The sequence below is a fragment of the Anas acuta genome, chromosome 1 (assembly GCF_963932015.1).
Source record: "Anas acuta chromosome 1, bAnaAcu1.1, whole genome shotgun sequence".
In the NCBI taxonomy this organism is placed as follows: domain Eukaryota; kingdom Metazoa; phylum Chordata; class Aves; order Anseriformes; family Anatidae; genus Anas; species Anas acuta.
Window position 1 is genome coordinate 71,277,948 of NC_088979.1, and position 130,748 is coordinate 71,408,695.

The 130,748-nt window shown below is 42.9% G+C and overlaps 3 protein-coding genes and 2 long non-coding RNA genes across 22 annotated transcripts; 3 read left to right on the forward strand and 2 right to left on the reverse strand.

Moving 5' to 3' along the window:
* Positions 1-660: 660 nt before the first annotated feature.
* LOC137856536 (uncharacterized) lies at positions 661-21,616 on the reverse strand. 4 transcript variants are annotated; one of them, XR_011096568.1, is made up of 8 exons: positions 21,480-21,616; positions 20,555-21,041; positions 18,633-20,472; positions 17,126-17,215; positions 7,268-7,366; positions 2,865-3,744; positions 1,633-1,759; positions 661-1,539 (listed from the first exon to the last, which is right to left on the reverse strand). It is a non-coding gene; the product is annotated as an uncharacterized lncRNA (long non-coding RNA). The 4 variants fall into 4 exon arrangements; XR_011096567.1 differs by having other exon boundaries at positions 20,347-21,041; XR_011096566.1 differs by having other exon boundaries at positions 3,480-3,744; positions 18,633-21,041.
* A 50-nt stretch (positions 21,617-21,666) lies between these two features.
* Positions 21,667-48,289, forward strand: LOC137856526 (CD99 antigen-like). 6 transcript variants are annotated; one of them, XM_068682005.1, is made up of 11 exons: positions 21,667-21,870; positions 37,736-37,771; positions 38,146-38,196; positions 38,688-38,720; positions 39,041-39,082; positions 40,534-40,569; positions 42,089-42,160; positions 43,092-43,133; positions 43,676-43,786; positions 44,623-44,715; positions 46,642-48,289. In XM_068682005.1, exons 1-10 carry the CDS (start codon positions 21,813-21,815, stop codon positions 44,694-44,696), a joined length of 555 nt encoding a protein of 184 aa, XP_068538106.1. In that variant the 5' UTR covers positions 21,667-21,812; the 3' UTR covers positions 44,697-44,715; positions 46,642-48,289. The 6 variants fall into 6 exon arrangements, with proteins under 6 accessions (XP_068538106.1, XP_068538080.1, XP_068538116.1 ...); XM_068681979.1 differs by having other exon boundaries at positions 44,623-44,679; XM_068682015.1 differs by having other exon boundaries at positions 44,626-44,715.
* A 3,587-nt stretch (positions 48,290-51,876) lies between these two features.
* Positions 51,877-76,024, forward strand: LOC137856535 (glycoprotein Xg-like). 2 transcript variants are annotated; one of them, XM_068682042.1, is made up of 9 exons: positions 51,877-53,459; positions 64,128-64,169; positions 64,622-64,678; positions 68,397-68,432; positions 70,858-70,923; positions 71,761-71,817; positions 72,481-72,519; positions 72,803-72,922; positions 74,202-76,024. In XM_068682042.1, the coding sequence occupies exons 1-9, from the start codon at positions 53,399-53,401 to the stop codon at positions 74,216-74,218; spliced, it is 495 nt and encodes a 164-aa protein (XP_068538143.1). In that variant the 5' UTR covers positions 51,877-53,398; the 3' UTR covers positions 74,219-76,024. The 2 variants fall into 2 exon arrangements, with proteins under 2 accessions (XP_068538143.1, XP_068538154.1); XM_068682053.1 differs by lacking the exon at positions 51,877-53,459 and adding an exon at positions 53,486-53,628.
* Positions 76,025-77,817: 1,793 nt separating this feature from the next.
* GYG2 (glycogenin 2) lies at positions 77,818-95,968 on the forward strand. Of its 7 annotated transcripts, XM_068682148.1 has the most exons (10): positions 77,964-78,183; positions 79,805-79,925; positions 83,218-83,359; positions 85,142-85,316; positions 86,562-86,724; positions 87,293-87,419; positions 88,375-88,597; positions 89,838-89,978; positions 91,694-91,804; positions 93,608-95,968. In XM_068682148.1, exons 2-10 carry the CDS (start codon positions 79,922-79,924, stop codon positions 93,767-93,769), a joined length of 1,248 nt encoding a protein of 415 aa, XP_068538249.1. In that variant the 5' UTR covers positions 77,964-78,183; positions 79,805-79,921; the 3' UTR covers positions 93,770-95,968. The 7 variants fall into 7 exon arrangements, with proteins under 7 accessions (XP_068538275.1, XP_068538249.1, XP_068538234.1 ...); XM_068682174.1 differs by lacking the exons at positions 77,964-78,183; positions 79,805-79,925 and adding an exon at positions 77,818-77,956; XM_068682133.1 differs by lacking the exon at positions 79,805-79,925.
* Positions 95,969-96,725: 757 nt separating this feature from the next.
* LOC137856615 (uncharacterized) lies at positions 96,726-115,142 on the reverse strand. Of its 3 annotated transcripts, none has more exons than XR_011096633.1 (6): positions 113,682-115,142; positions 113,241-113,347; positions 113,021-113,155; positions 108,489-108,651; positions 107,396-107,517; positions 96,726-100,984 (listed from the first exon to the last, which is right to left on the reverse strand). It is a non-coding gene; the product is annotated as an uncharacterized lncRNA (long non-coding RNA). The 3 variants fall into 3 exon arrangements; XR_011096632.1 differs by lacking the exon at positions 96,726-100,984 and adding an exon at positions 101,581-107,034; XR_011096631.1 differs by lacking the exon at positions 96,726-100,984 and adding an exon at positions 101,581-102,466 and having other exon boundaries at positions 113,682-115,139.
* Positions 115,143-130,748: the final 15,606 nt, after the last annotated feature.

Genomic DNA, 130,748 nt, shown 5'->3' on the forward strand with positions numbered 1-130,748 from the left:
CACCACGCCTGCCACATTACTCACATGAAAAGGGAAAAGTTCCATGTATGAAAGATCTTGATGGAGTCCTTAAATGAGTTAAAACAGATGTTTTCAAAAACTGCAGGGTGTGGTGCATGTAAACAAAGGGAAAAAATGACAAAGCTGACAAACAGGAGATGGCTATGAATCACTGAAAGTTACGTGCTGAAAATGCAGAGGGCATAAGCAAGAATGTGAAGATTCCGGAATAGGGAAGCAAAAAATAATTGTCAACATTTTACCATTTTGAAGTAATTTATCAACATTTCTCACCCTACACCTTGTTTTGAAGCAATCAAGTCATATGAAGGACAGATGGGTGACCCACTACCTTAAAAAAGTCATGATGGTAGCTGAGATCAGCTGCGGCCTCGTCCGAACACAGCTGCTAGCTTTCATCTCTGAGCTGAGCAAAGCCTGAAGAAATTCTTGGTTATGCAATTCATTCTGTCTGCAGCCCAAGTAGTTCATTTATAACCACTGCTTCTCTCAACGGTGGGCTGTTAATTCCAGCCCTCACAACTTTGTGTGGAGTCTGGAGTGGAAATGACACATTGTTTGCAGTAATTCAAAAATCTCTCTATATATGGTTTTGTCATAAAATTCAGCTCTTAGAATCATGTGATTAAGGGAGAATCCTTTGTTTTTTTCCCTTAATTCATCATTGTCATGGTTTTAGAGAAACAGTTGAAGACACAAACTGTGAATGGTAAGTGCAGAGTACAGTAAGACAAAACGTGCTGACTTTGATTTTATGATTCTAAGCCACTACCATAGTTTATTTTGTTGTTGTTATTTGTTTTACAATACAACATATACATGTATGTAGCGGTGAGTCTTAGGCTTGTCCTGTGCAGTCTGACCCTGCCTGAGCAGCAGGGTCAGCAGTGAAATCACTTCCAACATCAGCAGTTTCGTGCTTATCTCAGTCACTTCATTACAATTTTAAAGGGGCTCACCTCATAAACAGAAATGACAAATATTGTTTTCTGTTGCTATGTGCTGATCATTTCCCAAACACTTCCCCCTGTGAGTGTGTGCACACATGCATGCTGTTACATACAAACACAGGCACAGATGGTCTTTGCTCTTATCTAGTCTATGCAAATAACGACTTGGGTATATTAAAAAGAATAATCAGAATTATGTTTAAGTACCTGTGTCACAAAGATAACGTGAGCCAATATGAAAATGACATTTCATTAATCGTATTAAGTCAGTGACAAACATGAAAAATGTGAATGTGTCGTTCTCACAATTCTCTCCAAAGCAATTTGTTACACACATCTGGATTGTCACATATTTCCTCCAAAAAGGTTGTGAAGTCTGTGAAACAAGCCTTCACATGCAAGCCCTCCACCTCCTGTTTCTACTGCGATCATGCTTCTGTGGGTCTGAGAGGCACAGCATTTCAGAAGACTCCTAAAACATGGACGTCCAGTTTAATTCACCATTCCCCAGCAGCCTTGTGTCAACATGTCTTGAGTAGAGCACCTGTCGTGCCTGATCATTACGAATCTGAAACACAGTACGAGATCAGTTGATTGGATTGCACTATGCACTGTATGGAAATCATAAACTACAAGTTATGTTTAAAGTAAGTAAGCACACCTTGCCATTTTTCAAAATAGCTCCTTCACACTGTCTCATATGTTGCTGAAGATGCTGGCTGGTCAAGTACCCCTAGTTTTAGGGCAACTCCTCCCAGCAATTTATTTCTGCTCTGAAAGCTGTAGTACTAAAGAAAAGGAAAGAAATCATATACATTCACATACATACTGTTCATATACAATAAAAAATACAGTTTTATTTCATTTAAAGATGTTACAAGGTGTTCAGTACAGTGACTGCCCTGCATTAGAGAGAACTGTAGGTCCAATTATGAAAACAGTGGAGTTATGAATCCAACAGGAACCATACTAAATGGCAAATGTCAAGACAATCTTCTGATAGAATATAATTCATGAATTGAAGCTGTTTCCACCCTCTTTTTATAGAAATCCTAGTCTATCACAAGACTTGTCTGTTAGGTACGTGCTTTCTGTTCCTAAAACAGCTGAGTGTCAAGCCCACACTAATGAAGAATTGCTCTGCCAGAACCACAAGCCTCAGGAATGCATGGCCTGCAGGGAGTGGTAACCAGTCATTGAGAAGCTGTGAAGAAGATTTTGCACTTGCTCATCATCTTTAATGATTTTTATTTTATTTTATTTTTTTTTAACCTCTTCTCCCATTCAAAACCAAGGTCTCTATTTCCAATTTCAAGTGCCTCTACATAACACAGAAGGAAAGGTTTGCAACCTGAGACCAAATGTCAGCATCTTTCAATATTTTCACTAAGCAGCTCTCTTTATGTGAAAAGTTACTCAGTTTAATACAGCTGCTTGCAGGAGTATTATTTATTTCCTTGCTATGTAAACTTAAATGCTCATTGAAGTTGCCTGTAAAGAAAATATGTCTATGACTAGAGGAAACAGTCCTTAGTTTATGGACTAAGTATCTGCAAATGAATGCGTATCTGAGACATGAAGATTAATACTGCCCTCGTACTACTCTGCGCGTTGCAGTGCTTCAGCATTGAACATACACAGAACACACTTAGCTGGTACCTAAGCTGCAAGTCTGCGGTTCCAAACGCTGCCTGTGCTGAGCCTCCCTGTAAACTTTTTGAATTTAGCATCTGGAACCACATCAACTTCATCTGGCTTTTCCAAATATACTTAGCAATCCCTCAGTATAAATGCAGTGATCTTTTTGAAAGCCATCACCTGTCAAATGGTAGGTTGTTTTACTGGACAAGTTCAACATATATGTATCTGTATGTCTTACACCATGACATTTACCTTGCATCCACTCATCTCGTGAGAGCGTTCACTTGTTAGCATTTTACTGAGAAAAAAAAAATAATCTTCTAGCTGCAAAGACAACTTCATCGCTTTAAGCTACTTAAACTTTCTGTGTCCTTTTCCTTGGGAAAACAAAATAACTTAAATGAACAACAATCACAACATTAAACAGAAATAAAAACAACATTTGCTGTTGCCCATTCACATTAATCAAATATTAACAATGTGTTTGTAGTAAATATTTATGGAATGCTTACTCTGGTGTCCTGCGAACATACTGTAATTCTTAACGCCCAGCTGAAAACCAGATGTTTAGCTCAGATACACTACAATACCATTAAATAGTCCTTCAGTGTTTATGTATTAAGTGAAATTTGCTTTCTATTAACCAAAATTAATTCACACTCTTAATTCTTTTTACAAATATTTAATTTTCCATTAAAAAAAAAAAAGCTGTAGGATCACTGTAAGCTAGCATTTCCCTCTAGTTTTATCTATAGATGTGTTTATCTTTCTGGTCTGTTGTCCAGAATACACAGATCTCTATTGTATTGCAGGCCAGCCTCATGAAGAGGCATAAACATGATTCCCAAGAGTCATTACGTGTTTTACCCAGAGACTGCCTTGTGCAAAATTGAGAAACAGGCCAAAGAGCTGGGGCACCTCCCTTGAGCACCTCTCCAGGCTGGAAGCTCTCAGTCCACCAGGCTTATCTCGTCCTTCTGCTGCTTACATCCGTGGCTGTTTTGTGGGAAGGTTCATTACAAGGGCTCAAAACTTGCTTCTCACCCACTCCATAGCTTGGTGAGGACAGACTGTGTGAAAGCACAGACATACCATACTTGCTCGGTACTCCTGAAGGACTGTTGAAGCAGTGCTGAAGCAACACACAGGAAAAGGTACAAAAAGTAAGAAATAAAGCATACATCATTACTCTACTTTTTTCCTTACCTAGTTAGCAAGTGGCATTCACGTTATTTTCTCTAGAATGAATTTCCTGGGCAGAAACTCAAATTTAGTCTAGAACAAAGCAGCTATATTCTAATTGTAAAACCTTTGTTTTTTTTCCACACAGGAAGGAAATGAAATGATCTCCAGCTATATGTGTGAGTCATACCATGCTGACAAAAGACAAATGGGCATGCTTATTCTGCAAGACTTTTTTTTTAAAAAAAAAAAAAACTTCTCATTTGCTGTAACTGTTCTCTTAGCTCTCTCCTTCATTATACTGACATGAGGTGAAAACAGCAAGACAGCCCAGGATGTCTGACTTGTTAGATTTGCCATGAGCTGTGCAACTGTAACAGACAAATATTTCAGGATCTCAAAGGTTTGGGCCAGATAAAAGCAGAGACTTTTAGAAGTCCGTGCTCAGGGCTCCATCTCCTTAAATCACATTTTAAGTACATTGTCTTGAGCATGGGAGTAGGAAAGCTTCGAGTTGGTGTTGTTACTACAGAAACTCTGCTGCAAGCTTAAACAGATAGTCCGTGAATTCCAGTTATCTGGTCGTTGTTATCATCTAAGGATATAAATAAATCAGTAAAAAAAATGTAGCCTAGAATAAGCTTAGCAGCTATGCTCTCTACTGCTAAGTCAGAATCAAGTCAACCAGTGTAGTACTCCAGGTTTCTGCTTGTTAGAAGCCTGTAAAAGACTTAAGAATAAAGTAATATAATTGCATAGAGGAGCAAATCTCCCTTCGAGGGAATAATAACATAAACCACAGCGTTTGGCATTGTGTCATTCAGCAGACATTAGTCAGTACCAGGGAGGACTCTGGAAACACTCATATGTCACTCAGAATACTCTCTTGACTGAGGTTTTGATGTCTTGCTCCAAAGCCCTCTACCAAACCCAGAGCATGCAGGAACCCCATGAGAAGCGTGGTCCCCCACACCTTTGGGAGAGCACACGCTCCAAGGCTGCTCTATCACTCAGCTCTATCACTCTGGAGCAAGGGAAGAGAAGAAAGGTCAGCCTTCGTTCAGCCAGAAAATTCAGGCCCCTTCACACATCCAGCTGAGTGGCTGTGCCCTGTGCAGTGCCCTTCCTGCAGAGCTGCCTCTGGCATGAGCCTGGGGCCAGGTTCTGCCAGGATGTGCAGGAGGGACATGGAAAATACCAATGACAAACACTCACTATTCATGCCCTTGCACTGCTTCCAGTTTGCCTCACACGGGACTGCCCTTTTCTCATGCTTTATCTTGCCATACTCTCACTTCCAGAGGGTAATTGTTTTGATGTGCTGATTTTTCTCATGTAGTATTTGATCTTTTGACAAAAGGCTCCAGCAGGCAGTTTTAGGAGAGCTGAAGTGCTGACTTTGCAATCCAAAATGAGCCGGTTACATCAGACAAAAGCCACTTTGTGCCATGACTAATATCAGATCCTCCCTACCAAATATTTCTTATGCAGAGTCCAGCCTTGTTCTCTTATACAAAGAGAATTAAATTCTGTGCTCCTATTTCCTTCTGGCCTTTCTGCTGGGACACAAAATTATTCAAAACAAGCAGACAAGCTCTGGAGGCAACACAAGACACCACTAATAGCACTTGCTATCTAGCCTGCAAGGCCCCTTTACATTTCACTACATGACTGCCCAGACGGCAGGAGCCAATCTGCTTCCCATAACTGCACCCCCAGTTGAGGTCCCTCTTTTTTTTTCTCCCTTTACCAAGGAAAGTTTCTTACTCAGCTGTAGGACAAACTCTAGTCTGTGCCCTCCTGCCAACACTGAATTTTTAGCTTTCCAGGCTTTTCTGCTTTTTCTGGCTTTGGCAGGAGGAGAACACCTCAGTCAGGCATGAGTATCTCTACAAACCTGCTTTATGTACAGTGGTCCTGACTAACAGCTGCTGATGGATATTTCTCTTCACAAGGGCATCAGGTGGTGCTACAGACTTTAATCTGACCTTTGCACCTCTGTAAACACATAGAGGCAAATGCCTGATAATTGTAAAAACAAACCTCGGAGGAGGTAAAGCACTGCTCTGTTTATAAGCTTGTCGTTCTGTAAGTGAAACTAATGTACACACAGTTGTTCTGCTCCCAGGAAGCTCTACGCATCACAAAACACAATTAAAATATGAATAATTTACCTATTTTATTGTATACCATTTGGGACAAAACAAGGTTACAAAGAGGAAATAAAATCCAAACCAATATATAGTTCCTACTGATACAAAGACTTTAATTCTAGGTTAAATCTGACTGGATAGCTATCTGTCTTGTAACTTCTGTTACTGTAAGGAAACCTGCCTTGCATCTCCCTCGACTGGCAGAATGCTGCATTTAGAAATAAAACATGCTTTGGTTATGGCTCACCATTCACATGTTTCTATGAATATTTTATGAAAGCAACGTAAGGTGTGACAAAAGGCAGTCTTCCTGGCTGCCACTGCAGTTTCAAAACAAGTCTCCTATATGTTATTTTCTCCTTACCTGTAGAGATGGACTTCTTGTGTAATAGCCGTGCCTTCAGTTTTGGGGCATCTGTGACTATGTTTACCCAGAAAGACAGATGTACTCCACAGCAAGACCATAGCACATCTTGATTCTCAGTCACCTTGCTTATGAAATCTCCTGAAAGCATTGTGACTCCTCCATGTGTCTAGCTTTCCAGGAGAGATGTGACCTGGGTTTTCACCTGACTCAATACCAGGATGGTGCTAGGTGGTACATCTGAAACCAGGGGGTGGGAATTGCTGCCAGGCTCCCCTGCTACAAACTGCCTTGGGGACTGCCGGTGGAGACCTATTCATCTGTTTGAGAAGTAATGTGGGTATGAGGAGTTGCTGCCTTTCCTCATTAAGAGCTGCATGTTTTCACAGCAATTCGGCTGTTTCTGTTGTGCATCTCTGTCTATTTCTGCTCTCCCAAACACAGCAAAACTAGCAATACGTACTTTTCAGTGGTGACAACATAATATGAAATTTAGAAATTAATTGCACGTTTTCCAGGAGCACTAGAAGAAAAGTCCTCGCACTCCATCTATTGCATATTAAACAGTAAGGGGGAAAAGCTCTGAAGAACCCTAAGGATGGTCCTTTCTGCTGGTGCCACCTCTGGATTGGTTTCATTTTCAGTGCTGGGGCAGTTGCGCTGAGTTTCCTCGGACTGCACCTCTATAAAACTGCTCCACTGGCAGTGCAGGTTCGAGTGACTCTTTCCCCCAGTCACTGCGCTATAGCAGAGCAACTTCTGAGTCCCCACTTGTAAACAAACAAAACCTTGCTTCAACTTCGCAGGTGAGCTGGCAGCTTACCCGATCAAACAAACATGGGGGCTGGCTTCTTCCCCCCGTTCTCCATGGATCAGGTGCCATGCCCAAATTTCTCGGAGCCTTCTCCTGGCACTTGCTTTAGTTCAAATAAAAGCTGACACTGATTTTTTCTTACCGATCATCCTAGTGACAGCAGAGGCCAGCTTCAGTCAGCTGACAACAGGAACCCTCCCTCTGAAATGTCTGTAAGCAACCAGCCAGCTGCTTTGAACAACTGCACAAAGATAAAAGCAAAGCAAATACTTTAAATTCTATGCTAAGCCTACAGAAGTAATTAGAGAAGTATAATCAGCATAAAAAGCCATGCTGAAGATGACTGTTTGCATATGTACTATAGACAGCAAAATCAAAATTATAGATATTATAGCACAGAATTTATAATAGAGATACAGAAACAAATCAGCAAGGCACTGTGGGACCGGCCTTAGAGCTAAAGATCTGAACATTTTTTTTTTGTCTTTAAATGACACATTTTGTAACCAACTGTTATTTGGGACTAACTTTGTTAGCTACATTCACAATGATTTAAAAACAAAGGTACAATGACCTGAGGCTGGAATAGGTTCAGTTTTTCCACAGTTCCTTTTTCGTACTGTATTTAGTCAAAAGATTACAAGTCCAGTGCAAAAAAAAAAATAAATAAAAAATGTTCAGCTTCAATTGTTTGCAGCACAAACTATGCTGACCTTTTCCAGACAATTACATACAGCAGCAATGATAAGCAGTAGGGATCCCTATTAAAATATAACCCACGGCTTTTGTATGTGTGCATGCCTTCATTTTGGCCCACAGCTATTGGCTACACTGAAAAAAAGATTTTATGAAGAAAAACAACAGATATGATAAATTCCAACTGCAATCAGCTTCCAAGTATGAATGGCAAGCATAACCACAGTTGAATCCCACATTTGCTTAATTGACCAGGGATGGTCTGAAACATCTTTTGTCCTTTATACTCGGCTCAAGCTAGGCACACTAGTAAAAACCCCATTAATCTGTTTTATGAGTCATAGACATCTTTGTTCTTTGTGCTTTGCTGACAATTTCCTTTATTTGAGGGTGGAGAACGAAGAAAGTTTCAACTCTTATCTAAGACCTTTTTGGCACCGTGCATGTGCCCTACCCAAGTGGCAGCGTTTTCCTGTGCGACCTAATGCTGCGGATGAAATCAGCTGAAAACCTCAGTATTCGGCTGTAATGTAAATGTAAATGACAGTGCTGAGCTTTAGTCTTTATAGGCAGTCTGTGTCACAGCTTCTCAGAGATCCTGTTGCTCTAGTACCGTGCCCACTGCAGATCCTCTTCCTCTTTTCACAGACCTTACTACAAAGTGGAAGCAACTGAGAAGGCCTTTGGCTGTACCTTTTTTAGCATACAGGCTAGGCAGCTGCAGTTTTATTTTAACAATGAGTGTAGCTAAATATAGCACCTGGTGTTCGGATGCTGGAACACAAATACAGTGACTACAGTTGGGAAATATGTTATATTGGGTTTCTGTTAGCAGACAGCACCATTCTATGGAAAAGCAGTGGCAGCCTCTCCTCCATACTCTGGGGAAGATTGGACTTCAGCTCACTGCTGCTCCAGCTGACTCTTCCAGCAGTAGCAGATAAGCAGAAAATCCCCCAATTGTGTATAAGGATAACAACAAAAACAATGTTTTTTTTCTTGAAAACAGGCTTGATGACACAATCAGTAATACATACATATTCATATGCCTCTCTTTGCAAAAAAAAAAAAGTCCTACTTTGCAAGAACACACTCTGGGAGGATGTGATGATTTTCTTCCACCCCTCCACCCTGCGTAAGGCTGGTTTCCTAGCTCATAAATAGCTTTTACCCAAATTAATGCTGAGTAAATCAAGGGTCTGCAAGCCAGACACCTGAAAATTTCACCAAGCAATCAAGTGCTGATTTTTGCCTTCCCACACAATGAGATAGAATATGTGAACAAGGAGGCAAACAAACTTCTAGTTTTCCAGTTTAGGTGGTACTAGCTGGATAAACGATTTTATGTATCTCAGATTAGTTGTACATGTGTTCTACTTTTTTAAACTTGTGCAACTGTTCATATCATTACAGAAGTGTCCCACTGAAGAAAAACTGCCACCTGGGGAACAACAACATATGTTATTACCGTGAATTAATATGGTAATTAAACTTACCCAGAAACTCACAGGAATGAGGAATATGTTAAATGAAGAGAAAATAGGTTACAGGGTCATTAATTTTGTAAACAAAGAAATGCTGGAAGTGATATGGCTATCTTCAAGAGTGGTATAAAAAGTTAGAAGAAGATCTGTAACTTATTATTTGTAAATAATGATGAAGAGGCATGTGCAAGAACAGCACAAATGAGACATTCAGCTGTTGCCAAGTGAGCTGTTTCAGCCTGACAATAAACCAGTAGCACTGATGTGCTGAGCTGATGTTTTCTTTAAATCCCATTGTGCACAGTTTAAAAAGTTCACTGCAAAAGCACTGGGCCAGAACAGAACTTGTCAGTTCTGATGCATGTTTGTCTGCCACCTCAGTCTCCACATGCATCCTCTCCTGCCCAGCATTATTTCTGAAGCAGAAAATTCATTACCATAAGACAAATGGATAAGCAAAGCTCTATTTTCCTTCTCATTAGCCACCCTTAGGATGGTGAGTAGAGTTAATGCAGCAGAGAAAAATACTGTGGATCTGAAGGTGTTTCAGAGTATTTTTAGCTGCTTCTACCTGCTGCTTCTCTGAGCCATCTTCAGCAGCACTGAAGAGGAAGTGGAAGCGGGCTAAGAAGCTCTTGTTGAGAGCATCTGACAGAGGGTAATACATGATGACACTTCTGTACAAAGTTAAACCTCTGGAAGCCAATGGTTTTGTTGTTATGTTAGAGACAGAACGTGTTATAAACATCTGATTTTTCTGGTGCTGCCCACTTTGGGCTGCCAATTCCTCGGCATTGACAGGCAACAAGACACATAGGAGATTCAGCATGGTGGTGCCTACTCCTGTTAACTGCACAGCCTCTGGAGGATGTTGCGATAAAGTTTTGGTCCACTTCTCAGCTCTGGTAACTTCAGCTGAGAAGACTGACTGGTAGCCTTCCTGGTTCTGTTCTCAGGAAGACTGAAATTATTCCACTTCAGTGCAGTCTGCTCAAATCATCCACTGCATCAACAATGCTTGCATCCAAGGGTTTTATCCTGAACATTTTAGCTTGTTAAAAAAAAATAAACCTTTGTAGCAGGAAAGTCAATTTTTTATAGTCTCAAGGACATCAGTCCACTTATCAAGCTATGAAAAGAAACAAGAGGAAGAGAGTCTGATATTTTCAAAATCACAGCTCAGGAATATAAACAGGAATCTCAGCTACTAAATTCTCTGTTTTCATCACTAAACAATCACTACCTTTGCTCAAAATACAGAAAGTCCTCTTTTGTACATTTACACCAAACAAAAATCATTTTGTGTATTCTGTACTCAAACACAAAGGCAATGGCACCTTGTAGGACTTGGCTAGTTAATTCTAAAAGGACAGCTCATTCCCCACAGCTACGCTCCCAACATTCACAGAAGCTACATACAGCTTTCTTTGCTTTTCTCTGAAAGCTCATCAGAACTACAGGCCTCAGCTGTTCATAATGCCCTACTGCACAACAGTCTCCTGTAGGAACCCATGCTAGCAGGATGCATCTGGAGGAAGGCGACTGAGGTGGCAAATATGTATTTGTCACTCAAAGCCCAGATGCGTGCAAACAGTTAGTTCTTACTAATGTGCAGAGAGAAAGAAGTTGTAGCTTTTTTAGTATTTTATATTTAGTATTTGTTTTAGTATTTTGAAAACGTTTGTATCTGCTGATATTGAGATATATATACACATCAGCAAATGTCAACTAGAACTGGTAATAGCAAAATACATAGTAGTGGTAGAAGTGTCCTGGACAGTTCTATAAACTTCACCTCTACTCTGAGATTTGGTCACATCATTCCAGCATGATTTCAACCACTTTCTTAGCTGGCTTTAAAATACTTAAGTCTTTTGCTGCATTCAGCAAAGCCCAAACTGATGCATAATCATCTTAATCATTAGGGTTTGGCTAGGTTTAGCACAAGAAATGAGATACAGCATAAAAACTGGCAATGCAATACCTCATTAATTGATATATATTAATGGTTTTGATCCTTCCTCCACCTCTACCCTAGGTAGTTTTAGCTTCTTTTAAGTCTTGGCAAGCATAAAGCTGCATATATAGAAGCTTCAGCTTGATTTTAAATTGATTGGTGGTGTTGCTTTTTACCTGTTCCATGACATCTCAGCTTGGTTGCAGGTAATTCTGATATTCACTCCTTCCCACAAAAGCTTAAACAAATACATAGCCTCTTACAGCCTATACGCCCACACATAAGCACCAGCAGAATCTGGGCCTTTACCTACAGGTTCTCACTCTCTTCCCAACAGATCACACTATTTTCAGAAGTCATGATGGCTTATTAAAAAGGATTGCTTTTAGGTACTCTCAAATTATTAACTCAACTCCACTCCTTAAAATAAGTGCACAAAAGGACACATGAGCAACAACAGCAAGTTCTGCTGAGTATATGGTACCTCATACATTCAATTTAAGCAGATAGATAAACCATCTCTCCTGACATCAGGCAGAATACATCTTTAGCAGGCTGTATCTGTTCTGGAAGCCTGGCTTATCCTGCAGCATAGCTCACAGCTCTGGTCTCCCAGTTGCCCCTGTGTAATGCAGTCCTCTCTCAGCCCTGGGGCCTCAGATCCCTAATCACAAGAATCTTGTTACAGGGGTTTGGAGGTACAGTCTCTGCACAAGACTTATCTCAACATGGTCTCCTCTCTGACTCCAGAGTGCCAGACATAGCTAGGGGGGCTTGAAACTTGGGACATAGTGAATTCCTTTGCTGGGTCCTGCCTAGCACTCTTAGCAGACAGCAGGGGCAAACTTAAAAAGCTTTTCCAATTACCGAAATACATAAGAAGGACATAATACAATAAAATGGAACAGCATACAACAAAAAGAAGGCAAAGTAATGACAGGAAAAGCAAGCAGTAATAGCTCTGGGATTTTTAACCTAGTAATAACAAGCCCCGTATGAGGAAATTTGGCCCTATCAGGATTGGTGAGACCTCACTCCAATCCCCTCCCCTCAAAAAAAAAAAAAAAAAAAAAAGTAGGCGGGTTTGTTCTCATTTGTTTAAGCTCTCTGATAGCACTCTGGGCATTTAGGAAAATAACAGTGTAAAAACATATGAGTTGAAAAAATAGATGTGGGAATGACAAATGCATGAGCTATTTTGCCCAAATGGCACTTGCTTTCCACATTTCTTAAATTCTATGGAGAAGTTATTCACAGCTAGTGAGTGTTCCCAAGGCAGGTACAATTATACTAGTTTGTTTTATGAACTCAAATTTTATAGGCTCAAACGGAAAATGCTGTATTGTTTAGCTTAATGACTTTTCCTACACTAAGAAGACAGGAAAAGGGGGTGTTCCAGCTGTGGGGTTTGTATTTCACATACATACCATTTCTCCTCACATTTCTGTCTTTTTTCTTTTTTTTTTTTTTTTTTACTATCACTTAATTTTGCAAGGCAGTAAAAATTATAGTAAGTTTACTTTAGTAAGATGCAGTTAAGTTCTCTGTATTTCCTTTAGTTTGTAAGAGAAAAATACTACAAGAAAAGAATGCAATGTTGTGTATTCTCTTGTTCAGAATTACAGTGGAGATCTGCCCCCACAGATCCCAGAATTAGCGACAAATTCATATACAAACAAATACATGCTTATTCATAAGATGTCCTTTAAGGAAATAATAAAACAGATCTTGAATTCTTTAGGCTAAGTGCCTTCCTGCTTTTTCTTTCTTTTTTTTTTTTTTTCCCCTGAGGAGACAGAAAGACAGAAGCAAACAAGAAGCAAGTAATTAACAGAGAACAGGAGGAAAAACTATTTCCTTCTGTAGTAAGGGGGAAAAAAAAAAAACACACACACACACACCTGAAATGTCATTCCCTTCCTGCAACTAGCTTTAAATCACAACTTTTTTAAAAAAGGAAAGTTCAAGTGTCAATCAACCAATGAATTTGTGAAATATGTTATCAATTACTGTAAATTGAACCATGAAATAATTTAAACTTCATTTAGTTTCTTCTCATCTAGACTATGACAGCAACTCCTCAACTTTTTGCTTTTTTCCACGCAGGCAGTATCTCAGCTTCTCCAATGTTATACTTTTCTCCAGCAATGCTGTACAGACAGCTGCAAGGGAAAGACACAAACATCCATCTTTCAGGAACCAAACTCAGGAAATCAACTTGGTTCACCAAAAAAGTGCAGGAGGATAGCCAAGCATTTCTGTGTCACGATCCAAAAAAAGCTGTATGAGCTGAGGAGGGAGCCTCGTGAGCTAGCTAATAGGCATCACCATGCATAAAGACACAGACTGTCATCTGTTCCTAAACGGATGACGAGATAAACCACAGGAATGATCCAAAAGCAGGAAATCCACTCTAATGCTGGAATTTATTATTTGAAGAACTGCACAGGACTTTTAAAAGGGAAATAAGAACACGTTTCCTATGCACCTTCTTAAGCGCCGTGGCGGACACTTGACTAATTGGATTAATTTGTTCCTGAGACCACAGATGACTAGTGATTATTTTAATTGTCCCACGTGTGAAAGGGGACCTTTTGGGTATCTCTGAAGATTAACTTGAAACATAAATACCCATGCTTGAAAGACAGGCATTGAATGTCGTATGGGGGTGAGGGGATAGGGTCTTATGGGTCATATTGCGAGTCTGTGGGGAGGCAGGAGGTAACAGGCAGGCAACGTGTTCAGGTGAGTTTAAGGTAGAATAACCATTTTGTTCAAAGCAGAAACAGCTGCTAACACTAACAAGGGACGGGAAGTCTGGATTCTTGGGCTATAGGTAGCACTCACTGCTAAGATATACTTAGATTAAGTAGTACTATTATTACCCTGTGGAGGTGTAAATTAATTCTGTGTATTCCCTTATTTAAAGCACTGCATGGTTTCTGCTACCATGATTTTTTGTTTATATAGCTCTGTCTTTTTGAGACTGGGCAGTGTCTACCACAAAGCACAAAACAGTGTTTTTCCATACACACAAATGTCTTAGTGACTTGAACTTCTTTGGGTCATTGAGTCCATAGCCAGACTGCAAAGACCTCTGTGAGGCCACTGTCCATCAAGCCATGCCTGGGCCCAAAGCATTCATTTAACAGCTTTGAAGCTGAGCACAACAACAGTACACTTCACAATGTGTTCTGGAGCAACTGCTTCTTGTATTCTGCTACAAACAACTCAAATGGCACATGCCTGCCTAGACTGTAGACTGCTGAAATTGCCAGCAGCATTTTCCATAGCATCTTAATGAAGGATTTTAACATGGAGATCCAAGTGACAAATACAGAGATGTTTTTGTTATATCAATGCAGCTCAGAGGATTTTGCCCTGATGTGTTGTATCTAGCATGCATACACAAAAATCATTAGGAGTGAAATGCCTTCGCAAATGGCTGCTAAATTCTCACCACGTTTGTCAGATCTGCTAACCTCTTTCAAGAATTCAGCTACACCCTTACTGTGTTTATGAAACTGAGTGCTTACATAACCTGTGCTATATAACAGGTGGAGACTTAGAAGACCATAGAAAAAAAAGTAGCTCTTGTTAAGCCTTGGTTTTCTTCCCTGCTTTAAAGTAGTTGTTTCTAACCTGAGCCCTCAGCACAGCACATAACCCGAGGTTACCACGTTGGATAAACTCCGAAATTCCTAAATCATGTCACTTTTATACTTCATACACTTCTGTGTCAAAATTACTGCTCCTTGAGGCAATTGGTCCCATTTGTGTTTCTGGAATAGGTGGCCTTGTGGCACATGCTGGAAGAGGCTTTGGCAGAATGGTTCAAAGGGCATGAAGGAAAACATCTGCTTGTAGCAGCGATCACACAGCACGGGATTCCTGCTGCAAGGAAAGGAGGGCAAACACACACAATGACACGTATGACTGTTTAACACAATCCTTACAGGAAAGATATTTTTTGAAAGCTTGATTCCAAAACAACAAGACATGCACACTTGAACCTGAAAGGAAGATTTTTTCAAGGAAAGAGGAACTTTCCACATTTCTACTGTGTAGACAATGTCAGTACTGGAAATGTAACAAACAGCACACTGTCTGAAAATGAAGGCATTTCAAAATTGTTTTACTTCTTAAGGGTTTAATAGTTTATAGAAATTAGCTATTTTTCCTTAGAGGAGAAAATACAAACAGCAACTAAAATATTAGGTAGGATTTGTTCAGATAATATAGCAAATGGTACCAGTACCTGAACAGTTAAAACACATAATCAAATATTCCTGTTTTATAGAATAAAACACATCCAATATATGACAGGAGAGACTAAATTGCATTCATTTAAACTCAGAAGGATGCAGCTTGATCAAGTAGTATAAATTGAATGTGGCTTTTGCTTAAGAACTGGTTTAGTCAGTTTTTCTCCCTCCTTCCTTCCTCTCTCTCTAAAGAGCAGAGATGAATAGAATTTAGCATCAGGGGAAAGAACATACAAAACCAGCCCTAAATTATCATCTTAAAATTGAGCTACTTTGTCCTTATAAGTAAAAATAAAATAAATAAATAAAATAATCAGACTACAAAGGTTTTTCAAAAGGAACAAACACTTCATTACTGAAAATGTCACTTTACCAGAAACAGGAAAGGTATTCTGTGTTTTCTAAGCAGTAAGCCAAATATTTACATTAAAGTAAAAGAGACTTAAAACATTCAAAACAGTTTCATGATGAAATGCAGATATAGGAGAAACAGGTTTCAAAAAATAGGTGGTAGACAGTGAAACTTGAATCTCAGCGGTTTAACTACAAAGACAGATTTCTCAGCTGTTATCAAACATATATTTTACTATATATATTACTAGAGGAACCAAGAGCTACAGCGAAGACCTATATAACTTTCATCGGATACCTCCACTCCATAGCATACATACTGTGTAAGGTTTTATCTTTAAAAACAACAACAACAAAACCTTTTCAGTGTAACTGCAAGGTCCACATAGGGGCCTATATTGTATACTGCTACAACCAGGTTGCTTTCAGCATTTATACTAAACTAGATATTTCTAGCCCATGATGATCTGAGGATGAACTCAGAAAAATAGCTGTCTAGACAGAAAACAAAACCATAACACCCACCTTACTAGCAAGGATACTATAGTCTTCTGAAGTAGGAATTAAAGAAAATAAACCATTAATTGAAGAAGGTGAATGCAAAGATTTAATACATAATAGAAACTTTAAACCAGTGCAGTAACTTTAAAAAAATGTTCTAATGAGTGGAACCAAATAAAATACAAAATAATAATTAAAAGAAAATAATAATTAAAAGAAAAAAAAAAAACACACTACAACACTACACAATAGCCTAAATTTAGCCTAAAAATGCCACAGGTTTAATACTAACAAAGAAGACCTCTTTGTAACCTACCTACTCTGACATCACTATATCTTTCAAAGGATAAAATATCTTAAGAAAGCCACTGCTTATATACACCCTGGATGGTGGGTAGCTAGCTCTTTAACACCTGATCCTAACAGAAGGCTACAAGTTCCAATTCTACTGGTGTGAGTTACTCCAGAAGAAAAATAAATTGGTGTTAAGGCAAAATACATGAAACTGCAAGTCTTAAGGAAGAGAATCCATAAGACAAGAGAAAAATAGTAAAGAAGAGATCACTCAGAAAACTGTAGAAAACTGTAGAAAAGTTAATTCCTCAAGATTTAGTTATTAAGAAAAGATACTCAGAAGAGAATTATCAATGACTACCTATAGTTATAGGTGTTTAAATTAATGTATTTATTATATATAGGTATATATAGGTTATATTATATATAGGTATTTAAATTAATGTACTTACATATTCCTTTTATCATTACCACGAATCTGACTGACAGCCTTCTTTTATTCTGCTGATATATGCATAAAAGTAGTTGGGCTTCCACATGACCTAGGAAGAACATGTTAAAGGTTGTTGCTGTGGATTGCTTAAAAAGGGTTACCAAGAGAACAAAATATCCCTCTGTTTCTAATAAACAGAATTATGCTAAAAAACTACCGAACAAATGAACAAAACCCAAACATTTCTTATAAGATGAATAGGTTCTCTTTAATGTTTTTGTAAATGACTTAGATGCAGGACTCAAATGTATACCAAGTTTGCAGATGACGCTGAAGTGGGAGCAGCTGTTCACTCACTCCATTGAGGCCTTGCAGGGAGATGTTGGCAAATTAGAGAGCTGGGCAATCACCAACAATACGAAGATTAACAAGGCAAGTGCTAGATTCTGCACCTGGGAAGGGGCAACCCTGGCTGTACGTACAGACTGGGGGACATGAGGCTGAAGAGCAGCCCTGCAGAAATGGATCTGTGGGTTCTGTTTGACAGCAAGCTGAACATGAGCCAGCAGTGTGTCCTGGCAGCCAGGAGGGCCAACCGTGCCCAGGGGTGCATCAGGCCTGTGCATTGCTAGCTGGATCATCCTGCTCTGCTCTGCACTGGTGGGGCCTCACCTCAAGTACTGTGTGTGGTTTTGGGTGCCACAGTATAAAAAGGACATAACACTATTAGAAAGTGTACAAAGGAGGGCTACAAAGACTGTGAAGTATCTCAAAGGCAAGACATATGAAGAGCAGCTGAGGCCCCTTGGTTTGTTCATCCCAGAGCAGAGCAGGCTGATGGGAGGCCCCATGGCGGCCTGCAGCTCCCTCAGGAGGGAGCAGGCGCTGAGCTCTGCTCTCTGGGGACAACGACAGGACCCAAGGAAACGGCATGGAGCTGGGACAGGGGAGGGTCAAGCTGGGCGTGAGGGAAAGGTTCTGCATCCAGAGAGTGGTTGGGCACTGGGACAGGCTCCCCAGGGAAGTGGTTGCAGCACTGAGCCTGCTGGAGTTCAAGAACTATTTGGACAATGCTCTCAGACACAGGGTCTGATTTTTGGGTGGTCCTGTGTGGACCCAGTAGTTGGACTCAATGATCCTTGTGGGTCCCTTCTGAGTCAGGGTTCTGTGTTTCTATGATTAATCTATAAGCTGCACGTTCTCTTATGGAATTATGCTTAGAGTGGCACTCATATCACAATACACTTTTGCTATTTTAACAACTTTTCACTTAAAGCTTCTTCAAATGTACATGTAGATTAATATGAAGAAGAAAACACAATCTATAAAATCATATTTCTCTTTATTAACTGTCCTGAAAGAAAATAATAAATTTTGGACACAGAAAGATCTTTGGATGGTGTACAGCATCAGGAAGTGTAGTCAAAGTATTTACAGATGTTAGTGGAAGAGAAAAAACAACAAAACAAAGTATAAAACTCTTTGGAGGGAATGTGAAAAAGAAACTATAGCAAGTTTATACTCACAGTAAGAGAAATCTTTATAGTAGCACAAGTCAGATCTCAGCTGCCACGGTGCCTTATAACCCAAGCTAGTGCTTTAAGTCATGCAGACATATGGCAACAATCGCTGCTACTGGCAGGGAACAAGTGATACCAACATATAGAGAGCATTTACAGAGGAAAAGCTGAGTGACTGAGACCTGGTAATTGGCTTTGCAGAGGTTGTTCTGGAGCTGCACATATCCTACATAAACTTCTTTCCTAAAAGATCTTCATTATTGAACAGACTGGTTGTAAAGAGATCTAATTTGCATCCTTAAGAAGAAATCCTTAGGCTGCAGTGCTTTAATGTCTCTTCTGTCCCGCAAAGCAGAGAGCATCAGAAAATAGCACAGAACATGAGAGCCAGCAAAGGTTACGTAGTAGATTTGGACTCTAGCTCATTCTAAATATACCCTCAGAACTGGAAATAATACTGCTGCTTGATGCAGTTTGTGTCATCTTCAAACAAAGATCAAATGGGGGTTAACAGTTGTTAACAGTTTGTACTACATGCTTTATATCTCATCCTCTTTAATAAAATCATGATTCTACTGACTGACCATACCATATCAGCTTGTTTGTGAGCCTAAAACTTCAACTTACTGCAAAAATATTACATTAATTTACAGGAATCTTTGCTGGTGGAACTAGCCCCTTCCCCTTCTCACAGCACAAGTATGAAAACATTGTGAGAAAATAAGCTTTCATGTGTTCAAATATTATTTAAAATTAAAGATAAATTTGCATCTTTGTTTCCTCACATCAGGAAGAAATATAAAGATCAGATCCTGTGCCTTGGTGGATGCCATGATGGAAACCATCACCGAAACCCTGCAGTTCAGCTGGAGTTTCAACTGATTGAAAAAGTAAGAGGTACTCCTGGCAAACAAACTTCCAATGTATGTTGTTAGATGAGGTCATAACTGCAACACCTGCACAACCAAACACATTCCTTGCCTACGAGCATTCTTGGTGATAGAAACATGGTACCGGGAATAAAAAGATTAATTGCACGGTATTACCAAATTCTGGTGAATAGTGAAAGCAAAAAGGAAACAATTTCCAGGGCTACTTTTTTACTCATACCAACTTTGTCACAGTAACTAAATGTGCCTAGGGTTCAAAGCATAGCTTTTTGTCATTGATGATACTACCCACCTCCTTTCTTTTCTCCTTAGTTATATTTTTGCCCATCTGCTTCACCACATACTGGAAGTAGCTGTTGCCCCCTTCTTCCAAAAGCTGTCCTTGGTAGAATGAGCAGCAAGGTTTTAATTGCTCCTTGAAGGCTTTGCTTGTAGCAAATAAAAAACTATTTGTCTTTTCTTTGCTTATCCAAACATCCAAAGAATTATTCTGTTTCTTGGAAGTTTGAGAGCTCACAGATAAAATGGGCAAAAAGTTACATTCGGGCAGGAAATGAACTACAAGGCTTTTACTTCAGAAGAGGAATTGGAGGACACTGAGTACAGAGCATATGCCTCCATAGCTCAGACAGCTGCAAAGCCAACTCTTTTCCTCCAGCTGCTCACATCAGGATATGTTCAAGTTAGATACAGTTATCTAACCGTAGGTTTAGGTTTACAACTTCTAACCTTTATTGTTCTGCTGTATGTTATATACCTCTTCAGGCAAAACCATAGAACATGCATGTTTTTTAAAGATTGCATTCTTTAAAAGTAAGTGTTAAGATAACCTGTGACATGGTTTAGTGGGTGATACTGGTGCCAAGGGGACGCCAGATAGACCAGATGATCTCGGAGGTCTTTTCCAATCTTAATGATTTTAATCTCCTTCTGAGGTAGATGCTTCCTGGTGGAGGCTATGGGCAGAAGACAGAGTGAGAGAACTGCTAGTGCAAGCATTGCAGTATGAGCATGGTAAACGTAGGTGTCATTACTCACACAATCAGATAACCAGACCCAGTACTTTTTTTTTTTTTTTTTCCAGATGCGTTGGCTTTACACGTGAAATGATAAGGACTGTGTTCTTGTTAATCACAATTCCAGACAAAGAAGAGCCGGTAACCACAAATAATTGAACTCAGTTTCACAGGAAGTCGGTGACTTCTTCAGATCAAAAGATCAGCAAGATAGAAAAAAAATAACTTGGTGTTTCTGGAAAATTTATTAGCTTTATAATGACTAGAGGCAAAAAACTGTATCACTGCCTGAAGGGTAGAGCCAACTGAAAACCATTAGGAATTAGGAGGAGCTCCAGCGTGAAGTGCAATTATCTCACAGCTGTCCTAACAGGAGGTTGCTTCTATCTCATCTGAAGATGCTAACTGTAATGAAGTCTAATTTTGGAAACAGGAAACTACATGGGCCTGACATGATGTGTGGCAATTCCAGTGAGGTAAAGTAGGCTTTCCCTCCTAGTTCTGCATTCCTGAAAAAAAAATTAAATGCATGTCATTTGGTACAAACTGATTAAATAGAGAAGTACATAGTGCTGCTGATTAGCAACGGTTATAAACAAACACTGTTAGAGGACATCCTTTAGGCATGTGAACAACTTCCTATGTACATACACTTTGCATTAATGACTACGCCAAAAGGCACGTGCATGTATTCAGTCTTTTATCTCCAGAAAAGGGGAAGCTGCTACAAGCAACATGATGTTGGCTCCGTAAATGTTAACAGCTAGGAAAAAAAATAAAATAAAATAAAACTTGCAATTCAAGTATTTAATGGGAAAAGTTTATCCTTAACTTAAAACACGGCATAAAATTAAGATATTAAGCTTACTAGAGTTAAACTCCTTATTGCCGCGGGTTAACTCCCAAAATTATTCGAATAGGAACCTTCAAGGAGGAAAAAATATTACCATCGGTTCGCGAACCGGTGAGGGTGATTCACAAACTTGGTGTCCTTCCACTTTTCCAGCCGGCAAAGCCCTCCGAGGGCTGGGGAAGAGGCACCAGCCCCGCGAGGGGGGTTTCTGCCGGCTACGGGCGGGCACAGCCCGGGAGCTCGTCCCGGCGAGGGGACGGGGCCACTTGTGGGGCGCGGCTCCCCGAGGGCTCCGGGGGGCGGCCCCGAAAGCTGCCGGCGGGGCTCCCCGCTACGCCTCGGTCCCGCCCCGCCTGGGCGGTGGCCGGGATCGGGGCTGGGGCTGGGGCCGGGGCCGGGTCGCGGAGCCTCTCGGCGGGCGGCAGCCATGCGGGGCGGCGGGCTTCTCCTGGCGGCGCTCCTCGCCCTCCTGGCACCTGGCAGAGGTGAGGAGCGGCCGGCGGGGTCCCCCTCTCCGCCCCGCCGGCGGATCGTGGCTTCCCTTCCCTTCCCTTCCCTTCCCTTCCCTTCCCTTCCCTTCCCTTCCCTTCCCTTCCCTTCCCTTCCCTTCTCTTTTCGCCCCGCAGCACCCTTCTTTTCCCTGCCTCGCCGTCGGGGCGCGGCGCTTTCCCCGTTCCCGTAGTAGCCAGCAGCGGGGCTGTGGCTGTGGCAGCGGCTGCGGCTCGGCTTCCATTTTAGGCAAGCAGGCAGGCTGACAGTAACTTCGGGCAGCGGCTCCGTGCTGGCCAGGAAGCCTGCCAACCCGCTCTTTATTACTGCTGTGGCAGAACAGCGGTGTAAAAGCACGGCAGCGAGTTTTCTGAGAGCTGCTCGGAGTGTCCGGGAGGGTGCCTGTGCCGTAGCGCGGTTGCATTGGAGCAAAAAACACTCAGCGAGTTCCCAGTGCTTCCCCCCCCCTCCGCACAGCATTTGGGAGCTGATGGCCGGGCTCCTAAAGCTGGGAAATGCCGTGCAAGCTGTCATTTCCCACTTCTTTCTAAGAAACTTTTTCTCTCGACCCTCTTAAGTCCTCGCGCTATGCCTAGGTGCTTTCTTTCAAGTTCTCTGTAAAAGCTTAACTCTCATTATCTCTTCACCACGGAAGGGAAGGAAAAATAACCTGTTCCTCGCTTTAGCTGGAAGCTGTAGGTATGGCAGGATGCCAGCTAAGCAATTCGGCTTCAAGCCTATATGAATGGAGTTGTACTGCTGTGGTCTGAGCTGTGAGGCTAGCAAATCCGGGCTCATAGAAAAATAGTACCATTTTATAGTCACTGACTCTAAAACTTGGAGATGATTCATGCTGTTGACACTGAGATATCATCTTACCACTTATTTGGAAAATGCGCTCCTCTGCAAGCAGTCCCCACAGTCCTGGATAGCAGGGTCTTTTGTGAGGCTCTTACAGTGTGGAAGTCTTTGGAGTTGCTCAAAAACAGCACTTCTAAACTTACTGCCTAGCAGTTTGGAGGTGAATACAGGCTGTCCAGTTCCTGCTTTAGTGGAGGGCAGGTGTGCAAAACACAGCTTCAGGGGGTTTGCTTAGAATTCAGAAGAAACCGATGCTGCATTTTTTTACAGATTGCTTCCAACACTGAGGTTAATTTATCAGACCACTAGCCAATTCTGGTAATATGAACCATATAAATAGATTATAATTAGTTTGGATGCTTCTTCTTAAAGAAAACACGCAAGAATTCAAGAACTGTCGAGAATGTCAGCCTGGGGAGGGTGGAGCCGCTCAGGAATTTCAGATGTGTGGTGGTGCAATTTTGGATTAAAGTAAAGGGAAGAGAGCCTGAATTGTATCCTTTTGAAAATTTGAATTTCTCTGCTGGTAGGCTGTCTGTAGTCTGAACTGACAGAACTGCTATAGAAAGCTAAGGATCTTACGCTGTGAGTAGTTCAGCTGCCATGCAACTGTTTGGATGGGACTAGTTCCCCTGGACTGCTGGCTTTCATAATTCAAGCCTGCAAGTCTATGGCCTTGAGAGTAAGCTTGTATTGAGTCATATATTTTAGGCACATGAAAGCTGTTAAGAGTTCAAACAATATTCAGCATGGGAATATTTGAGAGCTATTAAACAGTGGTGAACTTTGAACTTGCTTAAGGGCTTGCGATTTTAACCGTGCAATTGGTATGGAAGTGTTGTTTTTTTTTTCACTTGCCAAATATGAACTCTGCAAATCAGGCAGAGCTGGAATTTAGATACCATTGGGGCTGAACCCAGAGGAAGGGTGAACGTGAGGTTTTTGTATCATCACTTTACATATCTAGTCTAATGGCTTGCTACCGCTAAGAAGCGGGATCTGTCCATTTCTCTCCCTCTGTGGTTGGTCTGGTGTCCATCAGAGTGATGATTCAGCTTGATGAGTCGGCAGATGACTAATGCTTCCTTGAGTCTGCTGCAGAGGGTTTGAGGGGTGGCAGAGCCAGCGCAAGGGAGGGGCAGGACTGAACATCAGGGTGGAAATGAAATGGGGGGGGCAGGGGAGGACGGAGACTTCCTGCTTGGGCTGCTCGTGGGGTTGGCTCAGCCATCTTAACTCCAAAACCACCAGGTTAGCCCAGCATCTAACTTCAGGCATCTGGATTTCAGAATCCAATGACAAGAAGTACTAGGTAACAGGATATCTGCACAATTTATGTGAAGAGCACGGAACCTTAGAAGGTGAATTAAAAAATAAAAATAAAAAAACCTGGCATGATGAGCAGCAGAAAACTGCTAGAGCTTGCACGCAGACAGAAGGATCAGTTTCCCTTCTGTACTGCTGAAAGATCAAGACATACTAGGGCTTGGATTTGGGAATATGTGCCTGAAGTATTTTTCATAAGAATTGAGTACAGCTTGCTGATTGAAACGCAGTAGCCACTAGAAGTAGTTGTGGTAGTGAACACGAGGAGAATAAAGAAAATACGTGCTCAGAGCTGACGTATCTGTGTTGTAAGATCAGTAGCCTAAGGAAAATTACAGATGGAGATCCCTTCTTCCTAAGACTGCGGTAACTATAGGGCTATGAGTAGAGGGAAAGAAATGGGTGTGTTCCTGATCTCTTGCTGGGGCAAGTCAGTGTTGAGAAGAATGACTGGTTTGTTGGGTGAACGGAGGCAAAACGAGTGATCTTGTGGATAGAGCACTCGTCTGGAGCAGGGACTGCTGGAGACTGATCTCTGCTTTGTGGTCTCTGCAGTTTGCCTTTTAAATATCATTAAAGGAATAAATTTTTCTTCCAATTAAACATTTTTAGTAGTAGTGCTAGTGTGCATAAATTACAGCATGAATTTGAAAAGTGCAGCATGTACTCTTCCATGTTTGTTTCCTCTAATTTGAGACGGGTACGAGCTTTTTATGTGTTGTTATTTATATAAAATGGCCTCTGCATTGCTCCATCAAAATAACATCACTGCAACAATCTTCAAGCTTTCTGTAGTTACAGTGCTGCAACTTGGCAAGAGATAAGTGTGACTCAGCCTACTGCTGTCCAGCCAAGACCAATTTCAGTATTTTCCTGATGTGACTCTGGTATGCGTGATGGGGTTGCCTGCACTTAAGAAAGGATTCAGAGTTAGCTCTTGCTATTGTGAACCTCACTCTGCACTAAACTTGTATTTCATCAAGTGACAGCTGTGTTAGTGAAATATTGTAATAATAGTAATCTTTATCAGTTAAGATCATCTTGACAGGGGCCAGCTTCCTTCAGTCAAACTGTTTTTCCCTGTTCTGGCACAGGAAACTCCTCTTCGCAGTCTAGTAAAAGTGTTTTGAGAGAGTGTCATCAGCAAAACAGTCTCAACTCAGGGAATTTTTACTTAACTTACTGTCAGTTAATGCAAACTGGATCGTGGATTCAGGTATTGACACAAAGAATGAAACACTTAGGCTGTTCTCCCTTCCTTAGGCTCAACTTGAGCCCAGAACCTCTCACCCTCCTAGTCTCAAATGCCCTGGTTTTCGCTGGTTGCACTCAGTCTGTGCCTGTTCACCAGCATCTCCTTGCATCTCCCTGCCCTAGCGGGTGCTGCTGTTTAAGTGTATTTGAGCACATGGTGCTCCACAGGCCAGGGGAAGGTGTGATGGGTTGTTTCAGTGCTGACTGGACAAGGCTGTGACCAGCATGGGGCAGGCTGTGGCCGCCTCCCACACAGGGCACCCCTCGGCCTTCTGCAGCTCACACCCTGCCCAGGCCATGCCCAGTACGTTCTTGAGAAATGTGTATCTAAGAGCTGTTTGGGCATGCACCTAACTCTAAACCTTCTTTTAACATCATTGTGACATTAATAGATGTTCATTGCTAACTTTACCCTACTTCCCTTCTGTTGTGTTAAAGGGTAAGGAAGCTTGGCAGGCCCCAGGCCCCTCTGCCTTCCTTGCAGCTTGTCCTAAGCTATCAGGTGGGCTGGGGGCAGCTGGGCCTAGGTTCTGAGTGATGACCAGCTCAGCACTAAAGCCCAGGTGCATTCAGTATATTGATTTACCACGATCATGGATGCACAAGTAGCACGATACACCTTCAGTCTAGTAGATTAATGACTGGTGTAGTTAATTGAAGCAACAGGAGTACTGGTGATAAATACCCTCTCTACAAAGCATGTGCAAATACCAGGAACATGACTAACACAACCAACTACATATAAGTTATGAAACATCTTTACAGGGAATGGTGGGTTTCCCGGGGAAGCACTCGGTATAACTGAGGGTTCAAATCTCATCCAGTAGGTGTCCCTATGGGGGGAAAGAGATTCAGCCCATGGACTGATCCCAGAAGTCAGATGTGACCTCCTTACTTGTTGTCTGTGATGTTAGCTCCCTAACACTTTTTGTTTTTTTTTCTTGAGGGATTTTTATACCGTTTTCTTACTTTTAGGTGGAGCTTGAATGACTGTAGTCATACGTACCTTCCTTACGATTGGTAGAACATTTTCTATTTTTTTTTTCTTTAAAAGTATAGGCTCAGAAATTCTGGGTGCATGCTCACAGAGGGGTGGCTCCACCTTGGAGGAGGGTAGACAGAGGTGTGTTTTGGCATTATAGTGAGCAGAGTTCACCTAGAGGACATAATTTTGCTATTAGTTTGGGTCAGGGCTGGCCATGTAATCTCTCAGTTCCATAGTAGCAGCAGGTTCCCCATCCCTGCAGTGATAGCACAGAGCCTGGCAGCAGTGTCTTTGCTCCACCCTCCATGCTATTTCTCTTAGAGTCTGCACACCAAGCACCCCTGGTGTTGCCAATACCTAAGGCTTCAGGTTATGTAGCCAAGGGGATTATCCAGGGACAGATTCCTTACATATCTGCCACATCTCACCCTGGAAGTTTCCTCAATGCTGAACCTTCTCTTGAGATGTGACCATACCTTTAATCACAATAAGTCACCTCCAGCAACTATTCCACACTTTCAGAGAAGGCAATAAGAATTAGTCCTGTAACAATGGGGACGTACACTCCCTAAAATCTTCCCCTTCCCAGCCCTTGCTCTCTGAGAACCAGATGGTAGGCCTTAACATCACAGTCTGAACATGAACTCATCACAAACTCTGAGCCTTGTCCGTACAGTCTGGGTTGGGTTAATGTCACAGACTTCAGGTCTTGCATCTGCAGAATGCACAGAATAGTTTATGAGGTAAAATAATCCTATTTATCATATGGAACAATATATTTCATTATCTCATTTTCAAAGGCCACCTAGTAGGTAAACCCAGGTCCTCAAGCAATAAGGATCCCTTCCTTCTGGATCTTATCCGCTGCAAGGGAAGAAACATGAATGTCTCTCTCAGTCCTAATGTCCCCAGGGCTGGCTGGTACTGTATCACCCAGAGGAATTTGAGGTATCTAATTTTCTGCAGGGCTGCTATGGTAGGTTCCTGCCTTTATCTGAATTAGCCCTGCAGCTTCCTAGAGATGAGGTTCCCTTTCCCTGGAGTACAGTTTTAAGCAAGCCATTGTACTGGTGTACCTTGCCAGATGCCTGGGGATTATAGGGAATACGATGCACCCGCTCTGCTCCTTGACCTTCCTCTCGTTCCTGGACTGCTGTGTTCGTGAAATGCCTGCTGATACCTGATGCTAGCCTAGGCTGCATTCTGTGATGCCAGCAAGTGTGTTTATTTCTTCTAGCGTGCTGCCTACGTTTTCTTTCCAAGTGGAAAAACCTCTAGCAACCCATCGCTAGCTTTGCCACAGTGAGAACACAGTACCAGGCGATGTTCCTGGAGGAAAGGGGCTGATCTGCTTGCCAGGCTTCTCCAGACTTTCCTTCCTCCCAGCACACATACTGGTTCGCCATTCATACTTCCCAAGCGTGTTGTGTTCCACAGATCTCACCCTGCCTGCATTACGACTTCCTGAGACAAGCCCAAGCTTTGGTCTCTGCCCCAGCAGGGTGCCCTGCCTGGTGCTCCTGGCTCCTGCACAGGCCTTGGGGCAGGCACTGGCTCATTTCTTAGCTTTCACCTTCCAGTCTGGCAGGAGTTTCACAGGTCCTGTGCTTCCCACTTGTTAACACATCATTTGCACACCCCTGCCCATATGAAGTGGGCACAGCACTTCCACCACAAACACCACCACGCATTCCCAATGCCAGAATCAAGGCTCCTTCTGGAGCCAGAGGGTGGTCACTACAGTGTGTCTCACCCTGAGCTGTGCCATGTCCTGGTGCTGCCCGTGTTCTCCGCTGGTTCCTTTGGAGGGCCAAACAGTCTCAACTCCGGAAACTTTTATTTAATTTAACTTCCTGCTAGTTACCACACACATCTTATCACAGTTTTGGGTACTGAGAAAAATTTGGCAGTGTTGTCCCTGCTCACGAACTGTGAAGCTACAGCACTGAGTCACTTTTTCTGCAGACCTGGGCCAATACTGCAAAAAGCTAGTAGTTGGAAGTTTGCTTGGCATGGTAAGAGCTAGTTCTGTTTGCTTTTCCATTTAAAAACCAACAAACAAACCCTCTTGCTTTCTCAACCTTGCACACTAGCTTCTCTGGCTCACTGACTGTAATCTGGGAAAGATTTCCCTGCTTGCTACAGGAAAGCACATTTTTCACCTGTTGAAAATAAAATTGTTGCAGGGATACTATACACAGACGTCTTTTTAGACTGATTTATCCTTTGGCATTTGATGCGACTGGGGAGCCCGGAAGAGCAGGATCTAAAAGATTTTCTTTGAAGAGTTCCAAAAAGTCATAAAAGAATTTTTTGTGATGGTGCACACTTAGTTCTTGGTGGCGTAAGGCATGCTTATAATACCTTCTCCAGATATAGAACAATTCATTTAAAATCTATAATTAACACACCAAATTCAGGAATTATGCTAAAGTATTTTGGGGAAAAGATCATTTTGTGTTTAAAATAAGAACCAATTTAAATTTAAGTCAGGTTTCAGCACAAAACATCATTGTTTCGTGTAACAAATCCTGTTTATGATGTGTTTTTTTTTCATGCAGATTTCAGTCATCTGGGAAGGGTGCTACATGCTATAAACATCTAAGAAATAGCATCTTTAACTGTACTGATAAAAGGAAAGCTATTGACTGGTGCTGCTGTTAATTAGCTGCAGATGTTAATTCAGTTCTGCTTTCCTCATGGTTTAACTCCTGTAAGACTCCTGTTAGGCCCCCTATTTCTTAGAAATTTTTCACAAGAAATAGTATTTGTATCTTAGTGTGTGTAAAGTTTCTGAGCTGAAGAGTTTTCATCCAGGTAAAATCAAACTTTTTCTGTAGGATAGCAGTTGTTCTTTCATCAGTTAATGTTATGTATTGAGGTACAAGTTAACCTTTCTGTGAAGTGACTTTTTTTAAAACATTTATAGATGTCACTGGTGAAAGTTTTAGTGGTAAAAATTTACTCAGATTTTAATTACAAGACTGTCGTTGTATTTTTTTTTTTTTTGTGTAACCACAGAAAATATTGTTTGCATCTTTTGCTTGTGAAGAATTTCAGTATTCTGAAGGAAAGAAACAAGTGAAAAATTGGTTAAATTGATATTTTCATGAGAGCAAATCCTGCAAGTCTGGTAATATGCTGGTAGTATCATTGGTTTACAGATACAAGATTTAATTTTTGTGGCATGTATCTGGAAAAAATGGTGTAAGAGTATTGAAACTTGTGGGTGTTTTTTCCACCGTTTTCTCCCTGTGATTTGGCATAAAATCTTTATCCTCTATGAAGAGGGAAGGGGCTAGTGGTGATAGTGGTAGCAGTGTGAGGTGGTGAACAGAAAATCAGTGAGGCAAGTGTGGCATGGATAAGGTAGTTTTTACTAGACCTTGTGGGCTTTCTGGACGGCTCTGCAGGCACACAAGTCCATCTTAAGCTTAGAAACAAGAAGTTTCAGGGAAGGGTTTGGGGAAGCTATGTAGGAGGATTTTGGAGAAGGTTATCCTTTTTGATATTCTTTCAGTCTTCTGTTTCGTCCCTTGCTTCCAGCTGTATATGCTGGTTTGTATTTTCCCTCTTTCGTGCCAGAAATCTCTTCCTGCCGCCGTGTTTCTCAATACATCTCAGAGGCTAAGCATCTTGGGATTGAATCCCGAACTCAGTAGCTATTTCAGCAACTATTCCCTGCCCTCTGCCTCCCCAAAACATTGCAGAGGTGCCTGTCACATAGCCATAGCTAACGTATTTCAGTCAGAGATCTCCCTACTCGTCTTACCGGATGGCTTTAACTTCTGATTTACAAGACTCCTTCCCCCTCATCTTTTCACAAACAGTTCCAGCTTTTCTTTTTCCCATTTTGGCCTTTTTCAAAGGCCAGGTCTTGACTGTGCAGATTAAGCAGAAATGTGGACCTTTTTTCCTCCAAAAAAAACTTCAGGCAAGAGCTGTGTTGTGAAACGTGGCTGTAGTGAGCTGACAACTTCATTGCACCCAGGCCTCTCTGATTGTCTCTTCTTCCCCTTCCCTGCCCACCGCTCCTTCTTCTCCTTTCCCTCAGGCGTTGCTGCTGCATCTTTGTCACTGCCTTCCCTGGCAGCCCCATGCTGGCACTGCTCCCGTCAGCAAACAGTTCTTCCATACACTCCTATTGCTCTCCTGGGCTGTCTGCAAATGACTAACTGTACAGTGCAGATTAAAGTCTAGCATATGTAACAGCCCCCTGCAAGGGCTAACATTAGGATATAAAATCCACTTAGTGCTGGAAGGTGGCGTAGAAACAAGGGATGGTGAAACGATTTCCTAGGGTGGACATGGAGGATTTGTGATAAATGTTTTTGTCTAAATATAGCAAAGCAGAAGTGCTTCCACCAGATGCGCTTGAGCTAGAGATGCCAAAGGTTTTATCCTGAACGCATTTCACATGTTTTACTGAGCACGTGAACACATCAGACCTACTGTGTCTCAAGAAAGTAGCCTTGTTATGAAAAGAAAGGTTATCTCATCGCTGAAGTAACAACAACGAGGGATGGAAAGTAAAAAGATAAATCTGTTTTTGACAGGAAACCAGAAGAAAACCTCACTGAGAAAGATCATACGCCACGTTACAGGCCTGCTGGTTGCCACTCAGCTGAATTCCATATTTGTTTTCTTATCCACCTGTTTTAGGTAACACAACCTAGTCACACTGACCTCTGTGTGCATGGCTATCCTTCTGCAGTATTTTTAGGTGGCATTTTTGTGGCGGTAAGACTGTTACTCAAAGAACCAAAATAAGCCTTCCCCTCCAGTGTTCCTCCTCACCCAGGGAAGCCGGCTGGTGTCACATCACACATCTAAAGCTATTCCTGCGTGTTTCCAAGCCAACGCTGGGATGGCACGATGCAGTGCAAATCACAAAGCCCTGTCTTACTTAATTGTCATTTATCACAGTTCTATCTCAACACCTTAATAGTAAATATTTACAGGAAGAAAAGTGTCTCGGTGCTTTTGAAACGCTTTAAGCTTTGGCATTTGACCAGACCCCTGTAGGTTTTGTTTTAAAATGAGCTGAGTGGTGCCAGAAATGATTCAGTCTCAGAGCAGCGGATTAAAATACGAGTTGAGTCATTGCAAACCACAGCACTGGGGCTGTTTCCCTCTCTCTCCATCTTACCCACAGGAAACCCAAATTGTAAAATGCAATGTCTTTCTCTTCTGCCTTTCAGCAAAAACCGTAGTAGCTATTTTTAAAGTATGCATAGTTCTTGAAAAATCTTTTTAGTCATAATTGAGCAAGCCACAATGAAAAAAAGTCTATAAAAGCAGAGTCTATTTTTCTGTTCAGTTAATGTTTCTGATTAGCTTACACATTTTGTTTGGATTTAGCTACTGGTATACAAACTGTACCGAACTGGTAGGAGTTCTGGTGAAAAAAGTAAAAGAGAAATAAGCTGTGAAATAAGTTGTCAGCTTGCAGGTGTCAGCAGACCTAAAACACTCCTGCTTACTATGGAGCCATCATTTCAGTGAACTGCTGTAAAATACAAGTGTTCTTGTCTGACTTGGGGGTACACCACCAGTGTGTATTTCAAATTTCATTTTAAAGATTTTTTTTTAATGGAAGGCCAAGTTCTGGTTTGGAGATTTGTTAATTATAAGTTATGATATAGATTCTTTTTCCTCGATCAGAGTAAAGATTATTTACCACTCTTTAACTGTTGAGGTTTTGGAATTTTTAGTTAACTGGCTGCCAGATCACAAATCTTGGCTTCCTTCCTGTGCTAAAATTGAACATCATCTTCCATTCAATGCAGATTTCCCTAACCTGTCTGCAGCTGAGCCTCGCTGCTGCAGCTCTTTTTCCCTCTGAGCCCTCTCCGGGACTGTGCTTTTTCCCTTTCCGCCCTGACCCCACTCCAGGAAGCCACTGGAGGTGCAAAGTATAAGCAAATAAGGGTGTAGATAAACAAAACACTGGCTGGCTTTGTTCCTAGGCGATTCCTGACTGCTTGGCGGAGGGAAGCCTCCAATCTATCACCTGACATGATTTATAGCTGGAAAAAGTGTGCTGCTGAGTACTGAGATGAACAGGGGAAGCACACGACTTCTGAAGTCATGGCAGATTGCGTGGTTGTCCTGAAGGTACTTTTCCCTTCCTCTGTATGAGACTGCGAAGGGTACTGGAGTACACAGATGCATGTAAAGCTTTTCAGTGCAAAGAGAAATTGGAGTGTTGTTATCTGAACAGTTGTGTAGATAAACCTCTGGTGATAAAATAACATTAAGTTACTTGATGTCAATTTTAGCTGCTTTCATGAGAACCAATGATTTTATTAAATTACAGAATACTGATGAGTTAGCATCTTGCTTGAGTAAAATAGTTTTCTTAAATTTGAGACTAATCATTTAGTAGCTGCAAGGCTCGTCAGCTTTGTGAAAGACCTCTCTATGGAGCAGCCTGAACCTTGAAGCTATAGGCTGTAAGCAATGTGTACTTCAAGGATTTTGGTTTCTTTGCCTTAGAAAAGAAAACAAAACACTAAAGGCATTGCTTATCCAGGACAGAGTTTCAAAAGTGGCCAAAGGGGAAGTGGTTGCCTAGTGCCCACAGTGCTTGGTTTTGGTGAGATTTGGGGGCAGAGATTTGCAGGTGAGATTTGCTCTGTTTCCAGAGACTGCTTCTGAATCTAGTTTAGGTTTCTGCCTACTAACTTTGTGCAGTGGAGCAGCGCTTTTCAATTCTGATCCAAACAAAGAATTGCAGGGGGACCGAGTGATTTATCTGGCTGGCAGCTGCCTGAGGTCTGCAGAGCAGGAATTTGGTCCAGCGACTAGGACTGTCCCAAGTCCCAGAACTGTGGGACAGCTGAGCCTGGAGGGCACCTCTGGAGATAGTGACTGAGATGCTGAACATCTGCTTTTATCTGCACGGGATGGATTCATGGGGGTTCCTACATCTTTTGTAACTATTCTGTAGTTCTGTCTTACCTCATCTCTTTTCTGGATAAGCAGCTCATCATTTGGCAGGACTGTGGCCATTGTGTTAATTCTCCAGCTTTGTGGTTTACCCAGTTCTTCTGCACATTTTCTGCTAATTTAGAGCTATTTATTCCATCCTCTTACTCCCACATCAAATCCTCCCTGGAAAACTCTGCTTTAAAGCTGATGTTTAGAGCCCCATTGTATTTCCATACTTTTGGATGGCTGTCCAAAATTAAACGTGATCGTTATTAGTCTTATGCATATTTTTGAAGAGGAAATGAGTATTTTTATTGGTTGCTCTGGAGCCTTAGCTGACTTTATTCCAGACAGAAACATTAGCAACTGCTCCAGATGTGCAGAAAGACGACACTCCCTAAATGGAGAAAATTGCTGTTGCTTTTTGGCTGATTTGCAGATGTTATTTGTGTTTGGACTGTATTTGTGTTAGGTGGGAGAGGGCTTTTTTCTTCTGAACAGAACTTTATGCAAAGATTTCTTTGCTTTCTGTGGCTCTAAATGTCTGTCTGGTAAAAAATAAATGTGAAAAGCAGCGTTGATAGGTGGATACTTACAGGAGGCGCTGGAGTTGATGCTGACCATGTGGGATTTAATTCCAGGAGAGCACTGCCTGGGAGTGGGAGTAAGCATCCCCTCTGCGCTGCTGTTGCAGAGGAACATTGCCTACAAACCTCTGCCCTGGCGGGGAGGAGTGGTGTGGTTGTGAGCTCGTTCCTCCACCCTCATCGAGTGGTCTTCATGTTCCAGGCTCCCCGTTTCAAGCCTCAGAGGCATTTCTTGCAGTTACATTCAGAGAACAGTGTCGCTTTTTTGACATTTTCAAAAATTTTTGTGATTCACTTGCATGTCTTCTTCACCGAGAGGGTGGTCACGCACTGGGAGGGGCTCCCCAGGGAAGTAGTCACAACACCAAGCCTGCTGGAGTTTAAGAAGCATTTGGACTGTGCTTTTGGTCTGAATTTTTGGGTTGACCTGTGTGGTGCCAGGAGTTGGACTCGATGATCCTTGTGCGTCCCTTCCAACTCGTGACATTCTGTGATTGTAACTAATGCTGGTGGGGCAAAAATTGAGTCAGACTCAAGCTTAAAATGGGGTTTCGTGGCTTTCCTCTCATGTTTGAGGTGTTTCATGAGCAAGGCTCTGTCTCTTGGCCTTCCTGCATTTTCTCTGACTTCTGATATGTTTAGGTGTTGAATGTTTCTACTTCTTGTGTTTTAAGTCCCCTGAGGAGAACGTGTGCAGGACATGAGAGCGTAAATTCCCGTTTCCACATTGGAAGCCGGAAAAGCTGCGTTTAGTCTGGTTTCCTGAATTTATGCACGTGTGGCTACCAGCACACCCGTCCACCAAGATCCACGTGCAGAGGTTCAAGGCCTCACGAACACGACCGTTTTTGCAGGTGTCATGAAGAGCAGCAGCCAGGCAGCAGGACAGAGCCGAACTGAGGCCAGGGAAGGAGCAGCAGATAGCATCCAGCGGTGGGGCAGGGACGAGCTCGCTGCTGCCGCCTGGTCGGTGCCAGCTGCAGCGTGCAGGGGCGCTGGGGAGACAGGGGAAACCTCTGCCTTCCAGGGGAAGAAGGAAAACACGGGCGCTTCTATGAGAACAAAATTCAAGCCGACTGCTGCTTATGTAAGAAAGTGTGTGGTGATTCATCCCAAGTCCCTGGTCTGGGTGTGTTGCCACATATTACTCAGGGAGGAACTTCCTTAGCTCAAGGCCCCTGTCAGCTCCTGCAGTGCTACATAAATTTGAGTAATACTGCAGCAGTAAATATCTGGGAGCACTAGTGGGTCTTTGCAGGACTCCTGTTGGCGTAGCTGTTTGGCTCTCTTGAGTACCTTCTAGCTCATCAGCTTTTCAAAAGCTTGTAGTTGCTCTAAGTACCTTATCTTGTATAAAGGTGAAGTATTTCACCTTCTCTTTTACCTGATATTTCCCTCCATCTGACACAAAACCTGTGAAAGGAGCTGACTCTTCTCACGATGTCCTGGTATTTGAACTGTGGACATGGAAGGAAAATGGTGCGGACACTTCTGAGATGTTCTTGAATCTTCTCATGCCCCTAGGAGCTAGAAATACCTGCTGTATTGTGCTAATCAGCTTTATTTGCAATTACACTTGTTTAGACTAAACAAAATGCACATAAGCTCAGTTACTGTGGGTGCGGCTTAAACCTCTTAAAGAGTGCAGCATACTCTTGCTGATTTTTTCTTCTTGGATCAGGCTGCTACCTTTAATCTAGTTCTGTATCTGTATTTGCACTGTCTCGTTGTTTCTTGCCTTAAACCAGCCGAGTCCTTGGTTCTGGGCCTCCTTCAGTTCAGGTTATTTGAACTGTTCCTCTGGTTAGCCCCACCAGTACTGAATGCTGAGTGAGTGCAGTCATAAAAGCAAGAGATTTAAAGACATACGAAGGATTGTTATGAACAATGGAGAAACAAACTTCTCTGCTCCAGGTGTTTTCTGAACACCATTTTCTTTCTTTGGCATGTTTTGACCATTTTTTCTTGTAAATATGGAGGTTTCTTGCTGTCGTCTAAGCAAAGGGGTGACTCCTGAGCTGAGATTTGTGTCAAGTAGTTTGGGTCTGGTCATTTTACTGAGGCTTTAAGGTTGTGTTGCAAGATAATGTAGGTTTCAGATAAATGACTTGCAAATATTTTGCCTTCTGTGAAATAATTTTTCATGAACTAAGAATCAAAAAGAGCTTATAGTCTCGATCTGGAGTGAAGAAAACCAAGTAAAATAACTTTTTTTTTTTCTTTTTTAAACTCATGATCTTTACCTCATGACTTTATCTAGGGGGTTCTAAAGTCACGTAGTTGATCCACTACCATAAAGCCATGAATTGCCTCTGTCTGTTTCCCTGAAAGGATGGGGCACGGCCCAGGCAGTGCTACCTCCCCACCTGGTTGTGAGCAAGGTGATAATAATCTGTTCGGATGTTACAGCATGGGAATCACTGCTTAGACTTCAGTTCTTGCTATAGCAGTTCAGTTGCCTGAATTGAAGACTACCTTGAAGGGTGTTTCTGGAAGTTGTCATTCCATGTTTCCATATTAAAAATAAAATAAAATAAAGGATCTTAAATTCATTTTTTCTGTGAAAACAGCATTAAAAGTGCAGTTATTTGAGAAGGAAAAGAGATTTCAATTTTGACCTCAGCTGAGATAAATGATGCCACCAGATATATGGGCATCCCTCAGTCTCGTGAGTTGTCCTTGTCTTAGTGTGGCCTGTCCTGTAAGCAGAAGGAACATTTTGCTTGCAATTGTTTTTTTAATTCCCCTCTTCAGACTTTGCAGTAGCCTTTGATGATTCCCTTTCTGTAGCTGTCTTCTTAGTTACAGGAAAAGCCATGCACATCAGCAAGTGCTTTATGTGTATATATTCTGAATTAAGTTAGATGTGGTGGAATTAAGGTTTGTTCTGGGTGGCTTGATACTCAATAGGTAAAAATACTCCCAGTTTCTTTGCATGTCGAGCAGAAAATTTGTCGAGCTTCACCATCCGCCATAGATCCTCATGCCTTTTCCTTTTGCTGTGCCTCAGTGAGAGTATGAATGATGAACTGTCTGAAATATCCCAAGCATTTGTTTTAGTGTCCGTTTATCATACGAGCCTCCGCTGCCAAGATCACATTACTGTATACATGCTGGGAAACCAGTTTGTAGCACGAATGCCCTGAGTAAGTGTGTTGCAGTTGGCTGGTTGAGCAGCAGTAGCTCTAGCAATTGACCTAATATAGCAAAAGAAATGTTATTTTCCTAATGGCTGAAAATGAAACTTAATCTAGCTGGAGCAGAGAGCCCACGGTGGTGACAGCTGTCTTTTAGGAAGCTGAAGAGACTGCTCAAGGTTACCTATGCTAATAACTTAATCATCTTCGCTACTGTTGACCTTTGTTAGGGGAAAAAGATAAGTCTTCTAAAACCATGAAAATCTGTTTTTAATGCCGAAGTATTAAATCCTTACCTAATCATATCACTTTCACACCAGCCTTTGTTCTCCATTGCTCTTCTTCACAGTTGGATATTGTAAATTACTGTGAATTGGGGCTGTAACCCTGCTCATTTTGTGGCTTAGAGGAAAGAAGGATGGGAAAGAATATTCAGTGAATGGCACTAAGAAGGCATGCAATAGCAGTGGCAAGAAAAAAAAAAAAAAGGATAAGTACATTATATTAACTGTAGGAGTTGGTTTTGGTGCTCTGGACCCTTTCTATAGCAACAATTTTTAGCACTGTTCCTTTTTTTTGTGGGGGGGGTGGTGGCCTGGAGAAATAGAGAAGGATTATCTGTCTTCAGCTCTGATTCAAAAACATCTTTCTCATCTGACGCAGGAAACAGAAAACATACTTCAAGAAAGATCAAAGGCGTGTTTACAACCATAGTAACTGTTGATTTTGAGTAAGAAAAAAGTTTTAATACTGTGATTTTGTTTTCATATGTTTATAGGCAATGGTGATGACTTCAGGTTAGAAGATGCATTTGGCAAGTATTACACTCTTGCAATTATTTTTTTGGGGGGAGAGGAGGGCAGGAAAATAGTGGCTGTCCCTCTGATGGTTTCTGAATATCACTGCATGACTGAGCATGACAGTGTCCCCACATACAGTTTGTTTAAACCTCAGTAGAACAATTCAGCTACATTGGGTCAAAATGGTGACCACGTAGAATTGAAATTTATTTTTGGGAACACTCAGATTCATCTTGAGAGGAAAACATATTGCTGTATAGGTTTGATCTCGTGTATAGGTTTGATCCATTGTATAGATATGGGCTTAAATTTGTCCTGTATGTATCTTCCTAATAGTGTAGGAAATTGTTTTTCAACATTTTTTTCCCACCCCTCTATCTGTCTTTAGGAGTACCTTCAGAGAAACCTCTTCCGACTAAGAAGGCACCATCAGACTATGGTGAGATCCAATTGCCCTTTTACCTTTTTTTTTTTTTTTTTTACCTTTTACTGTGAAGTCAAGTATAACTGAATATACTAATTTGAGACTGAATTTTTCAGTTTAGTGGCCAACAAAGTTGTGATATTTCTGAAGAGGAAAGTAATTCCCTAATAGCAAAAAGAGTTCTACGTTTTAGAGTCTTCTGCTAATGCTTTTACAAAGATAAATAGTTTGATATTATAAGTTTAAAGGCCCTTTGAAAATTCCTTTCATTGGCTTTCATCTGCATGTTTCAAGCTTGCTCACCTTGAACTAGCCATTGGGATATCCCATATGGTTTGGCAGCTAATGGACTCATAACTCTGTGATGCTCTTCTGTGGGCCGCTGTTGAATGAGCATACCATTATATTCTTGGTGAAAACATTGTGGTGTGCGTTTTGTGTAAAAAATAGTCTAAAACTAGTTCAATTTTCACCTTACACTTAAAATGTCCCTTATTTCTTTGTAGATGGGTTTAGCTTGGAAGATGCTCTTCAGCCTGGTAAGTATCATGTTTTCCTGGGTACTGCTCAGTGGTATTTAATGTAATGTCTATCCATCCTGTATTACCCAAATGTAATAATGGCACTGAGTTGACTGAAGTAATAGATGGCAGATGAAAATAATTGCAGTCCAGTTGTGTTTATTTCATTTTACTGGTCTGGATCACAAAGCTGGATCACATATTTCACACATTTCTTTAACAAGTTCTACTTGTTTCATTGCTGTGTCTTCACTAGATGGCACTAAGTCCATAAATAATTACTTATGGAAGTAGCATTTAAATCTGAATTAATCCATTTTAACTCTGTTTGTCTATAGGTGACCCCAAGCCAGGTCCGCCTGCAAAGCCTAGAGACTCTGGTAAGACTTCTAGCACAAATGCCTGAATTGTGACATGTTTTTACTATCCCAGTTAAACTTCTAATTACTCTTTTTTAATTGTTTTTGATGAATGTCAGGTGTTGGTTTGGATGAACACTAAGAAGTGAGGAAAAATTGGCTTGCAAATAAACTTTGCATCTGCCTTGACATTTTATAAGAAAACCTGTTGAGTCACTTTTCTTTCACTCAGTTGATTTAAAAAAAAAAAAAAAGTCTAGTTAAACAGGTAATGCCCAGTAGCTCTTTGGGTACCATCACTAGATCTGTTGCACTATGGTACCTAACACAAGATTACAGTCCTAGCAGTCCTAGTAGCACTTTCTGCTGATCAGTTTGATTTAGCCCTTCAAAGTTTTCTCTCTGCTAAAGCAGCCTGTTTCCAAACCCTGACACTTGAAAACAGGTGGCTATTTGAGAAACAACTAGATCAGTGAATCAGATGGTAAGGCAAGTGAAGAGAGAGGATCTTTTATTGAATTGGAAGCTGAAGTTGAGGTCTTAAAATTGTGCTCTAGAGGTGCCAGCCTTTTTGCATTGAATATGCAGAGAGCCTAAGGAGACCTGATCTGACTTGTGCTAGAGCTAGGAGGAGGCAAGACATCGAATAGAAGCACTATACAGAAGAAACCAGCCTCTGGGTGGCGTCAGCTGTTGGTCAAAACACAGTTTTAAAAAACTACTGCTGGTGTGTTAATTTAATGTGGGTAACAAAGACTGTGACCAAACAGCACAGAAGTATTTATTAAGATCCTTTATTCTCCTGTTTTGTTGCAAGCAAAGTGAAGTGTCATTGTAGGGACCATATTAATAGTTATATAATGTGGATCTTTTCATGTTTTTGTTCGTTTGTTATTTTGTTGTTGTTTTAAGTGAGATACCAATCTGGTAGTTCTAAAAGTGACAATAGCCAAGAAATGTGTACTTAGCAGAAAAATTTGTTAAAGTTCAGCACTTAAAATCAGACTTGCAAACCGAAATGCTGCATAAGGCTTAGTGAATTGTAATGCATATGTTCAGGCATAACAAGGGTCTGACATATAGGCTAATGTAGCAGAAACTCTATTAATTGCATTAACTTAAAGTACAGTCTTTAACGTAAAATAACCAAGCAAATAACAGCATTAGCTTATGAAAGGAAAAAAAAATACAGGGGGATGACTGACATCATTTACGAGTCAGATAGTCCCACTGCTTTTGGTTTCTTCACACTAGTTAAGTTCAGTCACTTTATTCCAACTCTGTGTATGTGACCCCAGCCAGCTCTGCCTGCAAAAATCCTAGAAACACTGTCAAAACTGTCCAAAGAGGAATTTCTGAACAGTAGAAAAGCATTTGTTAATCTTTCCTTGTCCCTTTCAAAGTTACTGTATTATAGTCTGCTTTTGATCTCTCAATGTTTTTTTTTTTCTAAATATCTCGTTTGTGTGTAGATAACCCGAAGCCAGGTTCACCTGCTAGAGACTCTGGTAAGACTTCCGGCGCAAATGCCCAAATCATTAAATGTTTTTACTATCCCAGTTAAACTTCCACTAATTACTCTTTTTTTAATTGTTTTCAATTTATGTCAGGTGTTGGTTTGCATGAAAACTTAGAAGTAAGGAAAAATTGGCTTGCTAATAAGCTTTGCAGCTGTCTCGACATTCCATAACAAATATGTTGAGTCACTTTTCTTTTACTTAAAAGTGGGAAGGAGGAAGGAAGGTGAGGACAGAGTGTACTCATTCGGGGCATTGTTGTTGTTAGGTGCCTGTGGTGGAGCATCTATGTTATTAGATTAACTCCTCTCATCTTCACGAACTGAATCCGCACTAGTCTTGCTAAAGCAAGTAGGAATAACTACATGTGCTTTGTATTCTTAAAGTATCTAAAATAAAGGTAAAGCAAAGTGTTGCTTTTTTATTTATTTTTAAAGGCCCTAAGTTAAGAAATAGGTTTCTTAATTCATCTCTTAATACATATTTCTTAATTCTTACATTCAGTTAAGAAATAAATTTCTTAACTCAGAATACAGAAATACAATCCTTTAATGTTTGAAAGGTGTGTTTAAAACACATGCCCTTCCCCGCCTATTGTGCTTTAGAGGTTTTCTCTGTCTTTGCCTAGCTCCAAACAAAACGAATTAATGGGCCTCAACTACGCTGATACTGTGACCCAGGAATGTGGCAATATTTCTCACCTGGAACACAAACCCTGGTTTTTGCTCCTTCCCCTGCCTGATTTACAGCAGATACTTGTATGCAGGTTTTGCACGCCTCAGTACAGTGCTTTTGCCAGCTAATAAAACATCCTCTGGTCTGATGGTTTTAGCTTTGTGGTTTGAAACATCTTTGCTTTCCATAAGCTAAAGATTCATTTGACCGCAGAGGGAAGGAGGAGATCTCCAGGCTCCATGAGTTGAGGTTCAGTGAGAGTGGAAATGGACTGGTTCAGTGTCCTGCAATAAATCAGAGAAGGGAATTAAATTTGAATCTTCCCATTCTCAGGCAAATACCACAGGCACCGGACTGTGGCATAGTGAACTCTTTCCTCTAGCTACTGTGTTGGACAGGTTCAAAGGATGGGTTGTGACTTAGAAACCTAACCTTAGAAATGCACTCACACCTGCAGCCTTGAACAGAAATGTTCCTTTCCTGTCCACACCCTTTCTCTGCTTTATCAGGATAGTGAGGCTTGGGCCATTCTACTAAAGTAGCCTACAGAGGTTCTTCCTTGTTTAGCAAGTAATATTTGTGCATTAATACCTGCTCGTGGACACTGGCCTCTCTTGTTCAGGAAGTCAGGCAGCAGTGGTGCTTCAAAACTGTATAGTGCTGAGCTGAATCGTCTCTAGAGTGGGAGGGCTTTTGCAAGGTGAACACATAACCATGACGCTGAGCCCAGAACTGCCAAGGACTCAGTGGAATGAACTAGAGAAAACTTGCATGTCGTCGTGTCTTTTCACTGAACCTAGAACACATAAGATAATATTGTTTTTACTTTTTATAGGCAGCTTTGATGATACGGATCTATACAATGGTGATTTACCAAGAGGAGGAGGTGGCGGCGGTGGTGGTGGTGGTAAGATAGTAGTTTGTGTTTTTTATTGACCCCATGGTTACACGAGCTTTTGAAGAAAGCTTATTTACAAGCTCTGATTTCTAACACCTTTGGTTTTTGTATCAGAGCTATAACAGCTTACCTTGCAGTTCAAAGGCAATGTGTTCTGTCCCTGCCAAAAAAATACCCAGATAATTAAGAGGCAAAACTGATTTAGGAACCTTCAGTAATTTTTACTGTAATATTAAGAAAGGTAAGTTTTAAAACTGAGATGCAGAGGTGTTATTTATTTCAAAATTCACCACAAATGAAAAAAAAAAGTTCTTAAAGGCACCTGAGTGATTTTTTCAGATCTTATGTAAAATACTCTTAACGTTTTCTTAGTTCCTGTGGTTGAGAAGCCCAGGGGTGGGCTAGAAGGTGGTCCATCTTGTTTTTCTCAAAGATTTCACCTGCCCAACAGGATGAATTAATCCTTAGACTTTCAAGTGACGTAGAGTATATTTACACAGAGTGATACATAACTATTTAATACCTTATCAACCTTGATCTAAATAAGCTGCCATGTCTAAATGTTACGGTGCATCTCAGTACAGAGATGGTCATTGGGACCATCCTGCACTATTGGTCATCATGCCCTGTGTTCATGACTGCACTTTCACCACTTCTAAGACAGAGTTAACACCACTGGTGGTGGGTGAGTTGATTAAACTTCACAGATGGGCTGCCCTCATTTGCAGCAGTGCTGAGCGCCCAAGGTTGAAGTTGCTATAACCATGGCCTGTGCTTTGAAAACAGAAAGTTTGATTGCCAGAGATCTGAATATTGTATGGATAAAATATTTTTTTCATCATCAAATGGCCTCTAATTTTGTATGATGAATTAAAAAAAAAAAAGTGATGTAACTGTTCTTTAGACACATAATAACTAAACCTTTTTTTCATCCTTGTAGGACAAAAGGACTCAGGTCCAAATAAGGTTGAAGATGGCGAGGGTAAGTGCATGAATTTCTGTGTATGGTGTCTGTATATCTTAAGCTTGTTTTCTGGCCTTTTCTTTGTTACTAATACATGTATTCTGCGAGAGTACTCACTACTGCCAGTGGACTTCAGCTTCAGAACTTTGTGGAATCTAGAATTCACCTTCAAGTTCTGCTTTTATAAATCTATGAAATCTCTGTTGGAAATAATTCCAAGTTTTAAAATCTCAGAGGTGCTGGTGCAGTGACTGCATGCATATACATGTAACTTATATTTGGCCATGAAAAGGGTAATTTTTTTAATTTTTATTTTTAAAATAGTGGAACTTGCAACAACCATGCTGAAGTTGCTTAACAATAGGCACTACTAAGAAATTAATAGCTATAAAATCAAAGGAACTACTTTTCATTATTCACAAAGAGAAAAAGTTGATTACTACACTTTTCTACAATTTCATGTTTATTGGTTTTTAAGCGTTCATGGAATTTACTTTGAGCCAATACAAGTTTGACATAACTTTCAATTCTAAAATAATATCTGTAAAACTCTTTTTCAGCTTCTCAGGGAGCAATAGCTGGAATTGTAAGCGCTGTCGTTGCTACTGTAATTGGAGCAGTGTCTAGTTTCATTGCTTATCAAAAGAAGAAACTTTGTTTCAAACAAAGTGGTAAGTTTTCTAAACTATTTTGTGTTGTTTTTTTTATAGACCCTTTTATAGAGTTTTTTTTTTTTTTTTCTGTTTTGTATTTTATATGGGAGCTAGAAATTGGTTTTTTGCATCAGGTAGTTTTAATAGCTTGGTGAATTTGTGTTCACAGGGAGTAACCTCTCTTTCTAGTCATCTATGACAGGGAGTCTGAAGAATGCCTTGCCCAAATCGTAGAATTTCAAAAGTAGACAGGCTTAGGACTCTGTATTCCTTAAAATAAAACCACCTCCTGCTAAAGAATGAGCAGGAGAGATTGCAAGAAAACATTTCGTCAAGGAAAATTGTGTGGAGATTGGGTATTACAGATTATTTTCATGCTGGAAAGTACCTTGTCATTTCTAACTTGTAAATCTTGCCTTTGTGTCTTCACAAGATGCTTACCCATACATTAGGTTTTTGACAACTACCTTGGATATTCATCCCCTTTTTTCTGCAGTGGTCTATTCATCACACAATACTTCCTTTTCACCTAAATAAGATAGAATTTAGGCAGTACTGTAGGTAATAAGTGGGACAGAAGCTTTGTTTTTGTCTTTTCTAGTCTTTTGGAATGGTTGGTGAAGGGAGAGGACAGAACAGCAACCCAAACAAGCACTGATGTTTTCAAATTCGGGAAGTTTGAAAGCTGAGCAACATAGAATCATAGAAACATCTATGATACATGTTAAAATTAATAGGATCTTAACTAGTATCAGTAGCCCGTTTTCTTCAGTGCTATTTCTTCCCTCAGATTATCTCTATTCAATAGTAACTTTGAAGAGAATTTCAGTGCTAAGCATCTGTTTGTTTCCCAGCAGATGAAGAGAATGTGAATATGGATAGCCATAGGGGAGCGCAATCTGAGCCACCTGGTAAGAGAAGAATCTAGATGGAAGACCAAATTTTTGGTGGGGATCCTATTAAATACACTTTGTTGACATTTAACATTATGAAGAAAATTACTTGTGCTGTTTTTTATGTTATTTTTTCCCTGTTGTTGTTGTTTACAAAACAAAAGTTTGTAACTACCAGTACAACTAACTTAGCACCAGGTCAAGATTTCAAGTCTGATTATATGGCCATTCTTCTCTAGTTCTTTTCTTTTTTGAAAAGATGATTGCTTTTTTTTTTTTTTCCTTGAGGAGTCTCTGAAATATGGGAGCTTAGAGAAAGTTAAGAAGAATTGACTTTTCTCTCTAAAAGTATCATTAAAGACACTTACGAGAACACATGACTGCTCCTTTAGAGTTTTACATAACTACAATTAGCTGACGAGTATTTCATTAGCATCTGTTGCATCTGATTGGGATCTGTTACCTTGTTTTATATTAAACTCATAGAGAACTCTGCATGAATGCACGTTAGGAAAGATTAATAGCATTTGGGCAGAGAGAAAACTACACTGAAGGCAAGGAGGACTGAACTTAGAAGCATGTTGTTTTAACTAAAACATTCTGCTTTGAATAGAAATTATTGTATATAAGAGTTATCAAATAACAAATCTGTGTATAACAAGCTGTGAAAGCTGAGGAAAAATCTCTGAAGCCAACAAAAAGCCTAACAACCTCACCCTTCCAGATATGGTTGGCTATTGCCCTGAGCTGATGGAACAGATGATTAAATCTATGAAAGCCATAGATTTGAAGGAAGCAGTGTAGATGAAAACTCAGCTTTCTAGCCCTTGTGACGGGTCAGCGAAGGAACAGGCAATACAACCTCATGCCGAAGTTTGATGAATATCTTTCAAATACTGAACTCTGAAAACTCGAATTAGTATAAATTTGCAATATTGCTTAATTTAAGCCAAGCAGAACCAGTTCTATTTTCTTATACTTTTTTTTTTTAAAGGTAGTCATTTGTATGGGTTTACTGGCTAATGATCCTCTTTATGAACATTTTTCCTTTAAGCTGTTAAATATATTAAACTGTCAAGGAAAAAGCATTAGCTAGTGGCTGGCTGTTGAAGTCAGGACAGGATATAAGCAGATATCCTCAGTTCAGCCATGTGCTAGTAAGACAAGTAATACTCTTCAAAGACCAAAGGCGGTTAACATAGGGTTTGGAATCAAGATATTCTGAAACTTTGGGCGAGTTTCATCAGAACACCAGATCAGATGATGCATACTGTAACAAATGAAGTCAAGCCTGGGCTGTTACCATAAATAATTACTCCTGCCTACATTTTTATGTCAACCTGTTACATCCCAGATTTCATATTTGTATTATATTTTGTAGGCAAACGTGAGCATGTTTTGTGCCAAGGAACTAACCAATCGTGCACAGCATGGTGTGGCTGCTGATCTAAGTTTAGGGAGTCAGCAGCCATTATCTTTGCTTTTGGTAATGTAGTGTTGATGTAGCTACCTGGATTCTGGGTTGAAGCAGTCCTGTGTTAAGCCAGGCCAAATGGCAAAGGAGGACAAGTTTGTGTTTTTAAAATTTTATGTGGACTTACCTTGGACTTCCTGAAAACGTAGATAGCCTTGGTTAAGTCTGTTTCCATTAGATATGCAGACAGTACTACATCTCATTTTTATGTCTGTAAAACTGCAAATCTGAAACTTCATGTTGGATTATAGGAACTGTAAGCGTAGGTGGTAGCTACACGGATCTAGTAGGATGTGGTTACTTGAGTGAGAAATACGGGATGCAGTATCCCTTGTTATGCAGGGCACTGGCTTTACAGAGTCAAGTCTCTGCTTCCCTGCATTCATCTCAGTTTCAAATGCCTACTGAAAATGCCTGTTGTCCATATATACTGTTACATAGTATTATGCACCTTACATTGTATACTAATTTAGTGTACTAACCTTGAGTTGTTTCTGTCTTTGTAGTTCAGCGCACGCTTCTGGGGAACTAAGAGAAATCCTGATGAAGAACAGACCATTGAAACTGGATAGGGAGCCTGAAAAAAAAAAAAAAGGAAGCAAAAAAAAGCATAATGTAAACAGCAGAGTCTGAAGCTGCGTGAGAAAACAGTCCATGTTTGAAACATTTTAGGGAGCGTGACTTAGACCTGAGTACTTCTGTATGGCTACCCCGTGAAGCAATGTTGCACATCAATATATGGCCTTAATGACAGGAGTGGAGAGTGATGTTGTTCTTTCCTTTACTCCTGTGACAAATGGGTGTGCCTCAAGTGCATTCAGTATGTTTTACTTTTCTTTACCTTTCCAAAAACAATAAGCAATTAATGATTTGTTATGTCATATCTTTAGGCAGTGTAAATGTTTTTTTGTTTGTTTTGTTTTGTTTTTATTTTAAATCCTGTATAAAGTCAATGTACCAACCAACAAACATGGTTTATGTTGTGGGCACCTGAAAGCAAATGAAATGGCTCATTTTGTGTGGATAATGGATCTCAGTGTGGGTGCTGCTCATACAATCTGTGTAGCTGCCTTGGTCAGCCACTAAGGAAGTGATAATTGTTTTTGAGCATCCAAAAGACAAAAAATCAGAGTTTTGTTTTTGCATTTTTTTTTCCATTTCATCTGTCTGGTACAGATTCAGAACAAACAAACTAGTCCACCCAGACCCTTCATCCATTCTGGCTCTTCTTCTTGCTTAGCAACTACTGAGCTGGTCAGATGTGGAAAAGCCTGATTGACAAACTAGAGCCATAATTGGATTTTGTACAACTTGTGAGATTGAGGTTTGGCAACTCTCTGGACAGTTGTGAATGAAGTACTGGGGAGTAGGGATTAACATCATCACGCCTGCATAAGCAAAATTTTAATAGAAAATACTTTGAATTCAGAAGGCTCCTAATACACTTAGAAGGCAAAAACAGTACTTCGAATCAGAAATAAAGAATAACAAGACTGACCAGAGCAACCCAGCCTCACTCCACAAGCATCCACTGAACATACATGTGAAGAATGCTTTTGGATTCGTGAAGGATTGCCATCGGGATGAAGGGCCGTGATTACATCCTCAGTTGAAAGCACTTGTGAAGTTTGCTGTGGCTTCTGAAAGCCACAGGGAGTTTTCAAGGATATGTGGAAACATGGAAAACTGTGCACTTCATAACAGTTAAAGGACTGAGTCTGAAATAATAACTAGTTCCGTCTGGATGGAATAGTCCAACCAGTTCTGTTGGCTTTCATTCTAAGTGGTTCCAATTTTCATGCAATTTTACTGTATGTCTTACTAATATGCTTCAGCCACCTGGCAGAGTTCTAGAGAAAGAAGATATTCCATTGAATATCTTAAAAGTCATTGTGAATTTGGATATTAAACATGCACATCTGTGCATTCAAATATGAATGTATGCCAATTATAATTCATTTAAGAATTTCTTGTACTTTTTAGCCTGCAACAAAGCTTTACACAGACTTTTGTCATGGAATTTATTTGTATACCTCTTCTTTTCCCACTTCTGCTTTTAACATGAAAGTGCTAAAACCTTTAAGTGTTTTCAAGGGTGGAAAAGTGATTTATACATAAACATTTGATCTATGTAAATAAAAGAAATTAAATGTACAGCTTATCTGCATGAATAAATATATAAATGCCAAGCGTAGAGGAAACAAAAACAAGCCAGTCTTTGTTAAGGAAAGAATGAGGGGGAAGCTCAGAGTAGCTTCGGTTAACCAGGTTCTTGAATCCTTTTCCAGTATTTGCAAGCCTAAAAAAAACCTTACTAAAACCCTCCTGTCCTGTGATTTTTCTAAAAATAAATTTTAAAATTAAAAAAAAAAAAGTATTTTCCTTCTTAGTTTCTCTAAAAATGCAAGTTTTGGTGCTCTACCAGAGAGCATTTTTCAAAGGGAGTTTTTCTTCCTCCTCCATCGGCAATTCAGATTTATTTCTTAAAATTTGTTTATTTTTTTATCAGATTAGAGTGAAGTTGCCCAGTAGTAACGAAGCCGTGAGTTGTTTTCACAGGGTTCTTACCAGTGTGAAGTTCAGAGATGACATTTGTGTGAAGTACAGGTGTGGCTTTTGAGCAAGAACAGCTAGATCTGGTAACACAGAATCTGATGAAAAAGGGTACAGAAACAGAAGGCTTAGTATGGGCAGCCTTAATGGTGTTTGTGTGGGTTCAATGTTCCTCATGCAACTATCGTCTCCACCTTTGGGAGTTGACATGGCTAGGAGGGCATTTCTGTCATTTTTCTCACTTTCTGATAGTGAGAGGACCGGAACTAAATCTGACACCAGTGTTGTGGTTGCCAAGTGTTGTGGTTGACTATCTAGGAACAAGTTTATTAATCTTTTCAGTCTAAACGGGCACATTGCTGCATGAAATTTGGGCACAGCTGTACCCCACAAAGGAGGCAAGCCCTGGGGTGGTGTTTAGGGGAAATGGCGGTTTTAACACTGATTTCAGCAGGTCTCATCTTCTCTGGCTTTGTCCATTTATGGCTTCACGGGCTGGTGTTGTGAGACAAGGAAGACTGGGTGCTGCCACCTAGGGAGAAAAAGCTGAAGAGAAGGCTTGAAATTCGAGGCTGTTATCTTGCTGTGAGCAGAAAGCTGCCCGTTTGGGGGTTTATGTTAGTTATATGTACATAAAGCGTAGCAGTTCACTTCTCTTTCAGTTATCAGGCTATTAATTTCTACATTGCTATATGCCTCACTACCCACTAAAGTTTTTGATTTTATTAGCTCCACTACTCTTCCATTGCATAACTAAATATCCCAGTCCATTACTTCTCACACTCATAGGGTCAAGAAACATCGGTTAACAACTATTCCTCACCATACGGTGTTTTTATGGTCACCTCCCATGCATTAGCTGCTGCTCATCGTGGCCATCTGCACAACGTGACCTTCAGATCCCAGTTTGCAAATTTATGTTCTGGTTTCCATGCGGGTCTCAATCAGCCTGAGAAGTAGGATGAAAAAATAGTGTCCTTCCCAGGCCCAAACTGCAAGTTTCAATCCTGCTGAAGAATCTCCATCATTAAAAGAGGATGGCAACACGGAGCTCTCTCCTGTTCCGGTTGCACATCCTCTGGGTTCTGTTTTTTCTCCAGTCTGCCTCCTTTGGGGAGGGGAGCTGCATCATTCCTAAAGCTGTTCAAGTTACCTGCAGTAATAGTAGAAAAAAAAAACGAAAAAACAAAAAAACATAAAGCAGGTTCATCTGGTTCTAGGGCATCGCATCACTTTAGCTTCTATTAAGGAGCTGAAGATGCAGTTTAGTTTATCCTAACTATCAGTAAAAGGACTGCTTGAAAAAATGTTCGGATGGCTTTCATGTGTCTATTTGAGTTACTTATCTAAACTTATCCAAAAGAATTCATCAAGCTGTGGAAATGAAAACCAGCAATTCTTAATCATAAGATTTGCAGCTTTCTACTGTAGCTACTATTCATACCCATTTCAAAATCTGTGCCAAATTTTGAACGTTAAGGAAAACTCTCATGCACACAGCTTTCGGCATACATTGGGCAGATATACACCCCCAATTGTGTATTTCAGTAGTTTTCTCACTCATTATTTTAGGTCAATAAATGTATTATTCTGTCCTTCCCCCACCTCCCTCCCCACCCCCCTTTTTTTTCTGCAGATTTCACTTGGCAAGATTCTGACATATACCGTATACCATAACCTTTCCATGAACTGGAAATATTATCTTCTTTTTGCTTTTTTCTATTATGCAGATATAAAGGACAAACTTGAAAGAAAGCAAAGAGACGTTTACAAAAGGAAGTGGAATTGAATGGAATAAAAATACATTTTTTTCAGAGCCCTGCATTTGGAGTACTTTAAGAACAACAAGGATGAAAAACTAAAATACATGTTTCCATACCTTCAATAACAAAACACTGAAGATTTAGTTAGGATGTAGAAATTATATCCTTCTGTTGCCAAGAAATTATATCACTTATTCACTTGCTTATTTATTTTGCGTCTAGATGAATGTCTAAAATTACTAGATGTTTCAAGACTTTAATTAAAATACTTCTATTTTTATGATGAAAAATTAATACCGTAGGATATTAGTGGCTTTCCCCAGTAGTTCCTGTTTATAATTTGGTTCCTTCATCTCTGATAGACTCATACAGCAGGACACCCATGTCAAAGGGACTGATGTCTAACCTCTGCCCACAAGAAGGATGGGGTTGCAGCTGTGGTGAGGTGTGGCTGTCCTCTTGCTCTTCTTTAGTTTGTCTCATCTAAAAGAGGCCTGATGGGCAAAAATTATGTGGCATAGAGAATAGACAGACACAAGCTACATTTCTCAAGCCATTTGCTATTTCTTAAATATATGAGGGCTTTTTTTTTTTTTTTTTTTTTTTTGTGTGTGTGTGTGTGTGAAAATAAATAGAAAAATTAGGCAACTTAATCAGCCTTGGCAGGTGAATATTAGGCAGAACTTTGTTTTCCCTTTAAATAGGAAAAGATAGGTAGATAGTTGCTCAAAGTGATAAAACTACAATCTGTGGTCGGTTAAAAAGCCCTGTATTTTTGCTTAATATGCAATATTTTTTACTTGATATCTTGGACAAGCCATAGTTCGTGTATTTGGCAGAGAGAGATGAGTTTAAAAAAAGTCCTGCAGTGTGCCAGGAACAGAACTGGGATAAGTATTTGGGGCATCCTGACTCCAATGCTAGATCCACTCCTTCAACTCACAGTTCCTTGTCGCTTCATTGTATTGTCTTTTTTTAGCTACAGAGAGTAGTAGGTGGCTTCAGAAGAGCTAGAAATGGGCACATCATCTTCAAATTTAATAATCTTCAGTATCCAAAAAAAGGTATCCCAAAGAACTAGTATCAGCAGACAGGTGAGATGAGGTGTTTTGGAAGATCTCACTTACTAGAACGACTATTTTTAAAAAGCTCCTGAACGTCTGTGACGTGCTTGGGCTTGTCTGGAACTAGTACATAGCCTTGCTAACATTTCTGTTCCCTTCAGGCAAATTCGTCACTGATACGAAGATTAGCACGTGTGCCTGCTTTTGTTATCCTGGAAAAAAATAAGCAGTAAACCTATGGGATTGCTAGTGTCTTAAACTGACCTTTGTTTTAAGTGGCTGATAAAGTCCTTTCTTTAGTCTAAATGTCCTTAATTCTTCTGAGATTGAGTGATTGGCCCTGACCAGGATAACGATACATGTGAGATTGAGTGATTGGCCCTGACCAGGATAACGATACAAGAATTGATACATAAATTAGAAATGGTTAAGCCACGTGATACTGGCTAGTCCCGTAGAAACCATTCTCCTTGTTTGAATTTATGGGGGAAAAAGGCACAAACCTGATTAGCCTGAACATCAAGCTTCTTGAAGATCCAATATCACTGGGTTTTATCTGTCCAATTTACGTTGTATCATCTGTTTTTTTGTAGGTAACGTAAAACCATGAAGTCAGAGCAAACTCTGTATCGTGTGTTCTAGGTAACTCCACAGAAATGCAATTGGGGCCAGCCTCTGCTCCCTATTGGATGGGATCATCCAGCAACACCAAGTGCATACAGATCTGCCATCAATGGTAGCGAAGTCCTGCGTGTATTTGCTGCCCTAGTCAAAGCAGTGCTAACAAAAATGCCTGCAGCCTACACCCCAGCAAAAGGGTGCACGCACCAGAGTCCTGGTTGGTGCTGGGTGCCAGAGGGATGGTGGCAATTCAGTTCAGCAGACAAATGAACTGGCATACACTTGCTACATAAAGACTATGACAAAACTGCATTTTAATATGTGTGATTAACTGTCATTTTAATATATGTTAATGGAAGTATACACAATTTCTTTTTCCAAAGCTTTTTGTTCTCACGGTCAGACTGTGGCGTAGCACTGTTCGAGGTCACTCTCCATGCAGGATGTGCATGGATATTTTGCATTTAAAATATATATTCAGTTCAATGGAAAAAAAAAAGAAGAAAAAAAAAAAGACAGATAATATGTACCTTGTGAATAAAAGCATCTACCTTGGAGCTGAGCATGCTTCAGGTCAGCAGGCTGACATCACATGTTAAGTTTATAATCTATTTCTTTCAGTTGTTGTTATGCCTCTGCAGAGAATTCCCAAGTCCCACAGAGCAGATCCTTGTGGCCTCCCCGTCCCTACCTCGGCAGTTCTGGTCAGTGATTTGGGCTCTGACAGGACTTCAGCAGCAGGTCCCACTCAGCCAAAATCTGAGCAGGGAAGCAGCGCTTTGCAGACTAAGTGTATCTGAGAGGCTGTTTGAGCACTCTCCAGAGCAGGCCTGCCTCCTCTCCCAGGTAGTTTTAGTGCCTATGGCACCACACCCCACTTGGAAGGCGAGGATGTCAAACAGGTTGGCTTTCCCTCAGGGGAGCGGGTGGAGTAAGCGCAAACTGGCTCCCTTCTCACTGGCTCCCCTGCTCTCCGCCTTCGCCGCCTGGGCGATAAATGCGTTTCTTAGAGGGCAGGTGGCACCTACAGTGCTGCTCGTGGCTTTGCCATAGTGGGGCCGTCTGCTTTTGTTACCTGTCCTGCACCAGACTTGTTTTTTAGGGACGTCTCTCTGTTCTGCAGTGCTTGAGTGGGATGGTGAGGGACCTTGCTGGACAGAGCCCCTGATTAAAAGCGTCCCCTCAAAGCTTTGCACTGCCAACATCTATCGGCATCGCCTGGAAAAAGTAATCAGTGCAATCAGAGCACTACATAGAAGACCATGGGGAAATTCAGAAGAATCCTTCTCTTGTGCCTTGGCTTTCTTCTAGTCCACGTAAGAGGTAAGTGACCTTTGCCTTGACTTATTTCTAGGGTGTGGTTATTAAAAATGAAAAACAAAACAGCAACAGAAAGCTAAACCCCAGCCCCTGAACAACTACACTTGTTTATTTAGAAATAATCACTAGGATTGTTGCTTCTGTTTCATGAAAAGCGTTCAAGAATTTTTAGGTAAGTACTTCTGCAGTTTCTACGGAGATCATTTTTGATGATCTATGATCATGCTGATCGGAGTTTGTTTACTATCATTTCTTATTCTCTATAGGGTTGTTCTAAAATTATCCATAAGCTTGAACTGGAGTGTATGTTTTTTCTAATGGAAGCTGTAAAATGTTTCCCAAAAGGTCCATAGCCAAAAGCTTACTTCATGTTTTCAGAGCTTTCCTTGGTTGTTGATATTTTGGAATACATTGGGTATACTGTAAAAACAAATGCTGCTGCAGTTTAAGGTGTTCAGGCTTTAATACTGCTGTAGTTTTATTAACCTTAGCCAACATATTCTTGAATATATAAAATCCAGACAAAAGCATGCATATTTCTTTATAAGCAGGACTAATGCAGAACTAAATACATTTTGTACATATATTTTGAAGAATGAATAGCAGTTGGGGAAAATGTAATCCTTTTGAACTGAGCGTTTGTTTTGAATTCTAAAGTAATTTTCTTTTAGCAAAACGTTCTGTAAAAATTCGTTTTGATCTCAAAACAAATAGGATTGTCCTTGTGTGCATCTGCCATGCAGTGTACTAGTAACAGTTCCTTTGTCATATATGACTACTACTGCAGATACTTTTAGAACAGCGTTTGACTGCAGGAAGAAGCCAATCATTGACCACTAGTTATAAAATCGCTGCTGCTGCTCTTCCTCCTACCAGCCTGGTTTTAAACAGAGTCCCTGGGAGATCTTACAATGATGAGCAGTGGGAAAAAACTTGCCTTTAATTAGAAATGGTTCCTGTAAATGTCCCTGAAAACACAGTGAATACTTTGATGATAAAATTCAGTGGTTGTTTCCACAGACTTAATATATATATATATATATATTATTTTTTTTTCTAAATGAGGAATTACTTGGAGGTTTTCTGCAAGTAATGTGTCACAGAAACATCAGAGCAGCAGGACAGTGGTGGCCTGCCCCACAGTGTGTTGTGAACAGCAATGATTCACACTGTCTCTCATTACTGGCATGCAGTCTTTCTTGTTCTGGAGAGGTCTCATGCTGAATATTTCTGCTTAAATAATCTGAGCATGTGCAAGTCAATTTCCATATACTGCGTCATGTTAATTACAAGGACAGTCAGGCTAACCGTTCTTACTTTACACATGTGCTAATTTAGAGACAGTTGAGGCCCTGCTTTGGGGAAGAAGCCATTGCTACAAGCTGCTGAGGGCTTTGGGCACAGTATCAAGCCTGTGGAAACTATGTCATCCACTTTTGAAAAGCAAAATGAATTACTTTAAGTCTATTGCTACAGCCACTGAATTTTATCATCAAAGTTTTTATGATGTTCCACTGGACATTTACACGAACCACCTCTCAGTCCCAGTCAAGACATTACATGAGGAAAAGCTTGGGCATGCTAGTGAAAAGCTGGTCTACGTCCTTATGGTAGGAAAGTCTATGGCATGATTCACGCAAATGGGTGCATATACGTGCAGCCTTCATTCTGATCTAAGCTGTAAACCATCTGTGGGAGCCCCTAGAAACTGCGATGCCACTATGGCCAGGCCAGATCATATCACTCCCCTGATGATGCAGAGTTTCCTTTTTGTCAGACTGTATTCAGGTAGTTGGCTGGACTGGCTTGATACAGAAATATGGCATAACCAGGGACCAGAGTGCTCAAGAAAAATGAGACCTGATATAGTTTAGAAACTTGCATGCTTACCACAATCTTCTTCAACGCTTTTACTCAAGCTCTTTTGTCCTTTGTTATTTTCAAGCTTAGGCAGGTTACATGAGTTCTCCCACAAAAGCTGAGCTGCAACAGCTAATTGCCTGAGTTGCTTTTAGCCCAACCCAAATGAAAGAAACTTCACAGAAACATCTTTCACTGAAGTTCACGCTGATGTCACAGGTCAGTTACTATGGCTCGGCTGGCCTGTGGTAATTCAGCTTCAGCTGTGTTTACACATCCCACTTAGGGCACAGAAAGACACAGCCTGGGACCTAGTCCCCCGGTAACTGAGACAGTGGACTTCTTTGAGATATACTGAAGGTCCCATTTGGGCAATACACTTCAGTTTTCACTGTGTGTGTACATGTCAGGGAGAGGCAGTCCAAACTGAGGTCTCCCTCCTGTATGAAGCTGAGACTTGCTCAGACCTGACTGCTCCGAAATGCTCCTTGGGTTCCTAGTATAGGTACAATCCACGTATCCATGTTCTGTAAGACCAACTGATAGGCCACATCATTAGTAATAAAGACAGCACAAAGGCTGATGATGTTTAAGACAAGTTAAGTTTGCTCCATTGGATATTGTGTGCTATGTAGGTAAAGGGAACAGCAATTATTGCTAGCCAGTAAACAATGTACCACTCTCCAGCTAAGGTTTACTAAGGTTTTTGAATCAAAACTAATTGTGATAATTATACAAGCGCTTTGCAGGGAGAAAATTACAGACCTGTTTGGATTTCAGATACTATATGACTTAGTTTTATGAATAATGTAGTTTTCACTGGAGTTAAAAGAAAGAATGGGAGAGATGCAAAACGCAGTCCTATTTATCTTCGTCTGTTCCATCAAGCTCCTGTTCTGACCATCACTGCGTGAGGTCCCTGCGTACGTGCTGAGGTGCTCATGGCATCACGGGGATATACCAGACAATGAATTCCCTTGTTGCTGAGTACCAAAACTATTTCACTCCCAATAGCAGAGCTTCTATCCTCCGTAGGCATGTCAGCGCTGCCATCCCAGGGTGTGACTGCAGTTTGATAGATAGCATACCTGAAGTGTTTGAAATACTAATATCAGCAGAGCTGTCACAATGCCAACGCTCAGGAAGAGCTAACAATCACCGTGTTTACTCAGCTTCTCTGGTTCACTTTTCAAACACTGCTGCCACTTTGCAGGCCTGATAGAAGTGCCCAAACTGCCTGTTTTCAGGCTGTAGTTTTCCCTCATTTGCAACAACAACTGCCAATGCTTTTCCATCCCACTGAAAGCAATAAATTAATAAATGTCATAATTCTTTCAGGATCAAAAATCAGTAAAATTGCGCCTCCGGATTGTTTTGATCTTTGCTTTTAACTTTAGAATCTTCCTTCTTTTCCACGTGGGGGCTAAGATCCATGTTTGTTAAAGGAAAATACTATCTAAAATCTGCTCTGTAATACAATGTCTCGTGAAGCCAGGTAGGCCATTCTAATTGAAAGAAATAAATTGAACGAGCTGTGAAAATATAATGATCCAACATCTGCTGTGTATGCTTTGTTTGACATCAATGGATTTTGGAATTCCTGAGGAATCTATTAAAAAATATGGAGCAACGATGCTCCAGATTAAATCAAAACAACAGCCAGAGTGTGCACTAAGATTAGCAGACAAAATAAAGCGAAGTCCCTTCTTGTGTCCGAGGCCTTACAGCAGTGGAGGAGCCAGGCATACACTCCTCACACAGCCCTGAGTTAGCAGCCACAACCCGCCCCCCAGCTCCTCAGATCACAATCTATGTTGGAGCAAAACTGTGACTGCTCCTTGCAGGTTGGCATCTGCAAGAGGCAGAAATTGAGATACGAGTCAGATATTTCCATTCCCAAAGATTGTACAGACCAGCTCATTCCTTGGGCATGGTGATACCAAAGAGAAGGCTGGCCCTTCTCTTACAGATCCAGCCCAGGTTTGAGGAGTGTTCTGCATGCCGGGAGTCTTGGCCTCTATTCCCTCTGAAGGGATCTTCCTTGCCAGATCCTCTCCCAATTCCCCTGCTTTTGAAGTTCAGATGCCAACTAATGCCCCATCGCTGTTTGCCCAGGGTCATTCACAGAGGCTTCTCTGTGCATTCCAGTGGTCTCTTCACATCTGTGAAGGGATTTTAATTGTTTCTCTCATGTAGTCCAAATGAGAGGAAGGGTGGCTCTTGAGACTCAGCAGACACTTTGTTGCTGGACAGACCTGCTTGCTGACCTCCAGCAACTCTTTTCAGCCCTGTTGTTTCAAAGAAAACACATTGTTAATGGCATGAAATAGAGAGGTTGTAGGCCTAATTTCTTTGCTGTCTTGCATCTTGAAAGCGCAAGCAGAAAATGTGTATGAGACACCCAGGCCACCCACTTTGACTTGGCGGTGTTAGTAACCCCCTGGGACCCATATGCAGATGGCGTACTGTGACTTCAGGAACACAGGATTAGCTACACAATAGAATATTTTTATTAAAAAAAAAAAAAAAAAAAAAAAAAAAGTAATTTCGTTTGTTGTTGGTTATGGAACAACACTACCAAGATTTGTGCCGCCCATCCGGCCTGATGAAGATCTAAAGGTAGTACATGAACTCTAGTACTGCCCTGGTGGTAGAGGTGGGATGAGAAGGCACTTTGCAAGCAACAAAAGAAACAAATCCTGGCGTCTCCCTGACTTCCTGCATTATCTTCAGCACCCCATGTTGTCTCTAAACTACCACTGAGGGAGACTGAGGATTAGCCAGGGGGTGCTCAGGCAGTGCCTTGTCACCCTGAGAGCCAAACACAGCAGTTGCTTGTGCCACACCACAGCATTTCAGTAGGAACACTCATATAGGCCTCTCTCTGCGACCACCTCCTTGAGCAGCTCTCACGTAACGTGACTGGTTAACACTCGAAACAAATGGCTGAAATGGGCTGGCAGCTTCAAGAACCATGCATGTACAGCAAGATGCTTTGGCTGAACAGCCCGCGCCATGACATAGGCTCCACTTCCCTGTCACACAAGGCTGAAGATCTCAGTTTCCATGTTCTGCTTCCATAAGATGCAGAGGCATATGGTGCTGCTTCATTAGAGATACCAAATCCTTTGCTCTGCCTGTAATTTTACAGGACAAACCAGCTTCTTCTGCATTCACTCTCAAGCAAAATACAGAAAATTATATATATATATATATTAGATTTTATGTATGCAGGGTGCATCACATCATGAAGAACAGTAGCTACCTTTGAACAGCTGCTATTTGTCCACAGCAAAGTAAACACTATAAAAATAGATGTTATTCTTTAGTGTTTGATGAGACCATGCTGCCCAGACCTAAGGGAGTACTGCCAGTCTTGCTTTATTAATATATCTTATTTGCTGGTAATTATTTAAATGTGTTTTTGTATGAATAAGTGAGAGAGACTTTTAATTTCCCTTGAATTCAAAACATAAACAGAAGTGGCCTAGCAAAACACATGAAACCAATAATCAGGTCCATATGTTGTGGTTTATAGACTGGAACTTGGATCTAAATTACAGATTTTAAAGCACGCTCATTTTCCACCACGCCATCAAGGGGCTGAAATGGCAATCATTGTTTATGGAATGAAAGGACCATGGTGGAAAAGAAAAGCTACACTGACCTCATCAGGAAATACGGATCATGAGAGTGCTACATCAAAGAAACAGTACTAACTCACTGAGATTTTGTCTAAAGTGTCCACTCTGGGGCGTAAACCTTTACATTCTTCCACAACTTTTCTTATATGAGTAATTTCCTTTAAACAAACCTAATTACTTCCTGAGTAAAGTTGGACCAGTAAACGGGGATGTTCTGAACCACAGGCTTGGGGGAATACATACTGTTTTCTCATTACGGGGAAAATATGTATCATGATTGTATAGTAATCAGAAATGATCTGTACAAGAAATAACTTACCATTTCTGCTAAACAGAACATAAGTCCCATGAGTGAGTTAGATAACATATTGTTCCTCTTCAGATATTTTTTTCTCACTTGTGAGTCATTCATTTCTTCCTCATTCTCTGCCAGCTTCATAATCTTTTAAGCTCATTGTATTTGCAGAACAATTCTTATTTAATTATGTTGAAGAAACCTTTTTTTCCTTGTTTTTAAATAATGTGAAATTAACTTATTTTCTCTTTCTAGCTAGCTCATAACTAGTTTTTTTTCTTTCTAGTTTATTTGTAACACAGTTAATCTTATCCCATTCTTATGACTGCTATCAATGCACTGAAAGCCCATTAATTTAATCATCTCCATGAGAAAAAGAATTTATCTAACATATATATGCACATTAAAGATGTATGTCCATACAGACGCATATGCACATATAAACACATTTTCTCATGTATGTAAGATTCATTTTTATTACTAGATTATGTATTAAATGCCTGATAAGTTCATTTCATTTGACCCATAACCTGACTGTCATTTAACAATATTTATGCTGTCTTGGTTAAATGTGTGTCATTTTAATGGCCATGAGCTTTGTTCATATGGATGCAATGCAGGACTCAGCCTTCTTACTGAGTTTCAGAATTGCAGAGTGATGCCATGGTAGGCTTTTGACAGAAAAATTCTGACTAGAGTCACAGTGACTGACAGGTAACATCGACCTGCAAGAACCTGGCCTTACTCCATGTATAGTCTCAATCTGTGGGAACTCTGACTCTTGAAATCAATCAGTTACACAGCTAAAGGGCAATGGATCTCTTTAATATTTAGGTTATAAATTCTGTCATAGGCAAAAGATGCTGCCGGCTGGAATTTAGTTACTTGGATCACACTTTCAAAAAACTAATATGGGTAAAAGTTAATGAATATTAAGTGTGTGTCTGCCTGAGGACATGATTTTGCAAGGTAGTGACTGCCTTGGTGGGCTAAGGTGACCTGAGCTCCATGTTGCTTTAGCAAGAAGTGCCTTATATCCAAGGGAACTTAGTAAAAGCTGCCTTGCTATCTCTGTGGCAAAGAGCAATCATAACAACCTCTAGAGTAGGGCAAGTGGACTGACTGATTTTATGTCACCAGCCTTCCACACATTTTACTAAAAAGATTAGCAGAAAGTATGGGCACTAGTGAAAGCAAGTGGCCTGCCTGAAAGAATCATGCCTGTAAAAATAAACGTAGTAACTGCAGTTTGAGTGATAGTGTTTTGATGCTTGCCTTTATGGAGTCCATTCTCGCCTGCGTGGCTGTCACAGGGAAGTGTAGTGGCAGCAATTTAAGCCAGGTCTACACTTGAAAATTCTGCTGGCACAGCTCTATATGTTTGATAGAGATGAGGGAATTACATTCCAAATAAGCCTGAAAGTGCCAGCAAAAGTCCTGCTGTTAGTATAGTTCATTGTGTTTGAGCAGCTCATATAAACACGATTAAAACATCCCTTTCTCAATACAAATTGTATATCCATCTGGAAGTTTTGCTTTCTTAGCTTGGCATTTCCTCATTTGCAGATAAGGACTGTTCAGTGGTGTCAAGCAGGAGTGTATAAGCATTTTTTAAAATAATATATCAAGAATAATTGTGAACCACCCAACAAAAAACGATATTACAATAATTTTATTTCTCAGTATGAACAGGGATACTCCAGAAGAAAGGCTTGAAATGATGCCAAGAAATAGCATATTAGTCCAAAGCAGTAATAACAGAGATAATTCTGACATAGCACATCCTGCATAACTATTTTTTTTCATAACCTCATCCACATTAAAAATAATATATATATGTATATGTAAAATCCAAAGGAATAAAAATGATTTCTCCCTACTGAAATTTCTTTCATTTTCATCAGTAAATTTCCAGCTGTTTCCATCATGGAAGCTGGTCCAAAAAGGCCATTTTTATAGGTGAAAAACAAATTTCTTTTGGCCTGTTTGTTCTGTGAAGAAGCTTGTCTAATTAATTTCCGATGCCATTTGTCTTCAGAGTTCCCTGAAGTGACTGCAGTTCCTATTGAGCTAAATATTCTCCGAGTCTCTAATGTGTTTTTGTTTTTAGACCCACCATTTTGTGGATGAAATCTGGGCTGTTCAGCTATTTAACCATCTGTTATCCTCCAAAATTAGATTCTTAAAACGTCTAGGTGCAGCCTCAGAAATGGTAATAAGCACTTAAAATTCTGCTCCACAAAATTTTTCTCCTTGCGGCCATTTCATGTTATTATTGGAGGAAGCCAGGATGGAAGCCCAAGCAATCTTTTCAGTTTATTGGAATATCATTTACTATGCTACACAGATGTCCATGTACTGCCCATCTGTCAAGGCTTATATTTACACAGCCAGAGAGACTTCAGAGTAGATTCCTTTCTTACTCCCAGTCATTCTGTGTTGGTGTCTGTTTCTTTTTATTATTTGATTTATCATCAGAAATAATTAAAAAATTAATCTGAATAATTTCTGCAGGAGATTCTCAGGCTTCGTTTCTTCTCCTCTTAAATTCTGTCTTCTATGTCTTCCTTGCCATCTCAGAACAACACCTCTGGTCTTTTCTCACCTTTTTGGAGCACACGTACAACAGGGAAACCTAGTTATTCTCCAGGAGAAGGGCAGATGCCAGTAACTGTTTCAGTCTGCTGTTTTGCTTCGGTTCTCATGCAGTTGGAAGCATCTGCATCCTCTTGTCTTAATTCCAGCATCTCTTTTGGTTTGAGACCTCCATTCTTTATTTTTCTTTCATTCTCTTAACTTCAAGGAATATTATACCCAGAAGTTTCCCGTAGTCTTCATTCAGAAGATGATTTTGTCAAGTTCTCCTTACAGCATTAGGACCTCAGCAGCTGCTTTCTGTATCCTTAGTTCAAGCGTGTCAGGACCTGTAACAAAGGAGCTGGTTTGGCCAACAGCTCTTTGGGCTTCCAAAAGTATTTCTGATGACTCACTCTGATGAGAAGTTGTTTGAGCCCTGTTGGCATTCCCCTGCAGCAGGGCTCAGATCACAGAGCCTCCTTCAGCTCTCAGGATGCTGATTATGAAGGAAGATTTGTCCAGAGGGTAAAATAAAAGGACACTCAAACTGAACTCATATTGCTGGCACTGAAAAAAAAAAAAGCTTCATAAAAAAAATGAACACTGTAATTTGAACATGTATGTCTTACAAGCAGGATGCACTAGGGATGGCAGGACTGGGGTGACGTGGCCAGGCTGAGGTTAAGCGTGGATGTTGGCCTGTGTGCAGGGCCTGCCCCTCGGCCTGCGGGTCCCATGGCAGGGGCAGGGCAGTGGCATGGCTGTGACAGCCCACGGGCAGGCCCGGGGCCAGCAAGGGGTGGTTGTGCCTCAGGACCCCATCATCTGAGGAAGCCACTTGATATATTTATGCATTCATGAATTCATATAAAAATAAGAACCTGTCGGGGCATTAGGGTGTTATCCATTTAAGGGCCCAGGCAGCTAGGTTGGCTGAGAGGCCAGGGCAGGGGAAGGGGATGCTCTGCAACCAGCTCAAGTGATAAGACAGAAAATGGTACCCTAATAACATTAGCGGGATAGCCTTACGCTGTTATCTGCTTTTCCTTTTCAAACACGGGTTTGTCATGTTGTTTTATGGAGACGGTTTTGTTACAGAGGCCACTCGCTATTTAGCATTCCAGCCTCATTTTCTCTCTTCCGTCAGACACTAGCTATAATTAAGTTCACAGTCTTACGTTAAAATCCTCACGGGAATCAAAATGGTTTCACCTTATACTCCCATGCTGCTTTCTATTTGAGGATCACACAGTGTTTTATCGCTGATAATTAATCTTTCCAGGAGCTCTTTGACACAGACAGGAGCTGTTACTGCAGAGCAGTAATTAATGTGGGGAACGCCATGCAGCCTACCAGCACCCGCAGAGCAGCGACTGACACTGAGTGCTGCTGCTCCGGGGCGGCTGTGACAGCCTCCGTCTGCTCCTCAGTTTCCCTGCTTGAACAACGACACTTTTCTTGCTGTGAGGCATTCGAGACCTACAAAGAAAAAACACTTTAGTCGAGGGCTAGGTAGGCTAATAAACAGATGCAGATCAAGAGACTTGCTTGACAGACACGGTAAAGCACGCCTGCTTAGGAAAGCCATGGTGCATAGTGGTTTTCCATGTACTCATGCATGCTGAGCTTCGATTTGGCATGCAAACTCAGGAACAATGGAGTTTCAGTCCACATTAGGACTAACAGATACTTTCTCTGCAAAGAGGTAAGCCATGAAAGCTGTATATTAAAAGGACAGTGGCAGACTGTAGAGAGTGCAATGGAAATCTAGGGTGAATACCTGGGTTTGTTCAGTTCAAAGTTGTATGCTCTGCTTTATATACATTGAATATTTTCCAGTTTTATTTACCTGCTAACTTTGAAGGGCAGGATACTTTTCCTGCTGTGACATTTCATGCATTGTCACCTAAGACAGAACACAAAGGGTTATTTTCTCCCTTTTCCTATTTTTCTAAGGTACAGTGGAAACTAAATTTGGTAAACACATCTTTATATGTTACTGCTGGCACATGTTACAGGAAAAAAAAAAAAAAAAAGTTGGCTCAGGTGACAAACAGTCTCAAGTCAAGCATGCCAGGAAAGCTGATCTCTACAACTGAGCTTCTGAGCTTCACAGCTTTGGCTGAGCATGGCCATTCAGGGCTGCCTGGGGCAGGGATAGTGGCTGACAGCTTGCTCTACACCAGCTCTTGTTTGGATGGATTTTCCTTTTGTCTCTGAGCAGTGTTCTGGCTTTGTTTGGAGCCCTCAGAGGTCTTGGATGCCTGCCTGCTGATCTTCTCTGCTTCCTTCTAGGTCAACGTGACTTTGATTTAGCTGATGCTCTCGATCACCCGGGTAGGTAAATCTGCTATCCTTATTTTCCTATGGCATTTAGATCTAAATATAAATCTTAGATCTGTTCTCTTTTTGTTGAGAACTGGAACATGAAGTAGCTAGTACTTAAGTTAAAAGCCTACAGGTCAGGGTAGTACTAGGTTTTTAACTTACATACAACTGGAAAATGCTCTGTTGTTTTTTGATTGTTTTTGTTTTGTTTTGTTTTGTTTTTTGTTTTTCTGGTTGCTTTTGTTTGTTTTAAACAAATCAATGTTTTAGTCATGAAATTAAAATTTTCTTTAAAACAAAATGATTATGGCTTTGGAATTATATTCCTTCCTTTTTAGTTTCTGCCATGATGCATAAAGATACATTGAATGCAGCTCTCTAGATCTGTAGATAATTTTTTTTTATAAGTTGAACAATTTTAAGATTTTTTGTTGTTGTTGTTATGTCACTGGGTCCCACAGATGACATAATTACCAGGAAGCCTACAGTGATCAGAAGACCAACACGGCCTCTGCTGAGTGAGTAATACAGGCAATGAATGGGTCATTACCGATTTACGTTATGTAGAAATTGTCTCCCATGATATTTTTGATTATATTTGCTAATATGCCATAGCTGGGATCATTTGTGTGAATAGTAGCTGTCTTCTGTATATAAAGTAAGTACTTTTTTGACAATTACCAATTACATGTCTTTACTACTTCCAGTAAGGCTTTAAAGCATGATTGGCCACAGATAACATTTTATTTCCTGAAAATCCTCAATACTTATCCAGCCAGGATTGACATCCTGGGGAGTATAAAAATGAGTAACTGTAGCTAAAAATGGGTAATTGTTCTACTTTTTTTGTGTTATCTCTTCTTTTAGCACAAATGTTCATAATGCTTAATAACAGAGTTGAGTATTATCTAGTATTGATTGCTACAATGACCCGTGTCAGAAAGGCAGAAAACTGGGAAGATCAGAGAGGACTGAAAGGTTTTAGCTGTAATTTTGAGGATGACAAATTATGACTTTCAATGAATACCTGTTGCTGTTGAAAAACCCCAATGCCAAACAACGATAAAAACACATGCATATTTATAACAGAACATTTTATGACAACATTGATATTTTACACCTAAATTACACTTAAGGAAATTTCTGACTATCAAGCAAAATGTTTGAATCGGGAAATGCTGGATAATGTAAGCCTACACAACAACCTTCAGTCTTTTCTTGGATAAATATTCACTAAGTTTTAGGTACTTGGAAGTAGTTACATGTTCCACATGATGTGAACAAAGAGGGCAGTGTTTTGTGAATATGCTAGCTACTGAACCTGCAATGGTTGCACTCTTCCTTCCCACTTGCTTTTGCAAAGAAAATCTTTGTTTGACCTAGACTAGAATAATGTGTTGCAATGTACTGTGAAATACCATTCTCTACTTCACTAGCTGTCCTGGCTTCCTTTAAAGTCAGTGGAGAGAAATCATCAAGTCTAGGAACAGTTCACGTAATCCTAAATGTGGATTAGTTCTTAGCCTAACATAGACATTTTAAGTATATTACTTGAAGACCTGGAAGACTCTTTCCTCAGAGCTACCTTAAAGGTAAAATAAGGAGGCCAAGTCAGAAGTCAATATCTATGGTCATACTGCCCCAGTCAGGTGAGAGAAATCGAATATTTAAGGACTCCTAAATCTGTTAGAGAGACAGCAGTGGGAGGATTGCCCTACCTGAATCAGCTTTGCTAATTCTTGCAAATGAAGAGCTCCGTATTTTCCAGACCATTTTGGAATCTTTCCTGTCACTAACGAGAATTTCAGAGAGTTTAAAAGTAATTAAAACTAATAAGAAAAAGTGCCAAAGTAAATTACTGGATTTGGAAACATGCACAGGGATGATACAAAAGTATATCCTAACATCTGCCTGATGATTCATTTTAACTTCAGGGTTTCCTCTGTGTCTCGTTCAGCCAGTATCATAGAGAAGTGAGTCTGGCAGAGATGACAATTTTGGCAGAGCGTGGTACAGGCCATATCCTCCGCACATCACTTCCCAGACAAGAACCTCTGTCTGAGTAGAAGCACTCCTGTGGGTAGCTTCCAACTAGTGTAACAAAATTCAGTGGAAAGGAATGGTGAAGCGTGTGTTTAAAATCTCTACATACATTGATTTTAGCCACTCTCACTCATCCTGCTATTAATTTGATTGTCATAAACTCAAACCCACATTCTCGGGAGCACCAAGATGTGTGTACTCCAGTAGTCTGGTGAGCATCATGTGCAACGTGGGACAAGGTACAGCAACTACTGAGCCCTTATCCTGTCTCTGTGGTTCTTCTCAATAAGAAATGCCAAGGTAGCTTATGGGCAGATCTTTCATTCCCTGCAGGAATCACCAGCTATTATGGAAAGGCCATTTACTTCATAATCTTGCTTACTTCCAACTCCCTGAACCTTAGGCCGGGTTGCTGTCCACTGTCTACTTTGGTTGATTACGGTATACAGACTCTGTCTCTAGTCTGCTTTTTGGATGGGCTAACAGGAAAAGTAACGGTATGGCTGATAAGCTGCAACCTTTGGCTTTAGAGTGCCCTTCTGCTTTTCTCCTGCTGACAAGTTATCTCTGCTGTTGCTTTATTGGAGCTCAGGCTTGCTGGTTTTCACAGAAACAACACATTCCTCAATTTTACTGCAGGGAATGGTGACTTTTATAGTCTGTTCTTTTAACCCTTTGTTCTGCTCTTTCTTCTTGTGCCTACACACACATTTCCATTCGTCCTTCATTCATACCAGCCTCAATATTTCTCTAACAAATCTCTGCATGAAGGCTCCTAAGTGGAACACTGCATTTTACCTGAATTCTTAATCTTGATGATAAATGGAATACAATTTGCAATTTATTGCTTCTTATGGTATTAGCCTTTGACACGCAAAGATATTTTTGAAATGCAACTCTGCTGGTCAGACTGAGACAGAATTAACACCTGGCTTGACAAGAACAAACCTATTCATGTAGCAAGAATTTGATTATTTTCCTTCCAAATTTCCTGGTGACACCAAAGCATTTCAGAGAAGTTACAAAAATGTTATATATATATATATATATTTATATATAATGAGACTAGGCACTGTGCAAAAGCAGCTTCCTTCTCTCTCTGGATGGAAAGAACATGTGAAGGCAGACTTGTGCATCATGATGCATTATAAAGAAAAAAGTATATACTTATTATATATATATGTGGCAATAAGCATCATTATGAAAATTTGGGTAGATTTTGCTTTTTCTTCTGATACTTTCTATCACTCCATATTAACGAGGAGCAAGAGGACAGTAATGTATTCCTGCCTATAAGTTAGTGACCGTTGAGGGGTCACTGTCATTCCAAACACACCCTAAAATATCACCCACATACTCATATCCACACCTGAACATTGGAAATGGATTTCCTCTTGCTTGTGCATCTTATGCAGCTCATTGACAAATTGTTTGTTTAATGGAAAATTCCATTCCAGGTACTGTGAGACACATGCACAGTGCTGGGGAATGGTAACAGCCTGCTGATTCTTTGCATAATGTGCCTATGCAGACATTTAAGAACATTTTAAAACTTTTATAGTTCAGCCAAAGAAAAACAGATTGTCACTTAACCTTAGACAGGTGCATAGGATCACTTGAAGCACAATTCTTTTTTTCTTTCACCATGACACTTACATAAATTAGTTAATTCATTTCTCTCTCCCTAAGTAGGTTTATTACTTCCCAAGATTTGTTCTTGAAATAGGTGTTCAGATTTTGCAATGCAACAAATTACACCGAAGCCAAGCATGCACGTACAAGTTTTAACTACAGACAGACATCAATAAATATGTTGTGTGTTTTTTTTAATATAAAATAAAATAATCAAATACATTTTAATATTTTAATCTAACTGATTTTATTTATGTATCTTGCACATATACTAAAGACATACCGATCTTGATTCCAGTATAAGATTTATTATATACGAACAAATCCTTTGTATTTTGAGTGGAAAGTATGACATAATTTGTCTATTATTTTGTGGGCAAATATTACATTCTGTAAAGTTTTTCAAGAAAAGTGGAATGTCTTATTTGAATTTGTGGGTATGACCTGAAAAACAGTTCCTTGTCAAAAATTGTTTTACATTTTCTGTTAAAAGCTAACATTTCACTTCCCCCAAGAACCGTGTTACTTAATTCTCTACATATTCCTCCCTTTCATTTTTAGACAATGATCTGCATTTAGGAGATGCTTTTGGTGGAGGTGAGTACTTTATTTTCTCAGATTTTTGTTTGTTTGTTTTTGTTTTTGTTTGTTACTCTTTTTCAGAAGTCTGCCTAATTTGTACAAAAAGAGTGGGGACAGTAGGATGGGCTGTGTCCAATTGCCAGCTATAGGAACTTGCTGGCTGTCCAATTTGTATGGACAGAATTCAGTTGTGCTTCACATCACCACGCCAGCCCACCACAGCCATGGCTAGGGAGTGGCCATACTGCCCAGTCAGCCACGAGGGACCAGGGTGGCAGCCTCTGGCAGAAGGTTGAAGACAACAGGAGATAATGCCAGCAGTTCCTTCAACTTCCAGGGAATTTGCTGAATTTTAGAAATCAGAGGTAACAGTGGGGAGAGAGCTGTGAGGTTTTTTTAGCTCTGCTGACCACAAATCAGAAATGAAGGAAGGAGTGGTTTACAGATGAGCACTGATAGATATAATACAGTTTAGGCTTGAGGCAGTCAAGCTGTTGCAACCTGCTATAACTACCAGGTATTTCTATAACATCCAAACCTGATACAGGAAGTATTGACAATACTGTATTGAGCTGTGTAAATATATCACATCCAAGACATTGGAAATTTATGCACCACATTTTACTTGGGGTGTTTGGAGGTGTATTAAGGATGTGAAGTACTCTAGAAAGGTTCTTGCACACTGAAATAACCTACAGTACAAGTAGCTTTAAATCAAGGCATAAAATTCCACTTGAATCAAGGCTACACAAAAGAAAATAATATTTCCTAGCCCATAGCACAGAGCCTCTGAATTATGACTCCTATTGCAGCTGTATTAGTCATATTTCAGTCTTAGAGAATCATACCTTTTACATTGTTCTTTCCCACTTCCAAATTCTCCTCTGACATTTCATACCTGTGCTGAATGACATCTAATTTTGTTGATAAGTCCAATTTTTATGCTGTTGCTTCCTCCTGTCCATAGCAGTTGTTCCATTCCTGCAAGTTTTTACTGTCTTTATGAGAGGATTGTTTTAGTAAGTTGATTAAATTATTAATGAATGACTTAAGCATCTTCAGTAGTAGCCACCTTCCCATTCCCTTGATTTACATTTCTTTGGTCCATTTTCAGTTCATGTTTTTAATATTCATATGTGGTATAACAGGATGTACCTCTATCAATAGCTGTTAAGACATTATTTTCTTAGCAGCTATGAGAGAATATGTCTAATATCTAATAGCTACTAATATCTTGTGCTTAAGGAAGACTGAATAACTGCAGCATCATAATAGAAGGAATAATGGGATTGGTAGCTTTCCCTTTGGTGTTGAGTCTTAGGTCGGTGCACATGGTTCTGGAATAGGATAAGTCTCTTCTTCTATTAAATAGAATTAATTAGGTAAAGTCTGATTCAGAAAAGCTTTAAGAATGTGCCTAGAATCCATTGGCTGCCATAGGCTAAATTCATACTGAAAGCTGAGCATGTCTCTAAATAATTTTCTGACTCAGAACATGAAAGTTACTCACAAACAGAAGCATTATGTTTAGTATCTAGACAAGGAGAAAACATGATAAAAGCGCATCTGCCATGCTTTGTAGGTGAAAGAAAGATTTAAGGAGAGGGAGGGAAAATGTTATTTATTTCTGTGACCTAGCTTTGATTTACCAGATGCAAATTTGCTGCCTGACTATGTGAGCAGTTAAATATGCTACTGACCTGGTTGGAAAAAGGACAGCAAGTGGGGCCCTACTCTGTGTATGCAGAGGAACAGCCCTGGGCATCCTGTTTGAGTCAGACTTCATTGCACCAGCTGTTTGTGTGCAATTTGGAAACTTCTACCACTAATCAAATGCTTCTCTGTCCAGCGCATCTCTTCCCATAACTTTGGCAGGAATTAAGACTAAATGCCAGCACAAAGACCTAAGGAATATAGCTGAAATCTGAGTACATTTTGCACTGCTTAAGAGCAGATATTTCATCACACATTTGTTGAATTCATCATGTTTTAGATGAACTAATGCAATGTAGTGTTCTTAGTAATACCTGCTGAGGGCACAGAGATAACCTGTTGCCTCCCACCCAGCCCAGAACACCAGCTGCTCTCTTGGCTATGTGTAACTGCACCGCTGACACCTACAGTAGCATACTGTTCTTTCCAGCTGTCAGCACTGATTAACATTAGGACATGCCAGAAATACATGAAATATTTTCATTGAACATTTTTCGAGTTCTTCTCTTGTTTCAGTTTTGAAAAATTTCCTTTCCGTTTTCTACTTAGATTTAGTAGCTAGTTATCTTTAATGCAGGCCTTGAGATGTTTTAACTAGTGACAAGGTCCTTTTCCAAATTCCCCAGGGGACAAATGAGTAATAGGTACAAAATCCCAGGTTATTAGACTCTTCATTTACAGCTCTCAGTTCTGCTTGTTCAACTGCCTAACTATTTACTATCAACAGGTGACTACCCAAGACAACCTTTATACCCACCTCTTCCACCACGACCAGGAAGCCACAGTAGTTCTGGTAAGAATATTTTCTCCTAAGAAAATCTACCACTGAGCTGTTTGGAGCAGATGTGTCGAATAGATTACTTTCTTATTTTTTCTTTATACATAATTTTTATCATCCCTTCCGTATATTTTCCTTTTTTTATCACTGCTCCTGACCCAGTGTTTGGAAAGATTTTCTGAGCTTTTGTGATGGCACCATAAAGCTTTTCTGCCTGCCCCAACTGTAGGATGTTGAATCCTAAGTGGCAGGAGACTAATACTTACCTTGTTTATCCTTTCGTTATGAATATGTACACACGTACAAATCCATGCTGAGATATGGATGTGAAATGGCTCTGGGGCATACAACTGGTGGGACTGGGGAGATGGATTTAAGCCTATGTTGCTTTTGGATGTAGTCCCAGACACCCTCTAAATACAATGGAAGTGGTACATCAGTCCTAACTACTACCATGTACCCCATATTTACTACTGGTATGATTGTGGTGTTGAGCTGTGGACGTGCCCTTCCCGAGTCTTGCCTAGAAGGGACCCACTGACTTCCCACTGCAGGAGCTGCTGGGATTTGAGCCCACACTTTGGGTTCTTAAATACAGCACTTATTTACAAACATGCATGTCTTCATGCTCAGAATGGGCAGCCAGTAACAGTTTCCATTATCCAGCTTCTGGGTGAATGTGAATGGGTGATTAGTTGTGCAAGCCACCTGACCCACTGCCATGTAGCGGATGGGATTTCAAAGGTCCCTCACCTTTCCCTAGAACAGTAGAAAACGACCGGCCAAGGGAGCTGAAGGGGTTACCACTGTTCAGTTATTTTTCCAATAGAAATCCTAATTTTTATCTTGCAGGAGGTTTTAATGACTTGGATCTCGTTGATGGGAAGCCCTTACCACCGCATATCGCAGGTAGTATTTATTTACCAATTCTCATTGTAGTTTTTTTCCTAAAATTTATAATTAAGAGCTGTCTGGTTTTGCTTTAGCAGAAATCTGTCACCAGCAGTGTAGCACAAGACTCTGCTATTTTTATTTAGATTAGCCACCTTTCTCCACAAACCACAGCTTTGAGCATGAAGCTCTAGATCTTTTGAAACAAATCCCTAAATGCCTTACAGGGCTAAGGCAGCACCTTGCAAGATTAATCCCTTCAAATTCAGCTTGGATAGTCCCAAAGCAAGGGGCTTCTGCTGAGAACTGAAAGTAAATGCACCACGTCTGTATCTTGACATAAATCATTTGATTGTCTGGCAGTAGAGGATAATGAGAGTACAGTACTGGCCTTCTATTTCCTTTAAATCAGCCTGATGTAGACAGCTAAGGATTACCCTTTTTTAATATATATTCTTCAGATAATATTCTTCTTCAGAAATGAAGTGGCAGGAGGAGGGGAGGTTAATCCTCCTACCAACACCAGTGCGAGTCAGGATTAGAATCAGAGCTCCTCTCTCACAGAGTCCCACACTAGCTTCCCAATTTCACGCTGCATGAAATCGCACTTTGCTGAGCATATACTTTGTTCTCAAACATGATGAAAGACATTTCTTAATGAAACTTCACCCTCTATTCCAGGAGAAGAAGAGCATCATTTCAATCACGGTGGAAACACAGGTATAGTAAATAATGTATTCTACAGTTTGTTCCAGTTCACCATAAAAAGTAGGAAAATGTTAGCCTTATTAGTACATATACTAAATGATCTGTGTGACACTGTTTTCATACTAGCTGTCATGTAACATAATTTCCAGTCTTCCGTTTAATTCTACTTAATAGATTTCCAATGTTTTCACTGAACAATTCTCAAAGTTTTGCAAAAACACATCTTAGTGGGGAATATGCTTAAGTCATGCTATTTCAGTGCCTCTGATTTTTTTTTTTCTCTCATTTTCTACAGATTCAGGATTAATAGCTGGAGTTACTTCTCCTATAATTTCTGCTTTTGTGATATTAGTTGTTGGATCAATAGCTGCCTACACAGCTTATAAGAACAACAAACTTTGTTTCAAACCACGTGGTAAGACAAAACTTTTCCCAATTTCTGGGTTCATTTAGCACTGAGGTAGACAGGAATTTTACTAAATAAATAAATAAATAAATCAGTCAGAACAGAGATAGGTCAATGATGAGGGCATTTGAAAGTCTACACAATCTCAGTGGTCTGTAAGAGATATTGATAATTAACATGGTTCATCAAGGACAAGTATAGGAAGCCACAGCATGCTGAAAGGACTCAAAGGAATTGTGAAATGTGAAGTCTTTTCAGCCACAGAGGTGACTGACTGTTGTGACCCTGAGCCTACAGACCAGCCTCAGTCACCCAGATCAGCCTCACCTGGGACATCACCATAGCCCCTCTGGCCAGGGCCCGCATTTCAGCTCAGACCTGGGTTTTCTGTCCTGTCCCGGTCTACATCTGCAGCGTGTCTGCCCCAGCCCTAATCCTGGATTGCTCTTGGGTTTCTCAGCTTGGCCTTGGGCTTGGCTGGTTGCCTTGCTTTCCCCTGAGGATCAATGGATTGCCCATAGGACCTGTTTGTCATCACCACCCCACTCTGCTCGCCTCTGCTATGTACAGTGTGGTGACACCCTGCTGGTCAGGCTATGGCCCAGGCTGCCCTGTGAACATCCTTTTTGGGAACAGCCCCACTTAGCTGCATTATAGGTCAATTTAAACTTCTAGTTTTAGTTCTCTTTTCCATAATGGGACTAACAGCTAAGACATATTTGTCACATATTAAAAAGTCCACCAGATTTTTAGGACATGAATGAAATGCAGGATGTGCACAGACAAGTTCCATAGGCATTTCTGGCAGATCCAGTATATCCCTGGTGCTTAGAAAGCCTCATCCAGAAAAGATTTGCTAGACTGAGGGCTGCTAGAGATGCCAGAGGGAGCTGTGGAGGGGCTGGGTGCTCCCTGGACAGTGTCACACAGAGGACATTCACCTGGATCCAAGAGGGACGTCCTCAGCCACAGCAAGGCCTGAGGGAGGCTGGTCAGGGCCATTGAGGCCTGTTTGTGCCCTGAGGGTCCTGTCACTTTTTTCCCCTCTGTTTCTGTAGCTGGGGTGTAACTGAGGCATGATGAGGCAATCAGTGACCCACCTGCCCTCTGAAAAGGGGTGTGAAATGGAGGAAAGGGAAAGGCTGCCCATACTTCTCTACGGGTACAGGGTTCCCCCTTGAAGTCTCAAAGGGATGGGGGCAAAAAGGGCATGGAAAGCAGCTGATGTAGAACTGGCAAAGGATATCCGTAGCAGAAATGATGAGCGTTCAATCTTCATTTTTTTTAGGTGGGGCTACAGTGTAAGCTGCAGAAATGAAAACTGTCCGCTGATGACAGACTCCTTCGGTTGGCGACATTCACCCCACAGATCTGACATTTATTCTTCTGCTTTGTAATTCTGACAAAAATATCTTCCTCTGACGAGCATTTTGTTGAGACATTGGAATACTGTTCTCTTTGACCTGTTGTTACTCTTACATCGTGAGCTTTACATCATCAAAGATGTACTTAAAATGTCCAGGAATAGTACTGCACTATTTGAGGTGTATTCATAAATGCTGGATAAGTATTTTGATTCAGAAGTTATTTTAAATAACATAGAAATCAAGTTTAAGATGAGCTTAAAATTTAATTTAAATGTTTTGGCTTTGAACATTTGAGTCATGAACAATTTTGTCCCCAATTTAGCCAAAATACTTAATCTTTCTGATAGAATAGAAATAAGGAAATTGCCGTTTCCATTCATACATTTTGGATTTCTTCAGCATATTTCTGTGTTGTCTGTAATATTTAAGGAAAACTTGAAGTAGTATAGAGGATTAAGAATTTTAATGCCTTTATTTTGTATCTTATGCCTGAATTCTTGCAAAGTAGAAAGAGCTATAGATGGAAAATTCATTCTTAATTTTGATATACATCATGAAAATAAAAGAAAAATGCCTTGATGAACCACTGTTTAAAATAACAAAAAACAAGCTGATTTTATTTATTTATTTATTATTGTAATGGTACTTAGCTCTTCTCAGGAACTAGAACCTGCCATAAATTATGTTTATCATTTATCTGCTTGCTCTAGGAGCCTATGAAGGCAATCTGGCTTTTTGTTTTTTACTTTTTTCTTTTTTTTTTTTTTTTTTTTTTAAGAACCATATTATTAATAATTTCTGTAAAGGAATACTATGTTCAAAGGTTTTGGAATAATTTAGAACCAGTCTGTGTCACTTTGTCCTATAAAATCTAAGTCACACCAACTTTTAAATTTCATACATATCCTTTAGCAGAGATGTGGTTGATACATACAATTTCACTAACAATGCTGTTTCATCTTTTCCCCTTCATTCCTGATCAACCTTACTGTGTTAATAAATATTCTTACATAGACAAAGATATCAACAAAAACTAACGCTTTCCAGTTTCTCTGTCTTCATGTAGCTAACTGAATCAAAATACTACTAAATGAATGAAAAGTAGATGAAAACTGGCAAAACTAGTAGTTTACTGACATAATTCTACAGTACAGATATTTTAGCTAACTTAAAAGCATAGAGGAAATCCATGTGTTTTTGTCTTCATCTTATATGCAAAGGATGCTTTTTCTTACTAAAATTGCATGTAGATTGCATAAACATGATTTTGTGTTTGTTAAATTGTTGAGAGAAAGATGTCATCTGAAAAAGTACACTTTTTGTAAAATAAAATACTATTTTGTCTACGTTATACTTGAAATTGTTATGTTGCTGAGGAGATTACCAAAATCTTTATTTTGATCCTAAAAGTAAGAAATTATAATGTACATCAGTTTAAATACAGAAACACCTTGACAACACACAAAGGAATGAGTAATTCTGTGGCTATCACTTTCAACTTATGAATGGTAACATATTTTAATATGGTTTTCAAGTACACATGCTATTTCTTTAAAAATACCAATTTGCCATGTTAATGTTTATTAAAAAATTATATATGTTTTTCAAGCTAGACAAATTTTTGATTAACAAAATGTTATAACATTTTCTACTTTTGATGTCAGCTGCTTGTTAACAATAAAAATATGTATTTTCCTTCTTTCTCTTGAAAATTTTCAATAAACACATACAGTGTTTTACCTAAGATGATGTGAGGTTTGTTTGTTTTGTTTGTTACTTTACGGAATATATGCTAGCTGGTACCTTTTATATGCAAGTTGATCTGTGACCTACTAAAGACTTTAGGGGATAAAAAAGAAACAGCTTAAGAATCTTTTTTTTTTTTTTTTTTTTTTTTTTTCAGGATGAGTGTGCATAGAAGGATTTATAGGCATTATTAAGAGCATAATGATTTCTGCTTTTGAAATATTATTACAAGGGATTTAAATTTGTTCATTGTATTTCTAAACCAATTTCTTACTCAGTAGAAGTTGTTTTTGTTATTATTAGTGAAAAATCAGATTTTATTACAGAGAATTTGAGCAACTACCGTGAACTTGAATTAGACAAAACCCTGACCAAATGTTTACCTTCTGAAGCTCTTTGGTCAAATGACAGCAACATGCCACCAATCTACTGGTGTGCAGGCATACTTTTCAGTGTTAATTTTCCTCTTAACTAGCATAACTATTCCATCAATTTGGTATTTATGTAGGGAAGCTCTAATATATTTAAATCTCAAGGGAAAGGAAGGAGTACAAACTAGGTTTTGGACCATCAGACTTCTAGCTTGTATTTTTGGCTCTGACATTTTAGGTCTAGCATATGCTATAAAAAATGTTGCTGGTACCCAAGCAAAACAGAAAAACATCTGGGTGTAAACACAGCTTAAATTAACAAGAAATTGCTTTTGTTGATTATAAAGTCCCCTAATTGAAATAAATCTGCCAATAAAGGCATCTATAATAGCAATCTTGCTATTTGTAAGAATGGAGCAGGGGGTTGGCCTCTTCTCACAGGTACCTCGCGATAGGACTAGAGAGAATGTCTTCAAGTAGTGCCAAGGCAGGTTCAGGTTAGAAATGAGGAGACATTTCCTCTCAGAAAGAGCAGTCAGGCATTGGAACGGGTTGCCCAGGGAAGTGGTGGAGTCACCGTCCCTGGGGGTGTTCGTGGTGATTGGTTGGACGTGGTGCTTAGGGACATGGTTTAGTGGGTGACATTGGTGGTGGGGGTTTGGTTGGACCAGATGATCCTGGAGGTCTTTTCCAACCTTTATGATACTATGATTCTAATGTTTAGGCAAGCTATGTAAACAGATGATGAACACATTTCCTGAGATTTTTGTTTCTGTTGGAAAAATAAAGCTTCATTTCCTATGTATTTACGTCGTCTCTTCCTAGAACACCTCTGCCACCACTACTAGAGCAATGAAACCACCTCATTTAGGATACTTCCCATATGTGAGGGAACAAATGTTGCAACTTGGGCAGTCGCATAACTCATCAGTTATCACATGCAAATTGCTGAAAATAAAGGTTTCCTATCTGAGTGGTACGTGTGCTTTCCTCCGTGACAGTCACAAATCGCCATCCTTGGCTAAGTAATCACTGATGTCCATAGAAAGCTTTGATGTAAAAACGTCTCTGCTGAACCAAATCAGCCTAAAATTACTTTGTAGAGATACTGGGTGACAGAATTAGACAGACAGTGTCCAGTTTGGAGCTACTGGCAGGAAAATGTGCTGTTTTGAATGTATGTTCGTATGTAGATATGCGTATCTGACTGTGAATAGCACCGTCTCCCTGAAGGCATGTAGCTGTAGACTGGGTGGCCAGCCAGCAGCACGTAGTTATCCACAGGGGCTACAAAGGCTGCAGAGAAGCCGAGGGCAGCCAAGACCCTCACCGCACGGCCAACCCACGGCGATGCGGCGAATGCCATTTGGCTACCGCCGGCCACACCGGAGTCGCCGCCGTCGTTCATTCTCTAAGCGCTCGTTTCTGCAGCCCGCGACCTTAACCCCCACGGACGGCCCTGTTTTCCCTCACAGGGCTGCACAGGAGGGCAGAGGAGGGCCGGGCCGGGCACAACGGGGCGGGAGCGCCGCGCCGAGCCGCCGGGGGGCGCCGGGCAGGTGCGAGGGCCGGGACCGGGACCGGGGCCGGGACGGGGAGCGGCGCTTCGGGGCCACCCGGCGGGGCAGGGGGCGAGGGGGGAGCGGGACCGGGTCGGGGCGTGCCAAGCCCCGCCGCTCACGCCGTTCGTAGGCGCAGGGAGCTGGGTCCGGCCGCCGCCGCTCCCCCCGGAGGCTCATTATCCGGGAGGCTAATCCCGGCCGGCCCCGCAGCCGCAGGATGTCCGGTGAGTAGGGCTCGGCCGGCCCGCCCGCCATTAGCGGCACGGGGTGGGAGTGGGCACGGGGTGGGAGTGGGGATGGGGGGGGGGGGGGGTCGCCATTTGGCGGGGGCTGAGCCGGGCGGGCTCCGTGCGGCGGCGGCAGGTGGAGCGGAGTCGCGACATGGCTGCGACATGGGGCTGCGGGGGGGGCTCGGCGCTGCCGGGGAGGGGTGGCGAAGCCCGCTAGGTGCGAGGTGCGGCGTCCTCTGCCGTGTGCTGCCCGGCGCTGGGTTCCCGGAGGTTACGCGGATCGCTCAAGCGATTCCTAGTATTTCATTTTTCAAAGCTAAACGTGACTGTTTTACAGCCATTATTGAGCTTAATTGCATATTGTAACATCGTTGCATTTGATTTTTCACAGAGGTAGCTTACAGTCTATTGAGTAACGCAATTGCGGGTTCTCGAAGCGGAACCTAACTGCTCACAACCGAAAGATAATTAATAAAATACGCTAAATGAGAAACAAGTCTCCTCTCTGTAGCCGTCCAAGATAAGCTGTAATCCTGCCTGGTAAAATTCAGTGTTGCTTTAACGATAAAGGATTTGGTTTGGGTCGGGCAGGACAACGTGTGATCTGGTGGAGGCGCTGGCTGTGGCGGCACAGTGCCCGTCGGTAACACGAGCATCTCCACTGCTGGACCCACACCAAGGAAGCACGGGAATTCCTATCGCCAAGCCATCGCTTGATTGCTACGGCAGGAACCCTCTCTTTGCTGAAAATGTGCACAGTGATTTCTGTGGGTGGTCTGGCAGAGCCTTTCACACCGTTACTCATTCCGCCTGCTTGTGGCGAGATGCGTCTCCCTGGTGCTGAGGCTCCAGTTGTCAGCTGGAGCCGAGCTTTCTGTGCCAGATGCTTCTGAAAATGGTTGTGGTAGGTCAGCGAAGCCAGGAGGCTGTGACTTTATCTCTGCAGTAAGCCTGACCTGCCTTTGGTCAAACACGCCTCTGGGGGAAGGTGCACAGGGAGCTGGGTGTGGGAGGGGGGTAACAACACTACGATCACAGGAGATGAGGTGGGCAGGGGTGGCCATGGCCTTGTTGCTGCAGGTTTCAGAGCGGGAACAGACCTGGGCTGTAACGTGCTGGCCCCACAGGGATCACATTTTTAGTGAGGGGATGAGAAAGGAACAGCAGATGGTAATGGGGAGGGATGTAAGAAAACAGCCAATGTTGGTTAGCACACAAGACCATACATACGGGGGACATAACCAGCCTGTTGGAGATTTTTAGCTCTTCTATGTACTCTTATTCTTATGCGTGACAGCAACGTATTATTTAGAGTGTGCCTGCAGGAGAGTTGTAGCCTACAAGTCTCTGTCTCCTATGGCAGCTTTGGAGTGGGCAACTTGACAAATCTGTCACTCCAGGAGCCGCTGCTAGAGCACGTTTATCCTTTCTCTGTCTGTCTGAAGACAAAAATATGTTTACAAAGCTATGTCTGTTGGGTTATGAAAGAAACTACTTAAACTTGTCTTGAAGCTGGCAGGTATGTGTTTCATTCAGTGCTTATTTTATGAGTAACTTCTGACTCTCACTGGAGTTTGTTCATTCTCTGTCTCCCCTTTTTCTGTGATCATCAAAGTGAGAACCGCTCAGTCTGCTTGCTGGTGCAGATTCCAAGGCTTTTCTGCAGCCCTAGAACTGGTTTTCAGGCCTGTTTAAGGATATTGCCCCTGGCAGTTTTGTCTGAGGCACTGCTATGAGTAAGTAGCATAAGAAGCTGGTGATCTTGACTAAAAAATCTGGAACATGTTGCGCATAAAAATCACTCTGCCTATTGTAGTGATTCACATTACTTTTGCTATCTTTTCTGTGCTGCCATCTGCAGCTTGGGAGTGGTCTCTAAAATAACTCACCACAGTTATTTCCTTGGAAGTCTCTGGTTTCTGCTGAGAAACTTTTGCCAGTGCTGGCAATGGTGATTTCTAAACTTGCAACTTCATGTGCTGTGTGGTTGTCTAGATGAGATAAATCAGCAGTCATAAATTCATACAACGTAGTTTTAATGTGATTCTAATCATACTCTTACTTTTCTTATAATTCACTGAGTCAATGATATCAGCCATAGGGTTTCACAGCTTGAAAACAATTTGCTTGAAAACTCAATACTCTTCACACTAGGTGTTTTCTGTGACAAATCCTATTGTCATTCAGCTCAAAGAACTGAAAATTATACATAAAGCTGCCCTTGACACTTCTAAAAAAGAAAAAAAAATCTAGTTGCAATGAATTTTAAGTACCAACACCCTTGGCTTTCAAACTTAAAGATCAAATATTGCTGCTCTTGCAGCTTGGAATCAGTGGGTGAAGCCCTGTGTAGATTAAATTAAAAGCAACATTATTCTTTCTTTAATTTAAATGGGGATTTTTGGCAGAGTTTATTTTTGTAGATCTTTATGCAAATCTTATCTGTAGTTTTGAGTTTTAAAAATAGAGTAATTATAGGGACAGAGTTTCAAGGAATGGTCTAAACAGGGAAATTAAAGTAACGCTTTTTTTTTTCCCTTGAAAACATGGATCAAATGAAACAACAAGTAATGGTAAAGTCTTTTGATTTTAGCCCCCACCCGTGGATCTTTAACAGAGTAACTGATAGCTTTGCATCATTTTAGAATAGCTAGCATATGTTTTTGTTTGCATCAGTAACAGTTTAATGTTGTATGGTTTCAGCCAGTAGTTTGATTATCAATTTAATTACCTCTGTAATGGTTCACTATATTAAGAAGGCCATAAAATGTATCCCACAGCTGATTCACAGGAGACAAAATTGGTTTCTTTACTTTGCTAAGCATTAGCCAAAGTTTCTTAGAAGCTGTATTCGTTCAGCTGTTTGCCTCCTTCTTGTTCTGACCACAGCTTTCGTCTGAGAGGTGCTGGCATGAAAGTATGTGCAAGATGTGGTAATTTGCCACACCAGCTTGCCGAACTCTTTGATGAGCAGCTTGTTTAGTTTTAGGTGCATTATATATGTAAATATTTGGTTTCTGTAGCTAAAAGAATTTGCAGAAGCAGTAAGGAGATTATGTGCTTGGTTTTATGGTTGTTATTTAAAATAGCGGTTTTAAGATTTAAACACCTACTCTTTTCACAGTTTGCTTTTTGTACTAGCCTACCCCCCGCATTTTTCTCACTAGTTGTTTTATTACTTTTTTTGGCTGGAGATGCTTGTTGCCTAACACAAAAGTGCCTAAGTGCCTTTCTTTGCTGAGTCTTTGTGTTTTTGGAGAATAATTTTATTGCTGAAGTGGCCTTCAGCTTTTTTTTTTTTTTGGTGTGTGTTGGTCATTATTATTTTTTTGGGTGTGTGCTTGTATTTGTGTAACCTTTTGGAAAGCTGCAGCAGGGGCAGCTTACGACTGTCCTTCCAAACCTCTCCACGTAAGCCCCAGTTACTTGTTTTTTTGTGACACCCGTAACTTGCTTGAGCTGTTGTGATAACAGGAGGCTCAGGTGTTTCCACAGAGAAAGCTCCTTTTTACTTGGTTTGCTTCTGGGGATCGTGATTAACAAGGCTGTTGGAATTTGCTTAGCTGAGGGATCTGCAAGCTGGTTTACGTTTGGGTGGATGACTGAGTGTTTTGGCTAAGTTTGCCGCTGCCGAAATTGTTGAGTGTTGTGGGGGCCTGTGGTGGTGTAGGAAGAGCGCGGTGTCCGTGCCTGCTGAGAGTTCGGGCCTGGCTGGTGATGGGGGGACAGACCAGCACACAGAGGGTCTGGGTTTCGCTCTGGGTTTGTATGACAGGGAAGTGGAAGTGCTTGGCGTCTGAGGGCTCCGGCCGTGCTTCATGACACACCTCGATGCTAGGGCAGAGATTTCAACCTGTGCGTTTCAGCAGCCTCTGAGGGCACTTGTTGGGTGCTCTGCGCTGGTTCTGCCAGATTCCTTCGGAGTGTCTCTCATGGAGCCTGGAAACCGTGTGGCACAGTGTTTTGTTTTGTTTTTTAATAGTTTATCACAACTGCTTGTCCCGAAAAATGATGGTGCTGTTATATGAGTAATTCAGGACAAATTCTTACTGAAGCTCTGTAGCTCAGTGGAATTCCCCTTGTCCTGTGTGACCAAGTTACCTTGTTCTGGTTAATGTTGCAGCCTAGAAAGCTGAGGTATTCCTTCATCTCTGAGGGATGCCCATCACATCACTGAATTTTTGGTTCTGGCTTGCCCCATAACCCCGATAATGTCTCTGTTGGAGGGCAGAGCTGAAGAAGCAGCAGCTGGTGTCGCAGGCCCAGTACCTTTACGAAACGTGCTCTAGTACATTTACCAAACTGTGCAGGAGTGTAGCTTGCTTTCTTTTTTATTGTAACTTTTTTTTTATTCCATATGCCTTTTGGCTCTGAGGAACACAACTAATTTTCTCAGAGCTGCTTAAGGTAAGGGAGCCTTAACTTTGGCGGGGCTGCCAACCTCAGCAGCAGTTCCTTTGCATATGTCAGTAGGTACCAGTTACTCAGCCAGCACCAGTTACACCAGTACAGAGGGAATAAAGTGAAGAATAATGCCTGGTAGGTTGATTTAGTGAGGTAATGGAAAGAAAGGTATTTCTGGTTTGTATTTAACTTTTTTTTTTTTCCTTAGCTTTGGCACTATATAAACAGGAAAACTTTCTTTATCAATTGTATTGTTAGATACAATGTTATGTTAGATAAATGTACAATCTAAATATTTATAGATCAGCTTGTTTGATTTGTCCTTAGGTTTAGGCAACGTGACCCAGAGAATTATTTGTTTAAGACTAGTCTGAAAACTTCCTACCAAGTATTATGTAAATCGGGAAAAACAATAAATCAGAAACATATATTCTGCAATGATGTTTATTGGATTTTCTATTCAGTTTTGTCCTCTGGGGGAATTTGGGCAAGAAAAGAGCTTATCACAGGAGCTGCAGGTTGTTATAAGCTATAGCCTGTTGGTTAGCTGGAGGAGGGAGATTGTAGAGCCAAAAGAGCTTATGTTAAAGCTGTAAAATGACTCTTCTGAATATTTGCTTGCAGTAACGGATCAAGCCTTTGTGACCCTCGCTACTGATGATGTTTATTGTCAAGGAGCTCTGGTTCTTGGACAGTCACTGAGGAACCATACGACATCTAGAAAATTGGCAGTGCTAATTACACCAGGTGTTTCCAGTGGGATGAGGTAAGAATTCATGTTGTTTTGGAGAGTGATAATATGGAAAAAATAAGAAGTAATGTGAAGGATTTTAATAGGCTTCCTGAGGGTTTCATGGCATTGTCTATAGAATTTCCCACTTGGCCAGTGATTTCTGAGGGGAGTCCCAAATAATATCCATTATATGACTGTAAGCCTGGTAAGAATTCACTTGCAGAAATAGAGCTTGTGGCTGGAAGTTGATTCTCAAGCTCATAATTGGGAACGTTAGCCAAAAGTTTGGGAACTAGGCTTTTAGTGTCTTGCTTTTGAGACAAAATAAAGGTGGTATTGGTTTTGTTTTTTGCTTCCTCCAAGTGTTTTTTATTTTAGGGAGAGCAAGATACCTACCACCTCTGACATCAGAACTCTCCAAAGACATCAGTGGCTCAAATTCAGATGACTGATCTTAAACTATTAGCGCCCTGCTAACATGATGGGAAATACATTTCTTTCTGCCCTTTTTTAAATCACTTTCCAGTTTGGGATGTGATTCTACAGGCACGACAGAACTGCGTGTACAGAAATCTCATTAGATCTGTTGAACTCTAGCCTTGATTTTTTGGAGGACTGTGTTAGTTGTTAAAAGGAACATGACATGCCACAACTACTCAAGCTCTTAATCCTGCTGTGGCTTAGGAAGTGTGCAAGCTCCCAATTTCTGTATGCCATTTGAAAGTATTAGCAATGCAGCTGGCTCAAGAAACATAATTTCCCTTTTTTTGCTCCTTTAGATATTCATAAATCTGTTTTTCCAGGATTTCTCTCACAGATAGGATCTGTGATAACAATGAAACCTTCCTGAATGACTTTTAAATACATTTGACAACTGGGTGGATGCTATGTTTCAATTTTTTCATTTCTTCCTGCTCCCTCAATCTTCACTGGGACAAGACCCCCTACCTCTGCCTCCTCCCCCCCTTTTAAACCAAGGATAACATTTTTAAAAGTTTGTCACTGAACTATGTTTCTAGAAATCTGTATCTGCTCTTTATTCTTTCATAGTTAACTTCTGTCACTTGAAGATCAGGTGAGCAAAATCTAATGATTCTGAAATCTCGATAATCAGCACAGGCTTTTCTCTTTCTGTGTTTATATGACATCCAGGGCTTCGTAGTTAATAGTGTAATGTAAATAAATGAGCTGCTTAAAATACTTTTTTTTTTGTGCCTTGGAGGAAAATTAGCTACTTTGATATCACCTATTAAATTCATGTGAAAGAGATGCACAGAGGAAAGATGTTTTCCTGAAAGTCTCATTTGAGATGACTTACAGTAGTGAACAAGCATATAACTTCTGTTTTAGAAGGTGCAATTTTGGAGCTGCTTTTGCTCAGGCATGATAGGTGCTACCAACTGCACTGACAGTGCCTGCCACACATAACACAGTACGGTGCTGTTCCTTACAGACAGTTGTGCAGGAGTGAAACTTACTTTAATTTCTGTCAGTGTTTCTATAGGAGACTGAGTAACTAAAGTAAGGATTGTTTTCTCCTCCATGCAGCACCTGTCACTTCTGAGATGTGCTGGCATCCCAAAGTGGATGTGCTGCTCCCTTAGTGGAAGAAGCGCTGGTTTATGGCCTCGTATCTGTCACTTCAGCAGACTGTTTACAAGGACTTTGAACTTTCGATGTCGTTTTCTAACCAATCAATCTAACCTTTGTTACTGTCATAGTAAATGTGCTGTGTGTCACTATTTTCATGCCAGAAGTGGAGTCTGATGAACCTCCATAAATTTCCTTCTTTCCCTCCACTGCTTGCTCTGGTAGGTCTGTCCTGCGCAGCGTGTTCGATGAAGTCATCGAGGTGGATGCACTCGACAGTGCTGACTCGGTCCGGTTGGCTCTGTTGCAGAGGCCAGAACTGGGCGTAACCTTCACTAAGCTTCACTGCTGGACTCTTACTCATTACAGCAAATGTGTCTTCATGGATGCAGACACTTTGGTGAGTAGAGTAGGAGCTGTGGCAACGTTTTTGTCTGTCTTAAACAGCTGCTCTGGGTGTGGGATGCTTCCTCGTCTCGCAACCTAGTGGCCTACCAAGTGACCAGATTTGCTGGGGAACACACGGTCACAGAAGCTCCAGCTGGATGTTTGGCAATGCTCACAGTTCTGCTCACTGCAGAGAAGTGGATCCTGTTTCTGAGAGTAGCCTCAGGACTGTCCTCAAAAGATATAAACACACGCTATGCAAATTGGCTTCTGACAGATGTTTAGAAGAGATCTCTTTCATACACTTCTGTTTGGACTTATTCTGGTCAGGGAGGCAGGCTCGTTATAAAATGGAGGGGGGGGAAAAAGCCAGAAACATTCATATTTTTTTCAGATGGAGATTAAAAAAGAAAAGACTAATTTTGGCAACAGTCATGCCTTTCTCTGCACTTAAGTACTTAATTTTGAGAGAGTGGGATGCATTTTGATTTAATAAGATTATAGTTGCATTAGAAACCAAATTAAATTATTATTCTCAGGGAGTGAGGGGAAAAGCATATGATTTCCTGTTAAAGGAAGAAGGCAAGTATTTGGCTGTGTTTTTTAATTGAATTAAAAAAAAAATAGTAATCGTTCTATTTTTCACAGTGGCTCCCTTGATGACTGTTATGGGTGGGGTGCAGGCATTCAGTGACTGCACAGCCGTCTTTCCACCAGCTTTAACGCTGACCTGGGCCTTAACCCGATCGATTTTTCCCACTTCTCTGTGAAGCTTTGCAACCAAGCCAAAGCAAGACTGAGCTTAACATACATTAGAAAACCAGTAAAAAGAGGCGTTTTTTCTGCTACCCCTTTAGTCATCTTGTTGCTAAGTCAAATTGTTTGGATTCTCAGCTTTGTTGCAGTTACTGGGAACAATGGATTCTGAGAAAGTGAGCTAAGAAATAAGGAGACTACGTGTTTTCATGGTATGTTGTAATATTTAAAGGGACCTTTTGGAGGGTCTCTGAGGCTTATGAAGTAATTTCATAGGGTTTGCACTTTTATCAGAGAAGTCATGGGGAACCACAGTTAATGTTACTTTAGCATATTAAAAAATAAGTGCTAGCCACAAACATGTTTGGCATTGTATCTCCTTTTATGCTATGCAAGCTACATCCTTGGTAGAACTAAACTGAATTTGTTAGTACTGATTTAGCTATTCATGTTCCAGAAAAACATCTTCAGTAACAACTACTTTTCTACTACTGTCTCCAAGGTGCTTTGCAATGTTGATGAATTGTTTGATCGAGAAGAGTTTTCAGCAGCTCCGGATTCTGGCTGGCCTGACTGCTTTAATAGTGGTGTATTTGTGTTCCGACCATCTTTAAAAACTTACAACCTGCTGCTCCAGTTTGCTGCTGAACATGGCAGCTTTGACGGTAAGGCATAACAGAGGGGCAAGGAGTAAGAGTTGAAGTGCAAGAAAATAGATTCATTCTCAGTAAGGCATTTTTTCTGTAGCTTCCATGCTATCTGGCAGAATGGAGAAAGGCAGGAGTTCTCTAGGCTTTAAGTAATTATGTTTCCACAAAAATTTATGGTGTGGATCTTTGCCTCGTACACAGTATTTAGGACATGTTGACTTACTGCAGGCTGTGATTCCCAGAAAATTGTAATGAAGGGACATTGTGTCTGAGTCTCACTCAGTAAGTTTTAATTTTGCTGTCTGGTTTAGGAGAGAGAAATATAGCTGATCTTCTGCTCTGAGGGAGACCAAAACCCCTTCCTACTCCTCTCTTCATATGTTCCAATAGGATTCCACTTGCATTGAAATTGCATCAGAGTGGACCAGGTATTACTCACTTGCACCTGCTCATGTGGCCATTTTCTCAAGTCTAAGCTGCAGTCCCGTGAACACACCAGTCTCACATCCATCCCTGGCCATGAAATTTTGATGTAAATTTGCATATTATACATTATGCTAATACTGTTTTATGTATGCTTTAGGGGGTGATCAAGGCTTGTTGAATAGCTTCTTCAGCAACTGGGCAACAGCAGATATTGGTAAACACTTACCTTTCATCTACAACTTAAGCAGCAGTGCTGTGTACACCTATGTTCCTGCTTTCAATCAGTAAGTAGTGACGCTTTTGGCTGATTATAAATCACTGTAGCTTGTTAGCAACAAATCATTTATTACAAGAAAGCGAGAGAATAATACTGGCATATTCTGTTAATTTAAATTACAGCAGTAAGAAATGACATATTTTGTAAAAATTGCATAATAGAAGCTTAAGAGCAATACAAAAGTTTTTTGTATCTATCTATGGGACAGATAGAGTCCCAGAGTTGGCTGCTCTGTCTCAAAAGTTGCTTCAGAAAGGCTTTTTCCAAATATGGAAATATGTGAATTACTTCAACATTAGCTTCTGACAGCTTTATTTTAAATTTATTCCCCTTTTTCCAGTCAGTTCTATAGGAAATAGTTGGGATTTTTCTCTCTCTCTCTCTTTTTTTTTCTTCTTAAAACAAAACAAACAAACAAAAAAACAACATAGGCTCTTCCTTGAAACTGAATTTGTGCTGGTTACCTCAGACAGTTCAGTTAGAGAATCTTCTGGCAAGAGGCAAGTTGCTTTTAAGATTTAGGGTGTCATGATTTACTGTTACAGTTGCATGAAGCATTCTTTTTGGGGAGTGAACTTAGGATGATGTTTTTATTAGTTGTTTTCAAAATGAGATCAGTGTTAACCAATTCTGTTGATTTGGTGTTTGAAGTGGTATTTATTTGTGAACAGGGCATGGAGGAGGACTGGAAATGGGACTGGATGTGCACTTTCCTTCATGAATTTTTCTACTGGAATTAGCAGAGGGAAGCAAATGGCAGTGTAGCCTTTTGTTTACTGTATGCTATGTGAAATACTTTAATCTAAAAAGATAAAAATGTTAATATATATACTCATATCGAATGTGTTGCTGTTAGAAAATGTCAAAATTACTTCACCAGTGAGAGTAAGCATGTTTCTTTAGCAATGTATATATGCTAAAATTATCTTTGATGTATAGACCTGTATGTTTAATTTCTACAGTTTTGGCAGAGATGCCAAAGTTGTTCACTTCTTGGGAGCAACAAAGCCCTGGAACTACAAATACAACCTTCAAACAAAGAGAGTTATGCACGATGGCACCACCTCTGGGTCTTTTCATCAGCTGTCATTTCTTGCCCTCTGGTGGAATATATACAGTGCCAGTATCCTGCCTTTGTTAGAAAAGCTTCAAAAGACGGAACAATCAGAATCTGAGGAACGCAAGGTAACTATCAAGGAGTTAGTGGGAATGTACTGAGTCACAGAAAAATTCTGAATACCGCCTTCTCCAGAGGAAAGAATTACGTGGGAGAACATCTGCTGATTGGCAATAGCAGTGACTGCTTCTACCGGCATCTAAACTAACAGTTTAGGAAGGACTTGGGGTACCGTGGCTTTACAAAGATTTCTCCCATTCCCCTTCTTAACTGAGGAGGAGTTTGTATGGCAACGTATGTAAATGCGTTCTGCAAATTAAAAGCAAAATATGGGACAAATTAGGCAGAGAAGGTGATCATCTGGCTATGAAACAGACTTCTGACTTTTTGAAGCTACGCTGATTTAGACCATCACACTAGGCTTTGAGCTGTAGTAAAATCTACCTTTTCAGCTCTGCATTTTAATTTGTTTCATGAGAGCTTTAACAAATCAGATTTGCATAAGCAGAGTTAATAACATTTGGGATGTTATATAAGTTAGTTGTACATCATCAAGTATTTACTGAACTCTTTACTCGTTTTTTCATCAGAGGAAGTACAGCAACGTATAGTTTTCATGAATAGAATAAAAATCTGTTGATAAACAGATGCTTTCTTGGAGACCTACATTATAAACTGATGAGTAGAAACTGCACTAGGGAACCCGATTAGGTAGGGGGGTTGGACCCGATGATCTCTTGAGGTCCCTTCCAACCCCTACAATTCTGTGATTCTGTGAGTAGAAGGAAGATACGATTTTTAATTTCATATCCAGATGTGACAATTTAGGTCACTTTTATGCATATATAAATATTTGCTTTTATGCTTTATAAATATTAAACTGTTAACCATCATTAAATGAACTGCATAGTGCCACGTGATCAGTTGGACAATTATCATCAAAGCTCCAGAGAGGAATTTGGTTTATAAACGTCATGACAAATTGGAAAGCAGAGGAAGGAATGGGAAGGTTTTGATCTCATACTTCAATGCATTTTAATTAAAAAAAAAAAAAAAATAGGCAGTGAAGAAATAGTTCAACTACAGTAACATTAAGATAAAAGGACGTGTTAGGTTTCCATCCTGATGATGGCAGCATACTCTTTAGTTCATAAATCTAAATTGCAATATGCTCTGATACTGGGACCGCAAATTGTTTGACTTTATTAATTTCAATGCTGAAAACGTTAGAAGTGAAGCTGTTGGAAATAAGGTACTGATTTCCTGCAAAATTTTATTTCAGTGACAGGATGTTCTTGTTTTTGTTAGCATACTTTCAATGGAGTTGAAATTACACTGAAAAAGGCTGAGCCTTCTGAGGCCAATTCGCTGCAAATGCCTGTACCTCCAGAGCAGACGTATGAAATGCATCCCACGACTTGTCCACCTGAGGAACTCAGTTTCGAAGTTGTAAGTGTGCTGTACATTCTCATATACAGTAACAAAGTAAAATGGTATGCTAAAATAAGATTTTGATTTAGGTTTCTGATCTGGGAGATTATAGCTTCTTCACTTTAGCTGTCACCATTGGATTTTTTTGCTTTCATAAGAAATAGTCTCAAGAATATTTTTCTTTAATCTTTAGTCATGTGTGCGTGACATACCTGGAGGCTGAAAGAGTTTGCATTGAATTTTACAAAGAGATTACATACTGAAAGTTGTTAGATTCCTTTTATTACATTTTATTAAGGACCTATGTTACTAAATTAATCTACAGAGTATTAATGTTCCTGTAAATAAATATTCTTAAAGCTAAAATCCTTTTATCCCTTTTGTGTAGATTTTTTTTTTTTTTTTTTTTTATCCCTGAAGTGCTGATTCAGAAAACTGTTCCTCAGATTTCAATGATTCGGGCAACAAGGAGTATTGTGCAAAGAATTCAGTGGTGATCACTGCAGAGGCCCTGGTACTTCTGTCACTCTTCATGTATTTGGGTATTTCTGTTGCACTGACTCTCCTTATTTTGTGCAGAAATGTAACTGGAGGTAATAGAGTAACGTTTCTGCAGGTGTAAGTCACCGTGTGTGTATGATAAGCCATGCTATAGCACGGTACAATTGGGGGAAAATAAAATCGATGTTGTAATGTCTACTCTTGTGGACTATTTTCTGTTAAGGAAAAGACAGTTTTTATTATGTTCAGCACTTCAGACTATAGTTGCTCCATAAAATAAAGCTGTAGTCTTCCCTCCTTTCTTTTCCACTCTTTTCCAGTGTGGAAGTGCTGAAGGAAAACTGCAAACATTCCAGTCTTACAACTTAAGAATGATTCTTTTAGCAAGAATGTTTTACCTTGTGTCTGATGCATCTGACCATTGGAAATGCTGAAATTAAATAGGGAATACATTTTCAAGATGCTCTTTTGGGGTGAAAAAATAACAATGTTTACTTAAATTCAAATGTGAATTACACTATTTTATTTTTTTTTTAATTACAATAGAGTAAGATTGGTTTATGGGAAGACTGTATTAATTTGAAGTGAACAATCTGGTTCTCTTCTTAGTTAGGAACACCATCATTCCATTTTATGTTGCTTAGCTTCAGTAGTCTTGTGAGACTTCTGCTTTTGGCAAAAGAGACCCCAGAGTGGGGGCTGTCTCCTCATTTATGTTTCAATGAGTGGCAAAGGCAAATATTTGGGGAAATATTTTTGGGGCAGCCTGTTTTATTTCTGTTTTGGAATACATTGTTCTGTTCTCATTCTGTGCATATAAAAAGCTTGAGTTACAGAGCAAGCTGGAATCCTAAAATGAGATTTGTTTGACATTTAAGTGTGGCCTTGTGAATGTGGACGTCTACTGTGAGCTAGTTTTCCAGGCTCTTTCGGTAGTCACTGAAAAGTGTCAGCCACTCTTGAAACAATCTTAGGATGAGATGAGCTGCCCTCTGGCGGTACTTATCCTGGATTGATTATAGTAGGAGCTTAGATTCGGTGCCATTTTGATAGCTAAAGCTGGGTGAGATTAATTTTGTCCTTGTTGATAATATTTCATGATGTTTCCTCCCATCCATTGCTTTTCTCTATCCCAACACTGAAATCTGCTTGTATTGTATGCATTCTCATGATAAGGAGACTGTGGGGAAAAAACTTGTTCTCCTAATAAAACCTCAGTGGTTGTATTTTAGCAACCTGTATGTGAAGTTGAACAGTGCAGTTCTAACGTCCATCCCTCTGAGCCTGACAGACCTTCAGAACAACTTACTTCTCATCCTGCATTTCAGGAAACCTCAGAACTGGTACACGTAGCTTTCTGCATTGCAGTTTGGTTGATAATTGCATGCATGTCTTTGCTGTCAGCATCATTTTGGGAAATATCTACTAACAATGTGTACAATGTGTAAAAATATTTCATCTATGTAATTAATTTCTTAACCTCTTCCAATACTGGCGTATGATCCCATTTTAGCAGTTATACTTGTAATTTTTAAGTGTATATTTTTCAGTGCCAGCTTGTAACTGTCCAGTAACACAATCATCAATGTATTTTGTCATGTTTTGTTTGTTCTTTTCACCTGCTGAAGTGATGTTTCCAAGCAAGTGGAAGGCGATGTACTGCAAGTCAGGCACAGAGCCTGAGCTACAAGGCTGTGCGATCTTGCACTGCGTTTATCTGTGGGCAGTGTGACAGCAGTACCAAATTTGGCAATAGTGGAGTGACAGGGTGTCAAGGAGTTGGATCTTGTGAGGTGCACAGCACAGACATTTTCCTACAGAGGAAAATGGGTAGATTGTCACTAAGGTGACATTTTTTAAGACTAAGAAACAACTTGGTAAGAGAAATTGTAGCTTCTGTGCAGCGAGGGTGTTTGGGCCCTAGCTAATTATGAAAACATGGTGATTCCTGTTCAGCTGTTAACTTATCCAAGGCTGTTGGTAATTCTTGCTCAAGGTTTTAAAAACAATAATAATAATTAAAAAAAAACAAACAAACAAACACAAAGGAATCTCCTTGCATTACTGTAGATATGTATATACATAACCTAAGAATTAAATAGCATGAATTAAATATGCATATTTGCATGTATATGGAGCAAGCATGCATTTCAGAGCGTTTATTGATCTTTAAAGTCATGTACAGATTTGGTCCCAGGCAAGGATACGTAGGAAGAGTGCAGTTAACTTGAGTATATAGTTTCATGTTGGCTGTGCCAAATACCTTACCGGGTCTGTTGGTGCAAGTCTTGTGTAAGTCCTGTGCCCCAAACTGGCAGATATAATGGCAATTCCAGGGCACCTAGTCAGTTTAAGCCTAATATCTCACTAATTCCAGTTAATCAGTCCTATTCTAAAGCACGTTTATAACTGAATAGGTGAGGGCTTCACTGGAAGCCTGTTCTGGTTGGTTTTAACTTTGTTTATAACATGAGATGAGTTGTTTGCCCCTGAGCCTCTTGGAATAGTACTGAAAGCAGATTTTCAGTACCTGTCTTTATTAGCCTTTGTTGTATTTCTTCTTTATTACTGGTTATAATTGTTGGGATGTTCTACTTTTACTAACATTGGTCAGTCACAGACATGTTTTTTCTTTTATTTGGTTGAAATTATCACTAATAATATGTCTTACTTTTCTGCATCTGTGAAAACATGATCTTGAACCATGATTCAGAATTTTGTAAATTCATTCCAACTTAGTCTCACATAAATATCAGTCTCCTGAATTAATTTAACACGTGGTTCATGTCTGATAAATAACAATAATCTCAATGAAGATACAATAAAATTCTTGGCCAAAATGTATAGGAACTTAGGCCCGTATGAGAGCCCCGTGATGAAATCTCATTGTATTGTTGCTGAGTGTGCCAAGCTTTGAGTTGAGAAGCAAAATAACTGCTTGGTGTGTTCACAGATGCTAAGACAACGAGATCACGTTATCAAACCAAGCATGAGCATTTAAATACTGTTTGTTTTTTGTTTGTTTGCTTGCATGTTTTAACTGCAACTGTGTAAAGCAGGAATTTGACTTTCAAGTATTAACTTCACAGCACTGAAATGAGAACAATCAAATAACTGTTTTCCTACTGTTGTGCTTCTTCCTGCAGAATGAGGTTACACATTCTGTTTCAGAGCTCTCAATCCACCTCAAACCAGAAGAACCAAATCCTGAAGATGAACGGAGAAAATGGGAGGAAGGGCGTATGGACTATATGGGAAAAGATGCTTTTGAGCATATAAAAAAGAAACTGGACACGTTTTTACTTTAAGATGAAGTGAACTGTAATGACCGTCATGATCTCTTTCTTCTATAAAAGCAACCTTGAGCATTTGGATATCTTCGTAGTTTATTTGACACCAAAGTTGAGGGAAGATTAACAGATAGAGACTCCTGTTTGTTTTGTGTTTTTTAACAGTTATGTGTGCCTTATCTTTATTGTTCTCCAATAGTGCCTTCTGAGGTGTAATGAATGATACCTTCTGAGTCTGAAACTGTTCCCCATTTAGTATGGTGCAGGAACAGTCATGAGTAAAATATGTTGGAAGTTGAGATTATTTCAGAGTACTTTTATCTCTTAGCAGAGGCTTCAAAAACTTTTAAAATGAAGACCTTTCTCTTGAAAGCAAATTAACAAGTCCCAGGGCAACCATGGTGTAGATTTCAATATGGGAGAAAAGTGAGATGAAATCGTGGCCTCGTACGAGTCTATAACTAAACTTTTTCATTTAAGTATAATTAGGTTTAGAGTACATTCAGACTTTGTCAGAGATCTCTAGTGGATATTCTGCCTGTTTTATATGGAAACTGCTCAGGTACCAGTGTGATGAAGAGTAGTCTTAAGGTAAGGATAATGTATGTTAACCTTTTATGTTCTTGCTATAGGATACTGGTTTTTGTTTGTTTTAATATATGTTAGCTTTACTTGTGTGTTCAGAGTTGCATAGTTAGAGGAAGAAATGCTGACTGACACTATGGTATAAACCTTCTGGTGCTTCATATTACTTTGTTTACAGTACTCCAGACTGCAGCTGACAGAGGCATTCTTCTCATTTAGCATAGTTGCTCCAGTTTGAATGAAATTGAAAACACAATTAGTACTTGTTGTAGTAAATAGGCCTTTTAAGGATCTTTCAAACAATAGCTGTATGTTGGAACTAATAAATCTGAGTGGAGTTCCAGAAAAATGTATTGATGAGACTCCTTTATGTTAAGTAAGGGGATTGCTTTGTGAATTTGGGTATTTAAATGTGACTAATCATGGCAAGTTTGTTTTAACAAACACGAAAAAAAGAAACACTTTGAAAGAAAGAAGCTTGTCAGGCATGCTAATATGATAACATATTCAGCAGCATTATAAATAACTGTGTCAAATCTTAGAACGAGAATTCTGCTGTGCTGATGCGGGACCTGAGACATGTTTCAGTCTTAATCTGTCACCAATTTTGGTACAGATAAACCTAATGAAATAATTCAGGGGTTTTGTTTAAAAGACAGTGGAACAAAGTTACACAGCAGAGGGATTACCATAGATGCTAGTGAAGGAAAAAGAGGGGTAAAAGGGAAGGAAATGGTGTTTTCTTTTTCTTCTGTCAAAAAGGATGGGAAGAGGGGGGATAACTTGCACAAATTAGGAAAGGAATGAAGGAGTAAAAAGATTCATTAAAGGAAGAAAAGTGATTTTTGAGTATTTTAGAATTACACTATTGCAAACATTAGGTAATAGTTACTGCTACTTTTGTGGGCTATTTCCAGTTTTATCTAGTTCTTTTTCTCATTTATTCTCAGTATTCAGAATATGGGAATTGTGGGTCTCTGTTGTTGGTGGGTCTGTTGAAGTCAAACTTCTAGTCCAAGTTAGGTGTTTAAGGTCTCTGAAGTTGAAGAGAGAGATGTCCAGAAGATAAATCTCTCCATTGATCATAAAGGGACCCTTGATAACTTGCCTTCCCATGGCAGGTAACCTTCACACGTTAATGCAGGCAGGCCATTTCTGCATCTTCTTTTGTATGGCCCAGCACAGCACTATCTGGAGATTATGTCGTGTACTGAATGTATTCACGTGGCGTTTGATATACTCATCTCTTTCTTAGTCACAAGTTACTGGTGCAGTTCTGAAAAAGTACTCCATTTTATAATTATTTTACAGTTATTGCTAATAAAATATAAAACAGTTTTTGAAAACTCTATGTAACAGTAGTCAGCAACGCAAACTCGTGCTTCATGCAGCTGTACTATGTTAACTACTAGATCTCAGTGGGAGCATTAATTAGATTATGGGAAAAATTACTGATGTGAAATCAGTAATGGAACAGTTTCAAAATAGGCATATCAATGTAGCAAAAGAAGCTGTTACAGAATACATCTGAAAGTGTTAAGATGTAAAATGGTATTGTGTGTGGATTATACAGTGTTTTGCAAAGAAATGTAGCAGACTAATGTCATGGAAATAAAGCAGAAATTGAGAGTACCAGTGAAGTCATGTGCTCATCAGATGATGCATGGTTAAAGATTGCTTATGTTGTGCCAGGGGGTGCTGTTTGTGACTGACTGCTTACTTTAATATGTTTTCCTTTCATCTTATTAAATTGCTTTTGAGACATTAGTGCTGCCAGCTGAGCAGAATTAAAAGGTGTGAGTTACAATTATTTCTATAGGCATACATAATTATAAGCTTAGAATCTCTCTTGAACTAGCACAACAGTAGTTGGGTTATTGTGTTTCACAGAAAAAAATATAGCTGCTGTTAAAAACCTTGCCCAAGTTTTTGTGCATTAAGTCTTCACACACAAAACGTTGAAACAGTTACAAGTATTGGGGTATCTTGGTGGGTTCTAGCTCCCTACTGCTGTCACCAGAGTGTGAGAAGGGACAGTCTTTTCAGTTTATCCGGAATTTGCATGTGCTGTATTTTGGGCAGTATCCTTTGATCTTTGTGGACATCACTGTGAAATTGTGGGGCCACAAGCAGGTTTGGAGGGTGTTCTGTGCAGCATGTTGCCGTGAACCACAGGGTTTGCTAAGTCAAGGCATTGCTTGGAAATAAAACTTAAACCAAGCCTCACCCAGAATTTCTTCCATATTAAGATATGATGTAGCCCCAGGTACTTTTAGGGTAAAGAAAGTCAGGAAAAATAGACTTTCTGATAGCACCACTCATCCCTGAACAAGACACATTTTCACTTTAGAAACTTGGAAAGGTGCTGTAGAACCAGCACTCAGTCTCAATGAAATGCTAAGGGAAAAGATGATATATTAGATTAAGAGATCTCTGGTGGTTTTAATTAATGTCTGGTGTGTGTGTGGTGGGTGTCAGTGAGGGTTTTGCCAGCATTGTTTAAGCCCTGGTGACCAGTGAAGCAGCTGTAAGGATTTTGAGAGGCCAAACTCTGACCTATTGCTGTGTGGCAGACTTGGCATTTCAAGTGGACAGCTTGTGTTTGAGACACAATATGCTGTCTCCTCTGCTATCATGGGCTTAGTTATTTACAGCAGGACTTAGGAGGGTAGTTTCATTTGCAATACAATAGTTTTATTGGGTGCAGTTCATTTAAAAACAGGAGATACTGTGGGTGTGCCATAAGGAAAATTCTTGAAAATCTTAGACGAGTGGGTTAATGCACTTCCCGAGCTTAAGGGAAAAGGAGATTGTTGTTCTTGAAATGTCCCTTCTTACTGTACTGCCTGGTGTCTTGTGAGGACCTTGCATTTGGTTGTTCTGGGAAAGAAGAGTTTTGTCTCTGTAGTTCAGCCTGCTCACATCAATTATGTTTTGTAAGGCTGATGTTTGGGAAAAGAAGAGAAAAAGAGCCTCTTTATTCTTCTGCCTTTATATTTTCTTGTCCCTGAACGTGAGACTGGGTTATTAGCAGGTGGCTTTATACGTTTACATGCTTCTGAAAATGTCTGCAGCATGCCTATTTATTCTGTGACGGCTTCTGTTGCTTTACTAAGCTAAGCTGTTTTTGATTCATCTGACTTTGAAAATAACATGAGAGGGACCTGTTTTCTCTTAATTAATACCATTAGAACGATTTTACAATTCCTTAAAAGTATTTAGCTCAGTGTATGAGAAAAAGTCATATCTGTTTCCTTTTTTCCACAGTTTTCACTATTATGAAGTTTGATTATTTTTAAACCAGCCCTATAAATGAGATAAAATGCCTAGCAGTCAACTCTAAATAGCCTGCAAAAAGGCATGTCAGTTAATACTTCTCATTGGAATACCTTGCATTTTCAGTGTGTGGGCTGCAAAATGCTTCAACTGAAAGTCTGTTCATCTTGAGCTGTCTGGCTCATGAACAAGTAGTTTATGTGGTGCTGAGTTACAAGGGGCAACGCTCAAGGAATTTGTTACCTCCTGGTATAAATTTTGCACTTGTAATAATTGCATATCATGATTTCAGCAAAGGTATTTAAAAATAGTAAGTTACATATAACTTATTATAAATCATTATAAAAACCATTAGAATACTTGCAATGACACACTATGAATACGTGGAAAGGCACAGTTGCAAGCCTTTTCCTTAACCTTGCTTTGGAGGTTTCCAGGTTCCTTTAAACTATCAGTAAATTGAAGGGAAAAACATTCCTAGACAGTCAGGGTTTAATTTGTGATTATTTTAATATTTTTCCCACCTCAGGATGACAATTAACCGCCTCGGAGGAGTGTTTGTTTCCATTTACAGGACTGTAGAGGGATCTGAACTGTGATAGATGTAGGTGGTTTTCCTTTAGATGTGTAATACTAGAAACAGGTGATTTTGTTTTATTTTAGACTTAAAGAACTGCATTTTTTCAAAGCCTACCCATATTATTAAGTATTTGGAACAAAAACGATCACTTGTAATTGGTGGGTACCTGTTTTTTCATTCTGAAACCTCCTTAAATTCTTTGTGTTTCAAAAACCTACAGCCTTTAGAAATGTGGCAGAACAGAAGCCAAAGTCATTCACAATCTGCAATATCCCCATTTTCCTCAGAAATATCACTTTTTTTTTTTTTCCCTTTCAAACATCTCGGTAATGCAGCACAGTAATGCAAAGAGAAAATATGCTTTTAATAAATCTGAGTTTTGCAGAGTTGTTCAGAAGTAATTTTGCAATTAAAACATTCTACAGAGATATTCTGAGATTCATTTCAACACTATGTGTGTATGTATTTTAGCCTACAATCCAGTGGGGAGCAGAAGTCTTTTGATTTCACTTCTTCCCTTTCATTACTCGTGTAAATGAGTTGCGTCCCCCAAACACAAATTTGTGTTCTCAGTTCGTCTGTTACACAATTATTTGTACTCTCAGGTGATGGGCTCTAGTGATTTATGCAGTGGTGTTCCCCTGGGTCACAGCAGAGAGCAAGTCAACGCGTCTGTGGTATTTAAACACGGTGAAGTGAGTTATTTTAGAAGCTTATTGTCTCACTCTTGTGAGACTCAAAACAATTACTTTGTTGAGTCAGTCTAGTGCAGAGATTCCAAATGTTATTTAATAATGATCAAACTATTTAGATGGAAGTCAGCTTCATACATCACGAATGTCAGACATTTTTACAGCTCAGCCACAGCCCTTTCCATAAAAACAAACTTCTTTTGTTACAGAGCTGCTTCCCTCTGTATGGCACCTGTATTTAACCATATGTAGGCGCATTCTCCTGTGGTTAACAGTGGCTTGGTGTTTTGCCAGGTGTCTCAGATTCGCCTAATAGGCCAGTTCATGTGGTGCTTCTTCCCTTCTACAAAGGGAGAAGCCTTGAGAAAACAATGGAGAGAGCATCATATATTCCTTTTTTTTTGTTTGTTTGTTTTTGTTAGAATATCATTACATTTTTTTCAGAAAAAAAAAACACTCCTTTGTAACTGAGTTTATTTTTTAGTATCATACAGATGCAAATGTGTCACATCTGACAAAAACAGCCTTTTATTCATTAATGCATTTTATTTGGAAGCATGCACCCAGGACAACTCTTAAGCATGGTATTGGGTTCACCTGCTTTAAGGGGGAATGTGTGTTCCCAGGACATATGAATAGCGTGATGTCCTGCAGAGCAGGCTGCTGGATGCATAAAGTCAAGAGATCTGCCACCACTCCATGGCCAGGATCCGCAGGAAACAGGTAAAATAAGTTACCTCATAACTTTAATAATAATAAAATCTAAATAATTTCTAATTCTGGTGATGATTTACCATGTCTCTGCTGCGAGATGAAGGGCAGGCTTTAGTGCTGGATGTGGTATCAGCCCATCCAAATGCCTTCTGCTCCTGTTGCTAGCTCTTAGCCTGCCTTTGACCACGGGCCAGAAATATTCACGCTCTGGTCAGAGATTGGTTTTGGGGGTTTCGCTGATGTACTGGGCTTCCCACTCTGCCTGCAAGACCTGTGTTTTTGTGCTGCCTCCCTCTTGGTAGACCCATTAGTCATGGCCCAGCCTGTGATGGGGCAGGTTCTTGTGTCTGACTGGTTGGGGGTGGGGAGGAGAGTGCTGGGGTGATCAGAGGGTAAGTTTATGGCCAGGCTTTACTGGCAGCATAGATGTTACTGGGCAGGCTGGACTGACTCTGACTTTTGCCTTTGTTCCCCCCCCGAGCAGCAAGATCGCTCCTCCATCTCTGAGTCAGCCAAACTGGCTTTAAAGCACAGGGTCTTTTACGCTCTTTTCTTTCCTTGTGAATCCAGCTGCTCTGCTTTCAACCCCTGTCAGCCACAGAAAAATATCTTTTGACAAGTTCTTAGCAAGGCCGATCTGGATTTAAATGCTATCAAGCAGTAAGAACAAATGTATTTTTAGATACTTCTGTCAAGCCTGACATTGATCTGTCTTATCAGTTCATTGTCAGATTAGCCCTTTGATTTGTGCAGAATAACATCTGCATAATTTGCTTGGTGTCCTTTTAGAGGAAAAATACTAAGTGGAAATAACGTGAAGAAATACCCTTTTTGCTTTATGGAGACTTCTTTTGGTGCTGCATCATGGTCACAACGTGTGCTCTTTAGACCAAAACATTGTGACTTACCACACTAGTGATGTGCACATGGGGGATAAAAGTCAGGAGCTTGCTTGAAAACACCTCAAAAAGTGTGTAATTCCAGGCACACGTGCTGTTTTGTCCTGAGGCTGGTGAAAGGACTGGGACCAGCTGTCACAGCTCGAGAGCTGCACGCTGCTCTGGGATTACCAACCCTGCAGTGCTGTGCTGCCCTGGCCTCCTTATCTCCTCCCTGTTCTACAAGGGGGAAAATGACACACGGGTGACCTTCGTATTGTGCAAGGCTGATAGGTTTAGGGAAAACAAGTTACCTGAAGCTTCTGCTGGGCTGGTCTTGCCCTCCCTTGTCACTTGAAATCATGCAGATATTTAGCTGCATGGTAGGAGTGAACACAGTGCTCAGGAAGGCTTAGATGTTGTCTCTGCCACACAGCGTACTTTTTTTTCTTTTTTAAGCAGAAAATGTAGGAGCCTCTGCATAAAAATTGGAGCTGACACAAAACCCCTGCAAAAACATGGTTAGGATTATATATTGAGCAATGATTTAGTTAACCAGAGAGCAGCGAGAGAGGATTAGACATTTTAATTCCCTACCTTTCCCTAATGACTGTGCAGAGTGCTGACACTTGTTTGGCTTGTCGAATATGACCTATACATACACTGAGGTGATTAGTGTGTGTGCTGTGGATTTTTTAACACCTCCTGCTGAAACCAAAATACCGTCTTCCAAAACAAAGCACATTTCTCATGGAGCGTATTGGTGTGGAGCATATGAAATCGGGGGCATTACCGTTGAAGTGGGACATGCAGCTTATGAATCAGTCTCACAGATTGTGAAATTTGGGACCTATCTTGTCCAGGCAGCTGGATGATGATTTTCAATGCTCTTACACAGAACATGATTTAACAACATGGAAAAGGTGCGTCAGTAGGAATCGCCATGGTTTAGCGTTCCAGAATAGCTGGATACTTACCTGCTGAATTTGGGATTGTAAATTTAGCTACCTACTTTTTTAAAACATACTTGCAGTTTCTTTGTTTGTCTTCTCCCCGCTGGGAATTCTTATGTGATAGATAAGTGAATGTGCAGATAAAGCAAACTGTTGCTGGAAAATAAAAGCTTTTATTTCTTAGAGGCCAGTGTGTTTTCATGGCTCCAAGTTAAATGCCTAACTGTGCTCTAAGCACACAACAGCTTTTTTTTATTAAAAAGGCAAGGCTTGAAAGGAGAGATCTACTTGGGCTCAGTCCTTTTGCCTTAACAAGCATGTTACCTGTATATACAGCAGCAATTAAAGTTTGATTTCATGCCATCTATAACTTATTTGAATTTAAAATCAGTGAGGAAAGAAATTTTGGTTCATTTACCTGGATATTTGATCTAGGATTGTGCATTTGAGGTATAGATTATACAGGTGACTCAGACAAAATATGTTTTGAGCATATATATATATATTATTATTTTTTTAAAGTATAGGCTGAGTGAATTTTTGTGAGAGAAGAGATTGTCCCTTTCAGTTATTACAGTGTAATTTGTCCCCATCTCTATATGACTGTAGTCCTGTGCATGTGAAAATTAGTACCTTTTTTAAGCTAACTGTACTTTGATTTTGGTATTTAAGCATGTCATCGGCTTTGTTGTTTTCTTTATCACACCAACAGAAGGGAAACATGCCGCAGCACGGCTGCAGCCACGGCTTCCATACGTTATTGTAAGAAGAGAGCTGCTGTGGGACTGGAGTCAGCGTCCTGCGATGCTCTTCCACAGCCTTCCCTATTCTGCTCACTATGGTATCAAACAAGGGCTCAGTGTCAGCTGAGAGAGGATTTGCCTCAGAAGGATCTTGGGAGAGATCAAACAGCAGGGGAGGGTCATGATGGGTTACACCGTCCCCGAAACACGGGCAAATTCGTCTTCCAAAACAGGCTCTGGAATCTTCTGGCTGGAATACTGGAGTCACATAATGAGCTTTCCATGTGGTGCCCCCTGTAACAAAACCACATTTGAACAGCCTAGTGGCAGTAGGAGTCAGGGAGGTCCCTGGAAGGGTGGTTCAAGTTACCTGCAAGCTCCCCTCGTGGCTGTCACGTCTGGGGAAAAAAGCTCTTTTGGGGACCTGGCAGGGACTCAGGATAGTTTTCATGACTCAAAGGCACATCTGAGCTGTGAGTACTGACAAGGCCACATACACTTGGTGGATGCTTAGGTCTAGTATTTTGGGTGCAGAGAGCCTGCCCATTTCTTGTGACCCTTTAAAACTCTATACTCCTCTTGGTGGGGAAAATGGAGAATGTATCCCCCATTTCTCAATGTAGATACGGGTAGATGGTGGTTCTGCTAGCTCTGTATGTCTGAGCCAAGAGCAGCACCTGGGCAGGAGCTGATGCAACACATTTCTGTGCCCGTTTTCAAGCACTTCTTCAAATAGGGTGTTAATGGCAGGCCATGAAAACAATAAAATGTGGGGGATAGTTGTTAAGTGAATACCATGAATGCAATCAGTTTGCAGCTTCGGAGCTTGTATTTCACCAAGCTGTTGTACTGATCACTGGATAAGTGCAAACTGTAACTTGTAGTGAAAAAATGACAAAGTAAATGTAGTTCAAATGAGGATTTTTCCTTTTCCCCTCCCTCCTCCTTTCCCTCTGTTCCTCTCCCTGTGTTTAGAAAGCACTACGCTGAGCACGTTCCAAGAGGAGGCAAAGAAGAGCCCAGTAAGAAGACAGACAGCTATTAGACACTACATCTGAAAAAAGGAGAGGAGAAGAAAGGGGATCTTCAACACTTGGAGCCCTTTCTTTGAAGCACTGAGCACAAACAGCCGACATCTGAAATGACAAATGCCTACGTGGCATTTTTCTTTTTGGTTCAATGGGATCTGCTGAACTCTCCTTCTGCCTGTTGTCCCCTGTGCTGAGCTTTGTGTTGGGGATTCTGTAGCTTTACTCTTCTGTCTCTTTTGTGTCGCAGTCGTTAGGAGAAGTTGTTAATTGAAAAATAAATAAATAAAACACAAAAACCACCACCATCACTGCCAAAACCTTCTTAAAATGTGAGGGGAAGCAAGTAACAGCTATTAAAGCTTGGATAATCTTTTAGCTTAAGATCTTCTGCTTCTATCTTGCCATGTTTCTATTTATTCCTACTCTACAATTTCCACATCCTGCTAAGCTATGGTTCTACGTTTCTGTGCAGGGATGATGGCTCAATGGTTCTGAAATGTTTCTATATAACACATTTAGAATTGTTAGATTTTAGATGTCTCCATTTCTGAAGTTGTCAGAGAAAGGATGCAGACCTGGATTTCAGAAAAGAAAATGTCTCGCTGCTGCTGCTGACTTACCGAGGACAGGTATTCCTTAGCTCTGTTTGGGTGGGTGCTATCCTGCTGGCAAGGATGTGTTCCGACCACCTACTTTTCCCTGTCTTGTGACTAAAAGTATGTTTTTATCTTACGACAAGAATGCGAGCACTCTCTGTCATATCAGGGTTCCCTACGCATGGGGTTTGGGTCCTATGTCTGTTGTTTGCATAGCACTGATGCTTGTTAGAAGGAGTTAAACAAGTACCCTCTAGGCCATATGCATTTTTTTTTCTGATTAGCTGTATGACTGTGATATAGCTAAAATGACCGACCATTTCATAGACAAATAGGAGATAGACAGCTATGAACTCCTACAATAGAGAAGTTTGTGATCAGTGTTCAGAAAAAGCAAATCAAGTCACTCTTTAACAACTGAACTGAATTCCTCACAACATATATCCTACAGCAATCAAGAGTAGAGTGCCTAAGCAGAATTGTTCTGATTTTGCAAAAATTTTAATATCTGTTTTTCACAGCTGCAAAGAATTACTGGGGTTGCAGAGTGGGAGAGAGCTGGGTCCTTGTTAGGTCATTCGGAAGGACAGAGTCAGGCTGACTGTAATTAACCTGTGTTGGTGAGCTGAATAAACAATGAGGTTACAGAGGGATCAGGGGAAAAAAAAAAAAGGAAAAAAAAGAATTAAAAATGAAAAAAGGTGGTAGAAATCAGCATTGATGGAACCAGCAGAGATTTGGGCCATCTCCAAGAGGCAAGGAGGGATACACAATTTACTACTGAAGTATCTCTGACGGAATTTGAAGAATGTGTGTGAATTTTAGGGCTACATGTTAATGTAATATATCTAAGGGAAAGAAAACCTGCTTCTTCCATCCAAACATCTCTCAAACCCATCTGGTAACAATCAATCAATTTAATGAGCAGAAAGAAATGGGCTATCACTAATAAGTCTTATTGTGTTGTGGTAGAGGAAAACACTTTAACATACAGCCAAAGGATTCTTCTGGCTTCAGTGAAGGGCTTAATTTATGGATCCTGACAGTAAGACACAATGGCTTCATATTCAGCCTGTCCAGCAAATACAAGGGAGCAGATATTAAATGCATAATATGAATGTGATATACCTTTCAGTGGGCTCAACTATAAGAAAACTTAAATAGACTTAACGTCTGCCAGCCTAGTAAGAAGGAATGGCTGTCAGAACAAAGAATCAGAATTTCTGCCCTAGCTGAAAGTTGAGCAAAAGAGTAATATTTGGTAAGCTAGTCTTTCCTATGCAGAACATCCGATTCTTTTCAATCCCCTAGCCATCCACAGTGTGTTTCAATGTTAAAAACTGTAGAAAGGCATGCATGAGAGCTGTAGCTGTGCTTTAGTTTCAGAGGAAGACAAAATAACCCTGTATAACATCTGTATATCATATCAGTGTCTATATTGCAAGTAATATAACCTATTAAAAACTGATTAGTAGAGCAAAAGAGGTGTTAATAGCTTGATATTTGCACTATATTTCTTTGGGGGTGCTTTACTGGAAATTAACTCTCTGGTCCTATCTGCTCAAAATCTGAGAGTGATGAGAGCGTTATTTGTTGTGAAACCAGAAGCTATTTCACAGAGAGTTTGCTCTAAAGTTACAGTCTTCAAGTTCATTCCACAGTGCAAACCAAAGCACAAGAACATGATATGCTCAGGGTGGGTTGCTTCATAAGCAACTTGTGATGGATTTTTGTGATCGGAGGGGGGGAGCACACTCCTCTGCATGTTTATCCAAATTTAAAAACGAAAAGTGGGTCTGGTAACTGCGCCAGAGATCCAGGGAATTGTTATTGTCATTATTTATTAATCTCTTTGTCTAAAGTGCTTATTTGACGCCTGCCTCACGCCGAGGCGCCCGCAAGCGCGGTAGCTGCGCCCTGAAGCGGAGCGCGGCGGCGGTTGCGGCGGTTATGGCGGTTTGTGGCGGTTGTGGCGGTGCCGCGCTGCCCCCTGGCGGCGCCTTCCCCTCCCGCTCCGCTCGGCGGCTGCTGCCCGGCCCACAGCCGAGCCCCCTCGTCAGCCCCGGCCACTGGCCCTCGGCGCAGCACATTCGATCTTTGTTGTTTTCCCTCACGTTTCCTGCCAGCCAAGCTCAGTGACTTCCTGCCTCGGAGCCAGGCTTCTGTGGCATGATGTCAAGGGCACTGACCTCAGGTTTAAACGGGCAGCGTGACTAAAAAAAATTGGTGTTGCAACCCTAGTATGTGTTTATACACGCCAACAAGAAGGGCTGCAAAGCTCTCAGTAATTATCCTGATGCCCTTGTGTGTTCTAGCAGAACGATCTCGTCTGTGACAGGAACAGAGAAATCTATTCTGAAGTGTTTGCAAGTATGAATAAGTTTTGCAGTTTTCAGGTGTTTTCTCAGCAGGTAGACTCTGGTCTTGATACTATTAATTTTTGAAACTGTCATAGTATCAGAAAGCATCATAAAGAAAATCTAGATAAGTTTAAGAAAGATCACTCAGTTAACATTGATATAAGAAAGATTTTCAGGGCTGTTTGACATCTCACCACACTGGCAGCACTCAAAGTACTTCTCAAACAGCCAGCTTCTTGTCAGCATACCAACAGCTGAATTTGAACAGCTGATGTTGGTGGCATACCCTAGCATTTTGTAACTGTTACTTAATTGTAGTCTCACAAGATCTCAATAATTATTCTCTCACTTCATAAATACAGAAAACAAAAATCAAAGGGGCTCGTTCAAATTCCTAAAGGAAGGTCAGTAGGTATAGCCTACTCCATTGGCTTCTGAATTTTTCCAGCTGTACAGAATGAAAACAAACAAAAATGTATAGTGGTGATGACTAATTTGTCAGCTTTACAAATACTCTCACATCATCTGCTCACAGAAGGTATAATTAATCTCAAGTAACTTTAAGTTAACATAAGGGAGATTTTTATATCCGTTATGGGCAGTCTCCGCTCCCTTTTTAGTCAGTGGAGAGCAGCAGGCACTTTCAGGTGCGACTGATCTAACTTGCTAATGATGTGCCCAGATGTGCTAGTCAGGAGGTGAATCACTGCTTCTGTTTGGTCACACAGATGCCACCCTCCATTCTGAGCAGGAGCTTCCAGTCGCTAGCCCATTCTATTTTATGCTTCAATGGAGGATGACATCAGCAAAAATTTGGTGCTTGTTGAAAGCTAGAGAGAACATTACAGCTGCAGTCAGCTTGCCTAATGCCACAGCTGAAAAAGAACAAAACAAGTAATGTAGGGCTACTGAAAACAAACTACTCCTTAAGATAAAGACCTTATGCGTGCAGTTCCTTTTTCTTCAAAGTAAAGCTGATCCTGAGTGCTTTCACAGCAAAAGCAATAGAGACACAGCAACAACATGCAATCTTTAAACTGTGCTACACAGGAAGCAAAACCCTTCCCTCAGGCAAGGCAGGACAGCTAGTGAACAGCTCGGCCATTGTGCACCTTGCAGAAGTTTAAAGAAAGACAGTCCAGATGTGTAGAGATGTTTTTACATGCTACTGTACTGGAAATTAGAGGTCGTTACATTATCTCTGATCAGCGGGAGGATGGAAATGTTTATACTCACTGTCCTTTTGGTGCCACCGCACTGCATGCAACACCGCACCACACTAGTGAAACATGAACTCGTGCTCTGAGTGCCGAGCTGTCCCCTGCAGTAGAGGCAGTAAGGTGCGTCCGTCGATGACCCTGATGAAGAGGACGGAGGTCACCAGGCTGTTCAGGAGTTTCACCCTGCAGCTGGAGTGTGAGCGGTACGCACTCTGCATGCATGCAGAATTAGGATTTCAGGTATTTCTAGAATAAGCTACTGTTTAGCTAACGAGCCCTGGCATTTTTAATTGTGTAGAAGGGTGGAGGCCAGCGATTAGTAGTTAATAGCAGTTTGTGCAATTGCATTTAGTTCACACATCCTGGAGAGATAAGTTATCATTAATGTAATTTTCCTAGGGGTAAACAAGTGATAACCATAGAAAAGGCAAGGGTCACCACTTTTAATCTGACTCCCTGAAACTGAAGTCACTGATATCTCTGTGAGCTTAGGGCTGTGTAAAAATAGTGCCACTTAGTTAACTGGCTGACAGTTGGCTTAGTGATGCAACACAAGGACTTTTCTGCTTTTTGCTCAGAATGCTGTAGGCATCCAGCCTTTCACTTGTTCTTTAGAGGAGTCTAACATAGATGCTACCATTTGTTTACTTCCGAGGAATGAACTTCTCCATTACTGGTACCAAATACAGGCTGCTTGATCCATCTTCCCTACTCACAAAGAACCAGGCATCCCAGTCCAGGAAAGGGCCTGTCTTAGGTATTTTTTAACAGGACCAACCAGCTTTATGAATTTACAATTTTTCATATAAAAGTTCCTTTTTTTTTTTTTTTTATCCCCCCAAAGTCATCCCAGTGACTCCAGTAGGCCAGGTTCCCTTTCAGTGATTAGAAAACTGAGTTGTCTAACTGATCCTTGATAACACATTTTGTTTGCCTTTCCCATGGAATCAGGTAAGATGGGGAAAACTAAGCAGAAGATTGCTAGAGAACTATCTGGTTTAGCAACTAATAGAATTTAACCCACGGGCATTAGGATGTGTGACATATAGTCAGCTTTGATCTAAATCAAGGAAGGAGAGCAAGCATGGTTTATGAAGCCACTTTTGTACCTATCTTGAGGCACTACCCCTCCAGCCAGCTGACCCACTGTTGGGAAAATGTCCATAAGGTTTGTTGGTTCACTGATAACTATGTCTGCAGGCAACGCTCCAGGCCATCTAACTATTCCTGGAACATGGATCCCTCTTTCCAAACCTCCCATTCCTTTTCCACCTGTTACAGGAGAAAAAACAAAACAAAAACAGATAAATATAAGAATGAGAGATACCAGGCATTTATTATGCATGTATAATTAAAGGATTTAAAAATTTCAAAATATTCAAATAATGAAAACACAGAAAACAGCAAAATGACTACAATGCAAGCCCCATTCTTCAAGAATAAGCTGATTACTTATGACTTTATTTTAAACTTCTTTGTGGGGTATATATAGAAACTCAATACAAAGCAGCATTTTGGGCATAAGAGGAATAATTTCACCCTCTGATGCTTCAGAGGACATTCTAACCTGTATTTTTAATTGAATGTCATGTTTGAGAATAATCACACTCCCTAAAAACATGCACATCTGTTATTAGTAAAAAGCAATATCTGGCTCTGTCAATGAAATAGAGGTTGCAGCCTCACATGGTGCCCAAGAAAGGGAATTAACACAGGGCAAACTTGGTCAACAGATTGGGGCTTGTCAACCCCCATGTGCACACTCCCACGGTCAGACAGTTCTAAACCAGAGGCTGCTGAACATTACAAAATGATTTCTCCAATCCTGGAGAGCAGTGAGAGGAACTATGATAATGATTGCCCTCCAAGAGTTTACAATCCCAGGGATGGTCTGAGGTGGTCCCATGGTCCCATGTGCAGAACCGTGTGGTAAATGGGGAAGCACTCAATGTTTTGCAGTAAGGAAGACTTCCACCTACATTTCTATTGATGTGAAAAAAATCCAAAAAGTCTTTTTTTTTTTCCTGCATTCCTCTAATTTTCTTAACCTTCTCCTATATCTTTTTCTTCCATGCATTGGCTATCTTGTAAGCCAAAATATATATATATATATATAAATATTTTTGAATGCTGCTTCAAAGTGAGAATGATTAATTAACTGCAAATGTCTATTCTTAATGTCAAGGATGGGTATGTTAATTAAGCCAGAAAATCCATTTAACTCCATTAAAGCCAGAAATCCATTAGCCAAGTTGATGGTCCATTCAGAAAATAAAAAAAAGTGTAAGTGTGAAGCTCAGGTACATACATGACATTTACTCTGTTGTTCATTCTATTGAGGGCAGAAATGCCCAGACATTGCTGAAAAAACTGGTAGAAAATTTGTCAAGTAAAACTTGAAGCTGGTGTATTAGTTCAGTTAATAAACCAGCAAACGTGGATGGTTGTTTAAACTAGGCCCTGGCTTTTACTATGGATGAGGTATGCTCATACTTAGAGCTGAGAGGCAAGTTTCCCAGAGCTTGGTTTAAGAGGCTGACAAAGTCATATGGTGGATTACAAGAAGGGCAAATCCACCTACTTGTGCAATAACCTTGTGCTTTGTAGAATGATAGGTTCTCACACCTTGTTGTTTACTAACACCTGTTCTTATTACCCATGTGCATGGCTCTTCTTCTTATTTTTAATATCCTCTTAGCAGTAATGACACCTTACAGCAGTGAGTTCTACAGGTATTTATGAATTAACGGGGTGTCCCCTCTTCTGTTGTATGCAGAGATAAATGTGAATAACCCCTTTCTGTTGTTAATTTCTAAACTAATATTATATCTATCTCCCCTTGTCCCATCTCTAAGCAGGCATGTTTTCATCATTGGCCTCATTGAAATCACTATCTAATCACATTCACCTTTCATCTCTTGTTATTCATGTTCTTATTTTAGGCTAGTGAATACCCTAGGTTAGACTCAAGTTAGTCCATTGGCTTTTTTTTGGCATCTGTTACTGGTATGGAAACTTCATGTCCAGAACTGAAGGCTAATTTTGCATTTAGGACTGCTACTGGATGTGATCTAAGCTCTATCAAAAATTTATTGTGTGGCTCAAAGCACTTGCTGCTAGAGAACGTGCATTTTGATGCTGAGCAAGATCAAAGCACCTGAATCTTCGTTTGTAGGGAAATAAGCAACAGGAACAGTTTTCAGTCTTCATTATACAGTAAGTGCTAAGCTGCCCAAGACATCAGAGTGGCTTTTCAGGTCTTAGAAATCTGGAGAGTTATCTCATGGGTTCAGACAGCTAGAGGAATTCCAAAGGATTTCAGTCCAGATTAAGGAATCTCATCAGATCTGTTGTCATAAAAGTATTAAGGGTTTGGTCTTTAGCCTCTGCTGCACTGATGTATGCTTTGATGCAAAGCAGCACTGCTGAGTTCATGGTGAAGCACAGAGAAAGGATTACAGAGCTCATCGAAGGGAAATGGAGGAAAAACATAAGTACTAACCAGCAGTGGGCTTTAGAAACTGTTTTCTTCCTTGCTTATTTTCTAAAAAGTGACAAAAGAGATGGAAAAAGCAAGTAGAAGGGAGTATTTATGAATTCAGAAGAAGGACCTGGAGGTGTTTGTTGATGAGAAGCTTGACGTGAGCTGGCAATGTGCTCTTGCAGCCCAGAAAAGCCAACTGTATGCTGGCCTGCAGCAAAAGAAGAGTGGCCAGCAGGGCGAGGGAAGTGTTTTTCCCCTTCTACTCTGCTCTCATCAGATCCCACCTGAAGTCCTGCATTCACCTCTGGGGCCTCCAGCAGAAGAATGACATGGACATATTACAACAAATCCAGAGGAGGGCCTTGAAGATGATCAAAGTGATGGAGCACCTCTCCTACAAAGACAGGCTGAGGGAGTTGGGGTTGTTCAGCCTGGAGAAGGGAAGGCTCCGGGGAGACCCCTGGAGAACAACTTTTCAATACCTAAAGGGTACCTACAAGAAAGTTAAGGAGGGACTCTTATCAGGGACTGTAGTGATAGGACAAGAAGTAATGGTTTTAAACTAAAAGAGGGAAGATTTAGATTATATATTAGGAAGAAACATCACTCAGAGGGTCGTGAGGCACAGGAAGACGCTGCCCAGAGAAGCTGTGGATGCCCCATCCCTCAAAGTGTTCAAGGCCAGGTTGGATGAGGCTTTAAGCAACCTAATCTAGTGGGAGGTGTCCCTGCCCATGGCAGAGGGGTTGGAAAAAGATGACATTTAAAGTCTGTTCCAACACAAGCCATACTGTGATTCTATGATTTAGTACTAGAGCAAGAATAAGTGCAGAATAACCACATGGAAGGTGGGTTGGTAAGAGTGACCATGAAAAATTTAAGACCTAAAGGATTAAGGCAAAAAAAACAAAACAAGGAACTCCAGAAAGGCAGATTTTAATAAAGCTACAGGACTGGTAAAGGAGGACTCCTCGCAGAAACTGTTTGTGGGGAAAATATCAATAAGAACTGGTGAGTCTTTAAAGAACCAGTATTAAAGGGCACAAGTTTAGGTTTTCATACATGTGTTTCAGTGGAAAATTAGGAAGTATAATTATTTAGGCAATTCATGTGCTTTTTCTGTGGATTCCAAGTCCAAGAAGGAGTAATATAAGAGGAAGAGTCTCAGTCAGGCTATTAAGGATGGGTTTATTTTATGGACTCTTAATGACAAAATCAGAAAGCACAGAACATGTAATGAAAGTTAACTAGTGATGAGAGAGAGAAATAAGAAGTATCATGGCAAAAAAAAAGGCAAAAGTACTAGTTGCTATTCATTGGGAAACAAAAACAAATCAGGAAAGAAAATTGAAATATTGACTGATTTTAATGATGCTTCTGTATGAGTCTTTAATACACAAACCTGGCTTGTTACCAAGTAACAAACAGTTTACCCTGTCATCCATTAGGCATCCATTAGGCCTTGACTAAGGGCAGATGTTTTCAAACAGTCTGAACCTGATGAATGTTTGGAGCATTCATAGCACTAGTTGATGAAGAGTTGTTTTGTTTGAGTTGTGGAGATTTGCTGAGGTATCAGACTGGAAAAAGGCAAGCTGTGGTGTCTATCTTGGAAAACAAAGCAGAACAAACCAAAACAAATAGCAGTAGACTGCCTGAATAAATATTGCAATCAATAATCATATAACTTTTAAGCATGTAGAAGGAAATTACCATATCAGTAATAGTTCTGCCAAGATGAAATCATGTCAAATAAAATAATTTAGATTGGTGAATAAGGAAAGAGCTTCTGCATAATCTGAAGCAAGGAAAGGTAAATACCAGGAAACAAACAAACAAATCTAGTAGCATTGACAATGCAAATGAGTACTTGGGGAATCGCTGAACGTCTTCAAGAATAGATACGACAATGTAGCTGTCAGGAGCAGCTTTGGTGAAAGAGATCTTGTCTAGGAACTGAAGGCTGACTAGCTGATGCCCTGAAGTTGCTCCAGCCCTACAAACTAAGATTTTCATTCCAGCATATTGCTTTGTAAATACCTTTGTAAAAATAGCTGGACATATTTTATTCTATTTATCTATTCTATTTATTCATTTATCTATTATATTTATTTCTAATAGGTAGTTTTATGCATGCACATGCTGCCAAGATTTTACCTTTATAGATCCCATTCCATCCACCTAAGCGAGCATTTCCTCTGTAAGCCTGTACAGATCCACCGTGATCAGATGCAAAATAAACAAGTGTGGTATTCTTCAAGCCTTCCTTGTCAATAGCATCAAGAAGCCTACCTATAGAAAAAGAAAATATCACAATTATATGTCCTGAGATGCAGTCAGATTTTTAAAAATTTTTGAAGACACTCATTCCATTTACCTCAATGAGTTCTGTAATGAACTATCATAAGCAATGCAAGGTAATCCTAACTCATGGGAGCGATAAGAGCCTAACAGAAAGCTGCTGAATGTGTCCAAATTCTGTTTCTGGAAAATAAAACACAAAACCAAATGGTTGGGGCGCCCCTACCACCGCTCGGCACCCCATATCCATCCCAGTCTGTTTCTACTTACCACAGTGCAAATTCTGCATTCACTTTAAGGTACATTTTTCGCACAGCCCATTTTTCAATCTTCCAAATACTTAAGAACATTTCTCAATACCAGGCTTACCTGTGTGCACTTGGGTTTAGGAGGCCTTTTTTTTTTTTTCCCCAGTGCTTGGAATGGTGCTTAGAATTCACGTAAGTAATTTCACAGAAAACAGACAAGGTGAAGGAAGTACTCAACAGTAACAACCACAGAACCCAGGATCACTTACCTGTAGTCTTCTGAACTTGAGTCACTTTCAAAGCGCTTCGCTGTGAAATAGTGCCACCAGCGTTTTACTGAAGAAGGCACCACCAATGTAACTGGCTCATAGAGTCTCTAAAACTCTTTCACAGACAGGGCAGAAAACATGAAGGAAAAGCAGCCTACTGGGGAACGCTGAGCCCAATTCCCCACAACAGAAAAACACCCTAGGCAACCCAAGCCTCAGTTTCTCCTGGGGAGGCAATTCCCCCCACAAGTCCTCAGGCTTCCTATATAGCAAAGGTCAAATGACCCACACCTGGCCGGTTTCACTTAACAAGGGTGGAACCAAGAGACCTTGTGGAATAAGCTCGTCTACCTGGCTTCAAAGTTTTAAGGTCAATTGCTCCTTATCACTAGTAGAAATAACCTGACAAGGGGCTTAGTGGTTAGAGTTGACCTAATGAATTAACTACAAAATTTGCACGAAGGTCATATTTCGGTTAGTCATTCTGTGAGGAACATTAGTACAGAGCCTGTTAAAAAAATAAATACAAATAAATAAAAGAGATGAATAAAAAAGAAAATGACCTTAAAGGCAAACTTGCCATCATAGATTTTCATCTGTCTAGTCATGACAGATAAAGAATTTAGCAATCAGAATTCCTTTTCTTGATATTAATGTTATTTAAATTTTCTTTTCTGAGATCCCTTCTTTATGCAGGACTTTTCTAAATCTAGCCCCATGACCTCTGACTGCACTATTTATAGAATCATAGAATATCCCGAGTTGGAAGGGACCCATAAGGATCATCAAGTCCAACTCCTGGCACCGCACAGGTCTATCCAAAAGTTTAGACCACGTGACTAAGTGCACAGTCCAATCGCTTCTTAAATTCAGACGGGCTTGGTGCAGTGACTAGTTCCCTGGGGAGCCTGTTCCAGCGTGCAACCACCCTCCTCTCGGTGAAGAACCTCTTCCTGACGTCCAACCTAAACCTCCCCTGCCTCAGCTTAACACCATTCCCGTGGGTCCTATCACTGGTGATTACAGAGAATAGGTCAGCACCGGCCTCTGCACTCCCCCTCGCGAGGAAGTTGTACGCTGCAATGAGGTCCCCCCTCAGCCTCCCCTTCTCCAGGCTGAACAGGCCCAGTGACCTCAGCCGCTCCTCATACGTCTTCCCCTCTAGGCCCTTCACCATCTTCGTCGCCCTCCTCTGGACTCTCTCCAGCAGTTTACTGTCCTTTTTGTACTGTGGTGCCCAGAACTGCACGCAGTACTTGAAGTGAGGCCGCATCAGCACAGAGTAGAGCGGGACAATCACTTCCCTTGATCGACTAGCAATGCTGTGCTTGAGGCACCCCAGGATACGGTTGGCCCTCCTGGCTGCCAGGGCACACTGCTGGCTCATGTTCAACTTGCTGTCAACCACCACCCCCGGATCCCTCTGTGCGGGGCTGCTCTCCGGCATCTCGTCACCCAGTCTGTATGTATAGCCAGGGTGGCCCTGTCCCAGGTGCAGGACTTGCTCTTGTTAATCTTCATGAGGTTGGTGATCGCCCAGCTCTCCAATCTGCCCAGATCTCTCTGCAAGGCCTTTCCACCCTCAGCCCCTCAGCTGAGTCTACAACTCCTCCAAGTTTGGTGCCATCAGCAAACTCGCTCAAAACACCTTCTAGTCCTACATCTAAATCGTTTATAAAAACATTGAAGAGGACTGGCCCTAAAATGGAGCCTTGAGGGTCCCCACTAGTGACCATGTGCCAGCCTGATGTGGCCCCATTTACCACAAGCCCTTGAGCCCTGCCTGTCAGCCAATTGCTCACCCATCGCATGATGTTTTTGTTAGGTTGTATGCTGGACATTTTGTCCAGTAGGATCCCACGGGAAACCATGTCAAAAGCTTTGCTCAGGTCCAAAAAGATCACGTCAGCTGGTTTCCCTTGATCGACCAGATGGGTGATCTTATCATAAAAAGAATTCAGATTTGTTAGGCAGGACCTACCCCTCATGAACCCGTGTTGGCTGGGACCAATGACTGCATTGTCCCCCAGGTGCGCTTCAAGAACTTCAAGGATCATCTTCTCCATAATTTTACCAGGTGCTGATGTGAGACTAACAGGCCTGTAGTTGCCACGGTCTATTTTCTTGCCCGTCTTGAAAACTGGTACGACATTTGCCAGCTTCCAGTCCACTGGGACCTCTCCAGATTCACAAGACCGTTGAAAAATAATTGAGAGAGGTCCTGCGATGGCGTCAGCCAGCTCCTTAAGCACCCTGGGATGAATCCCATCCGGACCCACAGACTTGTATAGATCCAGGTGGAGCAGCAAATCCCGCACACGTTCAGGGTCGGTTGGGAGTTTATCGTTCCCACCGTCGTGGTCCTCCAGCTCAGGGCACCCGGGGTGTATTTACTTCGGCTGCGTAGAAGCTATCACGCATAAATGCCAGGATCCGGATCCTCACTCCCTATTCAGGTCAAGGACTGGGCTGCAAGTTTTGGCTTTAATTTGGTTACCTGCCTACATTGCTGTTTCCTGGCAGGTCATGGGAAGAAGATTAGCTGGCTTGCGGCAGCTTACATACCCGTGGCTTTTAGGCCGCAGTCAAAGCGTTCCTCTAGATCTGGAAGTTTGAAGATGGTTGGAAAAGCCATCTGAGTGGTTAGAAAGCTGCCTGGCAGAGAAGGACCTGGGCGTACTGGTGGCTAGTCGACTCAATATGAGCCAGCAGTGTGCTCAGGTGGCCAAGAAGGCCAACAGCATCCTGACTCGTATAAGAACCAGCGTGGCCAGCAGGACTAAGGAAGCGATTGTCCCCCTGTACTTGGCTCTGGTGAGGCCGCAGCCCAAGTACTGTGTTCAGTTCTGGGCCCCTCGCTACAAGAAGGATATTGAGGGGCTCCAGTGAGTCCAGGGAAGGGCAACAAAGCTGGTGAGGGATCTGGAGAACAAGTCCTACGAGGAACGGCTGGGATTGTTCGAGGAGCTGGGATTGTTCGGTCTGGAGAAGAGGAGGCTAAGGGGCGACCTTATTGCACTCTACAGATACCTTAAAGGAGGCTGTAGCGAGGTGGGGGTTGGTCTATTCTCATATGTGCCTGGTGATAGGACGAGGGGGAATGGGCTAAAGTTGCACCAGGGCAGGTTTCGGTTGGGTGTCAGGAAGAACTTCTTCACCAAAAGGCTTGTTAGGCATTGGAATGGGCTGCCCAGGGGAGTGGTTGTGTCACCATCCCTGGAGGTCTTTAAAAGATGTTTAGGTGTATAGCTTAGGGCTACGGCTTAGTGGAGGACTTGTTAGTGTTACGCCAGAGGTTGGACTACGTGATCTTGGAGGTCTCTTCCAACCTAGGTGATTCTGTGTTGTGGTCTCCAAGCTGGGATACAACCACCTGTTAGTTCGGCATAACTGAATTTTGTGTTCCTTGCACTAGCTGTTCCTTCGCCTCCTCTTCAGAGACAAGGACATGCATCTCTTTCACGCTCCTTCATTAGTAATCAAACCAGGATAGATAAAGCCCCTTTCTTCACGTCAGTAAGATACCTGCCTTTGGTTTCAGTGAAAATTCAGGCCCTAGCACCTGAAGTTTCTTCTGGATGGTGTTTCTTTTGTATAGGGTAATTTCATTTCCCTGTTGAAGACTTACAAGGATGTAGTAACAAAAGCAAAGGCATAAAACAGTCCAGGAGGCATAGGCTGCTTTTGAGCCTGCAGCAGACTATAGGTATGATATTATCGTTTCAGACAAATACAGTCTACGTAACATTAATGGTTACAGCATGCTTGAAATCTGCCAAAAGCCAGAAAATGGGACCTTCATTTTATGACCAGATGGAAAAGAAAAACAACAACGACAAAAATTAAGAGATGGAACTTTTCCTTCACCTAAATTTTATTATTTTGAAACTCCTTCAGGTGTCCCCAAGGAATTATCAACACCCTCCTCACCCCACCCCAACTCTCCCCCCCACTCCCAATAAATAAATAAATAAATAAATAGAGGGACATTGTGGCAGAGAGGTATAATTTCAGTTCACACCAGAAGACGTTCTTCTCACTGAGGTACAGCTAAGCCCCGCAAAGCGTCAAAACAAAACAAAAAAAGAATGCCAACAAGGGATATATCTACAAGTTAGTTTTACGTGCCGGCATTATTTCCTTGTCTGGTGTCGCATTCAGGGCAAGATCTATCTGGGGGGGGGACGTGTAATGCCGTGCAAGGTTGTTTGGTGGTATGACTGACAACATGACTTTCAGATTTTGAGCTGTTTGTATAGAAGCAAAGTACAGAAGAGTACACTATCCCCAAGGGCAATATAGAAACTACCTGTTGCTTCTCAGGTTTAAAAGTTAAAAGGTGTAAGCAGCTGTTTGAGTACAATACTGACGTATACATGAACATTTTCCTCTCCAACGTACAAGTTTGTGTGCAACATTTTTCATCGTGCTCTCAGATCAGGATTCTGATTCTAACAATGGTTCCTAGTGCAAACTTCCAGAGAAGAGGGAAGCAAACCAGTCCTGACTGCTTTGAATGAGATGGAGAGAGCAAGCAAATGTAAATGAAGAAGATAAATCTGTAGGAATGTTTTCAGATAATTGCCACTGTCCAAAAGCTTTAAAGTGGTTGAATCCTTGAAAGTTCATTACTGAAAACTCCAGCTGCATCACTGAATTTGAAAGAGTAAGATAGACTTGCACCATCGCAGAGCCTCAGTCACAGTTTAATTGGGCATTGCCTCTAAATTCACAAGAATGAAAGAGAAAAGGTCATCTTTCTACCTTGTCAGCTACTGGCAGACCTAGAGAAAGAAAAAACGAGTTGTTAACATTAAGATGTAATGGTTTTTTTTTAGGACTTCTCACCAAAGGTGAGAATATTGAGTAGTAACCTGACAACAAATGAAAGGGAAGATGAAAGAGTAGAAGGTACTTGCATGGCCTTAATTTACGTGGCAATTGACAACAGCCACAATCCGCAATGATTTCTAAGTGCCTTACACCATTGACCCTTGAGGCACAAAAACGGGATTCCCATATTAGGTAAGGGGAGTACAATCCCTCTCAAAACACGGGAGTCTGGGGTACACGACTGAGTACTGGAAATCTTAAGACTAGGATGGTCACATACCAGAAAGGAAACTCACATTTTAGCACTAAACAACTATCTGTAGAGACAGGCTGGGAACCACAGAATCACAGAATTTCTAGGTTGGAAGAGACCTCAAGATCATCGAGTCCAACCTCTGACCTATCGCTAACAGTCCCCACTAAACCATATCCCTAAGCTCTACATCTAAACGTCTTTTAAAGACTTCCAGGGATGGTGACTCCACCACTTCCCTGAGCAGCGTGTTCCAGAGTCTAACAACCCTTTCGGTAAAGAAGTTCTTCCTAACATCCAGCCTAAACCTCCCCGGGCGCAACTTAAGCCCATTCCCCCTTGCACTGTCACCAGGCACGTCGGAGAATAGACCAACCCCCACCTTGCTACAGCCTCCTTTAAGGTATCTGTAGAGATCAATAAGGTCGCCCCTGAGCCTCCTTTTCTCCAGGCTGAACAAGCTCAGCTCCCTCAGCCGCTCCTCGTAGGACTTGTTCTCCAGGCCCCTCACCAGCTTCGTCGCCCTTCTCTGGACCTGCTCAAGCACCTCGATGTCCTTCTTGTAGCGAGGGGCCCAAAACTGAACACAGTACTCGAGGTGCGGCCTCACCAGAGCCGAGTACAGGGGGACGATCACCTCCTTAGCCCTGCTGGTCACACTGTTTCTGATACAAGCCAGGATGCCGTTGGCCTTCTTGGCCACCTGAGCACACTGCTGGCTCATAGTCAGATGACTGTCCACCATCACTCCCAGGTCCTTCTCTGCCTGGCAGCTCTCCAACCACTCGGCTCCCAGCCTGTAGCTCTGCTTGGGGTTATTGCGCCCCAGGTGGAGGACCCGGCACTTGGCCTTGTTGAACTTCATGCAGTTGACCTCAGCCCATCGGTGCAGCCTATCCAGATCCTCCTGCAGAGCTTTCCTACCCTCGAGCAGATCGACACATGCGCATAGCTTGGTGTCATCTGCAAACTTACTGAGGGTGCACTCAATGCCCTCGTCCAGATCATTGATGAAGATATTAAAGAAGACCGGCCCCAGCACCGAGCCCTGGGGAACGCCACTAGTGACCGGCCTCCAGCTGGTCTTGACTCCGTTTACCACGACTCTTTGGGCCCGGCTATCCAGCCAGTTTCCAACCCAAAAAAGCGTGCGCCAGTCCAAGCCAAGAGTAGCCAGTTTCTTGAGGAGAATGCTGTGGGAGACGGTGTCAAAAGCCTTGCTGAAGTCAAGGTAGACCACATCCACAGCCTTTCCCTTGTCCACCCAGCGCGTCACTTTGTCACAGAAGGAGATCAGGTTTGTCAAGCAGGACCTGCCTTCCATAAACCCATGCTGACTGGGCCTGATCGCCTGCTTGCCCTGCAAGTGCTGCGTGATGACTCTCAAGAGAATCTGCTCCATGAGCTTCCCTGGCACTGAGGTCAAACTGACAGGCCTGTAGTTTCCCGGGTCAGTCCTCCGGCCCTTCTTGTAGATGGGCATCACGTTTGCTAGCTGCCAGTCAACTGGGACCTCCCCCGATAGCCAGGACTGTTGATAAATGATGGTAAGCGGCTTGGCCAGCTCCTTTTCCAGTTCTCTCAGTACCCTTGGGTGGATCCCATCTGGCCCCATCGACTTATGCACATCCAAGTGCCGTACCAGGTCACCAACCAGTTCTTTGTGGATAGTGAGGGCCACATCCTGCTCCCCATCCCCTTCCACCAGCTCAGGGTACTGGGTATCCAGAGAACAACCGGTATTGTCGCTAAAGACTGAGGCGAAGAAGGCATTAAGCACCTCCGCCTTTTCCTCATCTCTTGTAACTAAGTTTCCCCCCGCATCCAGTAAAGGATGGAGATTCTCCTTAGTCCTCCTTTTTGTGCTGATGTATTTGTAAAGACATTTTTTGTTATCTTTAACGGCAGTAGCCAGATTGAGCTCCAGATGAGCTTTGGCCTTTCTAATTGTTTCCCTGCATAGCCGCGCAACATCCTTATAGTCCTCCCTAGTGGCCTGCCCACTTTTCCAAAGATTATAAACCCTCTTTTTTCTCCTAAGCTCAAGCCACAATTCTCTGTTCAGCCAGGCTGGTCTTCTTCCCCGCCAGCTCATCTTTGGGCACGTGGGGACAGACCGTTCCTGCGCCATTAAGATTTCCTTCTTGAAGAGCGCCCAGCCTTCCTGGACACCTCTGCCCTTCAGAACCGCCTCCCAAGGGACTCTACCAACCAGTGTCCTTAGCAGCACAAAGTCAGCCCTCCGGAAGTCCAATACAGCAATTTTACTGGTCCCCTTCCTGGCCTCGCCAAGAATAGAGAACTCCACCATTTCGTGGTCACTCTGCCCAAGACAGCTCCCGACAATCACATCCTCCACCAGTCCTTCTCTGTTTGTGAAGAGAAGGTCTAGCGGGGCACCACCCCTGGTAGGCTCACTAACCAGCTGCGTCAGGAAGTGATCTTCCACGCTCTCCAGAAACCTCCTAGACTGCTTCTCTGGGCTGTGTTGTGCTTCCAGGATATGTCAGGGAAGTTGAAGTCCCCCATGAGAACAAGCGCTGAAGATTTCGCAACTTCTGTCAGCTGCCTGTAGAACTCCTCATCTGTCTCCTCATCCTGGTTCGGCGGTCTATAACAGACCCCGAACAGGACGCTAGCCTTGTTGTCCCTGCCGATCCTAACCCAAAGGGACTTGACCTTGTCATTCCCAGCCTCGAGTTCTACAACATCAAAAGACTCTCTCATACAGAGAGCCACACCACCACCCCTTCTGTGCTGCCTGTCCCTTCTGAAGAGCTTATAGCCAGTCATTGCAGCACTCCAGTCATGAGACCGGTCCCACCACGTCTCCGTGATGGCAACCAGGTCGTAGCCTGCCCGCCGCACGATGGCTTCCAGCTCCTCCTGTTTGTTACCCATGCTGCATGCATTGGCGTAGATGCACTTCAGCTGGGCCATTGCCTTATCCCCCGGCCTTACTATTGTTCCCTCTGGCACAGCTCCAACAATCCTTGCTTCAGCCCCATCCCCCTTCTTACCTAGTTTAAAGACCTCTCAACGAGCCCTGCCAGCTCCTGGCCCAGGATCCTTTTTCCCCTAAAAGATAGGGAACCACCTGCGGCCATCAGGCCGGGTGCCGAGTAAAGTGCCCCATGGTCGAAAAAAACAAGATTTCTGTGTTGGCACCAGCCCCTGAGCCACGTGTTTAACAGGTGGGCTTTCCGTGTCATCTCTGTACCCCTCCCTGCCACTGCAGGGATGGACGAAAACACCACCTGCACTCCTGCTCCATCCACTAACCGTCCCAGCCCCCTAAAGTCTTGTTTGATAGCCTTCAGGCTTCTCTCTTCAATGTCATCACTACCTGCCTGGACTATCAAAAGAGGATAATAGTCAGAGGGGGAACCAGGTTGGGAAGCTTCTTGGCAACGTCCCTGACCCTGGCCACAGGGCCCTAGGAGGCAGCAGACTTCCCTACGGGTAGGGTCAGGCCAACAAATAGGGCCCTCTGTTCCTCTAAGAAGAGAGTCTCCCACAACAATAACCCTTCTGTCTTTCTTGATGGAGCCAGTCCTGAGGCGTGGAGTTGACCTCCTCGCCCTAGGCATCCTCCTGGGAACACTTGCTACCTCTTCCTCACCCACCGGTCTCTCGAGCTCCAGGGCCTCAAACCTGTTGCATAATGGCACCTGGGAAGGTGGGACCGGAAGGGGAGGGCATCGGTTGCGATGTCGAGCAGGGACCTGTTTCCATTCCTCCTCAACTCCCAGATCCCCTCCCTCTGCCCAAGGGCGACAGGGCAGGGGTCTGTTAGGAAGCATGGCCGAAAGCACGACAGACACCGGTTGAGTCAGATCATGCTGCTCCATTTTATTGCCCGAACGGCCTAACTTTTATAGTGAACTTAACAGGGGCGGACAGTGTTTCACACAAGATTATCGGTCAAAAGCACTCAGACAAACAACTACAAGAAAACAACCCCCCTTGTGATTAGCAGTCACGTAGATCTTGTCCTTGAAGCCAGCTGCTGGTAACAATATTTTTCTGAATTCCTCAATTGGGCAATGTGGGAATCATTGTCGTGGGAGCTTCTCATAGTTATTCTGGTAGCTTGGTTTGCTCAGCTACAGCAGGCCATGAGATTTTCTAAGGCCTACTCCTGGTTGCTGAAGGCAAGCTCAGATCAAACAATTGTTCCACGGACTCATGTGCCAGCCCTGTATGCCAAATCCCAACAGGGGTCCACCCCCATTTGACGTGTCTCACCTCGATACCTCTCCTTGAGGCCCTGCAGGGAGTAGCTCCACAAGTCTATCTCCCGCTCACACTCCCTGATATCCCTCAACCTCTCCACCTCCTCCTCGAGCTCCACCACCATGCGGACCAGGTCATCCACCTGCTCGCACCTCACGCGTGCAGTCTCTCTGCCTCCTGCTGATGGCAGGAACAGGCTCAGACACTCCTTGCATCCGGTGACCTGAACTGCAGCATTTTTTAACGGGCAGTCGGTCTGGATGTGTACCGACTTCCTGGAGAGCGCACCGTGCCTGGTGGAGACCGTTATCACCTAGCTAACGGCTGTTGTTAAGAAGCTGTTTGTATGGGCAGGGGGAACGCTCTGCCCTTCCTGCTCCCCCTACCTGCGCTAACTGCTGCGCCACAGCCTTCTGACACGCTGTGCCCTGTTTGCCCAGCCATGCCCTGCGCCCCACATTTGGGGGCCTCGCAGTAGCACGATTCTCAGAGAACCCTTTCCCCCCCCGTTATTTTTATTCCCAACTCAGGTAGCCATGCCTTTAATGGCAGCTTCAATTTTTCTTCCTTTACTCTCACTGTCTCTGCATGGTCACGCTGGCAGAACCGCAGGGTGGCACGGGCCGTGGTCCCGCTCTGCTCTCTTCCTTTCACAGAAGGACGCTTTCCCCAATACCTCAGACACTGGTTTGTACAGCCTGGGAGGAAGACAGTCTCTCCTCACTGGTGGACCTATTCCAAATCTTTCTCCACAGCCGAGATGCAGGCCTGCAGGGAAGAGGAGAGGCTTTCTTCATACTGCTTTTGACTTACATGTTGTGAAAGCGGCATTTCTTTTAGGAACAGCTCAGTCTCGCAACTTCCACTTAGTGAAAGTTATGATAACTCCACCTTTACCTTCCCCATCGGTTTCTACTCACTGCAAGGCATAATTTGAGTGCACATTAAGGCACCTTTTTCCACACTGCCTGTTGTCGAATCCTAACAAGTAATTAAGAACATTCTTCAAAGTCATGCTTACCAGTAAGCACTTGAGCTTCTGAGTTGGTGGGGCTTTCTTTTTAGCTTTCATTCTCATTATATTTGGAAGGGCTAGAAAGGGAGCTTAGAAGCCACGGAAGTAATTTCACTGAAAACAGACAAGGTGAAGGAAGTACTCAAACTCCTCGACATTAAAGAACCGTAGGACCCAGGAACACTTACCTGCCAGCTCCTGAACTTGAGTCACTTCCACACTGCTTCACAGTGACTTCGCGCCACCAGCGTCTCACCATACTGAGAGGGCACCAACAACGTAGCTAGCTCATAGAGTCACTAAAACTGTTTCACAGAGATGGGAGAAAACATGAAGAAAAAGCAGCCCACCGAGGAACACTGAATCCGCTCCACCACAACAGCAGAAAAGCACCCTAGAGAACCTGAGCCTCAAACTCCCCCACCAGGAAGGCAATTCCCCACAAGTCCTCAGGCTTCCTATATAGCAAAAGTCAAATGATCCACACCTGGCAGGTTTCACTTCACAAGGGTGGAGCCAAGAGACCTCCTGGAATAGGCTCATCTACCTGGCTTCAGTCTTTAAAGCTTAATTGCTCCTTGTCACTACTTGAAATAACCTGCGCCCCAGCGACTCTGCGCCCCAGCGACTCTGCGCCCCAGCGACTCTGCGCCCCAGCGACTCTGCGCCCCAGCGACTCTGCGCCCCAGCGACTCTGCGCCCCAGCGACTCTGCGCCCCAGCGACTCTGCGCCCCAGCGACTCTGCGCCCCAGCGACTCTGCGCCCCAGCGACTCTGCGCCCCAGCGACTCTGCGCCCCAGCGACTCTGCGCCCCAGCGACTCTGCGCCCCAGCGACTCTGCGCCCCAGCGACTCTGCGCCCCAGCGACTCTGCGCCCCAGCGACTCTGCGCCCCAGCGACTCTGCGCCCCAGCGACTCTGCGCCCCAGCGACTCTGCGCCCCAGCGACTCTGCGCCCCAGCGACTCTGCGCCCCAGCGACTCTGCGCCCCAGCGACTCTGCGCCCCAGCGACTCTGCGCCCCAGCGACTCTGCGCCCCAGCGACTCTGCGCCCCAGCGACTCTGCGCCCCAGCGACTCTGCGCCCCAGCGACTCTGCGCCCCAGCGACTCTGCGCCCCAGCGACTCTGCGCCCCAGCGACTCTGCGCCCCAGCGACTCTGCGCCCCAGCGACTCTGCGCCCCAGCGACTCTGCGCCCCAGCGACTCTGCGCCCCAGCGACTCTGCGCCCCAGCGACTCTGCGCCCCAGCGACTCTGCGCCCCAGCGACTCTGCGCCCCAGCGACTCTGCGCCCCAGCGACTCTGCGCCCCAGCGACTCTGCGCCCCAGCGACTCTGCGCCCCAGCGACTCTGCGCCCCAGCGACTCTGCGCCCCAGCGACTCTGCGCCCCAGCGACTCTGCGCCCCAGCGACTCTGCGCCCCAGCGACTCTGCGCCCCAGCGACTCTGCGCCCCAGCGACTCTGCGCCCCAGCGACTCTGCGCCCCAGCGACTCTGCGCCCCAGCGACTCTGCGCCCCAGCGACTCTGCGCCCCAGCGACTCTGCGCCCCAGCGACTCTGCGCCCCAGCGACTCTGCGCCCCAGCGACTCTGCGCCCCAGCGACTCTGCGCCCCAGCGACTCTGCGCCCCAGCGACTCTGCGCCCCAGCGACTCTGCGCCCCAGCGACTCTGCGCCCCAGCGACTCTGCGCCCCAGCGACTCTGCGCCCCAGCGACTCTGCGCCCCAGCGACTCTGCGCCCCAGCGACTCTGCGCCCCAGCGACTCTGCGCCCCAGCGACTCTGCGCCCCAGCGACTCTGCGCCCCAGCGACTCTGCGCCCCAGCGACTCTGCGCCCCAGCGACTCTGCGCCCCAGCGACTCTGCGCCCCAGCGACTCTGCGCCCCAGCGACTCTGCGCCCCAGCGACTCTGCGCCCCAGCGACTCTGCGCCCCAGCGACTCTGCGCCCCAGCGACTCTGCGCCCCAGCGACTCTGCGCCCCAGCGACTCTGCGCCCCAGCGACTCTGCGCCCCAGCGACTCTGCGCCCCAGCGACTCTGCGCCCCAGCGACTCTGCGCCCCAGCGACTCTGCGCCCCAGCGACTCTGCGCCCCAGCGACTCTGCGCCCCAGCGACTCTGCGCCCCAGCGACTCTGCGCCCCAGCGACTCTGCGCCCCAGCGACTCTGCGCCCCAGCGACTCTGCGCCCCAGCGACTCTGCGCCCCAGCGACTCTGCGCCCCAGCGACTCTGCGCCCCAGCGACTCTGCGCCCCAGCGACTCTGCGCCCCAGCGACTCTGCGCCCAGCGACTCTGCGCCCCAGCGACTCTGCGCCCCAGCGACTCTGCGCCCCAGCGACTCTGCGCCCCAGCGACTCTGCGCCCCAGCGACTCTGCGCCCCAGCGACTCTGCGCCCCAGCGACTCTGCGCCCCAGCGACTCTGCGCCCCAGCGACTCTGCGCCCCAGCGACTCTGCGCCCCAGCGACTCTGCGCCCCAGCGACTCTGCGCCCCAGCGACTCTGCGCCCCAGCGACTCTGCGCCCCAGCGACTCTGCGCCCCAGCGACTCTGCGCCCAGCGACTCTGCGCCCCAGCGACTCTGCGCCCCAGCGACTCTGCGCCCCAGCGACTCTGCGCCCCAGCGACTCTGCGCCCCAGCGACTCTGCGCCCCAGCGACTCTGCGCCCCAGCGACTCTGCGCCCCAGCGACTCTGCGCCCCAGCGACTCTGCGCCCCAGCGACTCTGCGCCCCAGCGACTCTGCGCCCCAGCGACTCTGCGCCCCAGCGACTCTGCGCCCCAGCGACTCTGCGCCCCAGCGACTCTGCGCCCCAGCGACTCTGCGCCCCAGCGACTCTGCGCCCCAGCGACTCTGCGCCCCAGCGACTCTGCGCCCCAGCGACTCTGCGCCCCAGCGACTCTGCGCCCCAGCGACTCTGCGCCCCAGCGACTCTGCGCCCCAGCGACTCTGCGCCCCAGCGACTCTGCGCCCCAGCGACTCTGCGCCCAGCGACTCTGCGCCCCAGCGACTCTGCGCCCCAGCGACTCTGCGCCCCAGCGACTCTGCGCCCCAGCGACTCTGCGCCCCAGCGACTCTGCGCCCCAGCGACTCTGCGCCCAGCGACTCTGCGCCCCAGCGACTCTGCGCCCAGCGACTCTGCGCCCCAGCGACTCTGCGCCCCAGCGACTCTGCGCCCCAGCGACTCTGCGCCCCAGCGACTCTGCGCCCCAGCGACTCTGCGCCCCAGCGACTCTGCGCCCCAGCGACTCTGCGCCCCAGCGACTCTGCGCCCCAGCGACTCTGCGCCCCAGCGACTCTGCGCCCCAGCGACTCTGCGCCCCAGCGACTCTGCGCCCCAGCGACTCTGCGCCCCAGCGACTCTGCGCCCCAGCGACTCTGCGCCCCAGCGACTCTGCGCCCCAGCGACTCTGCGCCCCAGCGACTCTGCGCCCCAGCGACTCTGCGCCCAGCGACTCTGCGCCCCAGCGACTCTGCGCCCCAGCGACTCTGCGCCCCAGCGACTCTGCGCCCCAGCGACTCTGCGCCCAGCGACTCTGCGCCCAGGACTCTGCGCCCCAGCGACTCTGCGCCCCAGCGACTCTGCGCCCAGCGACTCTGCGCCCCAGCGACTCTGCGCCCCAGCGACTCTGCGCCCCAGCGACTCTGCGCCCCAGCGACTCTGCGCCCCAGCGACTCTCTGCGCCCCAGCGACTCTGCGCCCCAGCGACTCTGCGCCCCAGCGACTCTGCGCCCCAGCGACTCTGCCGCCCCAGCGACTCTGCGCCCCAGCCCAGCGACTCTGCGCCCCAGCGACTCTGCGCCCCAGCGACTCTGCGCCCCAGCGACTCTGCGCCCCAGCGACTCTGCGCCCCAGCGACTCTGCGCCCCAGCGACTCTGCGCCCCAGCGACTCTGCGCCCCAGCGACTCTGCGCCCCAGCGACTCTGCGCCCCAGCGACTCTGCGCCCCAGCGACTCTGCGCCCCAGCGACTCTGCGCCCCAGCGACTCTGCGCCCCAGCGACTCTGCGCCCCAGCGACTCTGCGCCCCAGCGACTCTGCGCCCCAGCGACTCTGCGCCCCAGCGACTCTGCGCCCCAGCGACTCTGCGCCCCAGCGACTCTGCGCCCCAGCGACTCTGCGCCCCAGCGACTCTGCGCCCCAGCGACTCTGCGCCCCAGCGACTCTGCGCCCCAGCGACTCTGCGCCCCAGCGACTCTGCGCCCCAGCGACTCTGCGCCCCAGCGACTCTGCGCCCCAGCGACTCTGCGCCCCAGCGACTCTGCGCCCCAGCGACTCTGCGCCCACCAGCGACCAGCGACTCTGCGCCCCAGCGACTCTGCGCCCCAGCGACTCTGCGCCCCAGCGACTCTGCGCCCCAGCGACTCTGCGCCCCAGCGACTCTGCGCCCCAGCGACTCTGCGCCCCAGCGACTCTGCGCCCCAGCGACTCTGCGCCCCAGCGACTCTGCGCCCCAGCGACTCTGCGCCCCAGCGACTCTGCGCCCCAGCGACTCTGCGCCCCAGCGACTCTGCGCCCCAGCGACTCTGCGCCCCAGCGACTCTGCGCCCAGCGACTCTGCGCCCCAGCGACTCTGCGCCCCAGCGACTCTGCGCCCCAGCGACTCTGCGCCCCAGCGACTCTGCGCCCAGCGACTCTGCGCCCCAGCGACTCTGCGCCCCAGCGACTCTGCGCCCAGCGACTCTGCGCCCCAGCGACTCTGCGCCCCAGCGACTCTGCGCCCCAAGCGACTCTGCGCCCCAGCGACTCTGCGCCCCAGCGACTCTGCGCCCCAGCGACTCTGCGCCCCAGCGACTCTGCGCCCCAGCGACTCTGCGCCCCAGCGACTCTGCGCCCCAGCGACTCTGCGCCCCAGCGACTCTGCGCCCCAGCGACTCTGCGCCCAGCGACTCTGCGCCCCAGCGACTCTGCGCCCCAGCGGACTCTGCGCCCAGCGACTCTGCGCCCCAGCGACTCTGCGCCCCAGCGACTCTGCGCCCCAGCGACTCTGCGCCCCAGCGACTCTGCGCCCCAGCGACTCTGCGCCCCAGCGACTCTGCGCCCCAGCGACTCTGCGCCCCAGCGACTCTGCGCCCCAGCGACTCTGCGCCCCAGCGACTCTGCGCCCCAGCGACTCTGCGCCCAGCGACTCTGCGCCCCCAGCGACTCTGCGCCCCAGCGACTCTGCGCCCCAGCGACTCTGCGCCCCAGCGACTCTGCGCCCCAGCGACTCTGCGCCCCAGCGACTCTGCGCCCCAGCGACTCTGCGCCCCAGCGACTCTGCGCCCCAGCGACTCTGCGCCCCAGCGACTCTGCGCCCCAGCGACTCTGCGCCCCAGCGACTCTGCGCCCCAGCGACTCTGCGCCCCAGCGACTCTGCGCCCAGCGACTCTGCGCCCAGCGACTCTGCGCCCCAGCGACTCTGCGCCCCAGCGACTCTGCGCCCCAGCGACTCTGCGCCCCAGCGACTCTGCGCCCCAGCGACTCTGCGCCCCAGCGACTCTGCGCCCCAGCGACTCTGCGCCCCAGCGACTCTGCGCCCCAGCGACTCTGCGCCCCAGCGACTCTGCGCCCCAGCGACTCTGCGCCCCAGCGACTCTGCGCCCCAGCGACTCTGCGCCCCAGCGACTCTGCGCCCCAGCGACTCTGCGCCCCAGCGACTCTGCGCCCCAGCGACTCTGCGCCCCAGCGACTCTGCGCCCCAGCGACTCTGCGCCCCAGCGACTCTGCGCCCCAGCGACTCTGCGCCCCAGCGACTCTGCGCCCCAGCGACTCTGCGCCCCAGCGACTCTGCGCCCCAGCGACTCTGCGCCCCAGCGACTCTGCGCCCCAGCGACTCTGCGCCCCAGCGACTCTGCGCCCCAGCGACTCTGCGCCCCAGCGACTCTGCGCCCCAGCGACTCTGCGCCCCAGCGACTCTGCGCCCCAGCGACTCTGCGCCCCAGCGACTCTGCGCCCAGCGACTCTGCGCCCCAGCGACTCTGCGCCCCAGCGACTCTGCGCCCCAGCGACTCTGCGCCCCAGCGACTCTGCGCCCCAGCGACTCTGCGCCCCAGCGACTCTGCGCCCCAGCGACTCTGCGCCCCAGCGACTCTGCGCCCCAGCGACTCTGCGCCCCCAGCGACTCTGCGCCCCAGCGGACTCTGCGCCCCAGCGACTCTGCGCCCCAGCGACTCTGCGCCCCAGCGACTCTGCGCCCCAGCGACTCTGCGCCCCAGCGACTCTGCGCCCCAGCGACTCTGCGCCCCAGCGACTCTGCGCCCCAGCGACTCTGCGCCCCAGCGACTCTGCGCCCCAGCGACTCTGCGCCCCAGCGACTCTGCGCCCCAGCGACTCTGCGCCCCAGCGACTCTGCGCCCCAGCGACTCTGCGCCCAGCGACTCTGCGCCCCAGCGACTCTGCGCCCCAGCGACTCTGCGCCCCAGCGACTCTGCGCCCCAGCGACTCTGCGCCCCAGCGACTCTGCGCCCCAGCGACTCTGCGCCCCAGCGACTCTGCGCCCCAGCGACTCTGCGCCCCAGCGGACTCTGCGCCCCCAGCGACTCTGCGCCCCAGCGGACTCTGCGCCCCCAGCGACTCTGCGCCCCAGCGACTCTGCGCCCCAGCGACTCTGCGCCCCAGCGACTCTGCGCCCCAGCGACTCTGCGCCCCAGCGACTCTGCGCCCCCCCAGCGACTCTGCGCCCCAGCGACTCTGCGCCCCCCCCCCAGCGACTCTGCGCCCCAGCGACTCTGCCAGCGACTCTGGCCCCA

Excerpts from the sequence above, each read along its gene's own strand:
- LOC137856526 (XM_068681979.1), top strand. The coding sequence starts at position 21,813 with ATGCGGGGCGGCGGGCTTCTCCTGGCGGCGCTCCTCGCCCTCCTGGCA. Across the intron at positions 38,197-38,687 it reads GAAGGCACCATCAGACTATG|ATGGGTTTAGCTTGGAAGAT; the intron begins GTGAGATCCAAT and ends ATTTCTTTGTAG. Across the intron at positions 38,721-39,040 it reads GGAAGATGCTCTTCAGCCTG|GTGACCCCAAGCCAGGTCCG; the intron begins GTAAGTATCATG and ends GTTTGTCTATAG.
- LOC137856535 (XM_068682042.1), top strand. The coding sequence starts at position 53,399 with ATGGGGAAATTCAGAAGAATCCTTCTCTTGTGCCTTGGCTTTCTTCTA. Across the intron at positions 53,460-64,127 it reads TCTTCTAGTCCACGTAAGAG|GTCAACGTGACTTTGATTTA; the intron begins GTAAGTGACCTT and ends GCTTCCTTCTAG. Across the intron at positions 64,170-64,621 it reads TGATGCTCTCGATCACCCGG|ATGACATAATTACCAGGAAG; the intron begins GTAGGTAAATCT and ends TGGGTCCCACAG.
- GYG2 (XM_068682133.1), top strand. Across the intron at positions 85,317-86,561 it reads TCATGGATGCAGACACTTTG|GTGCTTTGCAATGTTGATGA; the intron begins GTGAGTAGAGTA and ends ACTGTCTCCAAG. Across the intron at positions 89,979-91,693 it reads AGGAACTCAGTTTCGAAGTT|CAACCTGTATGTGAAGTTGA; the intron begins GTAAGTGTGCTG and ends GTTGTATTTTAG.